The sequence below is a fragment of the Peromyscus eremicus genome, chromosome 9 (assembly GCF_949786415.1).
Source record: "Peromyscus eremicus chromosome 9, PerEre_H2_v1, whole genome shotgun sequence".
Lineage (NCBI taxonomy): Eukaryota > Metazoa > Chordata > Mammalia > Rodentia > Cricetidae > Peromyscus > Peromyscus eremicus.
The window spans coordinates 51409323-51551971 of NC_081425.1; the positions used below are offsets into that span (position 1 = coordinate 51409323).

The window sequence follows — 142649 nt, forward strand, 5'->3', positions numbered from 1 at the left end:
CTCTGCTGAGGGGGCTGCCAGCAGGTACAGACGCTCCTTGGTCTCCAGGATGAAGGCACTGGTGTCCCGGGGACTGCTGGCCTCGCTGCCTGCCTCGGCCACCCGTAAGCAGTCGCTAAGGCGGACAACCTTCCGAGTGGCCTCTCCTCGCCGGGTCTTCTCTGGGCCATCCTGGAGCTCCAGTCTGGCTAGGGCACAGCCAGACTCTCCATACAACACGGCTGTGAACCGGCGCCACTTCTGAGCCCAGGCATGACAGGTAGAGGCCAAGAGGGAGTCACCAGAGGTGGAGAGACAGTCGTTAAGGGGAGAAGAGGGACCGTGGGAAAGGGAGTGGGGTGGGGCAGCAACCCGGGATGTGGAGAAATAGGGGTGCACATCACAGAAGAACCAGAGAGGCGCTGAGGACAGCGGAGACTGTGGAACGGGAATGAGACAGCTAAAGATTAGTCAGGAGACCAAGACCTGCAAACCGGGTAAGGACCACAGTACATGGCCTATGGATGCAGAGTGTAACAAGACAACAGGCCCATCTGTCAGGTACTGGGGAGGAGAGCCTGAGTCAGGGGAGGGCAGGCTAGACCAGAGACAAGTGTGCACTCCATAGGAAGGCTCTGACTCCAAGGACTTCCAACAACTTTCCCTTTTTGTCGCACCATTAACAAGAGACCAAGAGCTAGAGACCCAGACAGGGAGAGGCAGAGGGACTGGGTGACAGCAGGAAGCAGAGGATCTTCTCCTTCAAAGAGGCTAGGGAAGGAGGGGGTTGAACACCCTGGGGGCACAGCTTCATAGCAGTCAAAGGTGAAAGGAACCTCCACCGTCATCCCCAACCGGCCCCCTAACTCTTCCTTCCAGACCCTTCCACCTCACCTCCCCCCAGTCCAATGAGGAGCAAGAAAACAAAGAAAAAGATGAAGTTGGCGTCTGCTTCCTTCCCCCACGGCACACACGAGGACAAACAGCCCTCAGCAAAGAGGGTGATCCGGGGCCTGGTTTAGGAGGCAAAGCACCTTCAAAAGGCGAGCAGGCATCTTCCCCAAGTTCTTGTCCAAACTGGTGGAACACATGGTCTCAAGAGGCTCAAGGACATCAAGATCCCCTCTACCCCAGGAATCAGCGCACCCTCCCCCACCCCCAAGCTGCCCTGCCCCGCCCGAACCCCGCCTTGCTCTTACCTTGCCGAAGGTCTGCTGCTGCTGAAGATGCAGGCAGCCCTGCTTCACCGCCACCTCCTCCATCCTGACCATCACCGGTTCAGTGCCCCACGGCCATCGCCTCTGCCCTCTCTCCTCTCTCTCCGGGGCCTGTTCCCCCTTCTCTCTAGTTCATTTCCTCTCTGCCTAGAGTTTGCTACACTATTCTAGTCTGCTTGATGACGACAGGCTGATAGGCCCTGTGGTTTCTTGCTCTGTGTGTGCTTTTTTTTTTTCATGAGTACACTTCAGGCTGAAGCTTCCTTCCTGCATTTCCAGTGAGTAACATACAATTTCCAAAAAAGCAAAATTTCTGCCGAAGCTGGTGTGAGGGACTGAAACAGAAGAAGGAAGAGGTCCCCCAAAATCAAGTGGTACAAGAAAGCCAGCGATGAGGGCTCTGTACTGCAGGCCAGATGCTGACTATATCAGAGCTGGAAGAGACCTCGGGAATCAGTCCACACGACCTACTCACCGCAAAGAGAAAACTAAAGGTAGGGATGGTCTGGAGGGCCTGTAAGGCTACCAGCCAGGTCCCACGTCTCCCAACTCAGGCAAAGCTAAGCCATAGTCCCAGTAATGTACAGAAACAGACATAAGACTGGCAATTGGGGATCCCCAGCCAGCTACACACACACACACACACACACACACACACACACACACACACACACACACACACCAGTCCCATTATATAAAAGTATTTCCTACCTGCCAACAATACACAGCCCTGTGGATAGTCTAGGATAAGAGCATTCCCTCTAGAGAAGATTTATTCCTCAAGTACATCTCAGCTGTTGGCTACCTTCCTCACGGGTGTTCCACAGACACTTGGGATTCATGTGGAACTTACCTCAAATCACAGGAGCTTCAGAATTCCTCATTCTCTTTCACCAGCCATATTTCAGTCCTTAACAAAGGCAGGCCAGGCAGGGGCACATCTGTTCGCAACTTACCTGAGATCACAGAACTGAGATGGGGTAGATTGTTAATGCAATGGAATTTTATTTATTTGTTTGTTTCATTGGTTGGTTTTTGATGTTTAGAGACAGAGTCTCAAGTAGCCTGGGCTGGTCTCCAATACATGTGTAATCATGCCTAATTAATGCAATTTTTTTTTAATCTCACGTGTGTGTGCATGTGTGTGTGTGTGTGTGTGTGTGTGTGTGTGTGTGTGTGAAGCATACCTGTGGAAGTCAGACATCAACCTCAGGTATCTGTCCCCACCTCCCACCTTGTTTGAGACAGGGTCTCTTGTTTGCTCCTCATAAGCCAGAGTAGCTGGCCCACGGGAGGAGGCAGCTTCTGGAGGTTCCCTGCCTGCGGGGATTGCAAGAGGAGGCAGCTTCTGGAGGTTCCCTGCCTGCGGGGATTGCAGACACTAATTTAATATCGATTTACGTAAGTTCTGGAGATATGAACTCACACCCTCATGCCCGCATTGCAAGCCGTTTGCCCGCTGACTCATCTTCCCCGCCCTAATGCAACATCTCTCAGGCCCTAATCAGAATGCAGATGCCATGCAGAAAGAGAATCACTTTTAGGAAAAGTCATGTTCCATGGAGAAATTCACCTTAGAGCCAGATGGCTTGAAGAAGCAGTCTGGAACAGTTAGGGAAACTGAGAATTAGACCATACTTCTGGGGGTAATCCCATAAATGGTGTTTATATAACTCAGCCCATTTCTTCTACCACGGGGTTTCAGTGGCACACTGTTCATGCCGTCTGCTGTAGACGCCATGTGCAGACCAAAGCAGCTCCGAAAGATGAATGGGACAGCTCTGGGTTTTGGGGGGCGGGGGTGTTACTCTAGCTCATCACCATCAGCCTTGCTGCCAAGGTTTGAGCAGGTTGGACCAAACACCAAGGAGCACCACGAATGTTGTGGTGGGAACACTGACCTGGGAAGTGGCTAGGAGTATGAAACAGGGCCATGGATGGCCTCCTCTGTCTTTAGAGCATCATAGACTCTTCTCTTCCTTTCTCACCTGAGAAATTCTACTCGAACCCAGGTATACAAAACGGGTATACAAATCAAGCATTTATTGATAATCAAACATAAGGAACATTTTAAAAAGAAGTCTTTGGTGTATGTGTATTGTTTATTAAAGAAAGAAGCAAATTTCCATACTGAGATAAGTACATTTGCTCATTTTTACACAAATAACTACATGCTGGCTGAATATTTGATAATGTATGACACGAAAACCTCATTAATTAATCCCCACAACATACTCATTGAAAACGAGGGACACTGGAGCTAGTGGTGGTCTGGAGGGCTCCTGCAAGTCTACCAGACCAGAGCCCAAGTCTCCCAACTCGGGCAAAGCTGAACAACATACCCAGTATTGATATTCTCCTGCCTGCCTCCCATCTTGCCTGTAGGGATCGCAGGGATTGCTACTACAGTACCAATTTACAGAACGCCTGTGCTCAGTGCTTTTCAGAGTGGACTGATACTCTGATTTTACAATCATCGATGCTGAGAATTCACTTCACATTCCCACAGAACAGCTGGGCATGGTGGCACACACCTGTAATCCTAACGCTTGGGAGGTGGGGCCAGGAGGATCAGGAGTTCAAAGTCATCCCTAGCTACACAGCTAGTTCACAAGGTAAGCCTTGGAAACAAAAGATCCCTCCCCCTCAAAAAACACATACATACATACATACATACATACATACATACATATATGCATATGTAGTATAAAATGGCAGTAGTATGTTTAGGGTCATTTCAGAAGTTGTTGGAAATCCTAAGCCAAAATACATGTAATAATCTTTTGTGAAACAAGTCAGCAATTCAAAGAGCAGTGTTTTGTTGTTGTTTTGGGGATTTTTTTTTTTGGTTGGCTTTTTTGTTGTTTTTTGTTTGTTTATTTGTTTGTTTGTTTTCAAGACGGTTTCTCTGTGTAGCCCTTGCTGTCCTGGAACTTGTTTTGTAAACCAGGCTGGCCTCGAACTCAGAGAGATCCACCTGCCTCTGCCTCTGCCTTCCAAGTGCTGGGATTAAAGGTGTGCACCACCTCCACCCAGCTCAAAAAGCGGTTTTTAAAATCAAATATTCTAACAATACAATCCAAGGACATACTAATTTTACAGGTGCTGAGGAATGACTGTAGGAAAATATTCTTTTTCTTTTTTTCTGTTATCAAGCCGTTATGTTTCTATAGCAGCAGCGAACTTGGTGTGTGCAGTGAAAGTGCAGCAGTTTGTGGCATATAATAATCTGGGATCTGAGCTAAGTGTTTCAGGCAGAGTCTCTGGCACTCCACGGTTTGACAGTATGCACAGCAAACAGTGAGCATGTTGTCTGTTTAGAAGCACAGCTACAATGAAGTCTTGCAGAGCAATGCAGGGAAAGCACTGCCAGAATCCCCTTAGATTCATTACACATTTGGTTTAGAATTAATTGTTAGTCTTGCATGTTCAGAGACCTTTTACAGTTGCCTTTTTTTGTTGTTGTTGTTGTTTTTTGTTTTTGCTACTCCATCCCCCATGATCCCATATAGGGTTGTGACTCAAGAGTTTAAGACCCCAGGCTCTAGAGAGTCCGGTTTACCTGGAACCTATGTGGTCTTTGCCTCTGCCTCTTGGAAAAAGATGGGGTTTGGAGTCACCCTGAGTGCAGGCAAAGCAATAGCCTTCACACTCTAATGGGCTGATCTTATCAAAAGCACAGGTTCTGGCGGCAGTGGTGGCTCATGCCTTAATCTCAGCACTTGAGAGGCAGAGAGAGATGGATCTTTGTGAGTTCAAGGCCAACCTGGTCTACAGACCAAGTTTCCAGGACAGCCAGGGCTACACAGAGAAACCCTGTGGTTCTGAGCAGTGTGGGAGTACATGCCTATAATCCCAACGCTTGGGAGGTAGAGGCAAGAGGATTGCAGTAAGTTTAAGGCCAGCCTGGTCTTAATGGTGAGTTCCAAGCCAACAAGGGCTACACAGTAAGGCTGTGTCTCAAAGTATCAAAAGAAAATCAACCCTAAAAAAGAATACAGATTCTTATTGGATGGCTCTGATGTGATACTGTTGTGGAGTGGGCCAGCACATGCCTCACAGGTGTGCAATAAAGAATGCTTTCTTTCTCAACCAAGCCCCTAATCTTCCAACCTGAAGGTAAACCGGATATATTCCACTCAGAACCACAGGGGGGCGCCCAGGTTTACCAGATTCCCTGGAAACTTTTTAAACCTGGCCTCACAGATTTCAAACACCCGGATCCCATCCCTGGCCTGCCGAAGCTGGAGAGGCATTCTTTCCACAGCCATAGTCTGAAAGGGGTAAGGAGCTAGAGGCTACTAAGAGGGCACACGTCTTCCATCAAGTTCAACTTCACCCGGCCAGGTTGGGAATCCTGAAGTGGAAACACTAACCACAGTACCTTCTGCCTGGCCTCTGGGGAACCACAGAGCAGGAATCAAGACTCCGTTCCCACATACAGCAGAGGTGTAGAGAATGAGAGGGCTTTGGGGTCTCCAGGCCCCAGTGTCGGGAAGCAAAAATGTCACAAAGGATTCCCAAGGTTCATACTGAGGGACAGGTGGGGTTTGGGCTAGCCCTTGGCTTCCTCACTCAGAGATTAGGTGACTCCAAAAGATCTCTGAGGTGGGGGGCAGCTACTCAGTGGGCAGCTCTGGGCACACAAGAGAAAGGTTTAAAATGATGATGTCCACAGAGAGATGATGTGGACAGGAGAAGGAAAAGGACTGGGCAAAGTAAGTGAGGGTGAGGACAGGTGCCTGCCACCTCAGCTCCAGTGGTTCCTGACTGTGGAGGGTAGGACAACACACATCCTGGGATTCACTGTTAGCCCCGCCCTTTCCCCATGAAGTATGTACAATGGTCCTCCTGTATCTGTGGTTTCACAGACTGTAATTCAAAATCACTAAATGGAACACTCCAGAAACAAGCAATCCTTAAAAAAAAAAAAAAAAAAAAAAGTGTAATGACACCTTTCACTGTTCTACTTCATTATCTATCATTATTCATCATATTGTGGCTACTTTATAACTTTATCTTTTGTATATATGGGGAAACAGCATATAGATGTCCCCTCCTGTGTAGTTTCAGGCAATGTATCTTCCAAGGATAAGGGAGGCATATTGCACTAAGAAAAGAGAGGGTTCGTTCTCAGCACCTTGGTCCAGCAAAGGCACCGAGTAACTTTAAGAGCAAACTGGCCAGAACTGAGCCAGAACTGAACAGTGTGCATTGTGGAGAAGGGTATAAAAGAGATGAAGTCAGACCACACAGCATCTATTCAGTGAGAGTCCCCTTGAGGACTTTAAACAGGAGTGCAAATTATCTGTATTTGAGGTTAATTTTGCAGAGGTATGGAGAAGTACAGGAAGAAGGGAAGCTATAACAGGAACCAAAGTAGGGCTTAGAAGAAAAGTAACAGGGATATCAGCAGTGAAGATAGGAGCCGAGTGGGGTGTGAATTAGATATATGTTCAACTGGACATGAAGGTGAAGACTGTGGAGAACTATGAGGCTGAATAATCAAGATCATTCCTTAGTTCATTTTGAGAAACTGGGTAAATTGGGTGAGGTACCATTAGAAGGGTAAGAGAAAGGGAGAACCAAATCAGGAGAGACTGGACAGACACCTGAGTAGTCTAGCCTACCAGAAAGCTGTAATGTCTACCCAATCAGCCAAGTAGGGAAGCCAAAGAATGTCACTGCCACCGAGACCCCAAGAATCTACAACTGCAGAGCAACACAAAGCAGGAAGCCCCTGATTCCACCTCCCCTTACACACACCTTTGCCTCTTTACGTTCATGGAACTAATGATTGGCCACTGGAAGGCTGAAGAAAGAGACGGGGAAGAGAAGGAGAAAAGAGGGCGAGAAAGAGATTAACAGGGAGAGCTTGCCAGAAACAACAGTAAGCTCTGCCTTACTTCTGCGTCCTAAATCTTCTGAGTCAGTCTCATTCACTGAGCCAATTTTGCAGGCTGAACCCCAGCTACAGGGAAGTCTGGGTAATGTAGTTCCTACTTGTCCTACCTCTGCGAACCAGAAGACACACTAGGAGGTAGACGGAGGTTGAAACGACTGCTGAAAACCAGCCCAATATATCCGCAACAGAAATACTGTGGGCCTCATTACCATCCTCATTTGCACCGCAAGCGGCAGCCCCAGTAACAAGGCAGCTTTGGCTCTGTTAGCAAACTTAAAATAACTAATGTTGTCGAAATCCTGCTGATTTAATCTGGGAGCCTTGAATATAAACCCGAGTGGAATCCAATGGAAAATAGGAATCGACATTCTCTAGCACAGAAAATTGTTGGTGGAGACTCGGGCCTCCGCGTGCAGATATTGACCTCACCCAATCCAAGAGGGATAGCTTTCCCCTTCAGACAGGGGATCCTAAGCACCTCTCCCAGCATCTGGCCCCTTCCGGGGGCTGCCTGTAGCACTGGTCAAAATAGCAATCGTTTTTTGTAAAATTAAACGGCGGCTCTCTACATTTTTTTTTTTTTTATCATTGCTAATTGGTGGCTATATCCATGGCTGTTGGTGGTAGAGAAAAAGACATTAATAAAAACAAGGCGATCGCGACTGGGTTTGCTGGTGAAACCCGGATCAGAAAACAATGACCCTGGTCCCCTAGAACAGGCTAGAAAAAAACACAAACGCGGCCTGGTTAAGAACAGTGTTCCGGGAAGTCATGAACGGTGCAGGTAACCCAGGTGGAGGTCTTTGGCCCTGGGGCAGGGACGTCCAGCGGCAAATCAAGCAGGCCGCACGTGGGCAGGCGAAGCAGGGTGCAGGGTTCCGGGTGCAGCCCTGACAGCACAGGGAACGGCAGGCAGCGTGGTCCACTTCCACGCGGCGCCCGCCCGCGCGCGAGATCGAGCGCGGCCCCTTTAAAACCCATGTAAACAAAGCTTTGTTCCCCCAGCTCCCCTCCCTTGCGCTCCCCCGGCCCTCCGCTTCCTCCCACCCGGCGTCTCCGGGCCGCTGACGTTGCCCGCGCCTCTACGCCGTCCCAGCCGCGCTGCGCATTCTCCAACCCAGGCCGGCCGGCCGGGGCCTGCGCAGCCGAGCGGCGCTACGCCACGAGCGTAGGGCGCCGAGGCCCCAGCGCGCAGGCGCAGCGGCGACGGCGGCGGCAGCGGCGGCGGCGGCCCCGGCCGAGGTGCGCGCTGGGGGGGAGGGGGGCCTGAGAGGAGCATGAATGGAGCAAAATGGCGGATCATGTGCAGGTGAGCGAGCGGCGGGGGAGGGGGCGGCCGCGGGAGCGGGGCCACGGAGTGCGGGGCGCACGCGGGGTCCCAGGGCTCGAGCCCGCCCGGGGGCCCGGCAGGCCGCGTCGCCGCCGCTCGGAGAGGCCGAGCCGCCGCCCGTCCCGCAGCTCGGGGCCTTTCCCGCCTCCCGGACCGGGGGCCTCCGCCATCCCCTCCCACCCGGCCCCACGCCTCACGCGAGGCGCTGGAAGGGCAGGGTGGTCAGCTGGCGCGCACAGCCGCGGCCCGAGGCCTCCGCGCAGCCCTTGGGGAGCCCCCCCACACACACACCCCAAGCCGGGAAGGAGAGGACCCCATTCGCTGACTGTCCTGAGGGGCCCCCCCCAGGTCACACCGCCGGCCCTCCGGGATCAACAAAAAGAGAGCCTCACCTCGCGAACCCCTCTCTCCCGATTCTTTGCTGTCGCCTTCCTCCTCACGCCCCCGAATCCGAGAGACCCCCCCCCACCTCCCCCGTCCGGCCCACTACCCCAGCCCCGAAGCGTCCTCCGCTCCCACTTCCCATTGGCACAACCGGGAGGCCCGAGCACCCCGTCCTCCAAAATGGGAGCTGAGGCCTTGGCCCGCCTCCCCTCGCATCCCCCTTGCCACAGCCTAGGAGTTGAGCGCCCACACCTCCCGTGAAACACGGGGTGGAGGGGGGTGTGTCTGAAACCAGAGCTGCAGGGTTGGGTGCAGGCAGCACTCGGGAGGGTCTTGATCCTGCTCTAGAGCTGACGGTGGGTGCTTTGGGGCCAGGCCACTTTTTCCCTCATAGATACAGCCAGACCGGAAAAAAAAAGGATAACCCACACCTAACCCAGTAGTAGCTAGAGCAAGTGCAAGCTGTTTCTTGCAAACTAGGTAAAGTTTTTGCTGTCTGGGGCTTCTGCTCCTCTATGACAGTTACTGATGCAAATCCATTGTCAGGAATCTTTGGATTTTCTGTGTAACAAACCCCACAGCTTTGGGGCTGTGAGAAGTAAAGATTAGAGAGCAGAGTCGCCTTTATTTTGCACACTGTGTGGCATCTTTCCCCAAGTTCAAAGAGTAATCTTATTCTGAGTGTGTTCAAAGAAAGTGGGATGGTGGGACTTCTATTCGTTTCTTTGACAGAGGAAACTGATTAAAGACTCACTTCACAAGCTTGAGATTGGTGGAGCTGCACTCTGGAGTGGGTGGAACTTATCAGGATAGAATTATATCGCAAAACTTAACCACAAATGGAAGACCACAAGATTCGTGTTCTGCAGCAGTGTGGTGGCCTAATTCAGAAGGAGCAGTATGATAAACATGACAGAGTGATGATAATAATAATAGCGTAGAAGCTACAGTAGTAGCTGTTTCTATTGTAAAGGCATGAAGGTATTCATACGATTTTCTTTTTAATTTTTTCATCTTAAAAAAGTAGGTAGTTCAGAATTAGCTCTTACACTTAAAGGAACAGAGCCAAAGCACAGAACTGATGTGAGACTTGCATAAAGTAAACCCAGGTGAGCCGGGTGGTCTGTGACACATGTCTTTAATCACAGCGCTCAGTAGGCAGAGGCAGGCAGATCTTCGAGTTCGAGGTCATCCTGGTCTACAGAGCAAGTTCCAGGACAGCCAGGACTACACGGAAAAACCGTGCCTGGGAAGGGGATGGGGGATAGAACCCAGGTGAAACAAAGTTTTTGAGTCCAGTCTTTTTGCTAAAAGGGGAAAATGTGCAATGAGTATTCCAGAACTTTCTGATTGTACTTGGGATCAAATCCGAAACTTTGAGAGTAGATCTCTTGAACACTGCTTCAGGGAGTGCAGAAGTCATAACTTTTAAGAATGCACACACACACGCACAGATGATGTATGCACATACGTACTTAGAGAGATGGCTCCTAGCACCCACCAGGTGGCTTACAACTATCCAGAACTTCACATCCAGGGGATCAGACACATTCTGACCTCCACATCAGGCACACACATGGAATACATACATACATACATACAAGCACTCATACATGTAAATTTTTTAATTTTTAGACAGTATATCTATGGGTTCTGTCTCTAAAAGAAGAATCTCTTCACATCCAGTCCAGTATTTTTTTAAGCAATACTGTTGTCATTTTGCATTAGAATGTCAAAATGCATCAAAGTCATCTATCTTCTTTGTCTTTTGCCACAAGGAAGGTCTCATTTTTAGTGGGCTGTTTTTCTTCCACCCACCCAAAAATAAATAGACCAAAGAAAGAATTAATCAACTTCTCTAAACGAAGGAAAGCATACTTAGGTATTTTGTTTTTATTCTTTATTTACTTTAAGACTTTAATGTGTCACTCTGAATTAATTTGGAGTGCTGGAACATGCTGGATTTTGTTTTGTTTAGACAACCAAGCTAAGTGTTAGTTAGACCCTTTATGGTGGTATTTTAATATAAAACCTTGCCATGAAAAAGATGCATTCTTCCCCAGGTTGGTGAGACTAGTCTGCAGCACACCGAAGGGGGTACCTGTTAGCACTGTTGCACACACAGCTTAACAAAGGACTCTACTGCTGATGACGGGGAGCTGCATGTGCAGAACTAAGTAGTTGAGTATCTATACTTTTCTGAAACCAGGGTGAGCAGTTTTTTTAATGCCAAATAAGTGTTATGATTGTCAGATCTTCTCAGGCTTCTGAAATCTGAAGACATTAATTTTGTAAGGTTGGTATGGGTTTGGGGTTCTTTTTGGTGGGGGACGGGGGGCATGGAGATGGAGCCCTGCTGACCTCAAACTTTCTGTGTAGCCAATGTTGGCCTTGAACTTCTGATCCTCCTTCCTCTACTTCCCAAGTGCTGGGATTATAGGTGTGTGCCGCCACACCCAACTCAGGTTGTGTTTTATTGAGAATTTTAAGTACCATGAAACTTTAGTCATGGAAAAATTATAATACTTGGTTGGTTTGTCTGTGAGCCCTGTTATTGTCATAGTCAAGGGCCTTTAGAAGAGTAGCCCTAATGTAATCCTTTTCTTACTTAAAAGGTGTGAATATTCTAACTTTGAATAGTGTAGTTACAAAGTATTACCTGGGGAGAAAAGTAAAACTAAGCAATCATGATAGATAGGTAGATAGATAGGCAGGCAGATAGACTAAAACTCATGTATTTGCAATCACCCATAGGTAGGTAGGTAGGTAGGTAGGTAGGTAGGTAGGTAGGTAGGTAGATAGGTAGGTAGATAGATAGGTAGATAGATAGATAGATAGATAGATAGATAGATAGATAGATAGATAGGCAGGCAGAGAGAGAGAGAAAGAGAATGTTATAGAATGTTATATAAAGTTAAGTGAAGGTGATGGTGATTCAGTATCTTCTCATACTGGCCAATGAATGCAAAGAGATAAATATTACTCAGAGAACAGTGGTATTGAAAAAATTAAGGAGGACCAGGCAGTGGTGGTATACTCATTTAATTTCAGCACCCGGGAGACAGAGGCTGGCAGATCTCTGAGTTCGAGGCCAGCCTGGTTTACAGAGCGAGTTCCAGGACAGCCAGAGCTGTTATACAGAGAGACCCTGTCTCAAAAACCAAAAAGAAAAGATTAAGGAGGATCTTGCCAAAAGGAACTTGAGAAGAAAAAGAAGGAATCCAGTATAATTAGTTGAGTATATGTACATATGTTAGGCATATAAATCTAATAGAATAATTCTGGAGTTTTGTTGACGGAGCTCTGCTTTATAACTATAACAGGAAAGACTTTGCAAAGTAGTCATAGTTTGTTTTAAATTTCAGGTGCAGTAATTAAATATTGACTGCTAGTGTAACTCTAGGGAGTTAGAAGAATCATTACAGCTGGCAGGTTAAAAATTAACAAAGTCCAGAAATTAGCCTGGTTATATAGCAAAAGTGATTGTTGTTTCGGGTTTTTAAAATAAACAACAACTTTAGTAACTTTTTTGTTTTTGGAGACAGGGTTTCTCTGTGTAGCCCTGGCTGTCCAGGAACTCACAGAGTTCCCCTTGCCTCTGCCTCCTAAGTGCTGGGATTACAGGTGTGTGCCACCACTGCCTGGCTAACTTTAGAAGCTTTTTCAACTGAACAAATTGGTACGAAAATTCTTACTGTTTACTGTGCAAAAGATGCAGAATGAGAAAATCCTGGAGCCTGAAGCTGAAGTGCTAGATTCTCGTGTTCTCTTTGCACGGCCTCAGAAGCAAGCTTCAGCCACACAGATGTAGACAGAGGGAATGCATTGTTTACGTGCATGGTTCCCTTCCCCAGATCCCTCTCAAATGTGGATTTACAAAATAATGTCTGTGATTTATTTTATTTTTGTCATGGAATCTCCCTGTATTTTCCTGGCTGGCCTTGAACTCCCAGGTTCAAGTGCTTCTCATTCAGCCTCCTATGACTGGAACTACAGAAGTATGCTACTCTGCCAGGCAAATATGTCTATTTTAAAATCATCTGTTTATATTTACTTGGTAACTCTGAATATCTGTAGATTTCCTCTCGTGAGAACAGCCTTGAGAACAATTAAAGGATGTATCTATGCATGTAGGTACCATGCGAATACTTGAGCAATAAAACAGAAAGTATGTGAGGAGGATAAAATCATCTCTAATTTAGTTTAAGGTAATAGAAGCATCAAAAAGATCCTTGACAGTATCTTACAGGAAATATCTTCCATAGTGATCAGCTAGGTTTTCTGTCCTGGTTGAATTTTGAAAGTAATACTGTACCATTACCCTTTAAGAAAGGAGAGTAGCCCATTTAAACCAATAAGCTAGTATCTCTCTTTAGGTACAGCTACTTTGCTCCCTTCAATATGTGTAAAGAAGATAGTGTTTGTGTTTTTTTCTTATTTTTAAAGCCAGACATTTGTTATCTCACAGATTTTCCCCAGGGTCAGGGACCTGGGAGTGGCTTATCTCAGATGGTCCTGGTCCAGGGTCTAGTTGACAAGGTTTGAAAGTGCAGCCCCAGCTTGATTGAGGATGGAGAATCTGCTGTCAAATGCACCTTCTTTGATAGGCTCAGTTCTTGGTAGGCTGTTGGCTGGAGTGAGGGCTTTAGTTCCTCACCAACTGTGTCTGGAGGCTTCCATTCACCACCAGCCTTACCTAGTACACCATCTTTACAGGCTTTCCTTTTTTTAAACTCTCCAATGATGTCCATTCAGTATAAGTGACTCATCTGTGTTTCTTCCCCTCCCTCCCTCGTTTTCAAGACCAGGTTTCTCTGTGTAACAGCTCTGGCTGTCCTGCAACTTGATTTGTAGGCCAGACTGGCCTTGAACTCAGAGAGATCCACCTGCCTCTGCCTCCTGAGTGCTAAGATTAAAGGCAAGTGCCACCACCACCTTTAATCCCTTTTCTGATTTACTGAAACATGATCTACCTAAAGACAGGTTTAAAAATTTTCATTTTTCAGCTTGATGAAGTTTCGTAAAGTCAATATTCCTTTGTAAGCAGCTCCCACATTAATATTGTCAGTACTCAGAAGGCCTCCTGATGCCTCTACTCATACTCTGTCACCCCACCACCACCAGGATAACTCCTAGCCTGTCATTTAGTTTTTAAATAGGCTTTCACAACTCAGGCTGAGTAACTTGAGAATTTCAACTTGGAAGCCAGGGAAAAAGTAGTAGTTACTCATCATATAGGGTATTTTTACTCATTTTTGAGAACATGATGGAAGCTATGTTAGTATTCTGATGAGAGGAAAAGGAAGTCTGTGTAGCTTTGGACCCTGTCCTGGAACTCACTCTGTAGCCCAGGCTGGCCTCGAACTCACAGAGATCCACCTGCCTCTGCCTCCCGAGTGCTGGGATTAAAAGCATGCACCACCACTGCCCAGCTTACAGCCTCTTAAAAAGCAGGAAATGCTTAACAGAATGAGGATAGTATGAGGGGGCTGTCTTAGTAAGGGTTTCTATTGTTGCAATAATACACCATGACCAAAAAGCAAGCTGGAGAGGAAAGGGTTATTTGGCTTACACTTCCAGACCACTCTTCATCATTGGAGAATATAAGGACAGGAATTCAAATAGGGCAAGAACCTGGAGAGGCCACACACAGGGCTGCTTACTGGCTTGCTCAGCCTGCTTTCTTATAGAAACCAGGACCACCAGCCCAGGGTGGCACCACCCACAATAGGCTGGGCCCTCCCACATCAGTCACTAAGAAAATGCCCTACAGCCTAATCTTGTGGAGGCATTTTCTCAGTTGAGGTTCCCTTCTCTCAGATGGCTTTAACTTGTGTTGAGTTGACAAAACTATCCAGGACAGACATATATCAAAGTCATAAGGAAGGGAAAGGAATTGTTAACCACAAACACTAGACCCTTAGTTATTCTGATATCTTCATCCTTGGCTCTTATCCACTTCATACATATGTACTCTTACATATGCCCAAAAAACACATACACTCTTACTGCCGCAAAATGAAAAGTATATACTTTCAAGAAAATAGAATTACAAACTACACATTAGCACTACTTGGACTTTTAGGTGCTTGCCATTTAAGGTTCAGAGCCATTCTCTTAAGATAGGTATTGTAGAGATGTTAGGAATGGAATTTTCCTTGAAATGAGTTGACTAAACAAAGAACTGCTATCCCTAGAAGACTAGAGAACTATTGGAAGATTTGGATATGATTATGGTGGTTGTAACTATCAGACTTAATCAGGTTGGGGAAAGGAGGATATCATCATTCGGCCCTTCACAGTAGTTTTCAGACTTCTAATATATCTTCTTTGAAAAAATGTCACACATCCCATCCATTGCCTGAATTTTGGGAGGGGTGAGTACTTACCCAGCATGTTTCTAACCAAAGCCCAGATTGGCAGGAACCAAGACTCAGAAATTACTTGATACATTTTGTTTGCTGTGCCATTCTGGGATTTCTACGTACTGTCCAAATGATAATCGCTGGCAACAAGTCACTTTCAATTATATTAAAAATTAAGTTCTTTAGTCATATTATATGGATAATGGTTGCCATAATACATGCAGATATAAAATATTTACATTGGTAGACATAGGGTAGCTTTCTCCATACTCCATCTTATATTTCAGACAGGGTCTCACTGAATCTGGAGCTCACCAATTTTGGCAATACTAGCTGGCCAGCAAGCCCCAGGGATCCTTCTGTATTTGCCTCCCCGACACTGGGATTATAGGTACCTCCCACTGCACTTGGCTTTTTATGTGGGTGCTGGGAATCCAAATTCAGGTCCTCATTCTTGCATGGCAGCATTTTATCAACTGAACCACCTCCTTAGTCCTATCATTGACATTTCTTTTGAACAGTGCTAATCTAGAGTAAGTATGCTTTTGAACCAAAGAGGTGTAACAAGCAGAAATGGAATATGGGTTAGAAAGTTGTATTCTCACGAGCCAATAAAAATAAGCTAAATTATCCTTTCAAATGGGTGTGATACACATAGACATATTGGGTGACTTATTTAAGATTACTTCCAGACAGGCAGTGTGGTGAATGCCTTTAATCCCAGCACTTGGGAGGCAGAAGCAGGTGGATCTCTGAGTTTGAGGCCACCCTGGTCTACAGTGAGTTCAGGATAGCCAAAGCTACACAGGGAAATCCTGTCAACCCTTTCTGGGGAGATTACTCCCTATATACTGCGTTCTGTTCTCTTAGCCAAGTGATGACAAGAAGCAGTGTACATATAAACAAAATTTAATAACTTGAAAAAAGTCAACTTAATGTTTTGCCCAGAGCACTTAGCAAAAGCAAGCCTAGGTGATACTCTTTATAAAATAGGTGGAAATAAAAATACGTCACAAACATAAGGTTATCTTAGAGGCTTCTAGAAAGGTACATGTTAAAATAGTTCCAGCCATTTCCAATTTCAAACATAACTTGTCACTTTAGTACATGACTTGAAAGTAACAAACTGGCATTGTTTAGGACAGTATTATTATATTGGTGATTTGGTAAGGTGAAAAAATGGTGGCTAAATAAAGTCATCAGTAAGCATTCATTAATCAGTTTTTTAAAATCATATTCTGTATCAAGATTGCTAGGCATATGAGGATATAAATGTGAATAAGATATAGCTCAAAGACCTTAACAGCTAGAGATGTATGCCACTAATGGTTATAAAGTGATATCAGAGATATGACATATGTATGTTGGGGTGCACCATGTAGTGCAGGTCAGTTGAAGAAAGAAGGCATTCCCAAGATGAAATTTTAAGGCCTATGTGGCAGCAGGAAGGTCTACCTCTTCTGATGGACTGAACCCCAAACAGCCATACAAAGGCATATTTATTAAAAGTTACATAAAGTATTTCTTCATCCCAAGGTCCCTAATTTAATTTACGTGTCTTACTGAAGGAGAGCATCACATGCTCCCATGACTTTAGTCCTTATTATGTATCATGTGCAATGCACAATAATTCAAGAGCTTCAGGTGTGCCTGAGGCGTCGTGTGACCACAGTCCTGGGATGGCTGCAAAGCCCCTTCAGCAAAACAATCACTGTTATCCACAAGGATTCTTCAAGGTCAAAGTACTTCTGAAAACAGTTGTTCATTCTAATATCTACCCCAGATACAGTGACTGCTAAATCCCTTCAACATGTGTACACATAGAACATGAGACACAGGTGTCAGCTCTACTTCACAGAGCCAAGAAAGGCTTCTTATTCTAAAGTGGTGTATGGTCAAGCTAGCTCTAAAAATACCTGGCATTCTCCAAGTTGATAAGCACACACTGCCAACCCTTATGCAGAGAGTTATTATGTTCCTTGATCATTGCAGGACAATAAAGAGAAGTATGGTGAGGGATGAGGCTGACGGTAGGAGACCGGGACATGAAGAATCCTCCTGGTGGCAGAATAACTAACTGGCAAATGTGGAGAAAACTAACTCAGTATCGACGAAGTAGAAAGTGAGGCAATAGTATATGCTAGAAACAAATAGATCTTGAAGGAACTAGTAACTGGGGGGTAGAAAATAGAGGCTAAATCCGCTAGTAGTCATTTGACAGCATGTTTATGTACATGTTAGTGGGGGGTGGGGCGCATGCGCGCATGTGTAAGTTGCAGGTATTTGTACACCAGAGGTCGATGTCAGGTAGCCTTCTCAATACCTCACTCCCTTATCTTTTAAAACTGTCTCTGAACCAATTAATAGTGATAGGAATGGAAAGAAAGCAAGCTTCCACATTTCTGGGCTGCTGAGTGGAGGAGTGACTAAATAAAATACTGAAGCAGGGAGTAAGGTGAGTGTCAAGAATGGAGTTTGAGGTACTTAGATACATTTGAGCACAAAGACATCCAGTTGGCATTACGTTTTTCAGTTACCACATTGAGTTAGAATCCATATTTTCTCTATATGTGTTTTGTTTTGAGTCAGGCTTTCACTGTGTAGTGAGCCCAGGCCAATTGCAAACTCATGGTGCTGCCTCAGCCTTCTAGTTTCTGTAATTTCAGCCATGTGCTTGCTACCTGTGTTCAGCTTAGAACCCACATTTTCATAGTAAAGGCCATTTCAGTAGCCTTAGATGTTATAAATATGTTAAGTGTTAGCTGGTCACAATGTATAACTGTCTATTTCCTTTTTTTTTGTTTTTCAAGTCAGAGTTTCTCTGTGTAGCAATGGCTGTTCTGAAACTCACTCTGTAGACCAGGCTGGCCTTGAACTCAGAGACCTACCTGCCTCAGCCTCCCAAGTTCTGGGATTGGCTGTCCTGGAACTAGCTCTGTAGAGCAGCCTGGCCTCAAATTCAGAGATCTGCCTGCCTCTGCCTCCATCTCCCAAGTGCTGAGATTAAAGGCATGGGTTACCACCACCCAGCACCACTAATTTTGTAACTCCAGCTAACCAGCATCAATTGTCCCAGTAAAGCAAAGGTTTCACTTGAGTGATTCTGGTATCTTGTTAATCACAACTGATTCTTCAGCCTCAGCTAATCAGAACCACACATTCTTAACTCAAAATATGCAGCAGCTCCGCTAGTCTCTAAGTAGCTCACCTGCCTCTCTCTGGAACTTGACGAGCCAGGTCTTCATTGTCTGCATTTCTCTCAACAGTCTTCCAGACTCCCACAGAACAGCTCACCGAGCTTTTAACAGCTCAATGGCTCTTCTAGCAAGTCCTTCCCAAAAATATATGTTCAGGTCTCTCACAGCAATGCCCCACTATCCTGGTACCAGTTTCTGCTTTGTTAGGGTTATCATTGCTGTGAAGTAACACTATGACCAGAGCAGCTTGGAAGGAAAGGGTTTATTTGGCTTACACTTCCACGTCACTGTTCATCATTGAAATCAAGACAGTAACTCAAGGCAAGCACCTGAAGGCAGAAAGCTGATGTAAAGACCTTGGAGGGAAGCTGCTTACTGGCTTGCTCCCCATGGCTTGTTCAGCCTGCTTTTATTTATTTATTTATTTATTTATTTATTTATTTATTTATTTATTTATTTATTTTGCAATGCAATTCAGTTCTACATATCAGCCACGGATTCCCTTGTTCTCCCCCCTCCGGCCCCATTGACCGAGGTGGGACCATTGAGGAGGTGGGAATGAGGGGTGGGCTGGGGGAAGGCCCCATTGACCACTGTGATCACTACCACCTCTTAAAGGTTTCTTTTTGCGTTAGGACAAGTGAAAACAATTCTTGTTTTGTTTTGAGTAAGTTTGTTTGTGAGATGGTCACAGTATATATCCCTGTCTGGCTTGTAACTCACTGTAGAGACCAGGCTAGCTACTTCCTCACAGAAATCTTGCTGCCTCTGTGCTATTATGCCCAGCAACTAAAAGTAATTCAACATTAAACTGCCCTTGATTTGTGTTATCTGTATAGATGGATGGATGTGGTTAGTTCTGGAGTCTTGGGATTGAACCCAGGGCCTTACACATTCTAGGCAAGAACGCTATCAAGCCTCCCCATCCTATTTTTCCTCTTGGAAAACAGATTCCCTTTTCTATAGTCATTTCATCTGTTTATCCCCCATCAATTTGTTTTGGGAATATTCAGAAAAGACTTTTTAAAACTCTTTCTTCTGTTAGAAGAGTATTCTAAATCTTACATCACAATGTGTCTGGTCTTTCTTATTTGCTGACTTAATTTTCCTGAAAAGTATTTTCATAATTTATACAGCAGTGTAAGTTTGAAAAATGAATTGAAAATTTAGAATTCCAGAGACTGAGAAAAACCAGCAGTGTGTGGGGTGTGCATGCCAAAGCCTTTCAAGAAATATCCACTTATAATTCTTTTACTTTTTTTCTGAGAGTAAATATGGAACTATGATTTTTTTTTTTTTCTGAGAATCAAAGTACAGGACTCCAAGATTAAGTATTTCTGATTTCTTTTATCTTTTTCTCTTTAATGTTCTGTTTGGGATTTTCTTATGACTCTGCCTTGTTGAGCCTTCTAAAAGAGTTCAGAGTGTGTTCAGGGTTCTCTCGTGGGAAGAGATAAGGAAAGATGAGAAGCTTTCTTGTGGATTTTTATGTCAGTAAGAACTCGGTGTCCTTTTTTTGTGCCTATATCTCTTATCTTCTCTCTTATTCTTCATAACTTTCAAATGTTTGTATCAGGAGTTAGGCTACATGTAAGTAGGCCAGAGGAGATCTAAGTCTTAAAATACTAGCAGGTAGTCTCAAAACTATAGGTTGTTCATTGTGTGTGTATGTGAGTCTAAAGAAATAAAATCCAAAAGGAGATCATTTAAGAAAAGTTGGCTGTATGTTAACCTCTATTAGGGCATCAAAGAGACGTGTTTCCTTGTATTACAAGAAAGTATTATTTTATGTATGATATCCTGTTGCACTGTACTGCCAAGATTGTAGACACAGATCACAATCTAGGACTTTATAAGATAGGTGAAATTGCCTTCTCATTTTGGTAGATTTTTTTATAATTAATTTTGTGTGTATGGGTATTTTACCTACAAGTGTATCTCTACACCACATGCATGTCTGGAGCCTGCAGAGGCCAAAAGATCTCCTGGAACTAGAGGTAGAGCAAGTTGTGAGTTGCCATGTAGTTGCTAGCAATCAAATTCCAGTCTTTTGGAAAAGCAGCCAGTGCTCTTAACTCCCATCTTTTTGCTGGGATTATGTTAGATTTTTACTGTTCTTTAATAGGTGATGTACTAGAATTTGAAAATTCTACTACTTTGAGGCTTCAAAGCTATATAAATCATTAGTTCCCTAGGCATGTGTACATGTTTGTTTTAATATTGGAATATTGTCCTGACCTTTTTTTATTTGGTTTGGTTTGGTTTGGTTTGGTTTTTCGAGACAGGGTTTCTCTGTGTAGTTTTGGTGCTTGTCCTAGATCTCGCTCTGTAGACTAGGCTGGCCTTGAACTCACAGAGATCCGCCTTCCTCTGCCTCCCGAGGGCTGGGATTAAAGGCATTCGCCACCTCTGCTTGGCCCTGACCTTTTTTTTTAAACAGAGATGGGCCAGAGAAATGGCTCAGAGATTAAAGAGTACTAGTTGCTCTTCCAGGGGATCTAGGTTCCATTCCCAGTACCCACATAGTGACTTACAACTTTCTCACTCCAGTTCCAGGCGATCCAACGCCCTCTTCTGGCATTCACAGGCACCAACTGCACACGTAGTACACGCATTTAACATGTTGGCAAAACCTATTTACATAAAATAAAAAATAAAATTTAAAAAGCCCTAATTATATAAAACAGTAGCTTGTTTCATGTTGGGTATTGCATTTTTATTACTATATGGGTATATTAAGAGAGCATTTTTTAACTGCTTTTATTTATTCTTTGTGTCTTTCACATCATGCCTCTCAATCCCACCCATTCCTCCCCGCAAAAAATAAAGCAAAATAAAATGTGAGAGAAAAAAAGCGAGGAGGAGGAAGAAAGGAGAAAATCTCATCATGGAAGCTACAGTGAGTCATACAGCAAACCCTTTATCCATACTTTTTACACACAGGCATTTACCACAAAGAATCATTGGTCTGCTTCAAGGCCTGCGGTCTCTGCTTCACCATCATTGCTGGGCCCTCACTGGGACTCTACTTGGATATCCCATTCCTGCCATGTGTCTTGGAGATCCTATGCCCTGGGTCTGCAGGACCAGTCTGGGGCTCCAGCAGATTACAGATGGAGTTGTTGCTGGTGTAGACCAACAAATAACCCTGGTTCTGGGCCTAGGTAGTTGCCAGGTTGGTCAGCATGCCAGCTCTCCCTTGTCTTTGCCACCAGGGTGAGCTAAGAGAGCATTTTTAAGTAAACATTTCTCTGCCAATCTGCTGTTCTTTTTTTTTTTGTTTGTTTATCTAGACCTGAATATTTGGAATCTTTCGTTTATGAATGCAATAAGTTTGCTACATGCCTGTATTTATCTGAATAATAGCTACCAGACTAATGAAACAGGATTTTTTTTAAATTTTATGTATATGTTTTTTCTGCATTAATGTATATTACCACGTGTGTGCCTGGTACCCAAAGGTGCCAGAAGAGGGCTTCTTTCTGATCCCCTGGAACTGGAGTTAGACAGTTGTGAGCTGCCATGTGAGTACTGGGAACTGAACCGAGGTCTTCCAGAAGAGCAGCCAGTGCTTTTAACCATTGTGCCATCTCTCCAGCCCATTTGTGTGCCACTGAATTTCAGTTGCAGGGGTGTTATAATAGCAAAAAGATTAAGAAAGTATACAGCAAAGCAGATCATCATTATCTTTGTGGTTAACCAAAGAAAGTTTGTTTTCGGCTTTGCTGCTTGTTAGAATTTGCTCTTAAGAACTAATACAAATTACACAGAAAAACCCTGTCCTGAAAAACCAAAGAAAAAAAGAAAGAATGTAAAGCAGAGCATGGTGGCACCTGCCCTTAATCCCAGCATTAGGAGACAGAGGCAGGTGGATCTGAGTTTGAGGTCAGCCTGGTCTATAGATCAAGTTCCAGGGCAGCCAGGACTACACAGAGAAACCCTGTCTCCAAAAAACAAAAAAGAAATAACTAAAAGAACATTTACATTAGTAAAAACTGTCTTTGAATAAAATGCCATTTTCCCTCATGATGATTTCTCTCTTAGCACTGCACTAGTTATGATAATTGTTTTCTAAAATGCTTAGCACCAGAGATATTTCAGATGTGAGATTTAGGGAGGGGCGTTGTTTGTTTTCATTTTGAAATTTAGGCCATATATATTATGAGATCTTAGAGATGGGACTGAAGTTTAAGCATGAAATCTGTTCTATACATACGTTTTGCATATGACCTAATTATAATTTTATCCAGTAATTTCAGTGTACTTGGGCTGTGACCCCTCACTTAAGATCACTTAGAGAATTTTCCATTTGTGGGTTCATATCAGCATTCAGAAAGTTGTTTTTTGGGTTTTCAGACTAGGCATGGCCCATCTGCATATTTAAGTTGCATATTCATGTTGGCACATGTGGGTTCAAGTGCAGATGCATGTACACACAACTTACTATGTCATAAAAATACAACTTAGTATTAGTTCCAAATAGCTCTTAATATCTACTCTAATATTTTACAGTAACCCAAACTGTTCTTATTAAAAATATTTAAGTCAGGCAGTGGTGCATGCTTTTAATCTCAGCACTCTGGAGGCAGAGGCAGGCAGATCTCTTGAGTTCCAGGCCAGCCTGGTCTACAGAGTGAGTTCCGGGACAGCCAGGGCTACACAGAGAAACCCTGTCTCCAAAAAAAAACAAAAAAAAAAAAACAAAACAGAAAGAATATTTAATGTTCTTTGATTGAATCTATTCCACATTGCTTTTTATATGAAAAAAGTAGAAATGTATGTTTTGTTTATAATTGAAGTCATGTTGAGTCAAGTCTTGCTTCCCACCCTGGGGAACTTTGTCAGATTTTAGTAGTGCAGTCCTCTTAACCTTTGTCTGGGATCTGAGTCTCTGTCCCTGTGACAGAGTTTCCTTTCTTAGTATTTAATGGGATAAATCCATGGAGTCTTACTTGATGATCAAAGGAATTTCTTTGGGGGTTAACTCACAACCAGAATAAAGGAGTTGGTCATGGAATCCTGGAGGGGTGGAGCACCAGCATCCAAGACCAGGAGGTAGCAAAGAGAAAAGAGCACATGCAGGTCTTAAGGGTCCCTGGCGGCCTCCCTAGGGTCAGTGGGTGCTTCAAGGCATGGCACAAAACCATCTACTACAAACAATTATTTGCTCTGAGAGGAGAAAGAGAGATCCTATACCTGTGATTTTCTTTTTTTCTTTTTTCTTTTTTTTTTTCTTCTCCCACCCCTACCCTTATTTGTTCTTTTCTAGAACAGAAACTGTAAGATTGATATTTTACTTTAGTTTTGGTCTGTCTGCTTGCTTGCATGTGGTGCTGGGGGTCAACACAGGCCAGGCAAGAGCTCTTCCACTGAGTTGTATCCCACCCCGCTAGCCTGATAGTTTGTAAGTGGGTCAGTAGATCAGTTCAGATTTTATTTTCTTTATTTATAATAAGTTGTATTTTTCTAAGTTATTTTGTATTTTCAAAGATTTCTAACAGTCATAATATTTACACAAATTGTCGTTTCTTTTCTCCTTTACTTTCACAAGAATGAACTTCCTTTTTCGTATGTGTCTGCTTGTTACACCTTATTTCTACAGCATATTTGAAAAACTGTCTTCTTTTGTCTGGAACTTTTTAAATTTAGCTTTCACTTTAGAGAAGTAGTAAAGCTGGGTATAGAAACAGGAAGACCAGTTGTCAGAGTCTCTCACCCAGTGATGAGATGGTTTATTGTCTTTTTGAGACATGAGTCTCTCTGTAAAACCCAAGCTAACATTTTTGTAGCTTGGGATGGCAAACTTCAGACCCTGTTGCTTCCAGAGAGCTAAATTGCAGATGTGTGCTACCGTACCTGGCTTTCCATTGTCTTCTGTTTTTTGTTTTTTTTGTTTTCCTTTATCCAGAGTTCAGATCAAGACACACACTTTCTTATCTCCCTGTAGCTGCTGAGATTATTAAATTAACACTCTCAGAATAATTTTCTTCTTAGTGACCTGTTTATTGAGAATACTTTTCTCCCTGACAAATTAAGAACCCTAGAGATTTGCTCACACCTCTCCTGAAGATGCAGAGCAACTCATGTCCTTATAGACTTCCAAAAACACAAGCCCCTGGTTACCTAGACCTTAAAGCAGCACTCTTCTCTGTGACATCAGAATAGTCACAGGTTAGCTTTAGTGTTTGCAATCTTATTTTTAGTTCTTCTTCATTTTGGGACCTAGTTGTTTAATCCTATTATGCTTTAATTAGTGCTACTGTGCACTTTAAAGGGTTCTTATAGTGTTTAAATACCATCTGCAGAGGTTTGTGGTGGGAAAATTCGAAGCTAACTAGTTTGCCAATTGCTGGAACCAAAAAATCCACTCAACCTTATTTGTTTGTTTGGTTTGTTTGTTTGTTATTGCAGAGTCTCGCTGTGTAACCCTGACTGGCCTGAAACTTACTTTGTAAATCAGGCTGGCTTCATGTTCTCAGAAATCCTACCTGCCTCTGCCTAGGTAGTGCTGGGATTAAAGGTATGCACCACCATGCCTGACTCACTCAGCCTAATTTGCAGCCTATTTTTCACTTTTTTTTTTTATTTCAAGGTTCAAGCTTCTTCCAGATTAACAAACTAATTGGAAAGTGACATTTTTAGTCAAAGTCATACAACCAAAGAGAACTGCAGTTCTTCCACCCACCCCCATCCACCCGTAACTAACTATTCTGTTTCCCTTTCCTAAGGAGATCTAGCTGTACCCCATAGGCCCTTACTCAATGCCTAACTTCTGGTTCTATGGATTGTAGCTTAGTTATCATTGACTTACCAGTTAAAATCTACATATAAGTAAATAAATAACCTTAAATGTCCTTCTAGGTCTGGGATACCTCACTCAAGATGATTTTTTTTTCCTAGTTCCATCCATTTACCTGTGAATTTCATGATTTCATTTTTTTGTTGTTGTTGTTTTGTTTTGTTTTTGTTTTTGTTTTTTGTTTTTCGTGACAGGGTTTCTCTGTGTAGCTTTGTGCCTTTCCTGGAACTCACTTGGTAGCCCAGGCTGGCCTCGAACTCACAGAGATCTGCCTGGTATGCGCCACCACCGCCCGGCCTGGTTTCATTTTTTTAATGGCTGAGTAATACTCCATTTGTGTAAATGTACCATATTTTCTTTACCATTCTTCTGTTGAGGGACATCTAGGTTGTTTTCAATTTTGGACTGTCATAGAGCAGCAATGAACGTGGTTGAGCAAGTGTCTCTGTGGTAGAATGAAGCATCCTTTGGTGGTGTCTCTGGATCTTGAAGTAAATCAATTCCCAGCTTCCTGAGGAACCATCACACTGATTACCATAGTGGCAGTACAAGTTTGCACTGCCACCAGCAACGGATGAGTGGTCCCCATATTCCACATCCCCACCAGCATGAGCTATCACTTGTTTTATTGATCTTAACATCTTACATTCTGACAGATGTAAGATGAAATTTCAAAGTAGTTTTGATTTGAATTTACCTGGTGGGTAAAGATGTTGAACATTTCTTTAAGAGTTTTCGGCCATTTGAGTTTCCTCTTTTGAGAATTCTGTTTAGATCTGTACCCCACTTTTTAATTGGATTATTTGTCTCCTTGATAAACCTAGTTTTTTTAGTTCTTTATATATTATGGATTAGTCATCTGTCAGATGTTTAGTTGGTAAAAATCTTTTCCCATTCTATAGACTGCTGCTTTTTCTGAATGATGGTGTCCTTTGCCATGCCAAAGCTTCTCAGCTTCATGGGGTCCCATTGATTGTTGATCTTAGTGCCTGTGATAATGGTTTTCTGTTCAGAAAGTCTTTCCCTGTACCAATGAGTTAAAGGCTATTTCCCACTTTCTTTTATATCAGGTTTAGTGTATCTGATTTTATGTTAAGGTCTTTTTTTTTAAAGTGTGTGTGTCACTGTGTGGTTGTGTGTGTGTGTGTGTGTGTGTGTGTGTGTGTGTGTGTGTGTGTATGTATGTGCAATGAGTGCAGTTGCCTGTGAAGGCCAGAGGTATCAGATCTCCTACAGCTGAAGTTGCAGGCAGTCGGGAGATTCCTGACACAGGTGCTAAGAATTGAACTCAATTCCTCTGGAAGAGCAGTATGTGTGTGCTCTTAACTGCTGAGCCATCTCTTCAGCTTCAATGTTGAGGTCTTTGGTCCATTTGGAGTTGAGTTTTGTGCAGGGTGATAAGTATGGATCTATTTGGATTCTCCTAAATGTAGCCATCCAGTTTTACCAGCACTGTTGAAGATGCTATCTTTTATCCAGTATGTGTTTCTGTCTTCTTTATCAAAAATCAGGTGTCCATAGGATGTGATTTATGTCTGGGTCTTGAAGTAGATTCCATTGATCTATGTTTCTGTTTTTGTACCAATACCACTGTTAAATTACTATAGTTCTGTAGTGCAACTTGAAACCCAAGAGAGTGATACCTCCCACAGTTTGTTTGTTTATTTGTTTGTTTTAATTATTTAGGATTGTTTTAGCTACCCTGGGTATTTGTGTTTCCATATGAAGCTGAAAATTGTCCTTTCAAGGTCTGTGAAGAATTATGTTGGAATTTTAAAGAGTATTGCACTAAATCTGTAGATTGCTTTTGGTAGGATGGCCATTTTTACTATATTAATCCAAATGACACATGAGCTTAGGAGATCTTTCCAGTTTCTGCTGTGTTCTTAAATTTCTTTCTTAAATGATTTGAGGTTTATATCATTCAAGTTTTTTACTTGCTTGTTAGAGTTATACAAAGAAATTTTACAGTTTTTGAAGCTATTGTAAAAATTCCGTTTGTATATAGGAGAGCTAATGGTTTTTGTGAATTAATTTTGTACCTACCTACTTTGGTGAATGTGTTTATCAGCTCTAGAAGTTTCCAAGTGGAATTGTATGGGTCACTTATATATACTATCATATCATCTGCAAATAAGATGTTTTGACTTCTTCATTTCCAATTTATGTCCCTTTGATCTCCTTCAGTTGTCTCATTCCTCTAACTAAGACTTCAGGTGCTCTATTTTATAGGTATAGAAAGAGTGGACAACCTTGTCTTGTTACTGGCTTTAGTGGAATTGATTTGAGTTTCTCTCCATTTTAGTTGATGCTGGCTATGGACTTTCTGTAAACTGCCTTTATTATGTTGAGGTATGTCCCTTGTATCCCTAATTTCTCCAAGGCTTTTATCATGTAAGGGTGTTAGATTTTTGTCAAAGGCCTTTTCTGCATCTAATGAAATGATTATATGGTTTTTGTCTTTCTATTTGTTTATGTTGTGGATTGCATTTATCAATTTCCATATGTTGAACCAAATTCCTGTCTCTGAGATGAAGCCTACTTGATCATGATTGAAGATCTTTTTGATGTGTTCTTGGAGTCAATTTGCAAGTATTTTATTGAGAATTTTTGCATCTATGTTCATAAGGGAAGTTGTTGTATAATCCTCTTTGTTGGGTCTTTATATGGTTTGGGTATCAGGGTAACTGTGGCCTTGTAAAATTAATTTGGCAATGTTCCTTCTGTTTCTATTTTGTGGGATGGTTTGAGGAGTATTGGCATTAATTCTTTGAAACTCAGGTAGAATTCTTCACTAAAATCATCTGGTCCTGAGCTTGTTTCGGTTGGGAGACTTTTAAAAACTACTTCTATTTCATTGATTTTAGCACCGAGTTTGATTATTTCTTGCCTTCCACTCCTTTTGGGTGTTGTTTCCTATTTTTGTTGTAGAGATTTTAGGTGTGCTGTTATGTTACTAGTATGAGATCTAGCTCCCCCCCTTTTTTTAGTGTAGGTGCTTAGTGCTATGAACTTGCCCCTGAGAACTACCTTCATTGCATCCTGTAAGTTTGGGTATGTTGTTTATTCATTTTCATTCAGTTCTAGAAAGTCTTTAATTTCTGTCTTGACCCATTTTTCATTCAGTAGTCCATTGTTTAGTTGCTGTGAGTTTGTAAGCTTTCTGTTTCTATTGTTGAAATCTAGCTTTAATCTGTGGTCCAACAGGTTGCAGGGTATTATTTCAATTTTCTTGTGTCTGTTGAGTATTGCTTTGTGTCCAAGTATGTAGTCAGTTTTGGAGAAAGTTCCATAAGGTACTGAGAAGAAAGTATATTTTCTGGCCAGGCAGCAGTAGCACACGCCTTTAATCCCAGCACTCGGGAGGCAGAGGCAGGCGAATCTCTGAGTTCGAGGTCAGCCTGGGCTACAGAGTGAGTTCCAGGAAGGGCTCCAAAACTACACAGAGAAACCCTGTCTCAAAAAACAAAACAAAAGTATATTCTTTTGTGTTTGGGTAAAATGTTCTGTATATGTTAGGTCTATTTGGTTTACAGCATCAGGTTAGCTCCAGCATTTCTCTGTTTAGATTTTGTCTGTCTGACCTGTCTATGGGCGAGATTGCGGTATTAAAGTCTCCAATATGGGCCAGGCAGTGGTGGCGCACGCTTTTAATCCCAGCATTCGGGAGGCAGAGGCAGGTGAATCTCTGTGAATTTGAGGCTAGCCTGGGCTACAGAGCAAGCTCCAGGACAGGTTCTAAAGCTACAGGAAAAAAAACCTTGTCTCGAAAAACCAAAATATAAAATAAAGCCTCCCAGTGTGTGATTTAAGCTGTAGTAGTGTTTCTTTTATACAATTGAGTGTCCTTGTGTTTGGTGCATAGGTATTAAGAATTGCAGTGTCCTCTCAGTGGGTTTTTCCTTTGAGTATGTAGTGTCCTTTTCTGTCTCTTCTGATTTGTTTTGGTTTGAAGTCTATTTTGTCAAATATTAAAATGTCTGTACCAGCTTGCTTCTTAAGTACATTTGTTTAGAATATCTTTTTCCATCCTTTTGCTCTGAGGTGATGTCTATCCCTTATGTTAAGGTGTGTTTCTTGGATGCAGTGGAAGGATGGATCCTGTTTTTGCATCCATTCTGTTAGTCTGTGTCTTCTTATTAGGGAATTGAGACCATTGATGTTGAGAGATATCAGTGAGCAGTGATTGTTGTTTTCTGTTATTTCCTTTTGTGGTTGTGGTGGGTGTAGGTGTGGGGCAGTGTGCACACGCACTTGCTTCTCTTCTTTTTATTTGCTAGTCTGGGATTATCTATTCCTTGTGTTTTTTGGTTAGTTAACCTCTCTAGATTGGAGTTTTCTTTCTAGAGCAATGGTTCCTAACCTTCCTAATACTGTGATCCTTTAATACAGTTCCTCATGCTGTGGTGACTCCCAACCATAAAATTACTTTTGTTGCTACTTTTTGTTTGTTTGTTTGTTTAGTTTTTTGAGACAGGGTTTCTCTGTGTAGCTTTGCGCCTTTCCTGGAACTCACTTGGTAGCCCAGACTGGCCTTGAACTCACAGAGATCCGCCTGGCTCTGCCTCCCAAGTGCTGAGATTAAAGGCGTGCGCCACCCGGCTTGTTGCTACTTTATAACTGTAATTTTGCTACTGTTATGAATCAAAATGTAAATACCTGATACACAGGATGCCTGATATGTGACCCTGTGAAAGGGCTGTTCGACACCAAGGGTCATGACCCACAGGTTGAGAACTGCTGATGCCTTCTGTAGAGCTGGATTTCTGTATAGATTCTGTTTTAATTTGGTTTTCTTATGGAATGTCGTATTTTCTCTATTGTGCTTGAAAGTTTTGCTGGGTATGGTAGTCTGAGCTGGCATCTGTGGTCTCTTAGAGTCTAGCATATCTGTCTGGGCCCTTCTGGCATTTAGAGTCTCCATTGAGAAGTCAGGTATAATTCTAATAGGTTTCCCTTTATATGCTACTTGGTTTTTTTTTTTCCCTTATCGTTTTTAATATTTTTTATTTGTGTTCACACATAAATGTACACATTTAGTGTTTTGATTATTATGTACCAAGGGGACTTTCTTTTCTGGTTCAGTCTATTTGATATTCTTTATGCTTCTTGTAACCTGATAGACATCTCCTTTAGGTTAGGGAAATTTTCTTCTATGATTTTGTTGAAAATATTTTCTATGCCTTTGACCTGAGTTTCTTCTCCTTTCTCTATTCCTGATATTCTTAGATTTGATCTTTTCATAGTGTGGTGATTTGAAAGAAAATGGCCCCTCAAAGGGAGTGGCACTCTTAGGGATGTAGCCTTGTTGGAGTAAGTGTGTCACTGTTGAGGTGGGCTTTGAGGTCTATTTTCTCATGCTTCACTCCATGTGAAAGTCAGTCAACTTCCTGCTTCCTTCTGGTCAAGATGCAGCCAGCTCCATGACTGCCTGCATGCTGCCATACTCCCTGTCATGGTGATGGACTGAACCTCTGAAACTGTAAGCCACCTCCTCAATTAAATGTTTTCTTTGTAAGAGTTGCTGTGGTCATGGTGTCTCTTCACAGCAGTAAAAACCCTAAGACACATAGTGTCCCAGATTTCCTGGATGTTTTGTGCCAGGAGTTTTTTAGACTTAGCATTATCTTTGACTGAGGTACCCATTTCTTCTATTGTGTCTTCGTTGCCTGAGAGTCTTCCATCTCGTTATTCTGTTGATGAGACTTGTCTCTGTGGTTCCTGTTTGAATTCCTAAATTTTTCATTTTCAGATTTTCCTCAGTTTGGGTTTTTCTTATTGATTCTGTTTCCATGTTCAAGGCTTGAACAGTTTGATTCATTTCCTTCCACTGTTTGTGTTTTCATAGATTTCTTTAACGGATTATTTATTTCCTCTTTAAGGACCTCTATCATATTCAGAAAGGCTATTCTGAGGTCTTTGTCTTGTGCTTCAGCCATATTGGAATACTCAGGAGTATGGTTACCTGGTTCTTGTGGAGACATGTTGTCCTGGCTGTTATTACTGTGTTTTCACACTGGCATCTATGCATCTGGGTTTGGGGTGATTGTAATTCTAGGAGCTGATGTCTGGTCTTGTCTTTGTTGGGTGGGTGTTTTATTCCTTGGCTTTTGTTTCCTCTCTGGTTTTTAGGGGAGTGTGGTGTCTGTGTGTTGCCTGGTAGGAAGTACTTCAAGGATCCTGATGGGTGTGGCTTCTAAAGACTCCGGGTAAAAATATGTTTCTGAGTATTGAGAGCTGACACTTAGGAAAGGGGATGGACTGGGTAGGGCTGAGGGATCCACAGAGGCAAGGATAGCTGAGTGTTCCACCAGGATCTGCTTAGTCTCTTGGGAATGGGGGCAGAGAGTGAGGAGAGGCCACAGGAGAACATCTGCTGCAGTGCTGGCAATGATCCTAGGGGATTGGACTTGAAGCAGTAGAGGGAGAGGTGAATAGCCTACCTGGTTTCCTGCCAGAGTGGCCTGCGAGTTCCCAGGGAGTGCCTGCTAGAGTTGAGGTCTGGGATAAAGCAATGAGTTGGGGGAGTTAGGAGGAAAAGATCTGTGTGATCCCCTGAAGATTTGGGGAGCGGTGACTGTTTTAGTCACTGTTCTATTGCTGTGAAAAGACACCATGATGAAGGCAACTGTTATAAGAGAAAGCCTTTAATTGGGACTTGCTTACAGTTTCAAATGTTTAGTCCATTATTATCATGGCAGGAAACATGGTGACAGGCAGGCAGGCACTGGAGCAATGGCTAAGAGCTGCATCCTGATCCATAGGCAGAGACACAGAATTGAGCCTGGCATGGGCCTTTGTAACCTCAAAGCCCACCCCAGTGATACACTTCCTCTAACAAGGCCAACCTACTCCAACAAGGCCATACCTCCTAATTCTTCTCAAGTAGTGCCACTCCTGATGACTAGGCATTCAAATATATGAGCCTAAGGGGCACGGGGGATGGGGGTTCTTATTCAACCCACCACAGTGGCCACAGCTGGTGGTCTGCTGCAGAGCTGGGGATGAGACTAGGGGATCAGATTTGGAGGCGCTGAGGGAGGGGTGAAGATCTGCAGTTAGCCTACCTGATTCCCTGGTCAGAGTACTCATTTAGGCATTTTTGATAACATAATTAGGAAACACATTTCATCTAAGTTTATTATCTAAACATTTGAGTCAAAGTCCATAAATTCTTAATACTTTAAAAGCATAATAAAATAATTGGTTATCTTCAAGCAAGGTAGGAAATCAATGTATTGTCTTGAAAGTTGGCAAGGAAAAGAATTGAGATGGGCCTGGAAAGATTGCTCAGTGAGTTCAGAAGAATGTACAGTGAGTATTCTCTCCTTGGAGCCCCTCCCACTCTTGGGAGTTCTTTCTTTTTCTTAATCTACCTTTACTCTGATCCAAAAATAAAGGTGGGGTGGTTTGCAGAGGTTCTCAGCACCCATATGGTTCCCGGGGATCCAATACACTGTTGTGGACTCTTAGGGCACCTGCACCGTGTGTACATATACACACACATATACACATAATTAAAACTTAGAGAATTGTGGTTTACCCAGGCCAGAGAGGTAGCTCATCAGGTAAAAGCATTTGCTACCAAGTCTGAGTTTGATCCTGTCTTACTTAGTTAGGGTTTTTATTGCTGTGAAGAAACATCATGACCATAGCAACTCTTTAAAAAACAAATTTTTAATTGAGGCGATGGCTTACAGTTTCAGAGCTTCAGTCCATTATCATCATGACAGGAAGCGTGACAGCGTGAAAGCAGACATGGTGCTGGCTACATCTTGATCAGAAGGCAGCAGGAAATCCACTGACTCACTGGGTGTGGCTTGAGCATATATGAGACCTCAAAGCCACCTCCACAGTGACACACTTCCTCCAACAAGATCACACATATTCCAACAAGGCCACACCTCCTAATAATGCCACTCCCTTTAGGAGCCATTTTCTTTCAAACCACCACAGATCCCCAGGCCCCACATGGTGGAAAAAGAGAACTGACTCCTACAAGTTGCCCTCTGACCTTCACACACTGCAGTGAACCAGCCAACTGATAATGAAAAACAAAGCTGGGATTGATGGCTTACATCGATATAATCTGAGTACTGCAGAGACAGGCTGAGTTCAAGAGTGTGTGTGTGTGTGTGTGTGTATGTGTGTGTGTGTGTGTGTGTGTGTGTGTGTGTGTGTGTGTGTGTGTGTGTGTTGGGGGAGGGGGAATTGTTAGTTTTGAGACTGGCTCAGTATATATTATAGCCCAGACTGCCTTAAGCTCTCACCTACCTCAGCCTCCTGAGTGTTTCAGTTTTTGTAAATTTCTTGAAAATTTGGCTTTATAGAATACAGCTGGATTTTCATGTTTACTTCCATATTTAGCCTATGATGATATATTATGTTGAATACAGTGTCTGAACAAAATCTAGTCTAACACAAATATTGTAGTGGAGAGGGAAGAGTTTGAGATTGTTGTGGGTATTCTGCAAATGGTAGTTTTGTGAAAGTTCGTTGCATTGTGTAATCTAATCTTTTCTGAACATTCCTTCCTCTGGTAAGTGAAAACCAGAAATATTTTATAATTTATATTTTATAATTCTCATATTGTCACATGCAGTGTCTTTAGATATCAGTGTGTTGTTTTTTTGGTTTTTTGGTTTTTTTGTTTTTTTGTTTTTCGAGACAGGGTTTCTCTGTGTAGCTTTGCGCCTTTCCTGGAACTCACTTGGTAGCCCAGGCTGGCCTCGAACTCACAGAGATCCGCCTGGCTCTGCCTCCCGAGTGCTGGGATTAAAGGCGTGCCCCACCACCACCCGGCCTAGATATCAGTGTTTTTATTGCACATACTTATTGTGTGCATGCCAGAAAGTAACGTGTGGGAGTGGGTTCTCTCTTTCCACCTCAGGTGGAAAACTCAGGTCATCAGGCTCAATAGCAAGTGTCTTTATCTGCTGAGTCATCTCTCTGGTCCTCACAGTTGAGACTAATAACAGTAAGTTTTCACCATCAAGCACAATCTCAAGTAAAACTGACTAAGTTTTTGTTTTGCTTTTAAGGAGTGGATGGCAGCCAAGAATTCAAAGCTGCCCATATGTTTGGAAGTCACTGTCGTTGTGATTTGTGCTAAAGTACCATTGGATTTGCCTGCCATTGCTTTAATGCCCTTGCCGTACCATTTGTGCACGCATCCTTACAGAAAAAAAGATACAAAGGATTTAGTGCCATTGTGAACAATAGCTTGGGTCTTACAGACCTCTTGGAAGTTTCAGGAAACTCCAGGAGTCCATGAACCATGTTTTTAAGAGCTATAAACTGGAGAATTTTATGTATTCTCTCTGGCTGATATATTCACCACTCTTCTTGGTTATATTTTGAGAAAAAGAAAATTGAAAATAACTTGTTTTTAAGGAACTGGCACACACTGGCTTTCCCTGGCTCATCTGGAATTAAGAACTTGATATTTTATGGGTGTTCCTTAAATAAAATATTTAGGGCTGTAGTGTTAGCGTGATTGACAGTGTGTTTCAAAACACTCTACTTCACATCATCTGAGAGACATAGAAGTCCTTTACTCTTTGGATTGCTGTAGCTGAGCACATTTCTTTCACAAGCGTATGTTTTCTGTAGTACATATGTTTAAAGGAAAAAAATGTAAGGATAGAAAGACAAATTTTGATAGTACTAAGAGATGAGTTATATTATCAAACAGACACAATATTCCTTATTTTGTTCCCTCCTGTTTTGAAGATAAGGCTAAAATGAGAGTTCTCATTTTCTCCCTAAGAATCACAGACATTTAAAATCCATGCCTCTATAATAAAGGAGTCTGTACTTGGGCTTGGTGGCTCTTGCCAGTAATCCAAGCTCTTGGGAGGCTTTGGCAGAGAATTGTTGTGAGTTCAAAGCCTTTGGCTACATAGTGAGTTCCTGGCAACCTCCTAACCTGCAATAAGTGAGACTCTGTATCACAAAACAAAATGACAAAAAGCACCTGTTATTGACTACATGCATATATGTGTATATAGCATTTATATGTTCAATATTATTGAATATTGTGAGTACAGTATAAACTCATTAAAGGATAAGTTAGCATTGTTATGGTGTAAAAATACCTGTTGCTGAGTTCTTGATCAGTATGATCTGAATATTCAGAAAGACTTCAAGGGGGGGTTATTTTTTTATTTTGAGGCGGACTTTTATTTTGTAGCCCAGACTCACCTCAGATTTGTCATCATTCTGCCTCAGCTTTTGGAATACTGGGGTTTTAAGAGTGCACAACCATATTCTTGAGATTTAAAACAAACCACTAATGTTGGTAGACAAAGAACATGTAGACATACTTTATCTGGGGGCCAGAGATGTATTTGATAAAGATAAAAATCTCAGTACCCTCAGACATTAGGCAGCTAGTTGAAACATGAAGTTTAATGTAAAGTATTTATTGATCATTGAATGCTTCGATCAAGTGCTATATCCAAGAGTGTAAATCAATCAATCAATCATTGATGTTGAGGGGAAAGTCTCTCTTCTGGCCAAAGTCTCTGATTTTCTTTTCTTTTTATTTATTTGTGTTTTTTATGTAAAAATGTTCATTGATAACTTAAATAAGAGTTTTTGAAATATTTATTTTATACGGAGGAGTGTTTGCCTGCATGTATGTATGTGTGCCATATGGGTGCCTTGGTGCCTGTGGAGTCCAGAAGATCCACTGGAACTGGGTTACAGACTGTTGTGATCCATTGTGTGAGTGCTGGAAGGTCCTCAAAAGAGCAGCAAGCACTTTTAACCACTGAGCAAGCCATCTCTACAGCTCCTAGATAAGAATTTTTATTCAGTATATTTATTTTATATTTTCTGTGAACTGTATATACCAAAACTGTCCTCAAAATCTAAAAAGAAAACAATGAGTTTCCTGTCCTATATGATCTCAGCAGGTACCTAAACCTACTTACTCTATTACCCCAGCAGTGATTATTATCAAATCTTTTTAAGAACACCGATATTGTTGTTATTACTGCTGCTGCTGTTTTTAGGTATGTACAATCCCTTGAGGCACAGAAATGAATAGAGAAGGCCAGAGAGATGGCTCAGTGTGGTAAGAGCACTTGCTGCTCTTGTAGAAGATCCTAATTTGGTTCCCAACACCTACATTGGAATGCCCACAGCCACCTGTTATTCTGTCTCCAGGGCATCAAACACCCTCTTCTGGACTCCAAGGCACTTGAATTTACATGTGCATATAGACACATAGACATACAATTTAAAATAAGATCTTTCTTTTTAGAAATCACTCTAAGAAAGTTTTAAATTGTCGTTTTTATAAATACTAGGTTGAGCCATATAAAAATAACTGTTTTTGCAGGTTAAGAGGAGTGGGCATTTTGACGCTTTCATGCCGTTCAACCTAACAGAAAATGAAGAATTGAGCTTTTCTGGATTTGTTTTCTTATTCATCCTCAGGAAAATAAGCCTAGGGCCATATTCAACATCCTTTTAAAAGCATCTATACCAGAATATTCCTGAATGTGTTTATACACCAGAATGCATCACAGGTGCTAAACTGTCACATTCTCAAACTAGTGGACATGGGATTATTTCAGTGAAAATATGTCCTATTAAAAGGCAGTGAGAGCCGGGCGGTGGTGGCGCACGCCTTTAATCCCAGCACTCGGGAGGCAGAGCCAGGCAAATCTCTGTGAGTTCGAGGCCAGCCTGGGCTACCAAGTGAGTTCCAGGAAAGGCGCAAAACTACACAGAGAAACCCTGCCTCGAAAAACCGAAAAAAAAAAAAAAAAAAAAAAAAAAAAAAAAGGCAGTGAGAGGTTTAGTTAGTGTGGGCACGGAACGTATATGGTCTCATCCCTGGCTGACAGTCCTCACCAGGAAAAGCTTGCTGTACTGAGCCCCCTGGGCTTCTGTCAGTACCAAATTAGCAAGCCAGGGTCCTGAAATGAGAACAGGCAAATGTTTCCACAAGTAATGTTCTAAGGTTTGCTGATCTCTGGAGAAAGCTCTGGATACATTGCTGCTTGCTTCTGTTTCACTGTTGGGTCACATCTTTTCCAAAAACCTCATAACCTTACACAGTAGTTGCAGAGCACCACAAGCCAGATTAGTTTATTATCAATTTCCACATTTGTATTAAGTGGCTTCTGGTAAGTCCAAGTCTTCATAGTAGAGCTATCTTTGCTCTTTGGCATGCAGTTGTTGCTCCAGCAACCATCAGAGACTGAGGCTGACCCAGACAGCCTCAGGTTTTTTGCCCACAGAGGCCACTGCATGCAGGGCTACTGTCCACTGAATAGCATGACCCTGACAGAAACTGAGATGTGTGATGCTTCCCCATGACTGCCACTCAGAGGAAGTTGATTTTATGTGCTAATTGTTAACTGAGTAACAGGAAGAACTAGCATTTAAAAATCCATTCATTAAAAGCAGTGTGATTAGGGAGGGGGGGAGCGGAGTTTTAAAGTGTGTATGTGTGTGTATGTGTGTGTGTTAAAGGCCAAGTGCTTAACTCTTCCCCAGTCTACCTCTAAGGTATGATAACCATCCTCTAACTCTGTCAGGAGTCAAGTGAGGTCATGTGTAGTTGGATTTTTCTTTGGGCTTCCAGCTCACAAATAAGACACAGTCTTATTACTAATTATGAAAACTCAGCCTTAGCTTAGGCTTGTCCCACTAGCTTTTTTTTTTTTTAATTTAACTTTATTTTACGTGCATTGGTATGAAGGTGTTAGATTCCCTGGAACTGGAGTTAGAGACAGTTGTTAGCTGCCATGTGGGTCCTGGGAATTGAACCCAGGTCCTCTGGGAGAGCAGCCAGTGCTCTTAACTGCTGAGCCATCTCTCCAGCCCCATCCCCCACTAGTTCTTATAACTTAAGTTAACCTGCTTTTATTAATCTATGATTTTTTTTTTGGGGGGGGGGTTTGAGACAGTTTCTCTGTGTAGCTTTGGAGCCTGCCCTGGAACTCACTTTGTAGACCAGGCTGGCCTCGAACTCACGGAGATCTGCCTGCCTTTTTAATCTATGTTTTAACATGAAGCTTTTTGTTTCTTTTTTCATTCTGTATGTCCAACTCTCCATGTCTCATTGGTATCTCCTCCTACTTCCTCTCTCTGCCCGGAAGTCCCACCTATACCACCTCTCTAGCTATTGGCCATCCAGCTCTTTATTAAACCAATCACAGCAATATATCTTCACACATGTACAAAGATTATTCCACAATATCATGCCTAGGGCAGTGATCATTGTTGACTAATTTTGTTAGGGACTTGACAACAGATACTCAGTTTATTGTAGTTTGGGAAGTCCTGGGTTTCTGAAGAAACTGTAGCTGGCTGTGAGCACTTTAATTACCAAGATGGAAAGATAAGAGTTGAAGATACAAAATCTGTCTTAGGGTCATTTTCATTTTGTTTTGTTTTGTTTTGTTTTTTTTCAAGACAAGGGTTTCTCTGTGCAGCCCGAGTTGTCCTGGAACTAGCTCCATAAACCAGGCTGGCCTCAAACTCAGAGATCTGCCTGTCTCTGCCTCCCATTTAAAGTCATGTACCACCACCGCCCAGCAACTAGGATTGACTAGGATCATTTCTTATTTAATTTTTTTTGTTTGGTTTTGGTTTTGTTTCATTTTGTTACTTCACAGTCATACAATAAAATATTTTTTATCTAGTTGGGCTGAATGGACCTAAAATTACCTCATTTCCTTGGATGAAATGCCTTTAATCTTACTTGTTTCTAGACTTTTAAGGATATTTCCAAAGAAACACTTGCCTGAAGATTTAATTAGCCAAGTACCATTTGTGGAAGTAATGCTTCATGCTCATAAACTACAGGAGCTAATTTCTGCTTGTCTGAGGAAAGCAGATTGTCTCCCTGTCAGACGTGTAAGATTTGGTGACGTGCCGCTGAGATGGTTAGGAAGCTTATGTCTGTGTTCTGGAAACATGGCTGTTGTCTTTTCAGCTGCTACGTCAAGTCAGTTTCAAGTGGTAGTGTACACAGAACGTTCTGCTGTCCTCCTCAGAGTACTGTCCTTAAGCTAACTGCTGTAAAAATCATATGTGCCTTTTATTTTGTTTTAAATGAGCATTATTACAAATCTTAAATTTATACATAAAAGAAGACATCTATAAAGTGCCTAGCACATAGTTGGCATCTCGCAAACTAATTGTCTCCCTTTAGGTAGACTTGGTGTGCTCTCACATCCATTGAAGAGTCTGCCCATTTGACTAACCCCACTTGGCCACTTAAAGTTTGGACTTATTTTTTTTTAAACCTCTCTCTGAGATCTGTCTTAACCATCCAAGACTGTAGCCTGTCTATCTCCCTGTGTACCCACATAAAGTCTTAGTCTTCCAGCCAGGCAGTAGTAGCACATGCTTTACAAAGGCAGGCGGATCTCTGAGTTTTGGACCTGCCTGGTCAACAGAGTAAGTTCCAGGACAGCTAGGATTAGTTATACACAGAAACCTTGTCTAAAAAACACGGTGTGGGTAGAGGAGTGTCTTAGTCTCCCTTATGATGCTTTCTGCTTTTTATGGTGTTTATCACCCTCTCACGTTTCTATAATGTGCTTCATATGTTTGGTATTATTTGCCTTCCCACACTGATGCCAACGCCAGAAAGCCAACATCTTTATTTTGCTCACTAATATTACCAAGCATTTAGAACAGTATTTGGCACGTAGTAGGCACTCATACCTGTCATTAAATGGATCCTGTTTTCCATATGATAGAAAGAGGCTTTGAAGAGATAATTTTCTGATGTCATGTGTGTAGTCCAGTGGAACTACACATAAACCACTGCAAAGAACACTTTGAAGTCAGTGTTCATTACCCTACCATTCTGTCCGTTTAGCTTAAATATTAATTCAGCCCTCAGCATTTGGTCACACTTGAAGAAAATAGTAGCCAGCCCTAGATATATGATGAGCTGGTGTGTTGCTGAGTTAATGCTGCTTTTCAGAGTGTTGTGTTCTTAGTCAGTAGTTTGAGAAATCCTTTTTAAAGAATATTTATAGTACTCAAACTGACTTTATGCTCTTAACAATAATTATATACATAATGGCTTGTATCTGATTATGAGTCGTGTGATTATGTTGATGCTGATGGTGTCAAGATAGTGAGACTCCCTAGAAGTGCTAGAGATGCAGCAGTTCATCACAGTAGGATTGGTGACAGTCCAACCCAGTCTGGGCAGACTTAAGTAAAAATCATCCATCCCATCCTCACATTGTACCCTCCTAGCATGTCATTCACCCTGTTGGTTCTCTTTCTGAGAATTAGTTCAAAAAACATAATGCCAGTTTAGGAAGTAAAGAGATGGTGAATTACCTTTAGTCCTTTCCTGCAACAAGTTTATTAATGAAAATACTAGTAGGAGTGGAGAGATGGCTCAGCAGTTAAAAGTATGTACTGCTTGTAGGGGACCCAAGTTTGATTCTCAGCACCCACACTGAGCACCTCATAACTACTTGTAACTCCAGTTCCAAGTGAGCCAACAACCTCTTCTGACCTCTGTGGGTACCTGCACATACAGACAGGCAGGCACACACCCATACACATAAAAAAGAAATTTTAAAGTATATTGTAGCTTCACCAATTAAGCCAGCCAGGCATCTTTCTCCATTGAGGCCTTGTGTGGTTGTGAACAGCAGCTTCCTTGAAAGTGTGTACGTTGCCTACATGGGTTGTCCTAAGGGATCTTGGGGACAATTTTCTGGATGCTGTTGATGCCTCTGATCTCAATGCCATCTCCAGTCCATTTTTCATAGTGCCTTTGAGAAGTCCTAGGGCAGTGGCCAGTGTGGGTCACACTGGCCAGGTCATCATGTCTATCCACATTTCATAATACCACTGTTCAGTTTACTCCATGGGATCACCTAACTAGGGATTTCTAAGGGTGGATGTATTTTTTTTCAATTATATAATTTAGTTTATCTTGAGCCAAATTACTATTTTCCTATATTTAAATGTAGAAGAATTTCATAGTTTCAAATATCCCACTAAAAATGAAGAAGCTGTAATGTTCTTTCACATCTTCTATAAGCAGATTTTAGCAATAAATTGGTTTTGAGTTTGTGGATTTTTTTTAATTGGATAGTTTTATTACTAGTCATAAAGGTGTTGAGTTTTTTGTTTGTTTGTTTTTTCTTCAGAACTATTTGTTTTTTTCGAGACAAGGTTTCTCTTTGTAGCCTCAGCTGTTCTGGAACTCACTCTGTAGACCAGGCTGGCCTGGAATTTACAGAGATCCACCCACCTCTGCCTACCGAGTGCTGGGATTAAAAGTGTGCGCCACCACTGCGTGGCTGGATATTTCATTATTTTTATTACATTTACTCATTGAGGAATTACACATGTAGAAGTCCGAGGACAACTTCCAGGAGTTGGTTCTCTCCTTCCACTATGTGGTTCCCACAGATTGAACTCAGGCCATCACTACCACTGAACTATCTTACCAGCCCTGTTTTTAATTTTATTTTTATTGTTAAATTTGTTTTTATTGTAATTTTTGTAGATTACTGAAAATTTGAGTAATAAGTGGTTTCTACATAACCTCCCATCTCCTGCCCCCCATAGTTTCCTGTTTTTTTCCATTTCCACTTTGTGTTGTGCGTGTTTGGGTTTTAGCAAGGCTATAATATTATGTATTTGTCGTTAGAGAGTCATTTCACTGCTCTAAACATCCCCTGTGCTCTTTTTCATCCATCTAACCCTGAACTAATTTTTTACTTTTCCTGCTCTGTCATGTTTGCCTTTCCCAGGATGTAAAATGCAGTTGTAATCATTCAGTATGTCATTTTTTTTCACTTTTGTTTTGTGTGTGCTTAAGTTCTTAGTGTCTTTTTTTATCCAAGTTTTGACTGTATAAATTTGTTACTATAAAGTTTGTGTATAAGTTTTGATGCAGACATGAGTTTTCAGTTTCCAGGGGTATATACCAAGGAACTCAGGTGGTCTATGTTAAGAGTGTGTTTAGTTTCATATAAACTTCAAACTACCTTCTAAAGTGACCGTGCCAGTGCACACCCACAATAGCAGTCTTTATTGTTTACATCTTTACCAACATCTATACTGTCAGTATTTGTGCAAGGGTAGCTCACTGCTCTTTAAATGTCAAGACCCTGGTGATATTGAAGTTAAGCTGCTTTTCACATACTTACCTGCCATCTGTATATCTGGTGAGGTGCCTATTCTGATCTTCAGGGGATTTTTGTTTAGGAAGGTTTTTAGTTTGCTTTGGTTTAGGAAGTTTTGCTTATTTTGTTTGTTTTCTATTTTTTGTTTTGTTTTGTTTTGTTTTGTTTTGTTTTGTTAAGACAGGGTTGAACTGTAACCCAAGCTGGCCTTAGACTCCGGGCAGTCCACCTGCCTCAGCCTCTTCTTCCAGTCTGTTGCTAGCCTTTTCATTCTTTTAAGCAAGTTAGATTCCCTTTGTAAGTGCATTTTACGTAAGTCTAGAAACTAGTAAGGACTAGAAGTAGAGATCCTGGCATATAGACAATTGAATCAGTCAGGGTCATCCTTGGCTACATATCTATTCCAAAAAAGAGAGCACCCTGAGACCTTGGAGTTTCTGAAATCCTTCTTTTTTAGTCATTCCAACACAGTGAGGAGACTTGATGATTAATGACCTCAGAGACGTGTGAGCACTTCCTTTGCTCTATTGGATATAATGATTCAACTTTTACTATTTTAATAAGATTTTGCATAAAATACTCTTAAGTTTGAATATGCAAAAATTATTAAAAGCATAGATTTAGGCTGGGTGGTGATAGCACACACCTTAATCCTAACAATGGGGAGGCAGAGGCAGGTAGATCTGAGTTTGAGGCCAGCCTGGTCTTCAGAGCAAGTTCCAGGACAGCCAAGGCTACACAGATAAACCCTGTTTCAAACTGCCCACCCCTAAAAAAAAAGCATAGATTTAAAATCATCAGTGTATACTACCCAACAGCATCCCATTACAGTGTAAGTTACCTAATAACTCAAAACAAATAGCTCTTGGAAAGAGTCTACCTGATGTAAAAGTTTATGTAAACATTCACACTTTGACTCCTTTAATGCCTAACCAATAGGTTATCGCTTTCTGAACTTTGAAAGTCAACTGTTTAACCATTCTTGCTACATAATAAAGATCAGTATTAAGTTTCTTTAAAATCAGATAATATTAAGATAATATCACACTAGTTTAACTAGTTAGAGATGTGGGGTGACACTGTTATCATTCTCCCCGTATAGATAGTCCTACTTATAGAAACAGTCTTTAGGAGAATGGTTTGTTAGTTGTGTTTTGTTGCTGTTATAGAACACTTGAAAGAAGCAACTTAAAGGAAGAAGTACTCATTTTGTCTCAAAATTTAGGAAATACATCCCATCATGTTGGAGAGGGTGTGGCAGTAGGAGAATCTCTGGGCTGTGGCAGTAGAACATGCAGTGACTGGTTTATATTTCTTGACGGCTGACTAAGAAGTAAAAGACTTCAGCCTCTGTGGCCTTACACCATGTGGGCCATGTCTAGAAGGTTCCATAACCTCCCAAACCAGTGTCTCCAGTTGGGACCAAGTGCTCAAGCACATGAGATATGGGGAATATTACACACTCAAACCATAACAAATGGTAAAATAGCAGAAAAATGTATTTGCATGTGGTTGTTTTAAACTGCAGGTTTGGACTCCCAAATAACTTAGGTGACCACATCCTTTCTTGGGGTAACCTTCCTGACTTACATACTCTTTTATCTTGCTATTTTCATAGCAGTGTATACTGTTTTGGGCTTTTAATACTGTTAGCATGGCAGAATCAAGTTTTATAAAAGACATTTGAGAGACAGCCTTAAGGTTTTTATGAAGAAGGAAGTGAAAGTGACAAAAAAACAGTGGGTTTTTTTTTCTTATCATAACACCATTTATAAATCAAAAGCCAAAAAAAAGCACACATAAACCTTGTGCATGTTCAAACCAACAGGTATCAGTACTGAGAGGGGGAGATAGACATGGGCTCTAACCACTAACCAAGAAGCTATCTTTAGTTGGTACCCACTGTCAAAAGAAAAATCTTTTTTGTTTTCTCCAGTGGAGTCTCACTGGATCTTTTAACCACACCTCAGGGTAGGTGTGTCCAACCTGTGACAGGTTGCAATGTCAGAAAGTTGGAAATCCCTACATTTAGATAAAAGCTTAAAATGAGAATTCCCTGTGGTGATATTTTATTTGTGCTTTAATAAAGCTTGCCTGGAGATCAGGGGGAAAGGTCAGCCATTTTAAGTAAACAAAGTCAGGCAGCACACGCCCTTAATCCAATCACTTAGCAGGCAGGGTCTCTGTGTATTCAAGGCCATACTAGGGAACAGAGCCAAGCGTGGTGACACATGCCTTTAATCCCAGTACCAACCATAGAGACCTGGAGGTCTGTACAGACAGACAGTGACAAGGAAGTGAGGTAGCTGGGATTAGAGCCAATGAAGGGGCAGAAAAGCAAGGCATATAAAGGCATGGGTAGACAGGCAGTAATTCGCATTTGGAAGCCACAGAGTTGGTGAGGTAAGGTTGGCTGGTAGCTTTTCCTATTTCCCTGTTCTCTAAGGCTTCCACCCCTATATTTGGCTCTGTGTTTTTTATTTAATAAGACCATTTAGAAATTTGTCTACATTTGGCGCCCAATGTGGGGCTCAAACCTACAACCCTGAGATTAAGAGTCTCATGCTCTACCAACTGAGGTAGCTGGGCTCTCCCTCCTCTTATATTCTGTCTCCAATTAAAGAGGACAGGGTTGAGAAGTGGTCTTGATGACTGAACATGACTTACCCCTTAAACTATTTTGCTCCCTGCAGCCAGCTCACAGTTGTCTTCTTTGGAAGACACTAAACCATCCTCTTGGTATTCTTGGCCTATCTTAAACTTCTCATGCCTGATTCCATTGTCACCTTCTTATGGGGTCCTCCTGTTTGAGTGAAGACATTCTTAAGCAGTTTCTTGAAAGAAGGAGCATGGATAAGAAATGAGTGTAACTTTACATGTCCTAAAATAACTTTGTTCAGCCTTCACTCTTTGCTTGAGTAGAGCCGTCTAGATTGAAGATCATTTCTTCTTCAGTTTTCTGAAGGCGCTGTTCTTTGGGCTTTTGTTGCCACTAGTGTTTTAGTGATGGCCAGAGCCATCACATTCTTGATCCTTTGTTATTTTGTTTTGCCCTATCCCCTCCCTCAGTCAATCAATTTTCCATTCTCTTTTGAATTTGGGTCATCAAGCTTGGTGGCAGGTAGCTTGCTTTACCTGCTGAGCCATACTATTGTATCTTTTTGTCCCCAGTGCCTTTTGATGTAGCTTGCCCTTACACTGGGCACATCCAATACAGTGAACTGTTTTCAGTCTACTGTTCTTGAGTTCTGGGAAAGCTTTTTTAATTACTCTGCTGAGAATTTCTTCTTCCCCATTCTATTTTATGTCTGTAACTCCTATTACCTGGGTATTACTAAAACCTGCACTCACTACTCTTTGTCTTAACTTTGCTCTTATTTTCCATCTTAGGCTTTTTGTTCTGTTGTTTGTGCAACTTTAATTTTATTACCAACCTTCTGTCTCTGCTATCATATTTGTATTTTCTAAGATCTCTATCACTTCAATGTTTCTTTTTCCGCAACACCCTTCTATTCCACAGTTGTGGTTTTCTGTTGTTTTTAAATCTCTGGTGGGCTCATCCCTTTCCCTTTCTTCTTGGCCTTTCCTGCTTAGTTTCCATTCTCAATTGATTCTTGTTGCTTGTTTAGCTCTGCCTTCTAGGCTAAGGTTTTCTGCAGGTTGCTGATAATCCTCAATTGCTTGTTTGTAATCAAGAGGAAGAACCTACTCTGGAGCTGATGGGATGAGGTGGGTGAGCTTGGGCATCACAGTAGAGCTGTCTGTGTGCATTTGTTGAGTAACTCCATGTCAGTGTGTCTTCAGTTTTCAGTATTCAAAGGTGAAATTCTTCCATACTCCTGCCTGAAGAGCAAGGTCAGTCTACCAGCATGGTGAGGGAAGGCTTGGTCATATTCCATGTGGAAGCAGCCAGTTGTGAACCTGTTTGGTATGTGGAGTGCATGTCCTCAAGTGTACTCCTACTGCCTCTCTGTCTCCCATTCTAAGAAAGACAGGCATTTAGAGACATGGAGTAAGAGAGAATGCCAAGGCATCTGACTTTTTAAATGCTTGCATCGTCCTTTTTTGGGACAGCACACTTCACTCTACTGTAAGCCTGCATTATAAATCAAGTTTGTTTTCTCCTTTATCCCTGCTGGAAAGGAACTTCCACTGTCTTAGGTCATTTAAATCAGTTACTACTGGCATTTCTGGACTCTTAAAGTCCTCTCTGTCTTCCCTATCCTTGTTGGGTTGAGTTGACATCTTTTTTTTTTCTCCCTAATCTTTTTAGTGTTGTTTTAGTTGAATTTGGGGAAAAGTAAAATTAGTGTGTGTGTCATTTGCAATTTTAACCCAAAGTCACTGTAGAATTCTTCTTACAAATTTAGTTACCTATCTATGCAAGGCATTTTTATGACATTCCTACTGTGTGCTAGACATACTCTTTTTGTCTTTTTCATCATTCATTATTACAATCATGTTTGTATTAGTACTCAGTGAGGTCATTTTAAATATATGTAAGACAAATGGCAGTTGAAGCAAACATTTAGAATACTTGTTCAAGATTTTGAAATACATTATAGATATTAATATAGATGTTATATAAATAGGATAGTAAATACCTGTTTGATCAAATATGAGGCCAATTGTAAGCTCATTATTCCCTGTAATTATACTGTATAAAATGTCTGGGAACACTGAATTTGACAGATTCTGAAACATTTCTCCTAGAGGAAATACAAGGTTAGGTACCTGCCAACCTCTGGACACATTTTCATCAACTAGTCAGTATATAAGCTGTGCTTCTGTTTAAAGACACATTATTTAGTACTATTATTGACACTTTAACACTGAACCGTTGGCCAAAAGCACTATCACCCATGTCTGAACAAGGTTTATCAGACATTTTTCATTTATCAAACAATTTCTTCATAAAGGAGCACCAGCTAGAAACCACCACTTGAGCACTGTGGGGGGGGGGGGGAGTTCATTTTCAGCAGTGAAATCACCAATAAAAAGCACAAAACTACAAAAAGTGAAAGCCCAAAACATAGTATGAAATAAAACAACAACAAAAAGGACTATATACTTGTTTATATTGTAAGAGTCCCCCTTTAGAGAGGACTGTGTTTCCAGCAACTCAGGCTTTTCCCTGTGCATGTCCAGTGACCGAAAGCACTGTGAGTGAATGTAGATTTGTGGGTTGTAAATATATTTTAGTAAGTAGGTAAATTTAGAAGAACAGAATTCATGAAGAATAAGGACCTGTATCTCCACAGGGACAGGACATTTATAATCGCTTTAGTAGAACCATTACAGATTTTGTGTGCATTTGTATGCAAGCAAATGTAAAGGCTGCTCTATTCTAATAGATAATAGCCAGTAGCAATTTACATGTATTATTACCTCATTGATTTTTACAACCTTATGAAGTAGGTGTGACTTTAAAAGGAGAAATTAAGATGATTTTGAATACATTCTCTTTTCCTTCCCCACCTTCAGCTAATAGAATAGGATTAAGTATAGTTTGCTCTGTATTTTTTATGTGTGTATAAGTGTATTATGGGGGGCTGGAGAGATGGCCCAGTGGTTAAGAGCCCTGGCTGCTCTTTCACAGGTCCTGAGTTCAATTCCCAGCAACCACATGGTGGCTCACAACCATCTCTAATGTAAACTGGTGACCTCTTCTGTCATGCAGTCATTCATTCAAATAGAGCACTCATATACATAAATGAGTACATAAGAAATTAAGTGTATTATGTGTGTACAAGTGCAGGTCAAAGATCAACCTTGGGTGTCATTCTTCAAGAGCTGTCCATCTTGGTTTTTTTTTGGTTTTTTTTTTTTGAGAAGGGTCTTACTGGGACCTAGGGGTTCACTAATTAGGCTGAGCTGGCTGACTAGCAAGTTTCAGGTATCCACTTGTCCCAGCCTCCCCAGCACTGAAATTTTAAGCATGTGCCACCACGTCTAGCTTTTTTTGCCCTTAACACAAGTTCTAGTGGTTAAACGTAGGTACAAGCACTTTACTGACTCTGACCAACTCCTCTGATTATAAATCACTCTTAAATTTAAAAAAAGCAAGTGCCCTGATTGTTGTCTTCATGAACACTTTACTATTTACTATTTGTCCATCTAATTAGAAGTAGAAAGATAAGCAGGGTATAGTGGTGCACACCTTTAATCCCAGCACTAGGGAGGCAGAGGCATCAGATCTCTGAATTCAAGGCTAACCTGGTCTACATAGTTCCAGGACAGCCAGGGCTACACCGAGAAATCCTGTCTCAAAAACAAATAAAAGAGGAAAAATGGACAATAGTAGTATTCATAGAGTTGTAGAACTAGAATTTCTTTCAAAGATCGTGTAATAGCCCAGTATGGTGGCCATCTCTTCAGTTTCCCAGCGCAGGGAGACCAAGATAGGTACATCTCTGAGTTCCAAGACAGCCTGATCTAGACAGCAAGTTTCAGAACAGCCTGGGATACACAGTGAGACCCTATCTCTAAAAAACAAACACTCATATAATTAAATCTACTTACTTCTATGGGAAATAAGCTCCTGTAATTAACTTGTCCAGAGTCACACGGTTATGAGATCAGTATCCAAGCTGCTTAACATTTAGAAACTTTCTTCTCTACCTAAGTTGTATGTAGCCCTCTATGTTTAAAAGATTGTGTTAACAAAATTTGTCAGAGTTAATAACCAAAGCTAAGCCAAAGTCTACTGTACAATAAGGATTGTTACATCTCTTACCCTGTAGTGAACCACGTAAGTCAGAATTTGCAGTAGACCACAAGGAAAGAGCCAGGTCTTTTCTGGCGAAGTGTAGGAGCCTGCCCCCCTGGGAAGCACTTCTTGGCAACAGCTGGCTAAGAGACAGTGTTTCCCTACCTCCTAATTTTGTTGTGGAAAGCTGTAAAACCAGATACTGTTCAGCAGTTTGTCGAACTTTAAAGCTACACTGCGAGGCCAAAACCAGCAATGTCTCTGGGTCATTTCAGGCTGCTTGTGTGAAACCTCAATAGGTCTAAATGCTGCAACTTGTAAGCCTCTGTACTGTTTGTGACTGTGACAAGGAACCTAAGCCAGCTTAAGACAGATTAAGTGAATGCTGATGGGTTAAATAGATAATTAAAAAGAACATTAAATGTCCAGGTAGTCAGTCTGTTTAGCTCATAAAATAATTTGTTAACATGTTTTGGCTATATATTACCCACAATGCAAAGATCATGTGTGTGTTTTTTATATTAGAATTGATTCATATTTTGAGTCAGTATGGAATTTTGCAGTCTCACACAGTGGCACTCGTACTATCCTTATCTAATGCATGCAGCCCTCTGCAGAGTAGTATCTCTTGCGGAAGTATGCATTTTATCTTGCTTTAGTCAGTAGACATTACACAGCACCTGTAGCTAAAAAGTGTTGCCTCCTCAGTACTCTTTGAAAATAGGATATCCCCAAATACATCCAGAAACCTTGCCTTAGTTATTTGCTGAGCAAATATAGGAGGCCTAGTTCCAATGGCATGGGTTAATGTAACTAGTCTCCAGTGTAGTTGCAGGGTGTTGAGGAACATCTCTCCCATTACCATAGAAAGCAATGGACAGAATAAATAGCTGGAGAATTGGGGAGGGCTGTATCATTTGTCTACACATTCAAAAAGCTGCACAAACTATAAATACACAGCTTGATTAATATAGACATTCATGGGTAACGTGCACCCAGGCTAGAAATCAGAATATTTATCCATTCAACTTTAAATGCATTTGGCTTTCCATTTGGGAACCATTCCATTTATGGTATATGGAAGTTTAGCTTTAATAGACACTACCATGTTTCTGACATGTTTGAATCAGCTCAGCCTAAGTATGAATCTTCTTGAAGTGTAGGCCGACAGTGATCTTGGCTTTTCCATTTTGAATGTCCTAATGAGTATCTTTGTGATTTGAACTCCGATTTCCTGGAGATGCCAGAGATTACAAACCTTAGCCTGTTGGCTGTTTGGATGCCCTCTGAAACGCATATTAATGTCTAATCTATACTGGTTTCATAAACATTTTTCTTAAACTTACTTTTAAAAATAAATAATTTGCATATGTAAACATTCAGAGAGCTGGAAATTTTCCTATTGACTCCAGTGTAATAAGCCTCTGAAATAACTTATGAGAACTTGACTGGTAAGTATAAGTAGGAAGAGACTTTTAGGTGTTTGGTTTTGGTTTAAGGGGGGGGTTGTTTGTTTGTTTTTGTATTGGTTTTTTCTTCTCATTTAAACTACCAATATTTTCCAACTTGGTAGCACATGCTTTTAATCCTAGTAGTTGGGAGGCCAAGACAGACAGATCTCTATAAATTCCAGGCCAGCCAGGCCCACACAAAACAAAACCACCAATATTAAGAACAAAATAGAAACTGGTTACGAATAAAATTTTTAATTAGCTTCTGGAGGAGACTTTCTGTTTTCTTTGGCTTTATGAATTCTGATTACTGTTAATAAATTATTCCTGCCAGGCTTGGTGGCAAATGCTTGTAATCCCATGACTCTGGAAGCAGATGCAGGAGGATTGCTGCAAATTCCAGGCCAGTAAGGGCTCCATAGTTAGTCTTTGTCCCTAACTAAGTAAATAAGATAGAGGTACTTACTACCTGTCTTCTAGAAACTGGATCCCAAGTGGTGGAAGAAGAGGAGTCCTGCAGGTTGTCCTTCTCTTCACACTCGGGCCACAGCAAGTTCACACACACACATAAATTAATTAATGTCATTTTAAAAAGCTAACCTTTACATTTTTCATGTTACAGAAATTTCAAATCTCCCATAACCTCACTTCTCAGTTGTAAATGAGTTTATATTCATCCAGATTTTCTTAACATACATTATTAACATACAAATGACAATTTGCCGTTTGGCATATGTGTGTATGTATGCCTCAGTGGGTATGTGTAGTTTGGAGGGCATCTTTGTAGAATCCATTTTCTCCCTACACTTTTGTGTGGATTCTAGGATCTGTGAGTTTAATAATGACAGGTGCCTAGCTATCCTAGAGTGAACAGCTTGGTTGTGATGGACAGCAGCAGCAGCTTGCATGGCAAGCACCTTTACCTGCCGTCTTGCTGTCCCACTGTTTGTTCTTTTTACCTACCAATAATAATTGCCACTCAGTGGTTAAGAGTTCTTTAGTTATGCCTGTGTTGATTGGATACTCATTACTAACAATAAGGTACCGTCTTGACTCAATTTTTTTTTCTAAGTATACCCTTGTCCATCTATCCCATTTACCTTCTAGGTCCCCCAGGTAGCCTATTTCTGGCAGAAGTTCAGTATCTTCTCTTTTAATATCCCTAACACTAATGTTTTTCAGTGTGCAGAATGCCAGTGAGGAGGATCTAAATGGGTTGGGCATGACCTAATTTTTCCCCAATTCTTTTTTTTAGTTGAATCATCCTAATTATGAAAGTTCAGCTATTAAGTTAGTAAATCCTCTCTGGTTTTGGTTTGTTTGCTTGTTTATTTGTGTGTTTGTTTTCCCGTTAGGACTGGTGTCCTGCACCTTCATCGTAATGCCATGGTGGCTTTTGTCAGATAGCAGTCAGGTCAAGGACACACTCTCAGAAAAACACTTACAGATCTGATCCATGGGTTATGCTAGTTGTTTCCAGTTAATCCTTATATTTAACTAATGGGAAAGTATTGAGCCCTTCCATATATATATATGTATGTATCTCCTAATCTATGAGTAGAAATCTCCAAAGTAGGTTGTTGTTTGTTTGTTTGTTTGTTTGTTTGTTTGTTTGTTTGTTTTTTTAAGCAGTGAGGCTAATTTGACTGTTAGGTATTTGAAAACCAAGAGTATACAAACTAAGATAGGTTCCAAGCTAATTTCTGCTTTGTTGTGTAATATGGTATCCAATGTACGAACAAAACTATTTTCCTTATGTAGAATCAGCTCTTCAGTTAAATCATCATACTGTAAGGTCTGTGGTCTCAACAGTAGTTCTTTTTTTTTTTTTTTTTTTTTTTGTTTTGTTTTGTTTTTCGAGACAGGGTTTCTCTGTGTAGCTTTGCGCCTTTCCTGGGACTCACTTGGTAGTCCAGGCTGGCCTCGAACTCACAGAGATCCGCCTGGCTCTGCCTCCCGAGTGCTGGGATTAAAGGCGTGCGCCACCACCGCCTGGCAACAGTAGTTCTTATGTTGAAAAATGAGTAATTGGGCTGCATTTTATAGTTTGTATTTTATATGTGTGTATGTACAAACATGAATACATTTTTAACATGTATTTTAACATCACGTGGCTATTGGCAAAATCAGTCTGGTTCTAGGCTAGGGTTAATGGTCTGAGTTTCTTGTAATACAGCAGTACTTTGCTAGTTTGAAGATCACCTTACAGTTTGTAACTTTGCTTTTCTATTTCAGTGGCACCAGATAGAATTTGCTCTGTGGACTATAGGCATGACAGTTTCAGGAACAGAAAATAGCCCTTCATCTATGGAGGCTTTTTTTTTGTGACAAGAGTAGCATCATATAATAGCAGTAGAGAGAAAGTTGACCATCTGTTTTCATGCTGTGGTGGGTTGTTGCCATTTTACAGTGGAAGTAGTAGCTTTGATAGCTAATCATATAATAATGAGATAAATTATTTTAGGTTATGTAAAAACAGAAGACTTAAAGTCTCCCTAACTGCTAGATTTGCTGTGGAAACACTAGGAACAGAAGACCGTACATACCTCATTCCTCTTGCTTTCCATGGGTACTTGGGTCAACATAGAAAAGGTGATTGTGAGCCCTGTGTTTTTAAGACACTGCCACTGATTTTGTGGGAACAAAACTCTTACCCATTTGTTCTGGAAACACAGAGGTGAAGCTGTTGTTCTTCAGACTTCTGTGTAAATGGCCAGGTTGGTTTTGTTGTTTTTAAACAGTCTTGTTTCATGAGCTGAGAATTCATTACCAGTCTTACTCCTCAGTGTGTCCTGTCTGCTAAATTAACAAATCAAAACGGCAACTAAAGCCCCATCATGACCTGTATGTTGGATCTGGTAATAAGGGATGCTTAGCCATCCTAGAATGAGCAGCTTTGTTGAAATAAACATAAAAGAAGAGTTGCTGTGGGGAAGCTACAAGAACTGATTGATCAGACCTTCAGGAGCCTCATTATACCTTAAGCCGCAGCAGTTCTATTTAGAGAGTGTGTGCTGGCTGTGAAGTTTAGGCGGTTGATGCAATTACTAATACCAAATTTAAAGCCAAACTTTCCTTTGTAGTAATGGTGTCTTCTTGATGTTGTCCCTGTTGTCTGTTTTAAATAACTTGTTCCTTTTGTTATAAGGGGATCATTTTGCATGAGGAAATTGAAGTCTGATGTTCAAACAAAACCTTATGAAGACTTTAATCCTTTGTTTTAAAATGAGTGGATTGGCTGAGTATGGTGGCATACCTTTAATCCCAGCACTCAGGAGGCAGAGACAGGTGAATCTCTGAGTTCAAGGCCAGCCTGATTTACATAAGGAATTTCAGGATAGCCAGGGCCCTGTAGAGAGACCCTGTCTCAAAAAAGAAGAAAGTGGGGATTTATAATTAAATTGATTCCACTTTCAGTGGGGTCTTAGGCCAGTACTGGCAAGCAAAATGACATCCGAAAGTGGTTTTTTTTTTTTTAGGGGGGGGAATCAAGTAGACTCACAGAACTTCAGGCTTAAGATCTGACTTCACAGATACAAAGTCTCTGCTTTGAGCTGAAGCTAGTGAGAAGTAGCTGGAAATCAGGAGAAACAAGTGAGTCTCACTGTAGTCCCAAGACACTTTTATTTGTTCCCTTTTGAGGATGAAGGATGGTGTTTTACTCTTTGAGGGTTTTCTGGAGTCTACCTTTGGTGGGAATTTATTAATCACATTGAATAAAATAGAAATCCTGCCCTAAGGGCTTTCCTGCCTTGTGGAAGAGCCTTGTGAAAGTGGCAGCATTTCAGACAATTTCCACAGCCTGTTTCAGTATCACTATTTTTATTCTGGTCAGAATGGTCACTTCTAATAGCCAGATCCCACAAACGACTAACCCAAGCCTTGCTTACTACTGTTCAAAGTTCTTAAAGTCCAAACCATTCGTTAAAGACTAACATTTGCTGTTGTCTTCAGTCAGTGAAAGGGGGTAATTAAGTGTGGTTTTAACTAGTTCTTTTTAACGTTGCCTTGAACACTTGTTGAGTGGAAGTAGATTTGTTTGTATCTCTTTGGTTGTAAACAAAGCACACACCCAAACCCTTCCTGCCTCTGGAACAGGTTCAAGATTTGGAGACAGGTTTGTTTGGGGGCGTTTCCCTTGTCTTATCTACAAGTGAGCAGATGCTAGGGTTGAATTTATTTGGACCCTTTCACTTTAAATGTGGAGCTGAAGCAAGAATTTAAATATATCAGAAAAGTGTGTGCTGCACTTGAGACATGCGGGACTCAGGGAGAAAGGTGTGTACCATGTTCTCAACTGTTCTCTTAGAAGCTTTGTAGGGGTGATGTCTTTATCTACACAGGTAGCTGCAAGCTAGCAACTATTGCACAAAAGGAAAATATTTAAAACCATGTAAAGGTCTGTGTTGCATTATAGTTTATGTGCTTGATTTTAGCAGCAATTCTTCTACTGGTACTTTTACAATTGGTGACAAAATAAGTTTTGAATTTTTGTTTGAAATTTTTTTCTTTTTTTTCTTTTTTATTTATTTTTTTTCTATTATCAGCTGATAACAGTACAAATTCTTATCCTAATAGTGAAATGTTTCACTGAGGCTTGCCCAGTGATTGAGTAAAACCAAAACTTATTATAAGCCACAGTCATCCTAGGGTCTCCCCTGCTATGTAGCCTCCCTGGTCCTGTGGGTTGCAGTCTGATTGTTCTTTACTTTATATCTAGTATCCACTTATGAGTGAGTACATACCATGTTTGTCCTTCTGGGTTTGTATTACCTCACTCAGGATGATTTTTTCTAGTTCCATCTATTTGCCTGCAAATTTCATGCTGTCATTGTTTTTCTCTGCTGAGTAGTACTCCATTGTGTATATGTACCACATTTTCTTAATCCATTCTTCAGTTGACGAGCATCTAGGTTGTTTCCAGGTTCTGGCTATTACAAATAGTGCTGCTATGAACATAGTTGAGCATGTATCTTTGTGGTATGATTGAGCATTCCTTGGGTATATGCCCAAAAGTGGTATGGCTGGGTCTTGAGGTAGATCAATTCCAATTTTCTGAGAAACTGCCATACTGATTTCCACAGTGGTTGTACAAGTTTGCACTCCCACAGCTGAGGAGTGTTCCCTTTGCTCCACATCCTCTCCAACATAGACTGTTATTAGTGTTTTTGATCATAGCCATTCTGACAGGTGTAAGGTGGTATCTCAGAGTCGTTTTGATTTGCATTTCTCTGATGACTAAGGATGTTGAGCATTTCTTTAAATGTCTTTCAGCCATTTGAGATTCTTCTTTTGAGAATTCTCTGTTTAGCGCTATAGCCCATTTTTAATTGGATTGTTCAGTATTTTGATGTCTAGTTTCTTGAGTTCTTTGTAAACTTTGGAGATAAGTCCTCTGTCAGATGTGGGGTTGGTGAAATTTTTTGGAAGAACTTAGGAGGTATTTATTTGCAAAAGAAAGTATTTCATTTGTGTTTATTTCCCAAAGTAATGACTCAGAACTGTATAGGTATCTTATGCATTCTATCATACTGTTTTTTAATGTTTCAAATAAAGAGGCTACACTTGGTTATAAAATAAAGGCTACTCAGCATCTGAGAGGGGCAGTTTCTGCTTCACTAGCTTGGTTAGCTCTGTCCAGGAATTTCAAGTTCGAGTGTAATAGATAGGTAATTGCCTAAACTGACATATTTCTTACTGATCTTTTCTAGAGCCTGGCCCAACTAGAGAATCTGTGCAAACAGTTGTATGAAACAACAGATACAACCACTCGACTGCAGGCAGAGAAAGCCTTGGTTGAATTCACCAACAGCCCTGATTGCCTGAGCAAGTGCCAGCTGCTCCTCGAGAGAGGAAGTGTACGTAAGAGTTAACTAGTCCTAAAGGGTTCTTGTTAGACCTAAGGAAAATGCTCTGCTTCTAACTCTAGGGACAGACTGGGATAGTCTCTGCTCCGAGTCTTGAGTATCTGTTGACAATGGCCTCCTAATCAGTAAGCTCTTTATACATATATTTCTGTCCTGCACCAGATTCCTGGGATGCGTTCTCAATTTTTTATATTTCGGTATCATCTCCTGTCCTTCGTAGGATGTAAGGGGTATGTCAGTCGTTGTTGATAGACTTCGTGGTCTCCTCTTTTTTCTCCTCTGCTCTGCTTACTGCTTGCTGAACAAATCTGAGGAAAATGACCATGACAATGGAAGTTAAAATGTTTGTTGGTTTTTTGAGGCAATCTCACATAGTATAGGGTAGTCTCAAACTTGGTATGTAGCTGAGGATGACCTTGAACTCCTGATTGTCCTGCCTCTGCCTCCCATGCTAAAATTTAAAGTGAGACCATGTCTAGCTAGGAAGTTTGGGTTTTAGAATTCGAATCCCTGACAACTGAAGCTGAGGAGATTGATCACTGGTTAAGAGCATCAACTGCTTTTGAAAAGGACCCAGCATTTGGTTCCCAGCACCCATGTCAGGTAGCTCTCAAATACTAGTAATTCCAGCTTTGGCGGATCAACCCCTGGCCTAGCCTTCCTTAGACAGAGGAATAGCATAAACTTAAGTTCCATTCTGTTTTTTCAATTTTTTTTTCTTTCTCTCTCTTTTTTTTTTGTTTTGTTTTGTTTTGTTTGTTTGTTTGTAAGACAGAGTTTCTCTGTGTAGCCTTGGCTGTCTTAGAACTCATTTTGTAGAGCAGACCTTTCTTAAACTCACAAATCCGCCTACTTCTACCTCCCAAGTGCCGAGATTAAAGGCATGTGCCACCATACCCAGTTTGGTCTTATTTTTTTTTGCTATTTTTCCTTAATGCTCTAACCACTTTCTAGACATGCCTATCTTTGTTATCTTTTTCACAGATAAAGGGGAAGAAACTAAGAAAAGATACAAATACTAGCTATAATTACTGTGAGCCTGGTAGAGGTGGAAATATAAATGATGATACAATATTGTGTCTTGAACAACAATGTGTCCCTAAACATTTTGTTTATAAATATTTCAGGGGTAGTGAGTAGCTCATGCCTGTAATCATAGCAGTGAGATAATTGCCATGAGTTCAAAGCCAGCCTTAGCTATAAAGTTAGACTCTGTCTCAAAAAGAAAGAAAAAAAAACCCACCAAAATAATAATAATTTACTTGTAAAAAATACCCTTTAGGCCAAAAGAATATGAAAGTGTGAAAGGGCTAATTTGTTGAAAATTAGAATTCTGATTGACTTATTGTTTAGTTTTCATTAGTATTGTCCAAATATTTATGTAATAATTAATAGTTGGTTAAAATCACCCTTTTTCAAAAAAACAAAAAACAAACCTCAGTTCAGGAACCTAGCTCTTTCTCTAAATAGGTGAAGATTACAGAGTCATGTCAGGTTGAATAATGGTCTGACTGAGGCTTTTCTTGCAGTCACTGTTTGCAGACTGGTCCAGAGCTTGTGTCTTGGGAGATGTACAGTAAGCTCCTTCGCTCCTGCTGCCAGAGCCCACATACTCTGAGCTGTTGACTGTAGTTTCTCACCAACAGTTAACAAGAGAGAAAGAAGCAGAAGCAGTACAGTACTGAAAACAGTTCCATCTCTGCCCACTTCTCACTGGCTCAGCAAGCCTATTAAAATTATGACTAAAAGCTTAAGTTTCTATTTTTACAGTAAACTGTTTTTAAGTGTATGAGTATAAATCCAAGTCACTTTTGTAACTTTTTTTTCTGTTGTGTTACTCATTTTGTTTTGTTTTTTGAGATAGGATCTTGATGTATATAGCATTTAGCTAGCCTTGAGCTCACAGCTGTCCTCCTGCCTCAGCCTCCTGAGTGCTGGGATTACAGGAGTGCACCACCACCAATTTTTTTTCTTAGTCTTAAGAATCTTTCCTGCCTGGTGGTGTTATGTAAAAATACTAACATGAGTGAATGTCCTTAAAACTTAGTTTCATGACAGTTATTTTTGACCTTCAGTTAGATTATTTTTAGTGGTTCTGAATCTGTTCCTGTTGCATGATTTTATGTAAGATTACCATACGTGATTCCTCCTTGTGTCATGACCAGCTGGAGTGTTTTAGTGCTTTGAAAGTCCAAAAGTTGTTAAAAGCCTCACTGGAGAATAAAATGATATTCCATTATTAGGACATACTTTTTCTCAGAAATAGTTGATCTGAAGTTTACTATAAAATGATCATATGCACTTCCTAGAGCTGTACTAATGGACAGATACAGTTTGGAGATGAACTCTGTAGTATAGTGGACTGTTCGGTACCGCAGTTCAGTTTTCCTTTTATTCTAGTTCAACACTGCAGAAATGTCACAAGGTGAAACAAAAACCTTATAGCTGATTTACCTGATACGATGGTCAGTGTTTTTTTCACTCTTTTTCCAGTCATCCTACTCTCAGTTGCTAGCAGCTACATGCCTTACCAAGCTCGTGTCACGAACAAACAACCCACTACCATTGGAACAGCGGATAGATATCCGTAAGTATAGAGCTTTCTGCTTTGTCTCAAAGAAATTTAGTTTGTAGTGTGCTGATAGTAACTAAATAGTTAAATAGTTGAGTGTAGTTAAGTGTATCTAGGATTCAGGGTTTTTCCCAGAGTTTTGGGTCCAGAACCATCCCTTTGGTTGCTAACACATTTCCTTATTCACTTTTTTGTTTTCTTTTATTTGTTTTTGAGATAGGGCCTCACTGTGTACCTCAGGCTGGACTCAAGCCCACATTCCTCTCATCTCACCTCACACCTGTTAGGTTTATAATCATCCACCACCACACCCAGCCTCTGTCATTTTTTATTGTCACTGATACCTCCGAAAACTTTAAGACACTTTTAGTTCTGCATATACAGCATTAGTTAGCCATGTAAGAGTACATTTAAGGCTACTATACTTTAGATTTGTCACTGTGATGAAAAATTCTAAATTCAAAAGCTTATAATAACTTTTCTGAAAAGAAAATTGTGATTTTAAATATCCCCATCCTGTCTATTTATAAATGACAGTATTCTAAGTCAGACAAGTCCTTAGCAATCTCTTAATTACTCTTGGTGATCTTGATAACCCTTGCCCATAACCGAGGTCAGCAGGGCAAGCTTACAGTGATCTAAAGCATGCACGGAACCCTGGGGTCAGTCCCCAGAACCATGAAGATCATCCTTGTCATTGTCATCGTCTTAAATCTGAAGCCTCATTTCTCTGGAGCATAAAGAATTAAGAGAGTTCAGTCTGAATTTACTGTTTCTGCCTAGTAAATGTATTCTAAAGACAAGCCTCTGTGTTTAAAGCCTCCTTAGCATGCAGACTATTTCATTTCTTAGGGAACTATGTGCTCAACTACCTTGCCACTCGGCCAAAGTTGGCTACTTTCGTGACACAAGCACTCATCCAGTTATATGCCAGAATCACAAAGCTGGGCTGGTTTGACTGTCAGAAGGATGACTATGTCTTCAGAAATGCAATCACAGATGTCACAAGGTTTTTACAGGTACAGTGTACATATATGTTTGAGAGAGAGAGAGAGAGAGAGAGAGAGAGAGAGAGAGAGAGAGAGAGAGAGAGAGAGAGAGAATGTGTGTGAGCACACAGGTGCTATAACAGAAATGGAGAAAGCAAAAGAAATAGACTTGATGCTATCTACTTTTTTTCATTACATAAAATATCATTATCTGAAATACTCCATCTTTTTTATCATATGTGTGACCATTTTTGCATATTAGCATAAATTAATCTTGTCTATTTTGAAGATTCCTACGCACTGTACCAAGCTAAAATGTCATAAAATAATTAACTGGTGTTCTATAGGTAAACATTTAGTTTGCTTCAATTATGGGCTGTCGAGTATTCAGTAATTACTACAGCACACACATCTTGTCACACTTTGAGTAAGTATATCTGTCAGTGAACTCCTAACCTTGAAGTTAATCAGTCAGAAGGATAAAACTATTTATGGCTTTCAAAGATATTTCCAAATAATCTTCAAAAAAGTTCACTTTTTAAGAGTACCCTCTTTTTGTATCTCAGCCCTATAAGCTAAACATTTTTGTTTTTATAACTTAGTAAAAATAACTTAGGTAAAAATAATTAGTAGTATTGTTTGGGTTATGAGTGAGACAAACTTTTATGTGTTAATTTGCTGCTTTACTTGTTCTTCTGTGAACTTCCTGTCCAATGTACATGGGTATTTTATGCACATGTACGTTTGCAGGCCTGGTGCCTGCAGAGGCCAGAAGAGGGCTTTGAATTCCTTGGGACTAGAGTTACAGATGGTTGTGAGCCTCCATGTGGGTGCTGGGACTTGAACCCAGGTCCTCTGGAAAACTACTGAGCCATTTCTTCAGCCCACCTCTTTACCTATTTCTTAATGTTGAAAAAAAAAAATCCCTTCTAAAACTTGGTTATTTATTTCATTTTATTCATTTGCCTAGAGGTATGTTTTGCAGTTTCTCTTTTAATAATGTTTATGCTGTGGTGCTTTGGAGAACTTCCAAATTTGATAAGGTTAAATGCAGCTGTCTTTCTTTAGGGAAGGTGGTTTTTGTTTTCTATAAGGCAGCAGGCTGAAACTAATTCCTTGCTGCCTTCTGTAGGCAGTTTTCCTGGTAACAAGGAATCTGTAATTAAGTAGTATGAGTACATTCCAAAGCCAGGCCATGCCAACTTTCTCCTGTGCATTTGCTTACCAGGACAGTGTTGAATACTGCATCATTGGCGTCACAATTTTATCTCAGCTCACCAATGAAATTAATCAAGTAAGTGCTACAGCCTTCCTTATTGAAGTAAGTGACACATTTTTTCTTGGTATTGGTGCTTTCTGCTGTTTGTGGGGTGATGTTTTTTGGCAGTTGTGTGCTTTTGCGGTAAGTGATTAATGCCTTTTTCAAACAAAATAGACCCATTTGGTTTTCCTCTGTAAATGCAACCCACATCACTCTTTTTAATCTGGCCTGCTTCTGAGATCACCAAAGTGTATTTCGCTCCCATATCAGTTTTCCTTATTAGTATCAGTGTTCTTTTTTTTTTTAAGAGATGAGAATGATGATGTCATCTGTGTCAAAACCATACCAGAGTGTGGGAGGCTGACGCAAGAGAATCATCATGAGTTTGAGGCTGAGCTATGTAGTTAGAATCTATTTCAAAAAGAAAGAAAATACTGCCTTACTCTAGTGAAAGAGTTTAATTGTGAAATAGCAATTATAAAAGTGAAATCAGTTACATGCTTGTGGCCCGTCTGCTCCTATGTACATTCCTATCTGCCAAAGTTATTTAAAAATCAGTCCCCAGGCTTAGGATTGTTGCTCAGTGGTAAAGTGCTTAAGGAGCACACATCAAGCCCTGGTCCTTAGAGACACACCCACTGGGCATGGTGTGCACTTCTGTAAATCCCAGCACTGGCAGGTGTAGACAGAATGATCAAAGTTCAAGGCCAGCCTAGGCTAGAGATCCTGTCTCCCAAAAAAAAAGGTAAAGTAAAATTTTTAAAATATAAGTAAATAGAAGTCAGCTCCCATGTGTTAATACTAAGATCTTGCTGGTGATCTTTCAGAATGAATAAATTTTTCTTTTCCAGTTATTCTTTCAAGTAGTCATTGATGTCACCAAGAATTACAGAGGAAACACCAGTGGCTATTTTCTTCTTTTTTTTCATGTTTTCTCCTTTTTGCTCTGGCTATTATCGTTTTGGTTGTTTGCTTCTATATTTAACTAAAATTATAAAATTATTAAACAGGCAAGTATTGATATTAGTTGTAACATCTCACATTAAGTTGCCAGCATATTAATTACATTGGCATTATTGTTGCTATTGCGAATAATTATGCAGATGTTTTATTAATCCTAAGAACTTTAAACTGTTAAATTGGTACTCTTTTAATGCTCTAGATTATAACCTGTTCAGATTGGGCATCTATATTGTATCATCTGTTAAGTGCAGTTGCCATTGTGAGCAGCAGTACTAATTGCGTAGGCTTTTGAGGAACTATGATGGGCCAGCCACCATTCTAAGTTAACTTATTTTATTCTCAACAATCTTGGGAGGTAGGTATTGTGGCTGTTCCATTTTCTGGGTAAGGAAACTGTGATACATGATAATTTGTCTACAGTTTCACAGTTAGTGAGCAATGCTATCAAAATTTGAGCACAGATAGTCTTATACCAGATCCTGTGTTGTTAACAACAGACTGTTCAACCGCTGTTACCTGTACAGTAAAGAGAGCATCCATTAGCCAAATACAAAAACCATAGGCTTAATGTTCTCTCTCAAAGATTGTTCCCCACCCTGTAAATAACATGAAGATTGGTAATTTTTAAAAAACAATTTTCCATGTGTTTTACTTAAGTGATTGTGGTGTGGAGTGGACCATATAGTGACCATTGCTGCTTAACAAAGCTCCAGCATTTCAACTTTCGAACCACAGTTCTCCAGCACCCTTTTACTTTCATTATTGTCACTATTACACCTTTCCCTTGGGGAAATTCTGTGCAGGCTTTAAGAGGTGTACGATGGTAGCCTCTTTAAATAAAGTAATTCTTTGGGAAAAATCCCCAACACCTTGGAAACATATAGCATGATAACTCTGCCTAGTCCCATTCAAGTTAACACCAAGGTGCTAGAAAATTTAGGGAAGTAACATATGCTTGATATTTGATAATCTAGATTTAGACGTTCCTAAGGCTGGTTCAGGTTCACAGCAGTGTTTGTCTAGCTTCGTCTTTGCTCACTTTTAAGCTTTAGCTATTTGGATAAACTAAGTTATACAAGAAACTACAATATTCTGTAATGGAGTGTCTGATCCCCCAAGAAAATCCTTTTCCCATCGTCAGGTATTTATATATGTCCCTATTCCCTCAGGGGCTTGAAGAAAGTTCCTGCTTGCTAAAAAGGGAGACATTCTTATCAAGAGGAACTTGTGGTGCTTCCACTAACATATGACTGCCTATTGTCAAGGTCGAGATGGGAGCTTCCTCAACCCCACATCTCAAGCCACACCCCAGCTTACATGCCTCCTATCTCCCATTTATTTCTATGTGCAACTATAGAGTTTAAAAGGTGGCAGCCATCTGGATTCACCCTCAGATCCTGTCTGTCTCCTACTCCACACATCTTCTTTGAGACCTGAAAACCACCCCACCCCCCCCAAGCTGGTCACTGGAAGTGGAGGGCGGGGTGTAAATGAAAATGTGCTTGACATAGTTAACACGTTTGTTATGAACAGTACAACAGTATATGGTACTATATGTGTATAAACTTTAGCAATGGCCTGGCATGGTTGTTAGCATTCAGACCGGCCCCTTGGGGACCTGGCCAATAAGCAGGCAATACCTTGGCCCACCCAGCATCTTGACCACATCCTATGTAAAGTCCCCTTTAAGAGAAAACTCCTACCCCCCTCTGTCTCTCTGTCTCTGTCTCTGTCTCTCTCTCTCTCCATCCATCCATCCATACACACACACACACACACACACACACACACACACACACACACACGAGGTTGTGTCTGTTCTCTACCTTCCTCCCTCCCTCCCATTCTCTTTCTCTCTCTTTCCCTCTTCCCTCTCCCTTCACCCTCCCCCAACAGTAATAAAACCCTGTCTCAAAAACAAACAAAAAGCATAGCTTCATCATGTAAGACATACAGCACAGTGACATGGACAGTAGAACTGGAATATTTTGAACCTCTTAAGTAATTTTCCATTACTTACTGGTTGGCACATTCAAATTTGAAAGTATACTTCTCTTTACCATTTCTGTTTGAACCTAGAGGTAACATTTTGGAAGGTTTGCTACTATGACTCTTCAGTGTGACTAAAACAAAATGAACCCTTCTTGAAATTTAAGTTTCAATTAAGTGGCTAGACTACAAATACTGTAGACAACTGTAATTCTTTTATTCCACTTGTTGAGTGTCTACTACATGTTAAAAATACAGGATTACTATTCTATAGCCGCGGAAAAAAACAGTGGAATGAGAGACCCTTAGAATAATTTCAGATCTCATTTCCATGTTAAAATAGGCTAGAGAATGAAGTGAGGCTACAGGCCATTCATTTTTTTTCAAGTTCATGCCATTAGTGATTGTTTTGAAATTGGGCAGTTGCTTCTGCCTGGTGAGTTAACTTACCAAAGCCCAGCCTTGCTGCTCTGTCTGGTTTTTTAGCTAAGCAACAATATGACATGATAGCAATTGTTGGCAATGCATACCAACAGTTTGTGCAGTTTTGCTTTTCCTTTATACACTAGAGAGAAATGAGGTCATGGTAGCCATGAGCAACACCCATCACCCTATTCTCCACATCTTCCTACTAGATCTGATTTAACAATAAATTAAGCTGTAAAAATGAATTTTGTGTTTATTATTGCATTGTTGGAAATATGGTTTATTTGAAATCTACATGAACCCCCCACACACACTGGAATTATTTTAAAACTTGGATTGGTTTATTCTTGTCTCTACAGGCAGACACCACCCATCCTTTAACCAAACACAGAAAAATAGCTTCTTCTTTCCGAGACTCATCACTGTTTGATATCTTCACACTTTCCTGCAATTTACTAAAACAGGTATGGTTATAAGTTCAGTTATAATTCCTGGTCCCTTTTCAGGGGTAAGAGTGGGTGGGATTTGTTAGACGTCAGCACCTGACTGAGGCCATCATCTCTCGAATTACACACATCTGGAGAAGGAGAAACAGCTAGCCAAGTTGATCACTCACTTAGAAAAAGGATTGTGTGGTTCCCCCATTTAAAAGCTACTCCTCTGGGTAAAAGACAGTAAGAGAACATTTATTCCTTGTTCCTGTCTTCAAGGAATCTAGTTAACTGCAAAGTTAGAAATTTGCTGTTTGTTACTTTATAGCCACATAAAATGTCTCTATACAGAATGGAAGCCTGTTAGCTTTATGGTGTTTAGATTCCTAAGTGTTCTGCAAGCAGGTTCAGACTACATTGTTACCATACAAAACTAGGTGAATCTTCTATCCCCTGCTGAGTTAAAAGCAGCAAATAAGCAAGCAGCATCTTCTTTAAAGAGTGGGTTTTGAATTTCTTAGCATCCACTTAGATTTAATAACCTGAAGGAATAGGCAGTATCACATAAGGGAATTAACTGCTTTAAATAGAGAGCTGGTTTTAATTTCATCTATTGATAGCATTAAATTTAATCAAAAAAAGTTAGGTAGAGTACTTACCATGCATGAGAGCCTGGCTGGGTTCAATCCCCAGTGTCATAAAAAACAGTAAGCCTGTCATGATGCAGTATGCCTAGGCTACAGAATAAGGCCCTATCTCACAAAGATTAAGGAAGGGAGCAGGGAGAGTCTTACACTTTTGTAACAGTGGTCAGGTGGCTTTTTCAAAATAGGAAGCTATTTGGGGATAGCCTCTGGCTTTTTTGGTTCACTTTTATGTGTTTTTGCTCTCATTTTCCTATATTCCTCTGTTTTAGCTCCAGAAACAAATTTGTATTCTTTCTGTTGCCCTATTTATAACATCCATCTTTTATTCACTTGATTATACTGCAAATTTATAAATGTTCCATTGTCCAGCAAGCTGCCAGGCAAAGCTGTAGTACCCACAAAGCTGTGACATCTGCTGAGAGAAATAGCCTGAGAAAACTAAGGATGAAATCCTTCCTGATCCTATCAGCTCATCACTAAGGCCACAGATACTATGGACCAGTATCTAGCTCTTAAGTCTACAGATACACTGCAGATAAATATGTAATATTCGGGAGTAATTTTGTTTTACTTCTCATTAGAAAAATATTTGCTAATGATGGTTCTACAAAGAGGAAGAGAATTGTAAAGCTTATTCTGAACTAGGTCCATAGCTTTATTTAAGCCATGCCTAGAAATTACTAAGATCGCACACCCAAACACCAAATCCTGTATTGCTTAGGATTCCCAGTGGCCATTATGACTACATATGAAAAAGTGTTAACCAGGGGATTTCTCTAAATGTCAGCTTCATATTTTTATATGTGTTGATACTAAAAGAAAAAGTAGATTTTTTTTCATGATAACATTGTTAATAAAACAGCAACATCTTTCTGAAGTAAAAACATTTTACTGTGCTGAAGTACAGCCCTCCTTTTCCAACTTAGCAGCATACTTCTGAAGCAGGGAAAAGAGACTTGTTTGGAACTCATTCATTATGTGACAATTTTTTGTAGGCATCCGGAAAGAATCTGAACTTGAATGATGAAAGTCAGCATGGCTTGCTAATGCAGCTACTCAAACTCACCCATAACTGTTTGAACTTTGATTTCATCGGCACATCTACTGATGAGTCCTCAGATGACCTGTGTACAGTACAGATCCCCACCAGCTGGAGATCAGGTAACAGAGCTCTAGCCTAAGTCTAAGTCTGCCTGCCCTGTGTCTATAGGTTAATCTAGAGAGGCCCCCGTAATTCTTTATTTTTTTGAACAAAATTTAATGTTTCCATGTCTTTGTTTACAACATGGTAAGGATTCATGGAGAAGTCTTGTGAATTCCCCCAAGTGTAAGAGAACTTAAAATTACTAAATAATACCAGACTTCTGGGGAGTAGGAGGGCTTGTGTTTTTGTTGTTTGTTTGTTTGTTTGTTTGTTTTTTAATTTTATGTGTATGGGTGTTTTGCTTACATGTATGTCTGTGAATCACTTGCTTGCCTGGTGCCCTCAAAGGCCACAAGAGATATTGAATTTTAGGAATGGAGTTACAGACAGTTGTGAGTCACCATATGGGTGCAGGAAACCGAACCCAGGCCACTGGGAGAGCATCAAATGCTCTTAACTGCTTAGCCATCTCTCCAGCCCCCACTTCTGTTACTTAAAAACAAGGTGTCATAAGGTGTTGCTTACCTGTGGTCCTAGCTGATACAGGAAGATCCCAAGTTCAAGGCCAGCATGTATATGGCAAGACCTAGTCTTAAAATAACCAAAAATAAAGGAAAGAATTTCAGAGTGTGTTTCTTCTAAGAACAAACTGTGGAAAGAGGAGTTAAGATTATCTAAAGTTCCTTGAAAGTCAAAAGGATAAACACTTCATAGAGGAGCTGAAAGCAGTAGTTTTTAACCTAGAGGGGAAAAGAAAACGACTCTCACTAGTTTATAACTTTCTAAGAAAATAGATATTCTTTTGACAAATAATCAGAAGAATATGGTCCCTGATACATAAAGCTGTAAACATGCATGTAGGCCTGTGCGGCAGAGTCAAGTCATATCCTTTATATTTTTCCTCCTAGCCTTCTTAGATTCTTCTACTCTGCAGCTGTTTTTCGACCTGTATCATTCCATCCCTCCCTCATTCTCACCTTTGGTAAGTCAGTTTTTAAAACAAACCTATTTCTAGAAAGTAGCATTGGTAAATAAACCTTAGGTCTGTTTTGTTTTGCAAAATCATAGAAATAAACCAGACATGATGGCTGAAAGATCTCTGTGAGCTCAAAGACAGCCTTGTCTACATATCAGGCTCAAGGACAGCCAGGGCTACATAGGAAAACCCTGTGGGTTTTATTTTTGACAGGGGGAGGGGAATGGTGATAGAAATATGTCATAGGATGTACTAGGATTAGTTACCCAGTGTGTTGATACTGAGGTTATAGCCTAAAAGTTCTAGCAGCAGAGTCTTCATTGTTTTTAATTCTTCCTGTCTATTGTCAGGTTATGGCTAACTGTCAAGCTTTTTCTGTCCCATCTTGTGCCTGTAACCCTAGTGATTGCCACAAGCTACTGTGTGAGGTCCTATCTCCCGTATACCAAGTTTGAGGGAAAGAAGAAAAAAAGTCTCTGAGGCCAAAGTTACATAGTGATAAATTATAAAATGAAAGACAAATATGCCTTTCTTCAAAAAAAGCATTGGAATTCTTATCTAGTGGTAATGTACCTTAGATCACAAGGTCATTTGGGTTCTAAAACGTTGTTGGTCCAGGAATTTGGGGACTTAAATACTATTCTACGTGAAATATACATAGGAACACAGTAAAGTAATGGAGATTTCTTCAGTGGATCACTTTCCTGGTCATTGTACTTTTCCAAATTAACACAGGCCTTCCCTTTAGCATAAATATAAATTCAGTGTTATGTACATCCTTAAGTCACTTCAGGAAAAAGTAGCACAGTCAAGAGGGGTAGCCGGTGAAAACACTGTTTATAGTTGAGCAAACCCACAGTGACCTAACAAGGCATGGTGACATGTGCCCTTTGCAAAGGCTGGTGGAGTACAGGCCTAGGAGAGTTCAGCCTACACACTGGGAGACAGCTATACAGCAAACGCTGTGGCGGTTGGTAGTCCAGCCAAGGGGCGGGAAGGAGGACATCTTTGTCTTCTCCCTTCTACCCTCCTAGTTCTTCCCTGTGGGTGAAGCCAGCCCAAAGCAAGAGCAACAGCTCTGCTGCTGCTGCTGCAAGTCCACCTTCCTGGGGACAAAGCGTGCAGAAAAGGCCAGAAACTGACATGTACAGATAGACAACACATAATTAGCACAGTGGGAAAAGGAAGAAAACATTTTTTTCAGGGCATAGATTTGACCTGATTATTTTATCATATAGTTCTGTAAGCAGAGCTTGATTTTATTGAAACAGAAAAAAAATCTAAACCTCAAGCTTTATATTGAAGCTATACATTGCTTGACTTTTTTTGCGGCTTAACTATATATAAGTAGGAATCAAAGAAGTGATTGGGGTAGTCAAAGATATTATCTAAGGAAAATTTCCAAGCTGGATGTAGTCATGGCCGTTGCTTTGATGAACTTGGATTGAATGCTTCTTTCTTTGATAAAGCTGATGAATATTAGAGGAGGCCATAGCTGCCCGTCTTACTGAGTGTGTCTGTGCTATGCCTTGCTTGCAGGTGTTGTCCTGCCTAGTACAGATTGCCTCGGTCCGGAGATCCCTATTTAACAATGCCGAGAGGGCCAAGTTTCTCTCCCATCTTGTTGATGGTGTTAAACGGATACTGGAAAATCCACAGGTAAGCTTTCTGAGAATGTGTGTATATACTGAATTTGTGTGACTGAAGTCTGAGGGAAGTTCATCACATGGCAGAAATCCCACTGAAGATCTATGGATGATTATGGGGCACATTTGCTCCAAGGGAGGAGTATGAGTCCCGTAGCTCTAGAATACAGAAGTCATGGGACAAGGTCATCAGATACAAGCTAGCTAAGATGGAACCAGTGATTCTTACTCCCTCAAGAAATTAAAAATCTAAAGATTGGTTTTGTTTCTCAGTGTTTTACATTAATATGAGTAACCTAACCTATGAGGCTATCTCTAGGTTGGAAGGGAAATACTTCTTTTTCAGAGATACATTCCATAATTTGATGACTTGACTTCTCTCTCTCTTTTTTTTGGCTCCAAAATTCATCTAATACTACTTTTCTTCCAAATATTCTCTATATTTGGGAAAAAAATTCTAGAAGAAGTGTGTTTTAAAATATAATTAAGCTTTGTTCCTTTCTTTTAAAATGCCTTTATTCATTCAACAAACTGCATTAAAACTTACTGTGCCAGGATTATGTATATGAATAAAACCAAGTTTCTGCTCTGATCACTAATGAAGAATATTCATAAGGAAATACAAATATACTGATACCTTTAAAGTTTTGTAGTACTGGATATAATTATATACTAGGATATAATAAACATCTAATACTTGTGATACAATGTGAAACACTTGTGCCGCTTTTGTTTATGATAACTAAGGTGCTTCACTTAGTGATCGTTTTGACATATGTAGAAATAAATAGATTCCCTTTGATCTACGAGAAGCAAACACATCAAAGATGGTGCCCATTTCTGCCATTGATCATCTTATAACCTTAGGCAAGTAGTGTGATCCTTCTAGGTCCTGTTTCTTACTCTGCCAATTGAAGCTAGTGATCCCATCTCATGGGTGAATATTTTGTGCTGATGGGAAAATAAATGTGATCAAACCTTTTAAAAGTAATACTTGACTTGTTTGGAAGCCTTCGATACCTGTGTTGTTCTCAATCGTGATTTGCAGCCCAGAAGCTGAAAAATAGACTTCCCCATGCCATGCCAAGCATATATCATTCTTGGAGTATGGTGATCATATTTTCCATTTTATTTTCTTCCTATGCCGTTGCCAGAGTTTATCAGACCCAAACAATTACCATGAGTTCTGCAGACTACTGGCCCGGTTAAAGAGTAACTACCAACTGGGAGAATTAGTAAAAGTGGAAAACTACCCTGAGGTTATCCGATTGATAGCCAACTTCACAGTGACCAGCCTACAGGTTTGTCTTTCATCTCCTTGTCTTTCTGTTTAGTTATTGGGTTCTCGTCTCTTGCATACTGGTTTTAACCCTATAAAAATATTATTGGAGTTAGAATATAGCTTGGTGGTTGAGCACTTCCCTAATACGTGTGAGGTACTGCTTCAGTCCTCAGAATCACAGGAAGAAAAAAGAATATTTTTATTACACTCACACATACCCTGCAAAATAGTTACTGTTGTGGACTGTTTACATTTATAAAAGTGTAAGGAAAGGGTTGGAGTTGTAGCTCAGTGGTAAAACTCTTGCCTCATATTTGTGAGGCTCTGCATTTGGTCCCAGCACCACAAGAAAAAACAAGTTTAATAACCTTGGTTAGAGGAACTTGTAGAAATGATAAGGGCAATATTTAAATTGGAGTGAAGGGCTAAGGACATAGCTCGATAGTAGAGTGCTTGCCTAGCATACTTAAAGCCCCTCTGGGTTTAATCCATTACTAAGAGAAAAGCAAAAGATAGAACTGGGACCTGGACTGCAGAATGAGGGGGACAGATCCCTCTCCCTCTTGTCATGGAGCAGCACACTGAAGAGTCCCTTGCTGTGTGGTTCACATCACAATCACCTGAGGGCTTGGGTCTCATCCCCACAGTTTCTGGTTCACTAGTTCCAGAGTGGAACTTTGGCATCTCTTATTTCTAATAAGCTGACCAGCAGTTCTCTTGTATTCTGATGTCTCAGACCTACTTTCATGTGTCTTTCCTTGTCATCTAGATTTATACAGCCAGCACAGACCACCTTTCTCATTAAACTCTGAAATCTGAAATACTAGTGTATTCATTACTTTTTTGTTGGTATGATAAAATACCATGACTAAAAGCAACCTACAGAAGGAAGAGTTTGTTTATTTTAAGAGGGATGAATCCATTATTGGCCAGGCATGGTGGTTCATGTCTTAATCCCAGCACCCAAGAGGCAGAGACAGGTGGATCTGTATGAGCCTCGTCTTAAGTTCCATGTCATCCAGGGCTACATAGCAAGAACCTGTCTCAAAAGAAACCAATAAAAAGAGCCCATTGTGGTCGAGAGGGGGTTAGCAAGGGACAAGCATGATGGGCAGGGTCAAGAAGCTCACATCCTCAACTGCAAAGAGAGAATGAACTTGGCAAAGTTAGGAACTCTGAAAACCCTGCCCATAACAGACTTCCTCCAACAAGGCTGCACCTCCTAAAGCTTCCCAAACAGCACCACCAACTGGGGTCCAAGTGTTTAAATGCCCAAGCCCACTTGGGGCATTTGTCATTCAAACCACCACTAGTAACTGCCTTAAATAAGTTACCAAATACATAGATTCAAGCCCCTAAAAACTTAGTTATCTTGTTATTCTTTGTATCAAATGGCCTAGGATTTTGTGTACAGAAATGAAAAGCATGCCTTTTCTTTTGTTGACCCTCAGCACTGGGAATTTGCCCCAAATAGTGTGCACTATCTCCTGAGCCTGTGGCAGCGGCTGGCAGCCTCCGTGCCATATGTCAAAGCCACAGAGCCCCATATGCTGGAAACATATACTCCTGAAGTCACCAAAGCCTATATCACATCCCGTTTGGAATCTGTGCACATCATTCTAAGGTAAGGAAACATGGACTACCACCATATTCCCTAACCAGCAGCCTTGTCAGACTTACTAGGAGTCAGATCCCAAACTGACAAAGGGAGACTTGTGTAAAAATCTGTGTTTGTTCATGGCCATCTGTCTTTGTCTTTCCCTCCGATACCTTGTTCATGTCCCCTGAATCACCGTCCCCAGCAGTGTCTGTGATAGAAACACATTGCATGTGCTTGCCCTTGCCACTGATTTTCTTCAAATGTGAGGACTGCTTGTAAGACACAGGTGGTAAAAGTTACAATGTCTAAGTATGGAATTTAGTGAGACTTCCTAAGGAAATAAGTAGCTAAATGAGATTATAAGGTCAGATCATAATCAACTCTAATTTCAGAACTTGTAAGGATATGTAGTTCTAGCACGCTCATCATGGATTTGTCATGTTAGCATAAGAGTTCCCATCTACCTTAACTATTAACTGGACCAGAAACCCATAGTTAAAGAAATGTCAGACCACGGCTAGAGAGATGGCTCAGTGATAAGAGCACTGGCTGCTCTTCCAGAGGAGCTGGGTTTAATTCCCAGCACACACATGGCAGTTCACAACTGTCTGTAACTCCAGTTCTGGCGATCTGACTCCCTCACAGGCATACCTACAGGGAAAACACCAATGCATATAAAATAAGAATAAATAAAAAGGAGCCGGGCAGTGGTGATGAATGCCTTAAATCCCAGCACTCGATCTCTGTGAGTTCAGGGCCAGCCTGGTCTACAGAGCTGGTTCCAGGACAGCCAAAGCTATACAAAGAAAGCCTGTCTCAAAAATCCAAGAAGAAAGAAAAAGAAATGTCAGGCCTTTTAAGACATGTCCTATATTAAGTCAAGTTGCCTTTGTTTGTGGTATTTTGTTTTTGTTTGTGGTTTTGTTGTTGTTGTTTGACGGGTTGTTTGGTTTTTGTCCTTTATTTGCAGAGAGTGGATATATTCAATTGTCTTTAGTCTGTGGTTGGTGGGTGTGTGGGTGTGGGGGGGGGGTGGGTGTGGGTGTGGGTGTGTATCAGGAGTCAATTTTCTTTTTCTATCATGTGGTTCCAGGGGCCAAACTCAAGTCATCAATCTTGAAGTGCCTTTATCTGCTCAGCCATCTCACAGGCTCAAGTTGGTAGTCTTACTGTTTATGACAAATCATTTCAAAATATGAGTATTCGTGAAGTTGACTGGAAAGCCTTTGTCCGATTCATCTGGCTTCCAGGAGGCAGTGCTAGAGGCTAGAGGAATGTGTAGAAATTCTGGACACAGGAAGCCAGTTTTAATAACTATATACTTTTGAGTATGTTCTGCATTTCCTTTTTTATAAACTATCAATAGTTTATTGATAAGACCACCTTGTGATCTTATGAGAATTAATAGCCTAGCATTGTACATAGCAAGTGGGAAACATACAGCAGCCAGCTCTTGGCTGCTTCTGTATCTGGCATTGCCATGCTACAGTAGAACTGTAGAGATCTCAGCCTAGGGCAAGGTGTTATAAAATCTGAAAACTAGTAGATAAGGTAAAGACCTGGTACAGAGCCACAGTTCTGAAATCTGAGGTGGGAAACTAAACTATCATTTTGGTACCAAAATATACTTGGGAAAACTGGGTATAAACCAAGCCAATTTATAAACTTTGTTTTTTAAAAAAAAAATCCCACTTAGCATGATTATTATAGTTATGTGTTTGCTATATAGCAAGATTGAGTTTGATAAAATATGGGGTTCATCAAAGTTTTTACATTGCTGAGGAAAACATACTGCCTTCCTCATTAAAGTTTCTGAATTCCCTGACCTCATTTGGCCACAATAACTTCAAATGCAGGAATATGTACTTAGAGTCCCAAAGTATACAGTAATCGGAAAGATTGGCTAGGAATGCCTAGAGTAGCTCAGCAGTAGAGTACTTGCTGGGCATGCACAAAGCCCGAGTTCAATCTTGGCACCGCAAAAGCAAATTTTGAAAAAAAAAAGAGGGAAAAGATGCTACTCTTCACAGGTCTTCAAGATAGCTCAGTGAGTAAAGGTGCTTTGTCTTCAAGCCTGACTACCAGTCAGTTCCCAAGGGCCACTTGGCAAAGGAGGAAACTGACTCCTACAAATTATCCTCTGACCTACATATATATGCACTTGGGCATGCATACGTACATAGTTACAGTAAAAATATAATCTTAAAACAATTTTAAATAAGCTGGGCGGTGGTGGCACATGCCTTCAATCTCAGCACTTAGGAGGCAGAGCAGGTGGATCTCTGAGTTCTAGGCCAGTCTGGTCTACTGATCAAGTTCCAGGACAGCCAAGGCTACACAGAGAAACCTTGTCTTTTTAGAATATAAATATATATTTTAAATATATTATTAATAAAAGAAGGAAAACCTAAGTGCCAGGAGCTCAGAAGGGTTAGAAACATAAGTGCCAGGTTCAGTGGCAGACAAATGCTAAGGAATTGGGAAGGTTCAGTGACAACAAGAACTTTTTAAATTTCCTTCCTTGGGAAAAACTAGTGTTGATCCTCTGTTGTGGAGGAGAAAAAGCTGCTGTGTCAGGGAAATTAATGGGCATGTTTTTTTAAGAGGGTTGCCTTCTTTCTTGGAGTAGGGATGGCCTGGAAGACCCCCTGGAGGATACAGGTCTGGTCCAGCAGCAGTTGGACCAGTTGTCCACCATTGGGCGTTGTGAGTATGAGAAGACATGTGCGCTCCTTGTGCAGCTGTTTGACCAGTCGGCCCAGTCCTACCAGGAACTGCTGCAGAGTGCCAGCGCCAGCCCAGTGGACATTGCAGTACAGGAGGGTGAGTGCGGAGTCCGGGAGCACAGAGATACTGTCAGCCCCTTCCCTCTTGCTTCCTCCCTTTGTGCCCTTCTCCCGGCCAAAAAAAAGGATTATCTGCTATCACCTCCATGCACACAGAGTGAGTGAATGAATGAATAAATGCCACAGGGGACTAGGGTGGAATAATAAATCATACCTGCATTGGGTTGTTCCAAGGAAGAACTGCACTCCAGAAACGGTGGTCTGGTCTGATACAGGAGTGCTTATTCTCTGATCAGTTTCCCTCCTGATGTCAGCCTTACTAGAGTAGAATGATGGCCATCCTATATCAGGAAAGATTTTATGGCTTTACTAGAATCAAGATTAAGGAGTCTTCCCAGGTGGTAGTAGTGCACACCTTTAGTCCCAGCACTCGGGAGGCAGAGGCAGGTGGATCTCTGAGGGTTGGAGGCCAGCCTGGTCTACAAAGCGAGTTCCAGGACAGCCAAGGCTACAGAGAAACTGTCTCAGGGGGGGAAAGGATTGAAGAGTCTTCTAGTAAAAAGTATCTTTACAACACTAGCAAGGGGACACTAAAGAGTCTTCTTCCTACTCCAGGACGACTGACATGGTTGGTTTACATCATTGGAGCTGTGATTGGTGGCCGAGTTTCTTTTGCCAGCACCGATGAGCAAGATGCTATGGATGGTGAGCTCGTGTGTCGGTAAGTGTGCCCATGGAAGCCTTTTATTCTACTGGAGTACTCAGCACCTTTGGGCCCCTCCTGATGTTTTCTACCAATTGCAGAAAACCTTCTTAGGCAACATAATGCCCAAGAGGATGTGGACCTACTATGCTAAGCCAGCTAGCTCTCTTTTGTGCCTGCAGTAAGAACTCCTACCTATGATTTACACTTAAAAAAAAAAAAATTAACAATAATCAGCAAGGAAATGCTATATATGGAATTGGGAAAGCTATTGAGGGGTAACTGTTGATCTCTTCAGGGGCAGTATCTAAGAGTTGGAGACTTGGGTTTTATTTGCAGTGCTGACACAGGTCTAAAGGAAAACTGGTTCCTTGGTAGCACTCCTGCAGCCTGTCACAGCCACAGAATTTCACATTATTTTGTATCTGTGTTCTCCTTTTATTAAAAACCACTAAGTGAGTGTTAAAACTTACTGAAAGTTTTCTAAGTTAAAATGGGAAGGCAGAGGCAAGCAGATCTCTGTGAGTTCAAGGCCAACTTTGTCTACATATCAAGCTCTGGGCCATAGCGAGATCTTACCTCAAAAAAAAAAAATGTAATTCATTTTACTATAATAATAAGCCCATTGCTCACATAACCTTTCTTGTTTATTTACTTGTTTCTGAGAGTAACTTCAGGTATTATGCTAGGCATGTGCTCTACTACTAAACTGTATCCTCCGCCCCTTTTTCCAAAGGGGCTTTACATCTCAGAAACAAGTAAATAAACAAGAAAGAAGGTGTTATGAGAAGAGTAGTGTTATCTACAATTTTCAAGCCTTTGTCATGTTTAAGATAGCTAGATCCTCATCCCTGCATCAGTCTGTGGTGATACCACACATCTGCAGCTTATTACCGCAGGAGTATGATAGAAGGGGCCAGAATGTTACTGTGTGTTTTAAAATGATTGTAGGGCCATACAGAGAGCTGCCATTGTTAAGACTTCTGAACTCTTCAGGTATCTTCCCTAGGGAGAACCCACAGGAACCTGGTGTCTTGCATTGTATTGGTCCCAGACATCTCAGTCTATAAATCTTAGCCTTCTAAAAAAATTCCCATTTATGTCTTTTTACTCCCATATTGTTTATCAAATGTTCTTTTGACTTTGGGTACGTTAATTATGACAAAAGTGTGCATGGTATTGCCTCACTAGCACTTTTTAAGGGTCGTGAACAAAGATTCCGTAAGAATGAAATCCAATACCTTTCTGTTACCACGTGTGTGTCATAATAAATGCAGTGTAGACAGTGTCTTGTGGACTGTTCTCCTCTTGGGTGTTGCAACACAGTAAGTGAGTCTAATTTACTCATGATATGTCATAAATAGTTGCTGTCTTCATTCTATCAAATGCCAAATGACTCAATTGTAAGAAGACCATTACCGGGTGGAAATGGCGTACCATTATTCCTCATTCAACATTGGCCATATCCTTGTTTGGGAGAGAAGGGTCCAGAGCAAAGGATTAAAGTCATAGGTAGTAGTACATCTGCTGTTTGTCCCTGAAAGTGGTCCTTGCCTATGACCTTTCCGCCATGGCTCTATGACCTTGCTTTCATAGCTCTATGAGAAAAAGAGATTGAGAAGCACTGGGCTAGTTCAGTCCCACTCATCAGCATAGTTGAATTTGAATGCAGAAGATCACTTCATCCACGATCTCGAAGAAGTTCCAGAAAAAGACCATTACCTTTATATTCATATTTTACTACTGTTTATAAGCAGAAATAGAGACTTAGTTTTCTCACCACCATTTAGAGCCTGCAGAGAAGACAATTTCCAAAGTGTGGATAAGGAGAGAGACATGTGATGATTTTGAAGTAGCTTACATTGTTTAGAATGCCCAGGATATCCTGCTGTTGAGAGAATCATCACTCCTCTTCCTCCAGGGTACTCCAGCTTATGAACCTGACAGATTCCCGCTTGGCTCAGGCGGGTAATGAGAAGCTCGAATTGGCCATGCTTAGCTTTTTTGAGCAGTTCCGTAAGATCTACATTGGGGACCAGGTGCAGAAATCCTCGAAGGTAACAGACTCACAGTTAGCTCCATTTCTCACTTCCCGGGTGTGGAGTTGCTGATGGAGGGGAAACAGTTGATCACAGTTACAATAAGCCTCCAGATTTCCAGTATTGGGAAAATCCAAATGTTTTCTCTTAGCCTGAGAATTCTGAGAATTATCAATGAATTGGGCCTGTTTCTCTAGTGCTCCATATGCTTAACAAATGGCCAGTCGAAACATCTGTTGTACTCTCCCAAATTGGCAGTTCTTAGTCTCTATACATGAATTAATGTTGAGAACAGCCGGTAGTTTTGGCAGGGTTTGGAGAATTTCAGGATTGAAGTGGTCCAATAAGAGAATATAGTCTCCCTAGTATTTAGAACATTAAAGCTAGCCTATCCCTTCAGTGCATACTTCCCAGAGCTGTCCTACATCCTATCCCCTTAGTGTGGACTCATCTTAGACAGCCCAGGTTGTATTCGTTTTATGTCATCTGATGATTTTCTCTTACTTTGCATGACACCAGCTGTACCGCCGACTCTCAGAAGTTCTGGGGTTGAATGATGAGACGATGGTGCTGAGTGTCTTCATAGGAAAAGTGTAAGTGTTGTGGCTCACCGTCAGCAAGAGGCCCTGCAGTCCTGTTGCAACTGTGCAGTGACCCAGGCACTGTGTTGCCACTGCCTTGCTATTCCAGCCTTGATCGTTTGCGTCAGAGAATTGTGCATTTGAGTGTGTGACACGCTGTGCTTAGAGATATGGCCCGGCCCCAGAGCATTCCAGGCTTGTGTAGAATTTTACCGAATCTTCTCTTTAGCCTTTGGAATCACAGTTGAAATCCTGTCAAGGCATTCATAAAATGGAGCTCCTCCCTGGTGATTGGTATTTGTCCTCTCACTCTCGGTCACTGAGCTGTCCGGGATGCCCAGAGTAGGCATTTGTTTTCTGGTGCTGATTTCCATTAGGAATGCCTGCCCGACCTCCAAGGGGAGAGCCTCACTCTCCCATGGGCTTATTCTTCTCAGGAAGCATCATACCCTCCAGGAGTCTTGAGTTTCCAAAATCTACTCCTGCTGTTGGAATGTCTTCAAATTGGTGCTCCTAATTGGCCCTTTTCTTGTTTTTGTTTCTGTTGTTTTTAAGTTATGTCCCTTGGTTACATTTTCCTCTTTTTAGGAGCTCAATTTATCATAGCACACACTAGGAGTCAAATAATAACCCAGGGCTGTGTGCAAAGTACCATTTTACTTCCTTGCAACTGTCCCAGCCTAAACACTGATACCCATGAGCTGGTTACTAATTTAAGATGGAAAAAGCCAAGGGGGTCTAAAGGACTCTGCCAGCCAAGACCAGAAGCAAGGGTTACTAGAGTTCTGCAGCTGACAGTGGATTGTGCAGGTGCAGAGGTGCATACGTCTGCATGTTATCACTGCCGCAGAAATCTCTTACCCTTGCTGCAGAAATCAGCCCTGGAGTGCCCCAGAATTCCAAGGGCCTGGGTATGGGCCAGTGTAGCTTTGGAACCAAGTAGTGAAGATTATCTGAAGGATAATTTTTCTAGTCAACCAAATGTAAGTACAGAGATTTTATACCCTTTTTTTTTTTTTCCTGTGGTCGTGATGTCTGTGAATTGGTGATACAGATGTGTGCTGACTTTTGATTGATAAATTTCTTCTTTCATCCCTTAAGGAAATCAGGTGCAACAAAAGTTTCTCTTGCTTCTTTTTTCTTTTTTTCCTCCAGCATCACCAACTTGAAATACTGGGGGCGTTGTGAACCAATCACCTCCAAGACACTGCAGCTTCTCAATGACCTCTCCATTGGATATCCTTTAAGTGAGACTGAGCAAGTTAGAAAGTCACATGGTTTCTGCTGCCACTTTAACTTGGGTGTAGCTGGGACTCAAGTGTCTTCTATATTCCTAGGAGCCAAAGGCAATACACACACAGAATCTAGCATAATTCCAAGTCCCTAAAAGTAAGGCTCAACACAATATAATAGTTGACTATAGACATATCCCTGACTGATCCTAAAATTCATAAATACTAGGAGGCCTGGGACCTGGCTGGTCTGGTATGCTCTCTGTAGCTAAGCTCTTAGCAAAGCTTCATCCTAACACTAAGCTTTCCCACAGTAGTGGCCTGGAACCCTTGATCTGAACAACATCTGCTGTGAAGTTTGGATTGCTCCACAGTTGGGAGGGAGCCAGTAAGTGCAGAAAACACTGTACAATTTCCCCAGCAACTTTTTCTCACAGTCTTTAAAGACTGTTCATAGCTAGTCCCTTTCTAAATAGGAGAGGAGTCTATTCACAATGCACAGTGGATGCTTGCGCAGGGCTTTAAGGCATAAAGTCCCTCTTGAAATCCTGCCAGGAGGAGCTACTCTGGAATAGTCTGACTCTGAGGAGAAATTTCTTAAAAGTAGCAGTTTGGTATGAGTGTTCTCTTATTAATCAATTAAGTACTAACAAACACTTTCCTATTTGGCATATTGTGCTCCTGTGGTTTAGAAAAAAAGATATCTAGGGAAAGCATGCTAACTCTGAACATGTCTTAGTTTGTGCCACACTTTCCTTGACTGTGTCCTTTGTCTTTACATACAGTAGTGTAAGGAAGCTAGTGAAGCTTAGCGCGGTACAGTTCATGCTGAACAATCACACGGTGAGTGATCTCGGCCCTTGTCCTGTCTGTTCTCCGGCCACCCACATAGCACTTCCTCAGCACTGCAAAGCAGGTGCTTCAGTTGAAGCCCTGGGTCCTGCATCTCTGCCAGATTACACTCCCATCATCAGAGCTGCTCAGGATGCCTGGGCTGTACTAAAGTCACCTACTGCTGTATATACTTGGGATAAGCCAGTAGTAACAGCCATGATAACTTTCAAAAATTAAAGCATCCGTGTATCCTTAAAGAGTGACCATGGGGCCGCTAGCGTGCAAGGGCTCAGTAATTCTGAAATTACTGACTTCCATTCTACCTCTAACCCATGTTTTTACCTTTTTAACTTGTTTTCTTTTTTTTAATAGAGCGAGCACTTTTCATTTTTGGGTATTAACAATCAGTCCAACCTGACAGACATGCGGTGTCGGACTACCTTCTACACAGCACTTGGGCGTCTCCTCATGGTGGATTTAGGTACTGCAATGAACTCTAGTGGCTCAAGAAGTAATCTGGCCCTGTACTAAATTTTTATCTGAGGACAGAGTAGTAGATATGGGGGAACTCTTCTCTGTTGTTTCAACAGTAACAAAAACATCTGAAATAACACCCTCTTTTCACAAAAAAATACACCATGCTGTCATGCTCCCTGTACTGGAATAGAGTAACAGTATGCAACCAAGTTTTAATCTGGATATGCCATGGCTTTCAAATTCTATTCAAGCTAGATGCAGTAGTGTGCACCTGTTATTCCACTATTTGGGAGACTAAGACAGGAAACCTGGGTTTGAGACCAACCAGAGCAATATAATAAGATCCTTGTCTAAAATAACTTTTTCAAAGAATATAAAATTCTCTCTCTGACAACCACATGTGTAAAATAAGAGAATTATTGAGTTTCTTAAGTGCATCTTGTTGGCAAGAACCACCTCCACCCCACACTAATAAGCAGACCCACCTTACCCAGTCAACAGAGGTTTAATTATGTAGATCTCCAGTGCATGGGAACCAGGGAAGTTCAGTCACCTGAGTAGCACTGGTGGTCCAACTAATAATCACGAATGCTCAGTGGTGTTTGCCGTTGTGATTTTGAGCTATTTTAATCTACTTCTACTCAAATGAAATACTACTAAGGAAAGTGCATGTAATTAAAGCCTCCAGAAGCATCTCGCCTAGTTCTAACACGGCAGCCTTGGTACGAACCAAACAGTGTGTAGTACCTTGTGCACATGCAGGTCTCCGCTAACATTTGACTTTAATTACTACTAACACCCATTGGGATAGTAAAGGGAGCCTTTGGATTGCCCTGGGATGGCCTCCTCTTTCACCCCATCTTATTTCTCAAGTATTCACAGCTTGGACTTGTTGGCCTCAGAGTCACACCTAGGGTTGTTTCCCTTTCAGGAGAGGATGAAGATCAGTATGAGCAGTTCATGCTTCCACTCACGGCAGCGTTTGAGGCTGTGGCCCAGATGTTCAGCACTAACAGCTTCAATGAACAAGAGGCAAAGGTGAGTCCTCCACCTATGAACCAGTTGGCTTCTGGCTAAAGGCAGAGCTTGGTAAAGCTGGGATTGGGCAGCTGCCAGCTGCTGAAAGGGTGCAACTTATCTACAAACTATCCCCTGGTTGGCATGTGAATCTCTTGTGCTCTTGAGAGTTCTCAGTTGAAGGTCTGATAGTCATAAAGCCTATCCATATTAAAGTGTATTTGTAAACATTGTTTAGGGATTGTTGTATACATTTTTAGATGTATCAACATGAAGTTACAGTTTTCTTACTGCCTTTGGAATCACTGTTACATATTGAATAATGTCCCGTTTTAATTTTTAATGGTGTTTATTAGTGATTTCACTGTTTTTCTAGACCAGTACCAGGTAATTAGTCATTGCAAAAAAAAGACTATTTTATCTGTGTTTTCTACTCTTACCTTTGCTTTCATACTTTTCTTGAGTTAATTCAGTTCTTTTCAGCTCTTTCTTACTGTAAAGCTGTAAAACTGTAAGAGCCTCTAGTCATATTCCAAAAGTTTTTCTTTGAAATTTTTTTAGTTTGACAACAGACTGTACTGTCTTAACTATTTTACATGTATAGTGTTACGTGTTTCTCCACTGTCATGAAACAGATTTTCTCTTTTTTAATTGAAAAAAAAAATGTTTTCACACCATGTGTTTTGAGTACACAGTGTACTCTTCCCCCAGCTTCTTACAGATACTTCCCACCTCCCCCACCTACCCAAAACAGATTTTCAAAACCCCAAAATTTTGATAGATGCCATTTCATTATCATTGAGTTCTTTGTAACTCCTTATTTCTGTGAAGATTTCTTTTGAGGGGCCTAGGAACTGTGGTTTCGTGGTAGGGCACTTAACTAGGGTACTGGAAGCCCCAGTTTCAAACTCCAGCACCACAAAACAGACACAATAAGAGATTAGTCTTTGAAATTCCATAGTCCATGCATAGGGTTTGGGTTGAGTTTTTTGTTTTGTTTTGGTTTTGGTTTTTGGTTTTTGGTTTTTTATTATGTATAGTGATCTGTCTGCATGTATGCCTGCAGACCAGAAGATAGTGCCAGATCTCATTACAAATGGTTATGCGCCATCATGTGGTTGCTGGGAATTGAACTCAGGACCTCTGGAAAAGCAGCCAGTGCTCTGAACCTCTGAGCCATCTCTTCAGCCCCCATGTGTAGAATTTCAAGTCAATTTTTTAGTTCTTGATTCTGGCCTTCAAAATCATTTGATTGTTACTCTCCTGTTTTTACTTAATACATGCTTACCCTCCTGGCCTGTAGATACCCATACCAAACTAGGAATACCTGAGGATGTTAGCGTTGGTAGTAATGCTTCCTGCAGTATTCCTAAGGACACCCAGGCTGAGCAGAGAGACACCAAACAGCAAAAGGGTGTTGATGAAGGGAAATGTGAGGCTTGACCTGACAGTTTATCTTGTGAAAGCCTCTAGAGCCAGCAAGGTAGATCAGTAGGTAAAGACATTTGCTGCCAAGCCTGACAACCTGAGTTTAGTCGCTGTTGCCCACACAGTAAAGGGAGAGGACCAACTCTTTCAAGTTGTCTTCTGAAGTACGCTCTGACATGGATATGAGCATATATGTGTATGTACACACAAAAAATAAATAAAATGCTTAAAAACTTTCTTAATTTTGAAAGATGGAAATCTAAGAGACTTTACAACAAGGTAGTCAGAGAACAATACCACTCTGTATAACTTTGTCAACTTTGTGCTTATGTTTGGGCATCTGAGTCATTCTAAGGGGAGTTATTTTACATAACATACCAGTTAGTTAAGAGTATCTGTGAATGCTAGCTCTTTTCCATCGTCATAGTGCCATCCAACTAAGTAAAATTACCTAAAGAAACCAGGCTGACCGTGGACTATAGTTGCCACCCATTCTTTCTGCCATGGCCCTTGTAACAAGTCTTTTAGATTGATTTATCTTAGGCTAGAAAGTTAAGCTCATGGTATCAGCTCAGAGAGAATTGTTTGCTTAAAGGAGACTGTTCATAGTGTAGTACAGCAGCTTTTGCTAAACAAGTCAACATCCTCAAATTCCCAGGCAAGTGTTCTGTTAATCAGGATGCCCAAGTAGAAATGCTAATATTTCTAAAGAGAATATTAGATTTCTAGTTTGCAGGGGTGATTGCACATGCCCCAGAGTATATATGGAGGCAGGGGACAGCTCTGTGGATTCAGTTCTCTTCTACCTTTACGTAGTCCGGGGATCAAATTCAGTTCACCAACTTACACAGAAAGTGCTTTTCCCCCCTGAGCCATCTTAGCAGCACCAGAGAGGGGATCTTGATGCAAACTGCACCCCTACTCTGAGAAGCAGCATGACCATGGGGAAGTTCCGAGGCCTTGTCCATAAATGGAAAGTATGACGCCTTACAGCTCCAGCGTTGAACACATGAGTCTTATTTCTCGGTACTAAGGATCCAGGGAAGGTACCATGTTCACTTCCTCTTGGTAGAGTGTTCTTGAGTTCCTTTAAGATAAAGAACTCTGCCGGGCGGTGGTGGCGCACGCCTTTAATCCCAGCACTCAGGAGGCAGAGCCAGGCGGATCTCTGTGAGTTCGAGGCCAGCCTGGGCTACCAAGTGAGTCCCAGGAAAGGCGCAAAGCTACACAGAGAAACCCTGTCTCGAAAAACCAAAAAAAAAAAAAAAAAAAAAAAAAAAAATTAAAAAAATTAAGAACTCTGGACGTAAGCCTTTTCTGCCTTTATATAGCATTTTTCCCTTTTGAAAAGCTGAGTTATTTTGATTTCCTTATCTTTACATATCTCTTTAATGTCTTAAAATGTACCGTCTCTGAGAGTCCTTTCCTAGCAGACAATGAGGCCATGGGTTCAAGCTCAAGTATAGGGAGCAAGATAGCTTAACTTCATTTTTTTCAATAATGAGCCATAAGTCATACTGTTTTTCTGAGTATAGAGTATGTGTCCCTTATGTGAAATATCTGGGCCAGAGATACTTGAAATTTCAGGGGTTTTTTTTCCTAGATTTTGGTATATTTGCATATATATAAAATGAGATAATTTGAGAATGGGATGGGACCCAAGTCTGAATACAGAATTCACTTGTGTATCACATCCACCTTATGCACTTGGCCTAAAGGTAACTTTGTTTGTTATTGTTCCTGGGGAATTTTTTATTCTTTTGCAGTGCAGGGAACTTAGGGCTCACAGCACTGACCTGTTTCCCCAGCCCAGTAAGTCTGTATGAACAGTTTCATCATTTACTGGACATACTGAAAAGTATTTTGTATTTTGGAGGATTTTGAATTTCAGATCTTGTTACAAGAAATCTCCAGCCCATGTATCAAGTTTCCAAAACTAATTTTCTAGGTGAAAAGATTCCATTCTAGCATGAAGGAAATGGATTCAGAATATTGGGGGGGGGGGGGGGGGGTGCTGTGAAAGGAAGACTTTGATTACAATTGTGTGAAATTCCTATCAGAGGGTTATAGTTGGGATGTTTCTCCTGTTTCTACATCCTGTTACAGAGAACTCTTGTTGGCCTAGTGAGAGACCTGAGAGGGATAGCTTTTGCCTTCAATGCCAAGACCAGCTTCATGATGCTCTTCGAATGGATGTATCCTAACTCATACTAGAAACCTATTGCACAGACAGTAACTGGAGTGAAGCTATGTGTTGGGAGTGCGAAGGACGAGGTTTGGGGGGCAAGAAAATGGTTTTCCAAAAGATCTGCTAAAAGTTGGAATGGAACCAAGCACCAATGTGGAACTGCTGCACATGAATTTTACTATGAGGAAGCCGTGGTGGTGCAGGCCTTTAATCCCAGCACTCAGGAGGCAGAGACAGGAGGATCCTTGAGTTTAAGGCCAGCCTGGTCTACAAAGCAAGGGCCAGGACAGCCAGGGCTGCACACAGAAAACCTGTCTCAAAAAAACAAAAACAAAAAAAAGGAAAGAATCAAAAAGAGAAAGCCAGACGTGGTCTCCCATGCCTGTAATTCCAGCACTTAAGAGAGCGAGACTGGAAGTCATGACTTGGAGGCCAGCCTGGGCAACATAGCAAGTTCTGTCTAATGAAAGTAAAGGCAGGAGAGAGACATAACAAACTTGGAGATCTAGGAAGAAAGCCTTAACTTTACTGACTTTGTGACGTGGATCAGTCAGTCATCAAAATCTGAGGACGTGTTTTTCCAATAGTTTCTTCCAACATAAAAGAAATAGTTGATCTCTTGTCGTGTAAGTGGTAAAGTATAAATAAAAATATGGAATATGGGGGCTGGAGAGATGGCTCAGTGATTGAGAGTACCGACTGATGTTTCGAAGGACCCTGGTTCAATTCCCAGTACCTATATGGCCACTCACATGCAGTCAAAATACCAATGCCCATAAAATTAAAATAAATTTTAAAAAATACATATTTAAAAAATAGGAAATACACTGTGTTCTTCAGAAGAAAGGCACTGAGAATTGAAATGTATCTCTCAATGCCTGTTGTATGGATGTATGTTTGCTTATGTGCGTGCATGGAGAGAGAGATTGCGCACATAGAAAAACTCCCCAGGATAGCGGTTAGCAAACAAAACAGGAAAATAAAGAGCTGTAATATGAGTTTGTGCTTGATGAGCACTGAAAAATTATTTAAACTCTTTCTTGTGGATTCAGAATATCTTCCTTAGCATCTCCTTTATAGCTATCCCTCCTACATGCCAATTCTCCAGCGGGCAATTGAGCTCTGGTACCATGACCCAGCCTGTACCACACCTGTGCTCAAGCTGATGGCTGAATTAGTTCATAACAGGTAAGCGGGATGGTAGCTGCTCTGCTGCTTGAGAACCCCTAAGGTGATTCATTTTCTTGTACAACTCTGGGCAGATTGGGGAGCACTGCTATCAAATTTGAAAGTTTCTAAAAGTGTATGTGTTCTTGTTTGAAAGAAGGATACTGCCAGCCACACAAAGCCATTGCTGTCTACAGGAAATAAATCACCAGATGAGCTCAGGACATCCTCTTTTGTCTGTTTGTTGGGGGTGGGTTGTCTTGAGACAAGGTCTCACTAGCCCAGGTTGACCTTAAATAATATATGACTGAGGATGACCTGAACCTAATTTCCATGCCTCCTCCTGGGTGCTAGGATGATAGGAATGCGCCAACATACCTGATTTGTGCAATGCTGGGGATCAAATCAGAGCTTCCTGCATGCTAGGAAACACTGACTAACCAAGGTAGATCCCCAACCCTGGTATCCGTCCTTTCCCCCACCACCAGGATATCCACTCTTAAGAAGAAGTAAACTTGGCAACCAAGATTTTGTTTTCTCCCCTGCCCAAACATACACAAGTTGACATTTGATAATGGTACCCTGTCCATATTTTAGAATAGTGATATATAAGAAAGATATGCTGTTTTAAATACCTTTTTTTTTTTGAGATCTTATTTTATTTTTAATTATGTGAATGGGTATGTACATGAGTGCATGTGCCTGCAGAGGTCAGAGGCATTTGGCTACCTCTGAAACTGGAATGTAATTACAGGTGATTTTAAGCCACCTGATAGGGACACTGGCAACAAAACTCAGGTCCTCTACAAGAACAGTACATGCTCTTAACTGCTGAGCCATCTCTTCAGCTCCTAAAATTTTTTTTTAAACCTTTTCTTAGTGTGTGGCAAGTGGCTCAAACTTAGGATCCTAACACTCAGGAAGCTGAGGTAGGAGGATTGCCACATGCTAACCCAGGCTACAAAGTAGGATCCTGTCTCAAAACAGCAGTGTGTAAAGTGGGTAAAGTGTTTGCTATGCAGGCAGGAGGACTTGTGTTTGTATTCCCAGCACCCATATAAAAGTTAGGTATGGCTATACATATCCATAATCCATACTGAAAAGACAGAGATAGGCAAATTCTCATGGTGCCCTGAACAGTCTAGGCAAAACACTGAGCTCCATGTTCAGTAAAACACTTTGTCTCTAAATACAATAGAGGAACCAGGCATGGTGGCACATGCCTTTAGTCATAGCACTCAAGGGGCAAGGCAGGTGGATCTCTTTGAGTTTGGCTAGCCATGGCTATGTAGTGAGACCCTGTTTCGGGGGGAGGGGGGGTAAAAAGCAGTGTAACAAGAACCCCTGATCCAGGCCTGTGGCCTCCAAACACATAGGCAAGCACACATGTACACACACATGCATATATCAACACACACACACACACACACACACACACACACACACACACACACACACAAGTTGTTTATTAGCCTAACTGTAGCTAGCTAGACCAAGATAATTAAAAAAAAAAATTCGGGGTTGGGGATTTAGCTCAGTGGTAGAGCGCTGCTTGCAAGGTCCTGGGTTCGGTCCTCAGCTCTGGGGGAAAAATAAATTCAGTATACCAAATTTTAGATCTGTCTTACATTTTAGAGCAAAACGAAAAAAAATAGTGCCTTAGCTTTGCATTTGTGGGTATGTTAATCAATTTCTCATGACACTGCTGAGAATTTTTAAAACTGCTATAGTGATGAGTGAGTATAATATTCTGAGGGGCCATAACCTCCCATGAAGCCTACATTCAAAGAGCTAATCATAGCCGGGCAGTGGTGGCGCACGCCTTTAATCCCAGCACTCGGGAGGCAGAGCCAGGTGGATCTCTGTGAGTTCGAGGCCAGCCTGGGCTACCAAGTGAGTTCCAGGAGAGGCGCAAAGCTACACAGAGAAACCCTGTCTCGAAAAACCAAAAAAAAAAAAAAAAAAAAAAAAAGAGCTAATCATTTATAAAATAGTTATCTGAGAGTACCCAATCTTTGTTAAGAAACTTCATAGCTGTTGTGGACAGAATCTCTCCCTCAATTGATGTAACATATGGTAAGAAGGACACTAAAAACAAGTATATGCTGGGCAGGTGGGTTGCTATGAATTTGAGGTCAGACTAGGCTATAGTGAGTACTAGGCCAGCCTGGACTACAGCATCAGACCCTATCCCCCCAAAATTAAGAAGTACAGAAGAGAATTTTAGCAGTGATTAAATGCTATTTTAAAAGTAATAGAATTGAACTGGGCGGTGGTGGCACACGACTTTAATCTCAGCTCTCAGGAGGCAGAGGCAGGTGGATCTCCGTGAGTTTGAGGCCAGCCTGGTCTACAGAGTGAGTTCCAGAACAGCTAGAGCTGTTACACAAAGAAACCCTGTCTCAAGAAACTTAATTAAAATATATATATATAATAGAATTGAGAAGAGTAGGAAGGAGGTCAAGGAAAGCCTCTCAGTGAAGCTGATGGATTTTTTTGTTTGATCTGTGTGCCTCTGCCTCCCCAAGTGCTGGGATACAGGTGTGTACCACCACCACCCTGCTGAGAAGCTGATCTGGGATCTGAATGACAAGATTCTAATAGAACTCCAGGTGAAAGCTGTTGTAAGCAGTTAATACTATTGTAGGTACCCCTAAGATAGGTCAGGCTTGCTGGAATTTGAGACAGAGCACCACCTCTGTGGCTGGATCCTGGTGAGCAAGCAGAGGACATAGAGGAAGTCAAGTTTGTGGGCAGACGTGCCTTTGCTAGAGCCTTGGTACAGCAGTAATGAAGAACAGACATTTATCCTCACTGAGAACAGACATTTATCCTCACTGCAGTAGGAAGTTAGTAAGCATTTTATGCAGGTTTGTCGGTGATCTTGCTTACTTCATTTAATGGTGTCATTCTAGCTACCTGCCATGTGAAGAATAGACTGTAGTGAGGCAAGAGTGGAAACGGAGAACATATAGGAAGTGAGTGGACTTGAGCATGATTAGACAGGCAGGGGTGTCAAGAAGGACCTCTGGATCTTGCAGGCCTTGACTAGTCAGGTGCCGTTCACTCCAAGGTAGAGTAGCTAAAAGAGATATTCTGGCCTCACAAACAGTCAAGAACCAAAACTGAGATTATTAAAATGTATTCTCCCTTGCCTGATATTTGAGTGTTAGAGCATTCCAAGTCCTTTAGTGTTCTTCTTAGAAAATGGTAATAGTGTTTGCACCCCTCCATCTCTTGCCACCGAGACTGTGGGTAAATGCAAACAAAGACTTGGGAGTTAGTACCAACAAATGACTGGTAGAAACCATACCTTAAAGAAAATTGAGAATTTTAAAAGGCTTAATTTTATCTACAGTCCTGTTGTTTAGTTTGGTTTGGTTTTATTTTAATGTTTTCATTGTTTGAAGAGCAGAACTTGAACCTAAAATGGTGAGCTTTAAGAAAAAGCAACATCATTGAATAAAAAGTATGGTTCTTCCCTCAGTGGAGTCAGCAGTTTGCAGCAGTAGTGCTGAGTCACCTATGGAGCACCAGTGAGAACCTAGAACATCCTGTTCTACCAAGAAAAACCTTTGACTTTTTGTCCTTCTGTATTTTCTGCTCAGATCTCAGCGACTCCAGTTTGATGTCTCATCTCCCAATGGTATCTTACTTTTCCGAGAAACCAGCAAGATGATAACAATGTATGGTAGGTACTTTAGAGAAGCATGTCCCTGGAAGTGAATCCAACTGTATGTGGTCTCAGGTTAGACTAAGAGTAGCCAGGAGAGCATTCCCATGGGGTGCTGTGTTCCTTATACATAAGTATGAGACTGCTAGATGTTACCAAAGGCCTGCTGAAATATATATTGTATATGCCTATGTATAGGACGGTTGGGATAACTGTGAACGCTTAAACTATAAACACAAATGCCTTTAATCTCAGTACTCAGAAGGCAGAGGCAGGCAGATCTCTGTGAGTTCAAGGCCAGCCAGAACTACATAGTACAACCCTGACTATAAAAAAGTATTATGAACATGGTTGTATAAATACTTCCTGTGTTTTCTCAGGCAATCGTATCCTGACGCTAGGAGAGGTGCCAAAAGATCAGGTCTATGCTTTGAAGCTCAAGGGTATCTCCATCTGCTTCTCCATGCTGAAAGCTGCTCTCAGTGGGAGTTACGTCAATTTTGGGGTCTTCCGTCTCTATGGAGATGATGCCTTGGAAAATGCCCTACAGACTTTCATCAAACTGCTTCTCTCTATTCCTCACAGTGACCTCCTGGTAAGCCTAAGCCCCATTGGCAGTATCATGCACAGATCATGTTAGTTTTTTATGCCCATGACCACAACTGAATGTTTTTCCTAAGAAACTACAACCTCATGCCTTTAATCCCAGCACTTAGGAGGAAGAGGGAGGCAGATCTCTGAGTTCAAGAACTGCTTTGTCAACATCAAGTTCTATTCCAGAGAGAGCTATATAAAGGTTGTGTCTCAGACAGACAAGAAACTGCAACCTTATTCCTTTCGCTGTAACTGTGTCTTTTGTTTTCCCAACTGAAGGAACTAGTTTATTAAAGACCTTCTCCCTTTGTGCTAAAGTACTAAATGATTCAACTGATTTTCTTCCTTCTCTTTTGCCCAGGATTACCCCAAGCTCAGCCAGTCTTACTATTCACTACTGGAAGTCCTGACCCAGGACCATATGAACTTTATTGCAAGCCTGGAACCTCATGTCATCATGTACATCCTCTCTTCGATTTCTGAAGGACTTACTGCACTTGGTAAGGACCAAGGTGGTCTGGTGTGTGCCACTTACAGTCTCTAAAAACATTGCTGCTGTAAAATGTTGGCCTTGACAACCCAATGTGACACTCATGGTATAGTCTCATCAAGCAAGTGCTTACTGATCCTGGTGCAAGTACCACTGTGTGAGACATTCAGGATACAGTGACAGAACATACTTTTTCCTTACAGAGTTTTTCATCTGGTGGGTAAAACAAATACCTGAATAGACAAGACACATGGCAGGTGAATACAGAGGAATAAGTAAGCTCCTGGTCATGAGAAGATGGGTTCAGGGAAAGCCTGGCATCAAAGTATGCGTGTAAAAGATGGATAGGAGGTCCACAACGGTTGCAGGCATAGCAAGACTAACATTTATGGGCAAGAAGAAACTAGGAAATCCAGCTGGCTTATGAGGAAGGCTATAGAGAAATAAAGTCAAGCTGAAAATAAGCAGAAACAGTGTGCACATCCAGCAAGGTCCCCTTGGGCGCATTAGAGGATTGATCCTCTCTCTTGAGCATCGTAGAAGCTATAGAAGTGTTTCCTCAGCTAGTTCCCCAAGTTCCCTCCTAGTCCTTGTAGTCCTGTCAACCATTTTGGTATTAGGCCGAACAGTCATGATAGAAAGGACTTTTGAATTATCTATTGTGAACTATTCATACCTCACTGCCACTTTCGTGATACATCTGTACTTCTTTCCAGGACAAAAGCCATATCTAGAATAGTCCATCCCCAAGGTATCAGACCTTGCCTTGGGAGCCTGCCTGCACATTGCCCGGTTCCTCAGATAAGCTGTGGACCTCCCCAAGATGCTTTAGAGATAAAGGCCAGTACATAGCCCATTCTAACCAAGGTCAATGTTGACAGGCCATATGAAATTGGATTTGACGATGCCCTCCTCAACCAGTAACTCAGGCTCATACTTCAGACCCCTGGGTTCTATAGCTCTTACTGTTTCTAGCAGTATGGTTTTGGATGAGTCTCATTATCTCTCCAGGCTGGTGTCTCTGTTGTCAGAAGCCATACTTAACCTCCTTGAGAGTTCTCAAGAGCATATATTAAAGTATTTGTAAAATAGTGATGGCCCATGCCTTTAATCCCAGTACTTGGAGCAGAGGCAGGTGAATCTCTTTGAGTTTGAGTTTGAGTTCTGGTCTACAGAGCTAGTTTCAGAATAGCCAGGACTACACAGAGAAACCCTGTCTTGGGGGAAGCATTTAACAAAGTATTTGGCACAAATATAGCACTTGTTGAATAAGATTTTTTTAAGTGAAATAAAATACATTAAGCCAATAATTTAATACTTAACATTATGTATTACATTCCATTTCAAAGTTAAACTGGGCCTTGTGTGTACTCAGTAGTGACCTTGGCTGAGGTCCCAGTCTAACCACATAATCTTAGGGGATTGCAGCCAGTGTTAATCTATTTGCCCAAGTCATCCGCAGCTCAGTATTCCTGCTCTCCCACACCTTTCTTCCAGACACCATGGTATGCACAGGCTGCTGTTCCTGCCTGGACCATATTGTGACATACCTCTTCAAACAGCTGTCACGAAGCACCAAGAAAAGGACAACACCCCTGAACCGGGAGAGTGACTGCTTTCTGCATATCATGCAGCAGCATCCAGCTATGATCCAGCAGGTAAGGAATCTGAGGGTTAATTGGCAGTGGTGGTATGTCCCACTGTGGATGAACTTCTTCAAGAGAGGGAAGGCCAAGCAAGCTGATGCACATCTCACTATGTTCATGTTCTTAAAATGGCAGTGGATTTTGAATTTTCTAGATCTGAAAAATAAATGATCTGAGTGTCACCTACCCGTGTCCTATCTCATGAGCACTCACTTCCACGAAAATTGCTCTTCTCCCTCACTGCTGGGAAACGGAGCATGAGTTAGCCACACCTAGCTTTCTTAGAGCAAGAATACAAGACAAAGCTGGGCAGTGGTGACACACACCTTTAATCCCAGCACCGGGAGGCAGGGGCAGGCGGAACTCTGTCAGTTCGAGGCCAGCCTGGTCTACAGAGTGAGATCCAGGACAGCCAAGACTGTTATATGGGTTGGGGGGGGGGGGGATGGGGGGGAGAAGATACAATGCCAAATAGAAGTCAGTAGTATGGCATATGTTTAAGCTGATAATGTCCAAGCCAGTTTCACGACTACTCATTGCTCTCAAGTAGCAGTAAAATTATTCACAACTTAATCACACTCTCAAAGAGTCATAAAGCTCTCTTCTCTAAGACCAGTACTTGGAAATAATAGTACAAGGAGCTTTTTGCCTGCTTAAATTTTGTATGCTTCACCCCATCCTATTCCCCACAAGTCAGAGTGAACAGGGAAAGACTACCTATAAATAAAAGTTTACCATGAAGATTCACAGATATTTTTCTAGTTTACCCTGCATAGAAGAAACCTGTTTAGGCCAGGCGGTGGTGGCACACGCCTTTAATCCCAGCACTCGGGAGGCAGAGCCAGGCGGATCTCTGTGAGTTCAAGGCCATCCTGGTCTACAGAGCTAGATCCAGGAAAGACGCAAAGCTACACAGAGAAACCCTGTCCCAAAAAAAAGACCTGTTTGGAGCCTGTCCTCCTACTTAATGTAACTGCACGCTAACTGGATCTCTGCCTTCTTGCTGCTAGATGCTGTCCACGGTGCTGAACATCATCATCTTTGAAGACTGTAGAAATCAGTGGTCTATGTCCCGACCCCTACTTGGCTTGATACTACTTAATGAAAAGGTAGGCCAGGATCAGCAAGGGGCTCAGGAGATAGGTACTTACACCAACCCTGACAGCCTGAGTTCAGACTTTTTTTTTTTATTAAATCTTTATTTTATGTGTATGGGTGTTTTGTCTGCATGTATGTATATATACCACGTGTGTGCCTGGTACTCTTGGAAGCCAGAAGAGGGCATCAGAGCCCATGGAGCTAGAGTTACATATGATAATAAGCTGCCATATAGGTGCTGGGAACCAAACTGAGGTCCTCTAGGAGAACAGCCAGTGCTCTTAACTACTGAACTATCTCTCCAGCCACCACCCCTCCTTAGGAGAGAGTGTGTGTGTATGTGTGTGTGTTGTTGGATGTAGTGGTGCACACTTTTAATTCCAGCACTCAGGATGCAGAACCAGGATGATCTCTCGAGTTCAAGGCCAGTCTGGTCTATAGAGCAAGTTACAGGACAACCAGATAGTAAGACCCTGGCTTGAAAAGAAAAGGGGTCTACAGAGATGGCTCAGTGATAAGTGTGTTTGCTCTTCTTCCAGATGGACCAAAGTTTGATTCCCAGCCTCCACATCAGGCAGCACTCAACCATTTGTAACTCCATCTCCAAGGAGTCTGACACTTTTCTGTCATTTGAGGGCACCCAGACACATACACACACAGAACAATAATAGAAATAAAACTCCGAAAACAAAAAGAAAAGGTAGGAATGCCAGCTCCTGTCCTAGCCAGAGGTTTATTAAGCCTTCACACGGCTGTCACTTGGCAAGGAGGCCTGGGGTATGGGCCATCGACTAAATGTGTCCTGTTTCTACTTGCCTATTGAAGTCTGCACACAGTCAGGTTTGGCAGCCTATGCCTATAATCCCAGCATTTGGGAGGTGAACGCAGGAGGAGCAAAAGTGTAAGGTCATTCACAGCTACATAGTGAGTTTGAGGCCAGTCTAGGCTACATGAGACCCTGCCTTAAAAAAATAGTGACAAAAATCCTTTAAAGGGAAAGTTGTCCCTAGACATTAGAGCACCTGAGACCTACACTCTAGATCCAGCTGTCACAAAGCCTTGCCATTCCCCTGAAAGGGAGTCTGAAGCCAGGTCTGGTAGCACATGCTTACAGCTCCAGCACTTGGGGAGTGGACGGAGAGGCAGATAGATCCAGAAGTTGAGGGTCCTGCTGAGGCCAGTGTTTGAACTGTACAGTATATATTGACTTGTAGTAGACACTGCCTTCCTTGAAGAACACTCACCTGTCTTCTCTCACCTTCCATTTTGCTCCTTGACCCACAGTATTTTTCTGACCTGAGAAACAGCATTGTCAATAGCCAACCACCAGAGAAACAGCAGGCCATGCATCTGTGTTTTGAAAATTTGATGGAAGGCATTGAGCGGAATCTTCTGACAAAAAACAGAGACAGGTAAGTGTCTGTCTGGGTCTTGCCAAGAAGTACTGTTATTTTTCAGACTGAGAAACAAGGGCAGTTCCATAGACATTTCTTTTCACCAGATATGATCTACCTAAAGCAGTCCTGTCTAGTAGAGAGGCAAGCTACATGTCTAGTTTAAATTTCTCCATGACAAGTTTTAGTAGTAACCCAAAACATCTAAAATTATGTCAGTGTATGTTTTAAAATTGAGATTGTAAACTTTATTTTGCTAAATCTTTAAAACCATATATATAATATATATATAATACTTAATGGCATATCTAAACTGAGATGCTAAGTTTTTGTCAGAAACACCTAATCTGAACTACATTTCATAAACTTGACACAGATTGATAGATTCTTGTACCCTGGTTATGCCAAACATATTTGAAGTTTTCAAAGAAATTAACTATCTAGATTATCTTCATTATTTAATTCTAATGAAAGCGTTTTAATGTAAGAGTAAGTAGACTGATGGGGAACTGAATTTAAATATTAAATTTGATTCAGCTCTCAGTCTCGCTGGCTCACTAACCATCTGTGGTTAGCAGCTTCCATATTGGAAAAACACAGCTCTATGTCTTCGGTCTTTTAGCATTGACTTCCTAAGGTTAATACCCATCTCTTGTCAAGCAGTTAATGTTGCCTGTGGTGCTGCCATGAGCCCAGCATGGCCCTCCTAGCTCCAGGTTTGACCATCTCTGGCCTGCTGAGAAGTTACCAGGAAAAAGTAGAAATGTAAACAAGGCTACCTTTCCCTAATAGTCCTAAGACTAAGGCTAGCTGATTAGACAGAGTTCCTGTGTTCTGCTTCTCAGTAGCTATTTCTGTACTTAGGAAAACGTTTTAGGCAAAGACCTTTCATTTCTACCTCCTGCCCCAAACCACATGCATCCTTTCTGCAGGTTCACCCAGAACCTGTCAGCATTCCGTCGAGAAGTCAACGATTCAATGAAGAATTCCACTTATGGAGTGAATAGCAATGACATGATGAGCTGACAACTCTTGGACTCTACCTGTACAGAGCAGCGTCCCTTTGGTCTGGTCCAGAGGTTGAACAATTGCAAGGGAGAGGGCCTGGCTGATCCCAGCTCCTTCCTCCAGAGGTGTGGGGGAAATGGCAAAGGTCAACTAGCCATTTCCCCAAGAAATAACGGGGTGTGCGTGCACTCGCTAAGGGCAGGGCGCTGCTGGTTCCTGGGGGACTGGGTGGGAAGGGTGGTGGAAGGAGACAGAGACAAACATCTGAGACTCCAGCCCCCTCCTGGGGCCACCCAAGCAGGGAGAGCCCAGTGTCCTGCCACAACCTGCCTTGTATAAACATGTACATTTTTTCATAACATTTTGAACAAGGTTTATATTGACTCAAGTTTAAAAACAAAAGTGTGACTGAAAAATTTTTACAGAGTCTAGTGCACCAATGCTGATGTGAGGGTTATGTATGGTGAGTGAAGAAAAATGTGTATTGTGGTGGCCTGAAGCTTTATTGGACAAGGATGTGTGAAAGTGCAGAGATATATTTAGTGACACAGTGTAGAGAGGCAAAACAAAAGGAAAAACTCCAAATGTATATTTTTTCTTAATGCCCTTTTCCCACCCCCACCCCCAATGATGCGTTCCTGTTGCTGTATTAACCCTTGTTATTAGGAACTCTGAGCCATGCGGGAGCACCATCCTCCCCGTCCATGGATGCTGCCCTGGGCCCCCCAGCCTCCTGCAGTAACAAACAACTCCAGCTAAAAATGTCTGGTGTTCTGATCTCTATCCTTTCTCCCATTTTACTTAACCCTCATCCTCAGACAGATGCCTCTTGCTGTTAAAAGTTGGATTTATGTCTTAGGATTCTTGGTCTCTGTAGGGAGACTATGGAGAATTGAGCCATTTGCTCTCTTGTTGAGCAATTTGCATGAGTCCACCAGAGGCCTGATGTGTGTGGCCATAACTTTGTCTTCCCCAGCCCTTGAGGCAGTGTGTGTGGATGTGTGTGTGGATATTTATGTATGTACCCTGCACTCATGAATGTATGAACTGGAGGAAGTTACTACAGAGGAGGGGTTCTTAATAACAAGGTCTACCTAGCATGAAGTATTTAACATTCTCCCTTGAAAAATATACATTTTTATAAAATAAAAACCATAATAAATGTTTTGAATATTAAAAAAGAAAAATTAACCTACAGAGAAAAATTCAATGGAGAAAGCTATTTGCCTTGTACTTTCCCACAACTGTTGCTGCTAGTTGTACACATCTCTAGTTCAGCTCTTACCCATGGGACATTAATCAATTAGGTTTTATTTTTATTTTCCTCAACCCTCACAAACAAGCCTGTTAATTTCCTTCTCCTCTGGCGACTGTGTGGTGAATCTTTTCTTGCGTGATCAGGTTGCGGATAGACTTGTAAGGGTGTTTGCTGCATACAGTGTAAGCATTGTGACCGCCAATAAACTTCAGTGGTTTCTACTGACCTGGTTTCAGCAGTCAAGTGTAGTGTGTCCAGGGATGTGTCTCACTTAAACACATGGAGGTAATAATTTAATCAATCATGCCTTCTTTTTTAAAAGCCACTGGATACAGAAGTCCCTCTGCCTTATAAAATTAACTCACTGTATCTGACTCAATTCTTTAAAAATATGACTGGTTCAGCTAACATACTTGAAGCATAGTGTAATGCTCTCCAGAGTTGTCAAAATGAAGACACTCTTCCTCTCTTCAGGTAATAAAATGACTACCTGCATATAAGCAGTAGTTGAAGAAAGCCCCATTTTGTTAGTCCTTCCATCTGCTTCTCTGATATAGGCTGGGCTTCATTTATCAGGCCTTGAAAAGTTAGAGGCAGATGTTTCTCCTGGAATACCACAGAATGCACAGGCCAGATCAAGCAAATAAAGAACACTAGTTTCTGGGATTATGGCCCTGTGCTACACAGTGCCTTCAGTAGGAGGGATCTCCATTGCCCAGGACCATTGAAAAGCACAAAAGTAGAAGATAGCTGTGTGTTTCTACCTACACAGGCCAAATCTGTGCACATTCTTAGGTATGCTAGTTAGTACCTTTCTGTGCTGTTTGAGCCTTTGGGAGCTGGTACTGCCTGCTGGGTCCTAAAAGGGAAAAAAAAAAAACTGTGTTTTCATATTGACAAGGCAAGTAGAATGGCAAGTAATGTTGAAGTAACAGTTGGTCACCAAAATCCCAGTGTCCTTCCTTCTCTCCCACAAAATGATCCCAAGGCAAGAAACTCACTAGGGATGATGGTATCTTTGGTGCATCACAGTGAAGTGTCCGTGGTTAAGATCTTCCACAGTCCCACCAAACTTTGTAAATCTTAAGTCTTTTACTCTTCAACTGGTATGGTATCAAATGCCTTTAACCCCAGCAGTTGAGAGGCAAAGGCGGACAAATCGAGGTTCAAGGTCAGGCCGGACTACAGAGACAATGTCTATCTTCTTAGAAATCATGGAAACTATTTGTGGGTATCCATGCTGTTCCTGGGCACTGGGTTCATCAGATCAAGGTCTACACAGTGATTCCTGGAATCAGCTATTCTGAACACCTGTTCTTTTAATGACAACTACTAAATCTTATTATGTGTATATGTATTTGTTAGTTTAACCCAAGTCAATATAGTATTTTCCTACTAAAGTGCAAACCAAAGAAGGGGTTTTACCCAGAGTGGGAATAATAGGTTTTTAAATTCTGTTCCTTGATACATGGTCTCATGGCCAGGTTGGCCTCAAATGGATGTTGTAACCAAGGCTAGCCTTGAATTCCTGGGCCTATTTGGCTCCATATACTAAGTATTGGTATTACAGGCATGTGCCTCCTCCATGCCTGGCTAATAAATAATGACTTTCAGCACAAGTGTCAATTTTCTAATGGAAAGTGACAAACCATTTTCCTATAGTGCCCCAGTCAGCTCTGTCCAAACTAGAATTTCTGATGAGATCTACAAACCTAGGTTGTTACCCACTAATGTGTCAAGCAAGTACCAAAGCAGAAATGGAGAGGAAAAACAGTTGAATTAACCTGCAAAAGGCCTTTAAAAAGTACACTTTTGAAACAAATTTGAAGGAATCAAAATGTGCATCTCCAACTATAATGGAACATTAACTACATAGTAAATCATGTCTTAGTAATAGATCCTTCCAGCTATCTTCTGGATTGATGACACTTGAGTGTTTTCCAAACTTGGGACACCAGCTAGTCAGCCACTTTGGTGTGCTTCAAGAACAGTGTCCATTAAAGGAAGCAGCTACCAGACAATGGGGCTGAGACCATCAGAGGGAAGTGTAGAATGAAGTTTGAAAATTACTGTCCTGGCATTATGGCATTGTGGTTCTCAGGACAACCTGACTGTCCTTGTCATCTGTTTATTCATGACATTGGCACCTGCTGGCCAGGGCCTATCTAGTAGTGGGCTACAGAAAAGGAGTCAGTGGAGTCAAAACATTGATTTCAACTCTTCTGCACAGAATCCATTAATAGTATACAGTGACTTTAGGAGTCAGCAGGGTGGTTCAGCATGTACCAGGCCTTGATTTTAATCCTCAGCACCCCATTCCCCAAGATCAGTGAACAGTTTATTTATTTATTTATTTTACATCTCAGCTGCAGTTTCCCCTCCTCTCCTCCCAGTCTCTTCCCCCATTACCTTATTTTTTAATATTTTTGTTGTTGTTGTTAGTTAGTTTTGTTTTTTCGAGACAGGGTTTCTCTGTGTAGCTTTGGTGCCTGTCCTGGATCTTGCCCTGTAGACCAGGCCGGCCTCAAACTCACAGAACTCCACCTGGCTCTGCCTCTCAAGTGCTGGGATTAAGGGCAAGCACCACTACTGCCCAGCATTATTTATTTTTTAAAAGTTTAATCAATTTAAGATTTTTTTTTTATGTGAGTGCTCTATCTGCATGTACAACTGTATATCAGAAGAGAGCATCAGATCCCACTAAAGATGGTTGTGAGCCACCATGTGGTTGCTGGGAATCAGGACCTCTGGGAAAGCAGCCAGTGTTCTTAACCATTGAGCTATCTCTCCAGCCCCCACATTATACTTTCAATTAAAGACTTCATAGAACACTCAGCACACAGAAGCACCTATTAACCTAATCCATCTCATCACTGGGTTACAAAGGAGTGCAATCTGGGCAGAGGAGAATCATCTAATTGCTGCTACCGAACCACAAGTTAGGCCAGTCAAGCATTGGGATTCGTGGTCTGGAGAACAAGCCCACAGGAAAAACAGTATAAAGCCAGACATGGTGGCTCATGCCTGTAATGACAGCACTTGAGAGACTAGAGCAGGAGGGTTGCCATGAATGCCAAACCAGCCTGTCTTGGGGGAACAAGGGAGGGACTGCTGGAGACATGGTCAAGAGCAGTTGTTGCTTTTGCTGAAGATCTGAGTTAGCTCCCAGCACCTACATCAGGCAGTTCACAACTACCCATAATTCCAGTTCCATAGGCTCCAACAGCTTCTCTGACCCTGCACTCGAATGCACATGTGCATATGCATAATTTTGGTAGTTAAAAAAGCTCAGATCTGCCTGCCTCTGCCTCCCAAGTGCTGGGCTTAAAGGCATGCAACACCACGCCTGGCTGTAAATAAATGGATAGTAGACATAGCCTTATGAAAAGCTCAGAGGAGGTGCGCGTAGTGGTGCACACCTGTAATAGCAGTAGGGGAGCAGTGGAAGAATCAGATCAAGAACAGATAACATGACTGCCCTCTCCCCCACCCCCAAACCCCTACCAAAAAAAAAAAGGCTCAGAAGAGCCACTTACATAATAGGTACTCCCCACAACTAGTAAAGGGTGGAGAACATAGTCTTAAAGTCAGAAAATATATGTCTCTCCCCAGCTCTCAAGGGCAGTTAGTAGTAAAACATCTGAAGCCCAATTCAACTAGAAAGTGAAAATAACGAGAGCTGAAGTGTAAACACTTAAAGAGTACAACCGTCATTACTTCATATGATTAAACACCTCTTAAATCCAGTCTGGGGCGCGAGTCACAAAGAATATCGAGTTACAAACTTTACTGACAAGCTATAAACACTGCAGCAGAACGCTTCCACTTAACTAGACAGGTGCAACAGCAGCTCCCGCAGCCACACCTTCCACGTGCCGTTTACATCTGCAAAACCCACTTTTGTCAAATGTATAAACTATGCTCTTTGCTTATCTGCAGGCCCAGAGACCCAAAGGTCCTCCTTCCCTTCTGTCCACATCCCTAAAGTTTTAGAACCTGCTTATTTGAGATGATCCTAATCATGTCCCTTATCTGTCCCAGCAACCAAAATGTGCTCCTTCCAAGCCAGGACCAAAGGATCAGGTCACGTCGTGATGGATGACAAGGATGTGGCTTATGGGCCGCAGATACGTTTGCTGAAGGCAGGAGGCGGAGGGTGGAAAGAGGTACTGAAGTGAGTGAAGTCCCTGCGGAGATCCCCGCTTGACCAGCCGCACCTGACACCAAGCAGAGCCGCTGGAACCAAAACCTGCGGATGCGCGGCCCCGGAAGTGATTCCGCGCGTTCCTTGCGTCAGAAGGAGACGCCGCGCCTAGGTTGCATCTGTGCAGGGCAGAATCCCCGGATCAGATCCCGTCCCTGTTCTGCGCATGCGCAGTAAGGATTCATGCGCCGCGTGGTTTCCGACTGTAACTGCAGGGCTAACCTAAAGCGGGAAGATTTTCTCTGGGCCCTGTGCTTGTAGAAATCAGAGTTTATTTGCGTCGCGTTCTCACACTGGTATCCGCCGCGGTTGTCACAGAGTCCCTGTCCCAAAGTTGGAGTGATAAACCAGTGGGGGAAGTCCCAGATGCAAAGGGGTGCTCTGCCCTGACCAAGAAGGCACGCAGAGATAATATGGCCCAAGAGATAGTGTACCCTTCTTTGTGTCTGAGTGAAGAATGGGCCTGCAAGAGGTTGGAGTTTGATCCTAAAAACCGGCTTCTAAAACTCCAGAGGCCCCTTAGCAAAGCAGCCCAGTAACCAGTCGGCTGAACCTACCAGCCCAACGGAGAGGACACGTGAAGCAAGGCTAGGGCTGTGAGAAGGAAGTTGAGGAATATTGAGAGGCGGGTCAACACAACTTTGTGACCAGCTGAATTTAAATGGTCTCCTGCGATTCCCTAGTTCCAGAATGGAGCGGCACCTGACTGAGAAAGAGGACGCACTGGGCAAGACTGGGGCGGATTGTAAAGAAGACAGCGCGCTGGATGAACCTGAGAGAAGGCCCCGCTCCACTCCTGGAGATGTCAAAAATATTTCTGCAAAATCAATACTAGTCACACACAAACTCAGAAGAGGGGAAACACTTCATTTTGCTAAGCAAATATACCTTGAATACAAAAACCAAAGACATTAAGGAATAAAAGAATGTTTAGGGGGCTGGAGAGACGGTTCCACAGTTAGAAAACACTGGGTGCTCTTCTAGAGGACCCAGGTTCAATCCTCAGCACCCACATGGCAGCTCACAGCAGTCCATGCCTTCAGTTTCAGGGACTCAACACCAGCTGGCCTCCTCCAGCCAAGGCATGCACATGGTGCAGTCTTACATGCACAGACATACAAAACACCCATACACATAAAATACTTTTTTTTTAAAGATTTTTTTATTTATTATGTATACACTGTTCTGCCCGTATATATGCCTACACACCAGAAGAGGGCACCAGATTTCATTACAGATGGTTGTGAGCCACCATGTGGTTGCCGGGAACCGAACTCAGGACCTCTGGGAGAGCAGCCAGTGCTCTCAACCTCTGAGCCAGCTCTCCAGCCCAAAATATTTTTTAATTTAAAGCTTTTAGACGAATTTTATGAATTCGTCTTATGAATTTAGATGCATTCTTACCAAAATGTAAACGTGTCAAAATCAACAATATATAAAAAGGAATAATATGCCGGCAGTGGTGGCGCACACCTTTAATCCCAGCACTTGGGAGGCAGAGGCAGGAGGATCTCTGTGAGTTCAAGACCAGCTTGGGCTACAGAGTGAGTTCCAGGAAAGGTGCAAAGCTACACAGAGAAACCCTGTCTCGGGGGGGGGGGGGGGGGGGGGGGGGAGTAATACAACATGATAAAGTGTGGCTGAGTCTAGAATGCAAGGTTGATTTAACTTCCAAGAATAAGAGACTGGAGCGGTGGTTCAACAGTTAGGAGCACTGGCTGCTCTGCCAGAGAGCACTGGGTTCGATTCCCAGCACCCACAAGGTTGCTCACAACCGTGTAACTCCAGCTTCAGGGGCTCTAACTACCTCTCCTGGCCTCTGTGGACACTCAAGTGCTCAGATATACCATACAGACAAAACACCCAAACACATAAAAGAAATTTTGGTGTTACAAAAAACATAAATGTAACACCACATAAACTAAGGAAAAATTAGAGATCATCTCAGTAGATATAGAAAATATGATAAAATTCTAAACTCATGATATCAAGTTTGAAACCCAAAAACAGTCTCCTGGGGGCGTAGCTCAGTTGTCAGAGTGCTAGTCTAGCATGCAGGAAGCATAGGTTCAGTCTCCAGCACAACACAAAGCCCAACATGGAGATGAATGCTTTTCATCCCAGCACATTGGAAACGGAGGCAAAAAGATCAGAAGTTCCAGGTCATCCTCAGTTACATAGTGAGTTCAAGGCCAACTTGGAATATAGGAGGCCTTATCTCAAAAATAACTCAGCAAAGAAAGAATAGAAAGTAACTTTTTTTTTTTTTTAAGATATATTTATTGTGTATACAGTGTTCTGCCTGCGTGTGTCCCTGCAAGCCAGAAGAGGGCACCAGATCTCATTACAGATGGTTGTGAGCCACTCTGTGGCTGCTGGGAATTGAACTCAGGACCTCTGGAAGAGTGGTCAGTGCTCTTAACCTCTGAGCCATCTCTCCAGCCCAAGAAACTTTTTGTGAGTGATGGTATTGGGGAACAAACCTGGGGTCTTGTACGTGGTATTGAATGTAATCCCAACACACATTCTTAACCTTATAATCTACAAAAACTTAGCAACAGCATACTTGAAGGTGAAAATGGGATCTTTCCCCTTAAAACAAAAGATTATCTGTAGTAACACAGACCTGTAATCCTGGCACTTGGAAGGCTGAGGCAGAAAGGCTCAAACTTCAAGGCCAGTCTGGGAATATATAAATGTATGTAGGTGTATGTATATATGTGTGTGTGTACATATATATATATATACATATATACATATATGAAGACTGTGTCTTGGACAGAAAGAGGGGGAGAAGGGGAGGAAGGAGGCAGGCCAAGGCAGGTAGTGCACAACTTTAATCCCAGCATTCAAGAAGCAAAGGGAGGTGGATCTCTGTGAGTTTGAGCCAGCCTGATCTACATAGCAAGTTCCAGGCTGGCCAGGACTACAGAGTCAAACCCTCTTTCAAAAAGGGGGTGGACGTTTTACCAAAGGTCCTAACCAAATGAGTGCAGCTCAAAGAGAAAAGGCCCATAACCTCAAAGGAAGAAGTGAGCCTTGTCTTGTTCTCAGTGTCCTGATTTGGAGTTCAAAAAGAGCCACTGGAACTCGGAAGACAGGGCCGATGTGTGAAAGCCTATTGGTTTTCATTTTCAGGATATCATACAATGGGTTTCATTATGGCACTTCATAAAATGTGCAGTACTTTGTTGTCGTTTGGTCCTCTTCCACATGTCCTCTCCATGTCACCTAGGTAACTAGAACCACTAGTTCTCTTTCTTCCCTACAAAAACCAGTCTTGTGACATGCTTGTTTAACCTGTCCAAGACCCTGGATTTGCCTAAATTTGTTCTCTACTACTGATGGGGGAAATAAAGGTTATTTGTATGTACTAAAAACAATTAGATTAAATTTTAAAATATACACCGTTTTCCATGGTGACCAAGACCATGAAATACATATGAATAATTTTAGATCTGTGCTGAAAGCTATAGGATAATGCCAAGGAAAATGAGACTGTAAAGTGTTCATAACTGGCTGACTCCAAAAGCACTATGATGTCGATTGTCTTCGTAGTGGGTTTTTTTTTTGTTTTTTTTTTTTTTTGGTGGTTTGTTGTTACAGAGACAGAACACAGGGCTTCCCACATGCTAGGCAAGCACTTTACCAGGGAATTATATCGCCAGCCCCTGACATTGATCTCTGTGTTCAATAAAATCTGAAATTTTTTCAGTAAGTGCTTTACATTTTTATTGGTGTATATTCATTGTATGTAGTGATGGGTTGCATAAAGACTATTTTGTTTTGTTTTTGAGTCAGAGTCTTGCTGTATAGCTCTGGCTGCCCTGGACTTTCACTCGATAAACTTGGCTGGCCTCAAACTCAGAGATCTGCCTGCCTCTGCCTCCTGAGTGCTGGGATTAAAGGTGTGCTCCGCTTCATCCAGCTCCATAAAGTTATTTTCATGTAAGTACTTTGTTCAATAGAAATTTCAAAAGGCCTTTTTGTAGAAACTGGTGTGTTGATTAAGTATCTGTGAAAATGCAAAGAACCTGAAATAGTTAAAAAGTCTTGCTTTTAGCTCTTTTAGATTTATTTTATGTGTGTGAGTGTTTTGCCTGTACATACATGTGAGCACAACATACTTGCCTTGGAGGTCAGAAGAGGGCATCAGATTCCTGAAACTGGAGGTACAGATGGTTGTGAACCACCCTTTGGGTCTTCTGCAGTAGCAGCAAGTGCTCTTAACCACTGACTGAGCCATCTCTCCAGCCCCTAAAATCTTTTCTTTTGGTGCTCAGGATGGAGCCGAGGGCCTTTCACATAATAGCCAAGTGCTCTACCACTAAACTATACCCTCAGCCTTAAAATATTTTTTAAAATAAAAAGACTGGCCGGGTCACTCATGTTACCTGATCTCAAGATCTGCTATCAAGCCCGTGTGGCTCTAGCTCGAGGGCAGACAAGCAGACCAATGAAACAGAAGACAGTCCAGAAAGACCACTTGACAACGAAGATGCCAAGGTCAGTGTACCAGGAGAGGATAGTCTTTTTCAGAATTGGTGTTAGAGGAACTGGATATGCATTTGAGGGAAAGGCAGGAGGTGAGGGATCAACATTGAACTTTTCCTACTACATAAATAAAAATGAACTCCAACTGATGTAATAGCACATGCCTAGAATCCCACGTCCTCAGGAAGCAGAGACAGATGCTCACAAGTTCAAGGCCCTCCTTTGCAACATGAGATACTGTTATGGAGTTCATGATACCTTGAGTAATCAATCTGGATTATAATTAGTTGAATTTATTAAAGCGGCTAGCAGGACAACAGTCTCTGAGCCAACGTTGAGATTGCTTCGTGAAAGAGGGGTGAGGGGAGTGTTTTTAGAGGTGAAAATCACAGAAGACTTTGAACATCTACACAAGCAAGGCAAGAGCTGTTCTGCTCTGTCAAGATCAGGTGACCTCAAATTAGTCCTTGAATGCCTACAGAAGCCTAAAAGCAGTCATGTTGTTTTGTTTTGTTGGAGACCCTGGCCATCCTGGAACTGGCTCTGTAGACCAGGCTGGCCTTGAACTCACAGAGATCCACCTGCCTCTGCCTCCCAAGTGCTGGCTGGGATCAAAGGCATGCACCACCAGTCCGGGCCAGGGTTGTGTATTTTTGCATGGGGGTGACTAAGTCAGGGTTCCTGGGAACTTATCGTCCAGGAACTGGAGTCAGAGACAAACAGCTAGTGGGCACCAGGATGTGTGCCTAGCATAAAAGGGAGTTTCTTTAGCAATCACAACACCATCTCAGAAAAGTGAACTCAAAATATATTATACACCTACGAGTCAAAGCTAAAATCAGAGTCAGGTGTGGTGGTGCCCGCCTATAATCCCAACACTTGGGAGGGAAAGGCAAAAGAACCTTGGGTTCAAGAACAGCCTTGCTACATAACAAGACCTTGTCTCGAAAAGGAAGGAAGGGGGGAGAGAGAGAGAGAGAGAGAGAGAGAGAGAGAGAGAAAGGAAAAGAGACAATACAAAATTTGGAGTGAAAAAAATCTTTGGAATACATATATTTGACACAAGACAAATACTCAGTATATATAAAGAACCTCTATAACTTAATGAGAAAATAATCTCAAATAACTCAACTTTAATAACTGGACAGGCACTTTGAAAATGCCACAGTCAGTACCGGTGCTTCCTGCCAGATGGCAAGGCATCTCTAAGTAGCAAAGACACCCTCTCTTGTGGTAAGTCCCCACTGGCTGGGAACAGTGGTTCTCCAGTAGGGCTTCTTTCTGGGCCAACAGCAGCAGCTTCACCTGGAAACTGGTAGGAAATGCAAATTCTCTTGGCCCCACCTAGACCTGCTCAATGGGAAACAGTGGCGGTGATGCTCAGCAGTCAAGTGCCAGGTGATTCCAGGCAGGAGGAGAGGAAGGAAGGAAGAAGGGCTACTTCTTTAAGGCTAATTGGGTACCTCCCTCCCCTCCTCTTCCCCAGGCTTCTTAAGCCTGGTGTGGGAAGCTGGCCCTTGGGTGAAGTTCTGAAGCCAAATGAGAACCTGCAGTTGGAGGTAAGACTCATGGCTGGCCCCACAGTAAGCCTGAGCAGGGCGTGAGTGGGACGTGGATCCAACCGAGCACATACCCTGGCGTCTCCTCCCTCTCCACACTGGGATTCTGGGAGGGGCCCCAAGGGCAGTCAGATCATCTCAGCAAGCTTCCAGACTTGGGTTACACAAAATCACCTATCTCTCCTCTGCTGTTTTGAGTGTTTCTGTCTCAGGTCTAGGGATGCTCTGATCTGTTGGGGGGGGAGGGGGAGGCAGGGAATGACTTGGCCTTGGCCTCACGAGTTTTCAATGGCTATTACTCTAGCCACAATTCCCCAGGCCTCAAGTAAGTCTTCCTTACATTACTCAGGAGGCAGTGATAACAGCTGAGCTCCAAACCAGGGACCCAAGACCCTACCTTACCACCACAAAGCCACTCAGCAAAGCAGCATGAGTCGCCAGAGCATCAGCAGTGGGACAGAAAACACAGCAAAGCTCATACTCTGGGGTAAGGGCTAAGGCTGTCCCCAGCAAAAGTGGAATGGGCTTGCTGGGGTGCTGTGCCCCTAACGTGGGGGGAAACCATGAGCCCCCCAGCCCCACACTGCCGTCTTCTCTATGCAGGCGGTGAGCTCAATCACGAAAGGCTGACTTGCACTTTTAGACCCCAAGGGGAAAAGAAGGACAGCTGTAGACTGTTGCTCAGCACGGTAGGTGCCTCCCAAAAAGGGGAAGAAGGCTGGAACAAGCGTGCTTCTCTGGCCTCAACAGATAACAGCTTTCTCCCATCACCCTCCTCAGGTCTGCTTAGGGGAGAAAGCCAAAGAGGAGGTGAATCGTGTGGAAGTCCTGCCCTCAGCCAACCAGGAAGACAGAAAATTACCAGTCACCATTGCCTCGCTGAGGGCCTCCGTCCTACCTATGGTGAGTCTCTTCCTTTAGGCCCAAGGAAGCGATCACTGCCTAGCTTCATCCTCCAATGGGCCTGGACGTAAATGTGGGTGCCTTCATGCCCTGGGCTTATAGCCATGCTAGAAAGGCAGTATGGCCCTGGCCACAGTGGGGATCCATCCCAATTCCTGCTCCCCAGAGCCTTGCAAACATGAACGAGCCAAATATCCTCCCCAACAGTGTCGTGTTCAAGCCATTTACTACTAGTCGCCAAGACATCGTCGGTAGCTTATATTTGGGTTATGTGTCTAGAAGTTCTCTTCCTTCTGGTATCTCATACTGTCCACAGTTCATCGTTGTTTGTGAATAACAGGTTTGTAGTTCGGAGGTTTTTAAAAATGCACTGGAGATGGGGAGTATGTGTGTGTGTGTGTGTGTGTGTGTGTGTGTGTGTGTGTTTAGGCACATGTGCCATAGCATATGTGGAGATCACAACTTTCAAGAAGTTGTCTCTCCTGTTGTAGGTTCCAGGAATCGAACTCGGGACAGCAAGCGCTTTTACCTGCTGAGCCCTCTCTCCTGCCCTTGTTTGTTTGAGACAGGGTCTCATGTTGTATCACAGGATAGCCTTAAACCTGTAATGTTTCCGCCTCACCCTCCTTGGTGCTGGGATGATGGGTGTATGCCACCACACTGGGCCCTTTTTCCTCTTCCCAGAGCCTCACTGCGTTGCTCCAGGACTTTTGGTATAATACAAATTCTGCCTGACTTAAAATTGAGCTCGTGAATTGAAAATGTTGTAATTGGGAAATGCTTTTACTATGCCTATCCCGCGGAGCATCCTAGTCCAGCGCCATGCTTTGCTGTGGAAGCATCATTCGTTCGCCTTTGAGAAAGCAGGGTGGGGAGAGCATCATGGTGCTCATTGCCATGGCCCTGGCTAGACAGGCCTAGGAAAAGATCAAAGTTCAGAATTCGGGTGTGTTTCCTACTAAACAAGTTTAACTTCTGCATCGCTATAAAGTCAAAACTCCAGAGTGATTGGGAACTGTAATTAGATAAATGTGAACAGTTGATCTTTCCTCTTTCTTAATGTAAGATGGCTCTCCATGAAGTGATTGGCAAACACCACTTCACCAAAGGAGTGAAGCCCCCATCTAGTCCTCCCATGCTTTGAGGTTTTTATTTTTATTCAGGAATAGGGAGTTAAATGTCGCCAGATGCTTTTTTTTTTTTTTTTAAAGATTTATTTATTATGTATACAGTGTTCTGCCTGCATGCCAGAAGAGGGCGCCAGTTCTTATTACAGATGGTTGAGAGCCACCATGTGGTTGCTGGGAATCGAACTCAGGACCTCTGTAAGAAGAACCAGTGCTCTTATCCACTGAGTCATCTCTCTAGCCCTCAAATGCTTTTTTTTAAAAGATTTTGACTTAGTTTTATTTTACATGCGTGAGTGTTCTACCTGCATATGTCTGCACATTCATACCTGGTTCCCACAGAGGCCAGGGGAGGGCCTTGAAACTAGAGTTGCAGGTGACTGTGAAACACTGTGTAGCTGCTGAAGCTTGAATTCAGCTCCTCTTGAAGAGCAGCCAGTGCTCTTAATATCCAACCCTTCTTTCCAGCCCCTCAAATGTTTGGACTCCCCTGATCCCAGGTTCTTCCTCCATCATTCCATTAACATACCATTACGTTGGTAGAAGAACATTTGAGCCCTTTGGGTTCCTTATTTGATCATGTGAACTCGCAATTCACTTTAATATGTTGGCATCACTTCTGGTTTTTGAGACAGGGTTTCACTGTGTGTGGCCCTGGCTGTCCTGGATCTCGATCTGTAGACCAGGCTGGCCTCAAAATCACAGAGATCCACCTGCCTCTACCTCCCAAGCCCAGCCTGACATCTTTCTTTACTTGAGGATTCCTGGAGATGGGGAGTGTGTGAACAGGCTTGCCACAGCACTCATGTGGCAGTCAGAACAGCTTTGTGGAGTAGGTTCTCTCATCAAGCCTTCTGTGAGTTCAGGGACTGATCTCTGGCTGCCAGGCCTGCTCAGCAAGTGCCTTCACTCACTGAACCATCCCACAAGTTGGCATGGTCTCCCTTTCTTTCGTTTGCTTCTTGTTTTCTGGTTCTTGTTGTTCCTTGAGACCAAGTCTGTGTAGCCCAAACTGGCCTCAGACTCTCAATGGTCCTCCTGGCGGTCCCTCCTCCCAAGTATTGGGATACAGGTGTGCACCACTCTGTATCCCTCAGAAAAGAGATTTATTCCCAATGTGTGGTCATGTTGGGAAGAGGGTTATTTGTGTGTTTGGGGTTGTTTTGTTTTGACATGGTCTCACTCCTGTCATCCAGACTGGCTGGAACTTAAAATCCTCCTGCCTCCTCAACGCTGGGATGACAGCATTGTGTGACCAGCCCCTACCAGGGGCCAGGCTGAGTTACCTGTGTCTTCTACATTGCTCTGATGTCCCTTCCCACCACAGGCCACAATGACAGGTATGGAGCTTTGTCCTCCAGTGACTTTCCGGCTCCGGGCTGGCTCAGGACCTGTGTTCCTCTGTGGCCATGAATGTTATGGTAAGTTGATGTGTCCTAGGTAGCTGAGGCCTCAAGAGATTCTTGACTTTTTTTTTTTTTTTTTTTAACAAATGGCTGCTAGTAGCCTGAACTAGAAGGCTGTGCTGAGGCTGTAGCCCTGACTCTTCCCTTGCCTTTCCATGTCTTCTGTAGGCCTCAGGCCTCAGCTGTGTCGTGAGAGTGGTGTGGCCCTTGTTTCAGCTTCAGAGGGTATTGTAGGGTAAACAGGGTCTTCCAAGACTCTTGCTGGGCATGGTGGCATAGCCTGTAATCTCTGCTCAAGGCTAGCCTGTGCTACATAGCAAGACCCTCTCTCCAGAAAGAGCAGCTCTTGGGCTGGAGAGATGGCTCAGAGGTTGGGAGCACCGACTGCTCTTCCGGAGGTCCTGAGTTCAGTTCCCGGCAATCACATGGTGGCTCACAGCCATCTGTGGTGAGATCTGGCACCCTCTTCTGTATACATAATAAATAAATAAATCTTTAAAAAAGAAAAAAAAGAAAAAAAAAAGAAAAGAAAGAGCAGCTCTTAACTATAACTAGTATTTGGAAGCATTTCAAAGATGGGCTTACTAGTAAGTATGAAGCCAGAGTGATAACATGGGCTACAACTTAGGCAGCTTACCGTGTTGTCACCTTTAAGATCCACCTCACAGACTGATGATTGGCGGCGCACGCCTTTAATCCCAGCACTCAGGAGGCAGAGGCAGGTGGATCTCTGTGAGTTCGAGGCCAGCCTGGTCTACAGAGTGAGTTCCAGAACAGCCAGGGCTACAAAGAGAGCTTGTCTCAAAAAACAATAACAACAACAACAAAAATCTACCTCACATCAGACCTCTGAACAGGTTCCTCCACCTCAGCATGGCACACTGGGGACCAAGTTTCTAGTACATGAACCTTAGAAGGCCAAGCCATACTGTAACCCCACCATCTACATCTCCCTCCCCTGCTCCTCCAGCTTCAGCCTTGTCCCAGCCAATTCTCAACACATATTCTCCTCCTGCCTGCCCTCCCTTCCCTAGCCTGCATGGAGATTTCCTGTCCCTTGCCTCACCCTGGCCCCTACTTTGGGGAAGGGACAGAAAGGATATGGCTTGCTGCAGAAGGTGAACCCTCTCCACCCCAGTGCTTGTCTGGGGATAAACTTCAAACAGAAAGGGTTGGTGGGGAGGAAATAGGCATTAACCCTGTAGCTCAGATGTTCCGGTTTTCCTCCACCCTGCCCTGTTCCTGCCTACTTCCCATTCCATTACAGAGACTTCAGACATACCCTGGGAAGATGATGAGGAAGATGAGGAAGATGGCGAGGAGGAGGGGGAGGAGGAGGAAGAGGAGGAGGAAGATGATGAAGATGAAGATGTGGATATATCACTAGAAGAGACGCCTATCAAACAAGTCAAAAGGGTGGCCCCCCAGAAGCAGATGAGCGCAGCTAAGGTTGGGAAAGGAATGATATGAGGCACCAGGACCTGAGCTGGGCCTCCCAGGTTGGGTATTTGGGACCAGCCAAGGCCATCACTACTAAAGTTCTGCATGTCACAGTTGGGACTGCTCAGTATTCAAGAATGTGTTCTGGTTCTGGGTCTTGGGGTTAACTCTTCAAATAACACTTGGTTTTTGTTCCCAGAAAAAAAAGGTAGAAAAAGAAGAGGAGGAGGCAGTAAGGTAATTCCCACCCTTAATTCCCACTATGGCCACCACCAAGGATTGAAGTTGAGGCTTCTGGCATGTTAAGCAAACAGGGTACCACTGAGTTACAGCCCCAAACTCTGTGTTTGCTTGGTTTAGGTGTTTTGTTTTGTTTGAGACAGGATATCAGTAAGTTGCCCAGGCTGGCCTTAAACTCGCTGTGTAGCCCTGGCAGGCTGTGGACGTGTGATCCTCCTGCTTCAACTCCCTAGGAACTGAAACAGTCCTGGGAAGCGGATACAGGCAATGTGTTTACATACATGCACACATGTAGATTCAACAGCTCTGGAGGTTGGCACAGTCCTTGAAAAGCGTGAACTATCCTTCTGACCTGACTACCTGAGGTAATTCCTCCCTTCCTCAAATTTAAAAAAAAAAAAAAAAAACAGGTCAAGATCTACACTCAAACTCACACTGGCCTTACCCAACAGTCCTGGAAACAGTGGCACTCAAAATGTCTGCCAATAAGAGTTGACCAAACAGTGTCCTTTTTTTTTTTTTTCTTTTCTTCTCCATGGTGCAAGGTAAATGGAACATAAGTAGGCTTTGGAAGCAGGTTAACAACCAAAAGGATAGAATTAAGAGAATAGGGCATGGACTCATGTTCATTTCATGTCTTGTATTTTAGCAACAGCTTGGCTAAAGTGATGCAAAAGATTAACACTGGAAAATAATGAAAAACATAAGTAATTCTCATGTGTTTGCTAAATTATGTGCAGTGAGGTTAACATTGCATTTATAGTGAAAAATGTATTATATGAGCTCTTGTTAAAATGTATTTAAGTGACAGTTTATTCATCTGGACCAACTGAAATAAAACGCTAGTCTCAGCACATAGAACAATGAGTACCAGAAAGAAAACCCCCAAGACTAGAGACCCTCCATATGAAAATGCACCAAGGCAAAGCCTTACGGTTCTCAAGGCTGTGGAAGCCTCTGCTAACCAGAAACTCAAACTTAATCCAGTCCAAACCTCCGCCAACTGCAGCGACTGCTGAGTCCCCTAAACAGCCGTTGCCACGGGACGGACGGTCCGGTGCACATGAAGATCAGTGTACCTGGGGTTTGTCTAGACAAGATATTGGAGTAGTTTAAAGAGCTAAATGGTAGATTGGTTGCAATGATGGCATATTTTGAGAAAATTAAAAGGAAGGTGGAGACCCTTTCCCTCTCTGCCTATGTAGGCACGGAAGTCCCAAAGCAAGACTGGGCTTGTGCTCAGGATTAAAGCCAGCAATGGCAGAGCAGCAACAATCCACTCATATGACAAACATCCGAAGCATGATTTAGATTCACTGGGAGTTCTGGAGTCTCTCTAGTTTGTAATTCCGAGGACACATCTCTTCTGCATCCCCCACCCCAAGAGATGAACACAACGATCGTGTCAACAAGCTTCTTAACTGTACCAAGGTCCTGTACAACACAGCCTAACCAAAAAATCCTCAATCTACCTGTCCCACAATTGGAAGGAAGGAAGAAAAGAAAGAAGAAGAAAAAATATTTTAAGGCTGATCATGGTGACACATGCCTTTAATCCCAGCACTCAGGAAGCAGAGGCAGGTGGCTCTCTGAGTTCTAAGCCAGCCTGATCTTCTACATAGTGAGTTCCAGGACATCCAGGGCTACATGATAGACCCTGTCTCAAACAAAAAACAATGAAAAAATATTTAAGTATATATTGTCTATTGAACCTCTACCCCCCATTGAGCCTATATCCTCCATATTCCCACCCTTTTATCACTATCTCCCTCCTATTAGAAAAACAGGTTTTGTTTTTTATGACAGGGTTTCTCTCTGTGTGTAGCCCTGGCTGTCCTGAAACTTACTCTGTAGACTAGGTCTGCCTCTGCCTCCCCAGTGCTGGGATTAAAGGCATGTATATCTCAAAAAAAAAAAAAAAAAAAAAAAAAGGCATGCACCACCCACCACCACTGCCAGGCAAAAAAGGCATTTTCTTTTTTTTTTTTTTTTTTTTTTTATACTTGAAAGAAAACCAATAGAAGTCTAAAGAAAACACACTCTTAAAGAGACAGAATAAGGCCGGGTGGTGGTGGCGGCAGCAGCGGCACATGCCTTTAATCCCAGCACTTGGGAGGCAGAGCCAGGCAGATCTCTGTGAGTTCAAGGCTAGCCTAGTCTACAGAGTGAGATCCAGGACAGGCACCAAAACTACACAGACCCCCCCAAAAAAAATGGAATAAAAAAGGAAATAAGCAAAGCTGAAGCTGAGCGCAGTGGCAAAGGACTTGCCTAGCATGCTAGAAACCAAGTCTGTTCCCTTCCCCAACACCACAAAAAATTAGACTCAAACGTGGGCTGGGAATATAGCTCAGTGGTGGAGTGTTTCCTTCGGATGCATCAAGACTTAAGTTCAATCCCTAGCATTGCAAACAAACTAATAAAACCAAGAGGGGCAGAACAGAGGGGCGACCAGGTTGAGGGGCCAGCCCCTCTGTCTAGATGAACTGCCCAGCTCTGCTCCTGCAGGCAGCTATTGGGAGGGCTGGGCATAAAGCCGCACTCTCTCCTGCCCACTCTGTCCCTATTCCTCTCCAGGCCCAGCCCTCAGGACAAGAGTCCCAGGAAGAGGGTGAGCAGTGAAAAGCTGGGCTGGCCCTGGGGAAGGCTGCCAGGGTGGGAGAGAGGGGAGGAAGAAGGGGAAACCTTCAGGGCCCCTTGTCTCCACAGGGGAAAGCTACACTCAGACCTAAGAAGTCTGCACTCAAGAAATGAGGAGCTCACCTTGGTCTCCCCTGTGTCCACCAGAGGATGTCTACCAGCTCTGCTCTGGTGCAGCTGTCCAGCCCTTCCACCTGAATCTAAACGTAATAAAGTGTTGTGGGGGCCACACGGGAGCCCTACAACCCAGCCCTTCAGTTTCAAGAGGCCCTTGGAGAAGAACCCCCACAAGCCAGCCTAAGCCACAATAAAATTTGCATGATCAGAACCTCCCTCAGCCTCTTCCCTGGGTGGGTCTCCTTGCGGCTGCGCTAGCTCATGTGCCCAGCAGAGGGCAACCGCCAGCAAGAAACTGGCCCCATGCTTCTCTTGCTAGGTTTCCACCCCAGGGTTGAGTGGAGGCCTAGGCATCTGGCCTCAGCCCTGTCATCAATGAGCTGAGGCAGATGAGGTTTACAAGGACAGAACTCGAGGACCCAACCAGCTTTTGCTACCAGGAAGGGCCTGACCCAGGCCCAAACTCTGTTCCGTTTCTCTGCTCTTCTCAGGCAATTGTCACCAATGGGACACCCACTGGGGGACATCCTAGGCTACTACAGTTGAGACTAAGGCTCATATGACACTTACCAGGACACAGGCCTGTGACAGGGTGAGGCTGCCAAGAGTTGGAAAACAGTGGGTGGACCACTGCGTGGCTCTGACTCTCTGGCCTCATTAGCATGCTGAGGTAGCTTTGGAGCCTGTTCACTGAGGGGTGGCTAAGCCTTCATCCCTGATCTGAGTGGAACACAAGATAATCCCAGAGGAGGAACCTGTACTGGGCTCTTCCTGCCCCACCCCAGCATCCCTAGAGGCCAGGCCAGAAACAAGCCGGCAAGAGCTGCCCAGGACCCCCATGGATGAGTCCCAGGAGGTCGATTCATCTCCTGTTGAGCTCCTTGGCCCTTGGCGCAGATGATGCTCATCCAGCCTGGCTCACTGGTGTCGGTCTCAGGTATGGGAGAGCCAAGCCCACCTCCACTCCCGTTCAAGTCACCTGCAGCCTGGTGGTGGCACAGAGCCAATGCCATGATCTTGGTCCCTGGAAAATGCTTTGGAGGAAGGGAAACAGGGAACTGAGAGGTCTGAGGAGGCTCCTGGGAACAGGCAGCTGATGTGAAAGGGACGGGGGAGCTAGTTCCTGTGAATGCAGCTGGTCTAAAGCAGGAGAAGGCTCCAGGTGCCCATCCTGAAGGAAGGCTGCCATGGCAGCAGTCGCTCCAAGCCCAAGCTGTGCACACTGTCCCCAGACTCACCCCTTTAACCATCACAACCAGTCCCGGAGGTGGGTGATGTCAGCTTCACTTCCTAAATGAGAAAACCCAAGCAGAGCCTGCACCTAAGTCAGGGAGCGGAAGGGGGAGCTAGAGAGCCTGGCCTCAGAGCCTTAGCTTTTGACCTCTGATAGGAGGAGGAGGACTTCCTGCCAGCATGCAGGAAATCTTGCAAGCTGAGGGCAGGGCCTGGGGGCAGTCGTCTGTGTGAGGGAAGCTTATCGATGGCTAGGTGCAGACAGAGCAGGGGCTTCTTCCCTCCTGCAGCCCCGGGCAAGTCTCTACATACAGGGGCACTTAAATACACCAGATATGCCCCCGGGACTGACCAACAGGTACAGCAGTGGACCACCTGACCGACGGGATTTGCAGGTCTGAAATAGGGTCAGATCTCAGTCCACATTGCTAGGGGTGCCTTTTTTGTCCTGACCCCCCCACCCCACCCCGTGTTCCTACAGGAAAAGGATGCCTAGGCTGAGGCAGGTGGTAGGTCTGCAGATGGGCTGTGCTTACTGCAGCTGGGCTGTAGGGCACGGGTGTGAGACAGCCCCAGCTGGAGGTGTTGGACTTGGCACTAAGGGGTGGAGAATAACTAGAATGTTGGTAGCCACCTCTCACTCTGCTTAGCACCTCTCAATGCCCCCCCATAAATGTTCACAAACCCTCCCTCCCCTCAGCTCACTCCATCAGGGGAGAAAGTCTGCCAGAGGTTAGGTAAACTGAGTCCTCCTTTCCCTCCTTGGCAGCATGAGTCCTTTGTCTCAACTGACATAGTAGCAGCCATTTCCTTTTTCTAAAAGAGAACCTGGAACCAGATAAATGAACTTTTTTGGGGGGGGGGGTGAGGAGTTGGTTTTTCGAGACAGGGTTTTTGTGTAACAACCCGGACTGTCCTGGATCTTGCTCTGTAGATCAGGCTGGCCTTGAACTCACAGAGATCCGCCTGCCTCTGCCTCCCGAGCGCTGGGATTAAAGGCGTGCGCCACCGCCATTTAGCAAGAAATGAACTTTTCGAGTCACACAGCAAGGGATGGAGGTAAGCTCCAGAAGCCAGTCCCCATCCCCCACTCTCCAGGCTGCCTCCCACTTGTGGATGGACACTGCGTCCCCCAAGACAGCAAGAGCAAACCTGAAAGCCGGGCCTGAAAGTGCCAGGTAATGAAGGACAGGGAGTCAAGGATTCCTCACATAAAGCAGGCTGCCCCATATCCCTCTGGTACCAGACTCTGGCCGAGCCTCAAGACCAAATTTCACTGCTGGTATCTGTTACCATGGAGACTTAGGCTGCACTAAGGGGGCCAGCCAGCGAGTGGCAACAGGCCCTGTCCCCAGTGACAGGAAACAGGTGCGCAGGCTCAGAAGCCTTGAGCAGTTCTGCCTCCAGGCGAATGAGCTCAAGGCACTAGGTATTGATGGCCCATGCCTGTCTTCTGCGTACAGCCGACACGATCACCATTGAATTCCAAGTCTCTAGCTGTCTCCTCCATGCACCTGAGCCCTCTTACCTGTGAGCCCACCTGATGCCTTGGATTGAATTCAGGTGGAGTGGCCTTTAAACACCCTGCCTGGAGCTTTAGTGAAACATTTCACTATTAGGATAAGAATTTGTACTGTATCAAGCTGATGAAAGAAAATGCTGGCCGTACTTTCAGGAGGGGAGGCTAAAATATTTTTAGATTATGGATTAGCCTATAGAAAAATGTCTGCCGTAAATCAAACAAACAGTGAAGGGGAAGATGAATAGAAATCTTACATATACAACTTAAGTAAAACATAACTCTCTGAACAGATTAAGATAGGTTTCTTCTGTGTCCCAGAATCTAATCAATATTTATATGTAGAATTCAGCTATCATTTGGCTTAAAAGGGCTTATTGGGAAATGTTATCATTTATACTATTTTCTACAGAGAAAATATTTTACTGTTTAAAATATATATAAAATATATATACACCCTGCCTGGGAGCTAGTTAGGTCATATGAGTCTAATGGAGAGAGAGGGGGTAAGTTTCCCTGAAGCAGGCGGAAACTGGAGTGAGTCTCCAAAGATCACAAGAATGTGGAAGGTGGAAACGTTGCAGGGTGGGAGGCAGAGGTGTGTCCAACAGGGCTGAGAGGTGAGAGGGCTGGAGCTGCTTCCAAGAACATCAAACTGTGTTGCTGCACTGTACCGTGCTGGGCACGGTCCTTGGCCCCTTGGCCCAGCCACGAGGTAACTTGCCGTTAGACATGGAGTATCATTTACCTTCTAGTTTTAACAGGATTTCTCTGTGTAGTCCTGGCGGTCCTGGAATTTGCTCTGGCCTCAAACTCAGAGCTCTGCCTGCCTCTGCCTCAAGAGTACTGGGATTAAAGGCGTGCACCGCCACTGCCCGGCTCTGCCTTTTTTTTTTTTTTTTAACAATTTATTTATCTTTATTTTATGTGCATTGGTGTATGCATGTATGAGGGTGTCAGATCTTAGAGTTACAGACAGTTGTTAGCTGCCATGTGGGTGCTGGGAATTGAACCTGGGTCCTCTGGCAGAGCAGTTGGTGCTCTTAACCACTAAGCCATCACTCCAGTTCCCCCCCACTCCTTTTTTTTTAAAGATATGGTTTCATATCCCATGCTGGCCTCAGACTTGCTTTGTAGCCAAGGTTGATGATGACCTTGAACTGATCCCCAGCTGCTTTCAGCCTCTGGAGTACTGGGATTACAGACTTCAATGACACCTGGTTTAAGCAGTGCTAAGGATGGGACCCAAAACTTCATGAATGTTAGGCCAGTCTTCCACCAACTGAGCTACATCCCAGCCAGTCCCCAATTCTAACTTTCTTTAAATTTGATTCCAAATCCCTCAACTCCCCCTGGTAATTCCCACCTTCTCAAACACCTCTTCCAATTCACTCCCAGGCCCCCTGCAGAGGCATTTTGAGTCTAAGTCTGCAGAAGAGAAGGTGGAGCCCTAAAGGGCCCTGCTTTAGAGCGGGGCTGAGCCGGTGGTTGGGGAACAGGGGAAGGTATACTGCTAGCTTGCTTGTGTGTGTGGGGGGGGGGGGGGGCGGTGCAGAATGGCAGACCACTTTGTGGATTGCTGGAACTCGGAGAGGTGAGAAGGAAGCTGGAGGGGAGAGTGTCACCTTCCCAGTCAGCTCTTTAAACGGCAAATAAATCCACCTCCATGCTGCTCTGTGAACTCCAGGGAGCCAGAGCTCATTCAGACGCGTAGTTCGCCCCAAACCGCTCCTCCTTCCAGTTCACCACCCGCTAACCTTTCTGTAAAGAGAGAACTAGTCACCAACTTTCAGAACCTCGGCTGTCTGTCACATTCCAGTCCAGTTAAACCCGTCCAGTTCCATGGCGCACACCTTTAATCACAACGCTAGGGAGATGGAGGCAGGTGGGTGTCTGAATTGGAGGCAAGCCTCGTCTACAGTGAATTTCAGGCCAGTTGATGCTGCATAATAAAACCCTGTCTCAGAAAAAATAAAGAAAGAAAGAAAAGAAAAGAAAACTCAGTATGGTCTCTGAGCCCTATAGTAATAATAAAGCCAGTGGCAGGCTAGACCCTGGGGAGTGAGGTCACAACTCCAGGGAACATAAAGAGCCTAGATTCTGGAAATGTGGCTCCTTCAATCACCAGCTGGCTTATTCTGAGCAAATTACTTCCCCGTGTGCCTGTTTCCTATCAGCAAACTGCAGTTAATAGCTGGCTGGGGTACCCAGCTATGTGGGACTAGGGGTCTAATGCCCTGCTGTTGGGCACTGCATCCCAACTGCTAGGGGACGCTGGTGGAAGGGGCCTGGGAGCCTAAGGCTGGGTCTCAAGCCCAAAATAAGGCCCAGACGTCTTAGGGATTTCCACGCTGGCTCACTCTCCTCTCATTTGGTCCTCCAATACTCCAATGGCTGTCCCATTTTTCCATAAACTGCGCGTGGAGGTCCAGGCAAAAGGGACTCCCACTCTCCTTGGGGTCTCCGTCTCAGACCAGTTTTCGTGACCATTGAGATCCTTCCAAAACCCCTAGCTACACCTGCCTGACTCCCCCCCACCTCTGGCCCCAACCTGTTGCACCCTCGATTCGTAGCCTTTACCCCTCCTTCCTGGTGGCAAGGGGTGACAGCAGAGAAGCCGAGCCAGCAGCCTCTCAAGCCAAGCCCACCCCTGCTCCCTGGAGGGAGGCTCCTCCTTTTAAGGCTGCTTCTGGGAATTCCCACCACGAGCCAGAACTCGAGACCCCAGCCCCAGCTCGGTACCTGCAGCTCATTCTTAAGGAGATGAGGTTGGGGCATCAAACCTGAGGGCGGGAGCGGCTGACCCTGAGAGGGGGAGGGCAAGGCGCCTCCCTCCCTGTGCCTGCCCCACGCCCTGCACTTCACCGAGGCCGGCAGGTCCGTGCGGGTCAGGAATAAATCAGAAGAGATCGCAGGGACCAGCCTCCTGATAGAGGACACTCCCGTAGCTCCATCCTTTGCGCCCGGGGACCCCCGCCCGAGGTTGGCAGCCCAAGGGTGCGAGTACGCCAATCGGACCAGCTCCAGCTTCGCAGCCTCACTGGCCCGGAAGGTGGACACCTCGCACCTCAGTCTCCCAATTACGTCCCCCTCCCGCATCCCCCCTCGGCTAGCTTCCTCTTTTCCCTCCGTCTCCTTTCATCCCTGAAAACCTGTGGCTCCGAGAGACCTTGGCTTCTCTGGGACTCTGCCCCAGGGGTCTGCCCACATCCGCTCCTGAGTTTGGGGGGCAGAGGGGCAACCGCCCCAAGAAGTCTCTCCGGCGATGGGAGCCGCCCGCCTGCTGCCTAACCTTACTCTGTAAGTGTGCTGCCTGCGACTGGAGTTCTTTTGCCATTTCCAGCCCCAGGAATATTATACCTCCCTGGGACTACCGTCGGGCAGGTGGGGCAAGACAAAGGTGGGGGACGGGCGTGCCCGGGGGTGCCCACACCTGGAACTGCCTTGTCTCCCCAAACAGGTGCCTGCAGCTACTGATTCTCTGCTGTCAAACGCAGGTAGGCACCCCTACCTAGCCCCCCCTTACACACACACACACACACACACACACACACACACACACACACACACCCTTCCCACCTCACCTCAAAGGAGGGGAGGCAGGACCAGCCTCTCCCTACCCAACAAGTGCTGAGGTTTGGAGGATCATCAGTTTAGAAGATGGGTTGGAGGACAGGCTGAAGCAGGAAGGAAGGCAGACAGACTGAGGTTTGCCTCTTGGGCCCTACTAACCACCCTGCTGGCTTTCTGTTGGTCTCTACTCTCTCCATCCTTTGTGATGGGCTTCTGGATGGTTAAGGGCATTGTGTTTATACTTGAGGGCTAGAGCCCTGGAGCGGTTAGAAGCCAGTGGAGGTGGCTGCTCAGGTGAGGTTTGTGCCTGCCGGTACCTGGAGGGTTTGGATTCGAAACCACTTATTCGGTCCATTCACCCACCATCTGCTCTTCCCAACATGCTTGGACCATAGGTGGCCAGGGACTCGGGCACAGCTGGAGTATCCAATTAGATAGGGAGACCCATTACCTATAGAGTTCCTAGGTCAAGCCTAAAGGTTTGTTTGGGACGGAACTCGGGGTTTACCTCTCCACACTCCCCCCACACACACCTCCCACCCACCCCCCAGCCCCCAGCTCGAGGCGAGGCGCAGACCCTTTTTTGTGATCCCCCATAAAAATGCAGCTATTAAAATGCACTGGTCCAGAACCGCTCTGGGGAGAGATGGCCTGGCTTTCCCAGGCCAGAGGCCTGTTTCTCTTCCCATCCACTGGGGACTTTTTTTTTTTTTTTTTTTAAGGTAAATGCCTTTTCTCTGGAGTGGGAAGGGGCTGCTTTTGAAGCAGTGGGGGGGTGGGAGAGAGACAACACCCTCCTTTTTCCTCCCCCCCCCCCTTTTGCTCTGGCCGGTTCCAGGCCTTTTGCTTCACACATCTAGGGAGAGTAAGAAGAAAGCCCCCAGCCTGGCAGGGAGGGGTCTGGGGGTGGGTCCAACCTGTTCTGGAAAGGGAATTAGCACAATGGTGCCGCTGGCCTGGGCGTTTATGGCCTGGCTGAGGCCCCATTCAGGACTGAGGGAAGGTGGCAAGGCTGTCTTTCCCCTTGAAGTGCCCCCTCGCCCCCCCTGGGAGGGGGGGCAACAGGCTGAACCACAGCCATGCTTGAGGGGCTGTGTGACAAGCAGCTGTCTACCGTGGTGGAAGGGGAGGTCCCCCCACAGCGGGAACATGAAAGGAACAGGCAAGGTCCTGTGGGAGAGGGACTTGTGGGCTGTGGGCTGTGGGGGGTGGGGGAGGGCGTGGGCTACTTTTGTGAAAGGCTTGAAGGGGGACAAGGAGAGGAGGGGGCTTGGGGGTGGGGGGCTGCTATCTGCCCCTGACCTGGAAGAGACTGCCAGGAGAAGGCTGCCCGCCAAGTGGGGCGGACATCCTGAACCTGGGCCAGGAGGCTAAGGCTGAGATAGACAGGAACCCACCCCTGGCAGGGAGGCCTGTGAGGGTGAAGCCACATATTCCCCACCACAGACGCCGGCCTCAAGTTTCTCTAGGGTGGGATGCATGGTAGGTCCCTAAGATGTTCTTAATCTCCCAGAGTCCTGGCAACCCTTGACCTTTAGGAACTGGTGCCGGGAATGGAAAGAATTGGAAGGGGTCAACTCTGAGCAGGTTATACCTTGGCCTTGACATTAAGGCTTCACCACCACCACCACCACCCTGGTATGTCCCACCCCTCTATCTAAGAGAGAGTGGCCTCTAATACATGCTGAGCTGGGCCTAGCTCTGCAGTGGATCGGGCCTGAGATAATTACAGGTGGAATTGAGCATTAGGAACAGGGAAGGGCTGTGCCCACACCAGCCTTTCATGCTGAGATGAGCCTGTCTCCAGCAGCTGGCAACTGTCACCCTAAAGGGCACCTTGGAGGAGACAGGACAGTGAGTAAGGTTTCTGTCCTACTCAGGTAAGGCTGGATAAGGTGAGCCCCAATGTGGAGACATGGTACTGGACAGGCTTTGATACACGGTGGAAATGGCTCCTTTCGCCCCCCAAGGAGGCAGGCCACCAAATACCTAGGTAACTGCCCCCGGCCGGCAGGGGAACCCCAAAAGCAGCCACTGGTACCACGTTCTACTGCTACGTCTACCCCCATACACTAGGGAAGTCTCTCTCTCTCTCTCTCTCTCTCTCTCTCTTTCTCTCTCTCTCTCTCACTCTTCTTTCTCTCTCTGATCTCCAGGACACTATGGATAAGGGCCTAAGAGACCCCCAAATGCCCTCCAGTGGTTAAGTCAGTAACACATCTGCTCTGTGCAGATGTGCTGGGGTTGGGGCCTTTCAAGGCTAGTGGGGTGGGATGGGAGCATCTAGGGGTCCTGATTAATGGAACCAAGACCCCTGAGAAAGAACAAGGAGTCCTGGCTACCAGTTGTGTGTCCCATGCAACAGAACACAGAGACAGGACACACAACCTTGAAGGTCTCTTCTAGCAACCTCTTACTGCAGACGTATGCTGTCTCACGGTGTTTCCCAAGACTGACAGCCACAAGTCCCCCAAAGTCACAACTGGTTCATGCAGCCTCCTGGGAAGACCATGGCCACAGGCAGGCTTCACCTTGCACCCTACACTGCAGGGTACCCAGCCAGCCCCACTTCACTCACCTCCTTACCCCTCTCCCCAGATGGACCAATGGTGGTGTCACCCAAAGCAAATTGACACTATTTTTCCCTTGGTAACCGCAAAGGGGGAGAATCACCCGTCTCCTAATTTTAACCAGTACGTGAGGGACCAGGGCGCCATGACTGACCAGCTGAGCAGGCGGCAAATCCGTGAGTACCAGCTGTACAGCCGGACGAGTGGCAAGCACGTGCAAGTCACCGGGCATCGTATCTCCGCCACCGCTGAGGATGGCAACAAGTTCGGTAAGACCTGGCCCTTGCCCCAGACCACTTGGATCCTGCCCGGCCTAGCCTCCAGGTTTCTTCCCAGCTCCTGGGTTGGGGGAGTTGAGGTATGGTGGGTAGAGGAAGCCCCTTGGTCCTGCCAGCCTGATAGTACACCATCCCTTTGGCCTGACTTTGAGAGACAGGCTGCTTGGGGGGGGGGGGGGGAAGGGACCCCTTGCACATCCCTGAGCCAGCAGCCGATAGACAAAGGTCTTTCTTCTTTTCCCTCGTCATAGCCAAGCTCATCGTGGAGACGGATACGTTTGGCAGCCGGGTCCGCATCAAGGGGGCGGAGAGCGAGAAGTATATCTGCATGAACAAGAAGGGCAAACTGATTGGGAAGGTGAGGCCTGGGACACGGGGCAGCAGACGGGTGTGTCTTCCCTACTAGAATAAGGGCGGGCAAGGTTAAAGCGGGGGGCTCCTGGGTAACAGGGGGAGGTCTTTGCTTGACCATCACCCCACCCCCCAATATTGATTTAATTCTTTTCCTTTTCTAAAGACTTGTTTTTACTTTATGTGTATGAGTGTTTAACCGGCATGTGTGTCTGTGTACCACATGTGTGCCTGATGCCTATGGAGGTCAGAAGGGATCAGAGCCCCTGGAACTGGAGTTACAGATGATTGTGAGCTGCCGTGTGGGTGCTGGGAGCTGAACCCAGGTCCTCTGCTAGAGCAGCCAGTGCTCGTACCCAATGAACCATCGCTCCGGGTCTCTATTAATTTTTTAAACTATTTCTTTTTCTCGTATGTGTATGGGTGTTTCGCCTGCACGTGTGTCTGCACCACCACAGGCCTGTAGAACCCAGAAGAGGGTGTCTGACCCCTGAGAACTGGAGATACACCTTTTAGCCTCCATGTGGGTACTGGGAATCAAAACGTTGGTCCTCTGGAAAAGCAACCAGTGATCTTAACCACTGAGCCATCTCTCTAGCCCCCCCCTTCTCCCCCTCCCAGTCGCTATTTAAAGGGGTCCTTGTGGCTCCTGGCCTGCTGAAGTGACAGAGGGTCCACAGGAATCTGGTGCTGATAGAAGGACTATTTCTCCAGCAGCGGTCAGGAAGAATCTGTCCACTACAGGATACTGCCTGTGATGTGTTGGTGTGGCAGCCCATGTGGAGGGCTAAAACGGGATCAGGGTTACAAGTTGTATGGTAGAAGTTCTCCTGAGTTCAGTGGGGTTCATGGACAGTGACTAGCAAGATGCATACTAAGCTCTAACTGGTGAAGCCTCAAAGCACTGTGGGTACAGAGCACTGCACTCCCTTTAGAATTGCCCGGTCTGGACTTCTAGCTCTGACTGGTGCTCACCGAGTACCCTCGCACTTCTCACCTGTAAGAAAGCAAGGCATGTGGGGTCAAGTGTCCGGCTGGCTCTTTCTGATCCCTCTCTCCGCCCTGTGACAGTTTTCACTCAGAGAGCATAGAATTCTCAGGAGCCATGTCCACGCCCCCCACCCCCAGCACTGAATTTCTTTCTACCCTGATCTTGACCCTACATTTGGGGAAACTGAATTCCCCAAATGAGTGCCTTGAGTGCCTTCTCGAGGCTTCCTCAAGGGACACAAATGCTGAATGATTTAAGTCCACCGCTGACTCCAAGCACAGCCGGTGTGCACCGCTCACTGCGGCCTCCCTACCCAAGGTGCCCATCTCACAGCTGCTTGGGCACAAATGACTCCTTGCTCCCACTTGGGTCCTGCAGAAAGGCCCAAAGGCAGACAACTCAGCCAGGGTGAGTGGACAAATTCCCCTCCTCTGCTCCTTTCTTCCATAGCCGAGTGGGAAGAGCAAAGACTGCGTGTTCACCGAGATCGTACTGGAGAATAACTACACAGCCTTCCAGAACGCCCGGCATGAGGGCTGGTTCATGGCTTTCACTCGGCAGGGCCGGCCGCGCCAGGCCTCCCGAAGCCGCCAGAACCAGCGAGAGGCCCACTTCATCAAGCGCCTCTACCAGGGCCAGCTGCCTTTCCCCAACCATGCCGAGAGGCAGAAGCAGTTCGAGTTTGTGGGCTCGGCCCCCACCCGCAGAACCAAGCGTACTCGGAGGCCCCAGCCCCAAACGTAGTCAGGGAGGCCATAGTGAGCAATGCCGGGTAGATGCCCCTCAGCAGCCTTCTCTCTCTTCTCTAACTCATCCAAAGATGGGGGCTGGGGTGGACGGTGGGGAGCCAGACCCCAAAAGGACCCAAAGGGCATGAAGCATCTAATCCCCAGCTGGGAAAAAAAAAAAAAAAAACAGTACTTGTGTACCCCAGGGTGGGCACCACACTCTGGAACAGGCTCTTTTAAGGCCAGGGGCAGATCCTGGGGGAAAGAAATAGGGTCTCCCTGACCTAAAACGCCTGTCTCCCAGGGTCCGCCTGAAACAAGTGGGCAGGTCAGCAGATTTCAGGCCTTGCAGAACTGTTCTCAAATTTCGCTCCCAGCATCTCTCTCAGTTTGAACCAAATATCCAAACCCCTGACCAGACAGTAGGAAGGGACTTTTGGTTTTGTTTCCAGAGACACAGAGAGAAACAAAAACCAGCCACTCTTCCTATTTCTCGCCCCAGGCCTGCCTCCCCATCCCAAGCCCCAGAATAAAACCATTTTCCTGCAACCGGGTCCGCTGAAGAAAAGTGGGCAATCAGAGCACAGAACTCAGCTGCAAAGTGTCTGGGGCTGGCGGCACCGAGAGGTCAGATGCTAGCTGGGGAAGCTGGGCGCCGGGGACACAGGTGCAGCAGCCAGCGCGTCCCGCTGTGCCGTGCAGGGGAGGCCGAGGCTGGCCCAGGCCCGGGGGACTGGCGGCCCCTCCCTCCGCGGGCTCCGATGTCCAGGCTCACGCGACGCGTCCCTGTTACCTGTAGGAGAGAAGAAAACCCAACCCCTAGGCGCGGCCCTGAGCGGCCGCTGGCCGGGGACAGGCGTCCTGTGGGGCCCAGGCCCGGGGGAGGGGGGTGGTGGCAGGAGCCCGGCCCGGGGACGCCAGAAGTCACCTCTCGGGGAGCAAGATTGCTTTTTTCCGGTGAGCAGGGCTGGGAGGGGGGAGGAGGTCTGGGACGAGCGGAAGCGGGTGGGTCGAGAATGTGCCCCCTTGTTCTCCCCGGTCCCCACTGGGGGCGGAGGCGGGGGCCACACCTGAGGGCAAGCCTCAATTAGAGGCGGCCGCAGGCTGGGAATGGAGGGGGAGGGCGCCCAGCCCCCACCGAGCTTCTGGGGTGGGCTTTCCCAGAGCTTCCAGGTGTGCCTGGGGGCGGGAGCCGTAAAACCGCCTTTCCTACGGTGCGTCGGCTTTTAATCTTGTCAAGGGGGAGGTTATTGTGTCTGGGACCCTCCTCTCAGTCCTCCTTTCTGCTCCTGGAAACTTCGGCCTCAGTTTCCCCCTCGTAGGAAAATGTTGGGGCGGAGGATTATGAAGAGAGATGAAAAAGAATGAAAGCTAACCTTCTTCCCACTTCTCCCAAGAATTATTTTCAAAAAGTCCAGAACAGAAGTTGTAGGGCCGGGGCGCTGGTTTAGTCTGAACCAGAGGTGGGCTGCGGCAGACGGAACCAGCTCAGAGCTGGAACAGGGCCTGATCCCCCAACCCTGGGCCATTTAGAAGGTGGAGCCGACAACAGCCAAGAGGGAGGTCCCGCGGGCCTAGGATTGACATTCTCCTTCCAGCTCGCCATAATTGCTTTTCACCAGGTTGCTTTTTTTCTGTCCCCCTATCACAAAGAGCCTTAATCCCAGTGAAGACCGCCGGACGCGCTGGGGGTAGTTTTCTGGGGTGTGTGTAGGGCGGGTGGTCTGGGGCTGCAGCTGATAACTGGTGAGTTCAATGGGACTTTAAAACTGGGGCAACACCCAGCAATTACTTGAGGACAAAGAGTTGGGGCCCCCAAGGTGTGGAGTATTGGGACTTTGGGGGGCTGGGAGGACTTTGAGAAGGAGGGGGCTCTGATCCCTCTGATTATGGCAGGAATTTGAGACATTCTTTAAGACTCTAGACTGCCTCTCCAGCCGGGCCTTGGCCCACCCCCCACCCTTCCTCTTGGGTTAGAGGCAGCTTCAAAGGTGGACTGGGCCCTTTGTCTGGCCTCGGCTTTCTTCTCAGGCCTTTCTCGGCCCCTCCCTCCCTCTTTGACCTCCCCAGCTCAGACAAGCCTCTCTCGGGGCCAGCTCCAGAAAGCTCTCACTGTTTCCTTTCTTGCTTTTTGAGGTGAGGCCTGGCAGGCAAGGACAGAGCATGCCAAAGAGTAAAGGACAGCTTTGGAGGGCAGGACTAAACCGGAAGCCAGGGGCATCTCAGAGAACCTTCAGTCCATCTGATTCCCCGGTTGGGCTCAAAACCCACTCCTCACCACACCTCTTAGTGCCTCTGCCCAGCCAGCAGGCTCCCTACCCTAGGTAGCTTCTCACATCCCAGAGTCTTCCGGACAAGTTTAATAGGAAAATGTTGCGGTGAAGGAGCCAGAACCGAGCATGGTGGCATTCCCCTGTCATCCTAGCCCTCGAGAAGCTAAGACGAGAAGATTAAGAGTTCCTGCCTGGACTACAAGAGACCCTGTCAAAAATAAATAAATGAATAAAAGGAGTGGGTTAAAAGGAATTGGTCTCTGGTAATGACACTTTAGAGGGGTTATAAGGGGTTTTGTAGTAGGAAATGGACTTCTCGGTGGATTTCAGATCCACATAGAGACTTCAGCAGCCCTGGCTGCTTCTGGTATCTGAAGGATCTAAGCAGACTCTTGACAATAGCTTCTTGTAATAGGGGACAAGATGAACCCATCCAAGGAGAGAAGGTGCAGGGGAGCCGCAGGGACCGGACTCAAATCCTGTGTGATGTGGTATTACCATACTCTAAGAATAACCTCCACATCAATCTTTTGCTCTGTCTTTTCCCTTCACCATTCTGTCCTCTAAACTCCAAAGGAGCTGGTGCAAGGAAGTCGGGAACAATGTCCATTCACTTCAGATACCACACGGCTGGTTCGATCTTAAGTCACATTGTCCAACAATGTCCCTTGGATGCCAGTGGCCAGTAGCCTCCCAGTTACCAAGCCAGAGTCTTGGCTCCAGTTCTCAGCTTTGCTCGTAGTGGGCTATCCTCCCTGGCTTCACTGCCTTGTTCCTCTTGAAGGGGGGCTGGAGAGATGGCTCAGCAGTTAAGAGCACTGACTGCTCTTCCAGAGGTCCCAGGTTCAATTCCCAGCACCTACATGGATGGCAGCTCACACCTGCCTGTAACTCCAAGATCTGACACTCTCACACAGACAAACATGCAGGTAAAACAGCAGTGCCCATAAAATAAAAATAAATAAATTGGAAAAAAAAAAAAAAAAAACAAACCCTCTAAGTCCTTCTATGGGTTTCCCGCCGAGTATCGTCACCTTGGAAGCCATGGGCACCCCTTGCATACAACTGCTTTGGCAGGGCTCTCTAGGTTCTGTATGAATGAAGTCTCTGCCTGTCCACTTCTGTGCATCCGCCTACTTGCCAAAACACAGGTCTGTGAGGGCCATCACTAACATGGTTTTCAAACCTCCTGTCCAGCCTCCATGTGGAGCCCTTCCAGACACTAGCAAAACAAGAACACTTCCCTTATACGTTTACCTAATTATTCTTTCTCAATAAAAAATTGGGAGTCAGATACTCCTCTCCATCCTCGGTCCTCCAAAACCTCTATGGTTAATTTTGGTCCGATAGTGGCTTAGCTCCGCCCTCTGACTCAAAGCAGGCTTTATTGTTAGAATGAGATCGAAATACGGCACAACACTTGCCCCCCACTCACCAAGCACACCCCCTTCTGTTTAGCTTATTTTGTTTACTACTGCGTTTGTGTGCACAGTATGGTATGTGTGTGAGCACACTTGCCACAGCATTCCTGGAGTGGGCTCTCTCCTTCCGCCTTTATGTGGGTTCCAGCCAGCACATCATCGGGCTTGCACAGCAAGTGTCTTTACCTGTGGGGCCATCTCTGGTCCTGGTTTTGCTTTTTTTTGTTGTGGTTTGGTTTGGTTTTTGTTTGGTTTGGTTTGGTTTTGGCTTTTTGGTTTTTTGAGACAGGGTTTCTCTGTGTAGTTTTGGTGCCTGTCCTGGAGCTCGCTCTGTAGACCAGGCTGGCCTCGAACTCACAGCGATCCTCTTGGCTCTGCCTCCCGAGTGCTGGGACTAAAGGCTTGCACCACCACTGCCCGGCTGTTTTTTGTTTGGTTTTTTTAAATAAAAATCTGTTTTTATTTTCTGTGTATGGGTGTTTTGTCTGCATGTATGTCTGTGTACCACATATGTGCCTGGTGCCTTCGGAGAATAGAAGGGGGAGATATCTGAAGCTAGAGTCGTGGGCAGTTGTAGGTCACTTGAGATGGGTGCTGGGAACTGAACTTAGTTCCTCCAAAAGAACAGAAAGTGCTCTGAAATGCTCAGCCATCTTTCCAGCCCCTTCTCTTTAATAATTTGTGTGTGTATGGGTGTGTGTGCGTTTGTATGTGTGTGTGATATGTGTGTGGTAAGTATAAGAGACCAGAGGTTGACATTGATCTGCTGTCTTCCTCTTGTCACTCTCCATACAAATGCGCACGCACGCACGCACGCACGCACGCACGCACGCACGCACAGTCTCATGAGACAGGGTTACTCTACAGTGCACACCGGCCTACAACTTCCTATGTAGCCCAGGCTGACTTCAAACCTGGAGCAGCAGTCCTGATTCAACCTCTCAGGTGCTGGGATCCCAGGTGTGAGGCACCACAATCCTGTTCCCACCTCTCAGTTCTGAAAGGTTGGCCACTGGTGTGCCCACGCCTGGCTGCTCCCCAGCACTGCGCTGTCTGTTCCTCACGACACAGGCAGGATGGGAAGCCAGAACCCTCAGGTGTACTGGGGAAGAAGGGGGTCCTGAGCAGTCACTTAGAATTAAGTAACTATTCACTTCCTCCCTTCGGTACCGAAGCACTGTGCAGATCCTCCGGTTAATTAAAATGTTGGAGAAGATGGAGCTTTCGGGGCACTTGAATTTTAATTGGAGGGATTAACCCATGAAAGCATGGTTCTTTCATTGGAATCTTTTTGGAATTCTCTCTCCTTCTTAAAATGAAGATAAAAAGGCATCCAGGTGTGGTAGCACAAGCCTGTAATCCTATCACGTGGGAACCAGGGAGTTGAGGCATGAAGATTTCAAGTTTAAGGCCAGCCTGGGCTACTTATATAATGAGTCTCTCTCTCTCTCTTTTTTTTTTTTTTTTTTTTTTTTTTTTTAAGAAAAAGAAAAATATCCCAAAAGAGTAGATAAAAAGTTTTGGGACTAAATCTGAGACCGTTCTCATGTCTGTAACACTAACCCGGAAGCTTAAGAAGAACTGCTGTACCCATGAGGCTGGGCCACAGAGTCTCAAAAGGACACAAGTTTTGGAAATAAGGAACTAAAATGTACTAAACTCTAGAGATATGCCAGGCAGCGAGCGAGCGGGCGGGCAGGCTGTGGAAACATTCTCACTTGACATCCAGTTGAGTCCTGCAGCCTGGATCCTTGCTGTCTGCAGGCCTCAGCACCCGGCCCCCTTCCTTGCCCAGATCCAGGGTGGTTGGAGCCGAGAGCTTACACGGAAAATTAGCTAGAATGTTCAGTCAAAGTCTGAAGGCTGGCTTTGGCGCTGTGGCAAGGAAGAGACTGCGAAGGGCTTTGAGAAGGGAGTGACAGGTTCGGCGGTGGCAGCATCCGTGCTGCTGAGGCTCCGAGGTCTCAGACGCTGAGAGTCCAGATTCTAGCAGGAAGGCTTCCAGTCTCTGCTGAGAAAGAGTCACTTTTGTTGTTGTTGTTGTTGTTTTGTTTGAGACAGAGCTTCTCTGTGTATCCCTGGCTGTCCCTGAACTCACTCTATAGACCAGTCTGGCCTTGAACTCAGAGATCCACCTGCCTCCGCCTCTGGAGTGCTGGTATTAAAGGCATTGCCCAGCTAAAGAGTCACTTTATAATTAGTTTCTTTCATATATATGTATAAAAATATAAAAAATACATATGTAGCCTGTGTTGGCCTCAAATTCACAGCATCCTTCTATCTCAGCCTCTCAAGTATCGGGATTGTAGACATATGCTACCACACCCATCCTAAAATGGCTACTTTTGGTCTTCTCCTCCTTTTCTTCCTCTGCCTGGGTCTTTGTCCTCTCTCCTTCCTCCCCATGTGTCCAAGTGTCCAGGTGGCCTGGCTCAACCTTTCCAGGAGTTAATATTTAGACAGCATAGGGGCACCCCTGGTATTACCCCTCCCCAACAGGTCAGCGCATGGGGTGGGGCCTGGGCACTGGAGTGAGACGTGGACAGAGAGGCCTGTTGCTTGGGCCACAGTCCTCTCAGGAAGTCTGGCACCAGTGACCTTTCGGGAGAAAGTAGCCCAGAAGTAGGTGTCTGGGCCTAGAGCCCTCTTCCTGAGAGAAACAAGCGCCTCCACCCTCTGCTGGGATTGCAAATACCTGCTCCCAAGACCCGAGAGCTTCAGAAGGTACACTGGTCCTGACTGAGGGAGGCCTCCTTGCCTGTTGGGTTGGTTGAGGGTATGGAAGAAGCCCACTTCGGGCAGAGTCAACTGGCACCTGGGGTCAGTGTTGCCAGCTCCCTGGGAAGAACATTTACATGATAGAGAGGGGAGAGGAACCTCAGATCAACTGGTTTCCCAAAGGAAATTGGGCCTTCCCAGGACTGGGCTGGAGGGGACCCTGTTCTCCACAGATGGGGCTGGACAGCAGGACAGAGACGAGCAGAGCATGGCAAAGGAGAGGAGGGTCTCCAGGCCTGGCTAACCTCCACCTCCAACCTGCACTCATCCCCGCCCCCGCCCCCACCACACACACACCGGGATCCCTTCTAACAAGGGATGACCTTGACAACCTGAGGTCGGCAGAGGGAGCCCTAACTCTGTGGACCCTTTAGCTCCAGGGCTGACTGGCCCCTAGACTATTCCTGCCTAAGGTGTCTGGCTGGGGAGGGCATTCCAAACACCATGTGACTGATATGTTGGGGGAGTGGATTTGGGCCTTAAGGGACCGGAAGAGGCTCTGACTTTCGTCTAGGTCAAGGAGAGAGAGGGAGGTTTTGAGACTTGAAAGAGGTACCCAGGTCAATGGTAGAGGTAGGAGCCCACGGCCACGTGTCCCGCCCAGCCAGTGACCTTCTGGGATGTGGTTCCTCACCACCAGGGCTGTGAATCCCTGGTCCTTTTCACCTTCCCACCCACTCCATGGGCGGAGCAGGGCAGTTATCCTTCCAACCAGCCTGTTGTCTGGCCCTGAATTATGGTTCCCTCCAGGCCACTCGTGGAGCCAATCCTGGCTTATGAGGAAGAGGAGGGGGGGTGCACTTGGTAGGGTACGGCTGGGGGCACAGCCCCAGCATTATAGACTCGGCAGGCCCCCTCCCTCTGTCCCTGAGGAAGAAGCAATAGGAATCAGTTTTTCTCCTCCCCCTCCCGTCGCTGCTGAGCTGGGCCTGGGCTGCCAGGAGGTTGTCTTGGCAACGGGAGGCGGAGAGGAGATGCGCTGAGGGATGGAGGTGTATGTCACCGCAGAGACTGCCGTGTTCCTGCCCCACGCCCCAGGCCCTTGAAGGTACTGAGAACCCTCCCCTCACGTTTCCCTCCCCCTGGCCTTCCCCTGGACTCTTCCCCACTTTCCTCTGCCTCATAGGCTGGCTTCCACCAGGAAGGGACTCCTCTCCTTCTGAATCGTTGACTCCTACCCGGGGCTCCTAACCCACCTCATTCTAGGCTCCTGTCTACAGCCATCCTTTCTGACAACATACCTTGGGGAGACCCTTCCTTGTACTGGAAGACATGTCTCCCGGGGTGGGGTCTGAAAAGGGGCTTGGTGATCAAGGGAGGAGGAAGCTAGGCAGGAGCAAAGTCAGGAATCTGAAGGGCTGAGTGTCAGAGACCTGCGTACCTGGTCTCTCAAAAGGATGGAGAAACGCTTGGGGGGGGCCTCCCCTCCCTCCCACTCTTTCAGACCCAGACTCAGGGCTACAAGGGTGGGGTTGAAGGGACAAACCGTGAGAGGCTAGGCAGAAGCCAGGACTAGCTAGAAAAAAGCCTGGTAGCTCCTCCTCCAAGGTTGTCCCCCACCCCCACCCCCACCCCCACCCCCGTCCCGCATATTAAAGGTATACCCCATGCAGCTCCCCTGGCCTTTTCTCCCTGCTTCTGTGCATTGGATGTCCCTCCCCCACCCCAGGTTGTTTTTTTTTTTTCCCCTCTCCCTCTCTACCTTCTACAGGACCCGCCCTGCCTGCACCCAGGCAGCTAAGCCTGGGTTCCCTGCCCTCCTCCCCCCTTCTCAGCCACTCGGCTACCTGCCTTCGTCATTTCTCCTGTGTCCAAGCCACCTTCAGGTTACAGTCTTCTCTGTCTTCTGCTAATCGAGATATACCTTCCCTTCCTGTCCCCTCCCGTCCCCCTCCCTTTGAAAAAGGACGCTGGGGCCATATTTTTACCTGTCTTCTTCAAGCCCCCCCCCCCCCGAGATGTTTTTCCATTCAGAAACCCCAGAGCCCCCTCTCCAGATCCTAGCTCTGCCCCAGGAGCTGCTGATACCATCAGCTGACCGGCTGTGGGCAGCAGTTACCAGGGCAACGCAAGGCTGCCTAGGTAGGCAGGTCTGCAGCTGACATGGAGGTGGGACGAGGCCAGTCAATGCTAGTAGGGGTCAGTGTCTAGGCTTTCGATGTACCCCAAAGCCGGGAATGGTGGAAGTTTTGCCAGGGAGGGAAGGCATGCCTCTGTGCTGGAATGAGTGCCGTCTGGTAGGAAGCTTCCTTTTCAAAAACATCTTCCCTGGGGAGAAGCCAGGTCCTTCATTCTATCCACTGCCCCCTACTGCAGTTCCCAGGGGATCAAGGTTACTGAAAATCCACTCTGAATCTGTATTCATCACCTGGTTCCTTATATCCTTCCATTCATCCCCCTTAGGAGAGGGTTAATCCTTGAATGATCAATTCTGGTACCCGAGTTGTTCCCTCATCCCAGAGGTGGGGATCCTCACAGCCCATCAACCGCTTCTGGAAGATGGTGGAGCCCTATGAATGGGGTTTGAGTTGCAGGTGCCTGGAGAGCTAAGCATAGCTCCCCTCCGTTATCAGTAGCAGCCTCTAACCCCCTGCCACTTGAACCCTGCTGGAAGGGCTATGAGTGTGGATAGAGCAGAGCCGGGGTGTGGGAAAGGGGAAAAAGGCATCGCGGCCAATTCTGCTTCGTCATGATGCCGGCTAATGCGCCCCTTGTTTCAAATGGATCAGCTGTAGCAGCAGTTGAGGTGGACTGGACCAGCAACACACCCAAACACACACACACACACACACACACACACACACACACACACACACACACACACACACACACACACACACACACACACACCCTGGGGCCGGCCACTATCAGTTGGTGGTGGGGAGGGGCCCGCCCGCCCAGCGACCGCCCGTCCTGCCCGCCCACCAGACACCAGACGCGGACTCCCCAGCCTCGGGTACCCAAGCTGGTGGCTCGCAAGAGCAGCAGGGTATGGGTGAAATGGGTGGGGGTTCTTCGGATGGGAGATCAGACCGCTGAGCTAAGACCAGCTCCCCTCCTTCGCCAGCTCCCACCCCACCCACCCTAAGCCGGCTTTCTTCCTGTTATTTGTGCTTCGCTAAAGCGCGGCTGGGTTCCTGGAAGAGCCGCCTCCTACCTAGATTCCTGAGAAAACGCGGCAACCCGTGGACCAGGGCCTAGGCCTTTTGCCTCTCGGGGCTTCTGGAGAGCCTGGGCCCCACTGTCTGGGAGGAGGTAGGTGTCAGGGTCCTCTGCCTCTCTTTCTTTCCGTAGGTACTTTGGGCTGCACCTCTGGCTTTGGGGCATGGCTTTGGGTAGTGGCAAGGATGCTAGGAGAGGGTCAGCCTTGGACCCTTGGTCAGTGGAAGAATGTGTCTAGGTGGCTAGACCAGAGCTTAGCTGGGTTTGACTTGATCAAACCCCCTTCTTATTTGGGGAGAAGGATCTAGGGTATTGTCATGCAAAAAGTCCATATGACTCCCCCCCCCCCCCCCCGCATCATCCCTCCCCCCGCGCGCCCCCCAGCACCTGTTCCCTGAGTCCTCCACCCTGCCTACCTAGCTTCTCGGGTCGGAATTCAAGGGGTGGGGTCGTGGGGGCACAGTCGGTGGAGGGAGCTGTTATCTTTTTGCTCAGTGATGCGAGGAATCTTTGCCAGCCTCCCTCCCACCGGGTCAGGCGCCCTCCGGAGTGGCAAGAGTTCCGCGAGGGGCCCAATGTTGTTGGTTTACAGCCTGCTCTGCAGCCCCTCCTAGCTGAGGCCGGCCAGGTTGGGGTGGGAACTCAGTGAAGAATGAGGCTGTGTAGCAGGCAGGGTGTGACTGCAGTCCTAGCCTGGCCGTCCTCCTACGGGCAGCTAGTGTGCTGGGGGGCGGCCGGGGGAGATGATGAAGGGGACTGGGTGCTGAACAGACCCAGAGGTCCTTTGGGTCCTAAGGGCTCTTCCTTTCCCATCACCAGACACACAAAGCTCCCTTTGCTGGGCAGGCACACCTGTGTGTCTCCTCCCAGGGGACTGGTTGCCAGGTTGTTGTGGGTCTAAGAGAAGAAAGGTAGTGTTGCTGTGGAAGATGTAGGGAAGCCCCCAGGGGATGGGTCAGGGGAGGGCGCTGTGAGTACTGGGGTCCACGTGCTCAGCACAGGGATGGGTCCAGCAGACCATGCCAGGGGGCTGTGAACATAGTAACTGGTGCCGAGGGAGGCATCAGTGGGCGGGTGCAAGTAGGTGTCCTCAGCTCTGTGTGCTATGTGTCATCGTGAGGGGGTGGAGGGGGTCCTGGCAGGGAAAGTGGGCGAGTGCTCTGGCAAGGAGGGCTGCGGAGTCCCTGTGTGCACCCATGTGCAGAGTTCCCTCAGCAACCGTGTGTTGGGCATGGAGCTCTTCTTCCTCGAATGCTCCTGTGAGTCTTGTCCCAATATAGCTGGCCTTTCTGAGGTTGGGACGACATCTATCCACTGACGGGAAATGTCTGTACAGTTCTTTCAGAGCTCATGTGTGAGGAGAGTGGAATAAGGACCTCTCCTGAATTCTGAAATTCTGGATTTAGGGTGGATGTTTCCCCTCTCCCCAGATCTGTCAAATCAGCTGTACCCCAGGTACTCAGGACTGTAAGGCCAGAACAGAAACATGTTGGGACCAAGCAAGCTTGAGGGGATGAGGGACCTAGGAAGGAGCGACCTACCTCTTCTGAAGGAGGCGTACAGAAATGGCCTGCCAACCTGGTCAAGAGAGAAACCTAAGAAAACTCCAGTGAATCCAGACATATTTGTGGGGCCAACGGGGAAAGGGCACTGAGGCTCGGGGCTGTTGTGATTGAGAGTGGGTGGGCAGGCCCTGGAACCGACGCCTGATCTTGTTCAGGGTGCCAAGCTTCAGACAGCACCTAGTCCAAAGCAATAGGAAAAGGTTAAAAAAAAAAATGGCATACGAGAAGAGGAAGTAAGAGAGTTTGCTGGCCTGAGAAAAGGGCAGGGGTAAGCTTGGCTTAAGCAAGGCCAAGCTTTGGTGAGCCACTGCTCTATGCAGGCCCAAACCCTGCTGTCCTGCGTCCCCACCCCACCCTACAATACACACATTCATTGTAGTACGCCTGGTCCCTGCCCTGTTGGGTGGCTGGGCCGACACCCTTCTCCCACCCTAGGATGCCTTTTTGGGAACTGGTGACCTAGCTGGAGCCTGTCTTTATTTCTGGCTTTGAGTTTTGTTGCCACAGCAACAGTGCAAGTGGGGCTGGGAGGGGAAGAGGGAGAGGGTGAAAGGCAGGGGCGGGCGGGGGGGGGGGGGGGGAGGTGAAGAAGGAAAAGGGAAGACAGGAAGAGAGAGAGACCAAGATGCTGAATGAAACAGAGACAGAGGACAGACCTCCCACCTGCCTGACCCAGCCCAAGTGGCCGGCTTGCCTTACTTGTTCCTTTACTGTCTGTGACCTTCTCCAGCATGGCTTGACGGTGCCAGTGCTCCAGAGCCAGACCCTGCAATCTCATCCAACCCTAGACTCCCAGCTCTTGTCTGTAGACTCCCGCTCTACAGGCGAGGTGAGAGGCAGAGAGGCCCAAGTTCGTATTAAAACAGGACCTTTGGGGATGCACTGGGAAGAACAGGAACTTCCTTTGGCTTAAATACAGCCCCGGGGTAGAATTTCAGTTTGGCTTCCTTTGGGTGGCCTTGGGTGAGTTCATCTCTCAGTCCTTTTTGTCCTTATCTCAAAGTGAGTTAGAATGCCAATGTGTCAAGTCCAGCCAGGATATATAAATACCCCCAGGCTATACGAATACCCACACAGAGAAGGTAGTAACTGGCTTAGGATGGACAGGATAGGATGGAAGCAAAGGCTGGACCAGAGCCCACCTGCCAGGATATATAAATATCCCCAGGCTATACGAATACCCACACAGAGAAGGTAGTAACTGGCTTAGGATGGGCAGGATGGAAGCAAAGGCTGGACCAGAGCCCACCTGCGATGGTGGATCTGCCTGCCTGCTGAGCCTTCATTCTACAAGTCCAGGGGCCTCAATCTCGATTCATCCCTGCCTGAAACAAAAGCCCTGGGATGGGTGGCTGCAAACTCAGAGGTCCATTTGGGCAAGTCTTATCACCCCCATCCTGGGGAGCTGCAAAGCTCTGGTTGCCGTGGAGATGAGAGGGTGGGTGGTTTGAGGTGGGGCCTGGCTGGCGGCTCCGATAAGGCTGGGGCGCCCAGCTGAAGGTGGGTGCGGCTGCGATGGGAGGATGGGGAGCCTGCTGGCTATTGACCTGAGCCTGGGAGGCTGAGGGGTGTCTTCCGACACCTGGCCTAGCTTCCTCCATGGTGCTCTACCTCCCTCCCCCTCCCTCCTCCCTCCCTTCCTGCTGCAGCCTGCCCTTTCAGTCTGTGCCCACAGAGGTTACAGGAGTGTCCCCGAGAGAGCAGGACTGTGCCTGAGGATGGGAACGGGATCAGGCCCGGAAGCAAAATGAGACATTAGCTTGGGTGAGGGGACACCACGTGGGTGCCGTAGGCAGATGCCTGTGCAGTGCGACTTGGCAGAAGCTGAAAAATCACACACACACACACACACACACACACACACACACACACACACCTCCTCCCCTCCCACTCCCATTTTCTTTCTTTTCTCATCTTCCAGCCTAAAACATCTTCCCCCTGCTGGCCTTCTGACAGCCAAAAATGTCCCCGGGAAGAACCTTATTCGTAGCCTGGGATTGTATGTAGCTTAGCTGAGGGCCTGGCAGGCATGAAGTCCTTCGGTCAATCTCCAGCATCACATTAAGTCAGGCCAGGTGGTGCCAATGGGTCCAGCATTCTTGAGGTGTAGAAGTTCAATGTCATCCCTGATAAGGTTACATATATATATATAGTTGGAGGCCAGCCTGGCCTACCCAGAGAGCTCTTGCCTAAAAACAAACCAACAAAACACCCACCAGGAAACCTTCGATTCAAATGCAAATGTCCCCACAGAGGTAAGGTTCTGCTCTTAGCACTTTCCCCAAAGTTGCTGATCTCTGTGCTCTGGCACCAAGGGATGCTGGACCCCGATGAAGCAGGGAAGGCACCCCAGTGCTTCGGAGGGCCTGGGAGGGGTAAGGGACAGAGGAGCACAGTAACTCAAGCTGAAGTTTTGCATGCCGTGGTATTGTGGTCGGTGGGCTTAAGTGTGTCCTCGACCCAGTACTTGCTGAAGCCTCAGTTTCTTCTTCTACAGACCTGAGGTGATAGTCAGTTCACAGGACCAGGATGTCAGGGTGAGGGTGAACCGCAAGACCGTGAAGTGCCGAGGCCAGAGCCACTCATGACACAGGCTGCAAACACCAACTATTAATATAACTCTGCCCATCGGTGTTCAAAATCATATTCCTGAGTGGCGGGGGGGGGGGGGCGGGGAGGGCGGGGGGGGCAGTGCTGGTGTTTGTACACACGGCCACATCCCCTGGGACTCCTCGCTTTTCTGCTCTCAACACTCCGATGGGCAGCCATTGCTCCGTAATGCACCCCACACCTGATGTTCAGGGTGGGGCACTAGAACATCGTTCTTCTGGCCAGTCTGTGCTTAGTTGTGTGTGCCCTCCAGAGTGTCCCTTCCCAGCTCCCCTGCGCTCTGCTCTAGGCCACCTTACAGTCTGCATAAACTTTCACTTCGTTGGTAAAATAGGAGCCCTCTGACTGGCCCCCTCCAAATGCCCTGCTCTCTTATTACCCAACTTCTTGCCCTTTTCCCTTCTTTCTGAGAAGCATGTGCTTTCTCCAGAGCCTGTCCATCGCCTGGGCGCTGACAATCCTCCCTCCCCCACCCCTCACCCCACACCTCCCTGCTGCAACCACAAGCCCAGCGCTTCCCTTCTTTAAAGCCCCTCTGTGGTGTCTGGCTCACACCTTTAATCCCAGCACTCAGGAGGCAGAGTCAGGTGGATCTCTGTGAGTTCGAGGCCAGCCTGGTCTACAGAGCGAGATCCAGGACAGGCACCAAAACTACACTGAGAAACCCTGTCTTGAAAACAAACAAACAAACAAGCCCCTTTGCTAGAGCCCTGCACAGACTCCACTCCTCCTGTACGTACAGCCTTCTGTCACTTCTCTGGGAGCCTCCTCACTTCCTCCCCAGTGATGGCTTCGGCTTTCCAGGCATTCTCATCTCTTTGCTCTCCTTCCGCTCCCCTCAACGTTTATTGCATAATTCCTGCGGAGTACCAGACCCCCCCTTTGTTTTCACTCTCCAAAGTGGTCCTGGGTCTCCTACAACCATCAGAAAACACAGACACTTACATTACGATTCATAACAGTAGCAAAATCACGGTTGTGAAGTAGCAATAGTTGGGGGTCACCACAGCATGAGGAACTGTATTAAAGGGTCGCAGCATTAGCCAGGTTGAGAACCAGTATCTAGGCCAACAGTCCCCAGGCCACTCTTTCTGGCCTGGTGCCTCCGGAAGATCCTTTCCTCTGCACGTGCCCACCTGTCCACCAGCTGCCCTGTTAGAAATGGATGCTTCTCGGCCCCCCCCCCCCCCCCCGCACCCCATTCCCCCCCTCACCCCCCCCCCCCCCGTCCCCTACTCCCTGCTCCCCCTGAGTCAGCCAGTACCTAATCTGCCTGGACCTGCTGCTCTTAGCATTTCTCCATATTGCTTACTCCTGTTCTGAGTCCCGTGTCGAGGTCTGGCTCTTGCCCACCTCTTCACTGAACACTGCATATGTCTGTCACCTGGTTCATTGGCCTCAAGCACTGCAGAAATCATGTTACTTCTTAGCTCAAAAGTTCTTAACCCTCCTGTGATGGATGTCACTCACCAAATACACTCTAATTCTAGCCTGGGACCCAGACTCCTGTCTCAAATGGCTCTCAGTCCCCGAGTGCTGTAATCCAGCCATATTTGGTGGTCCCAGACAGACCCAGTGTGTCCCCATATC

The 142649-nt window shown here is 44.4% G+C and overlaps 4 protein-coding genes and 1 pseudogene across 5 annotated transcripts in view; 4 read left to right on the forward strand and 1 right to left on the reverse strand.

Moving 5' to 3' along the window:
• Positions 1-1408, reverse strand: part of Dok2 (docking protein 2) — a 4311-nt gene extending 2903 nt beyond the window's left edge. The window contains exons 1-2 of the mRNA XM_059273359.1: positions 1179-1408; positions 1-240 (exon numbers count right to left, since the gene is read on the reverse strand). The exon at positions 1-240 is cut by the window's left edge and continues 42 nt beyond it. Coding sequence (XP_059129342.1) covers positions 1-240; positions 1179-1250 — 312 coding nt within the window. The 5' untranslated portion in view covers positions 1251-1408. The remainder of the gene's footprint in view (positions 241-1178) is intronic.
• A 6889-nt stretch (positions 1409-8297) lies between these two features.
• Positions 8298-98102, forward strand: Xpo7 (exportin 7). The gene is made up of 28 exons (XM_059273360.1): positions 8298-8410; positions 56183-56329; positions 58832-58925; positions 59763-59929; positions 61128-61220; positions 64898-65002; positions 66612-66777; positions 67669-67742; positions 69276-69395; positions 70537-70683; positions 72116-72288; positions 74894-75087; positions 75666-75771; positions 77675-77810; positions 78312-78385; positions 79529-79609; positions 80385-80448; positions 80812-80920; positions 81848-81954; positions 85468-85556; positions 86630-86737; positions 90325-90407; positions 90770-90984; positions 91345-91483; positions 92971-93131; positions 94130-94228; positions 95502-95629; positions 96544-98102. The coding sequence occupies exons 1-28, from the start codon at positions 8393-8395 to the stop codon at positions 96635-96637; spliced, it is 3291 nt and encodes a 1096-aa protein (XP_059129343.1). The 5' UTR covers positions 8298-8392; the 3' UTR covers positions 96638-98102.
• LOC131920198 (small nucleolar RNA SNORA70) lies at positions 40766-40886 on the forward strand (annotated as a pseudogene).
• Positions 98103-107612: 9510 nt separating the features above from the next.
• Positions 107613-116187, forward strand: Npm2 (nucleophosmin/nucleoplasmin 2). Its single transcript, XM_059274340.1, has 9 exons — positions 107613-108134; positions 108484-108621; positions 108738-108823; positions 108915-109037; positions 111492-111585; positions 112838-113019; positions 113210-113247; positions 115828-115861; positions 115942-116187. The coding sequence occupies exons 2-9, from the start codon at positions 108564-108566 to the stop codon at positions 116002-116004; spliced, it is 678 nt and encodes a 225-aa protein (XP_059130323.1). The 5' UTR covers positions 107613-108134; positions 108484-108563; the 3' UTR covers positions 116005-116187.
• A 5837-nt stretch (positions 116188-122024) lies between these two features.
• Fgf17 (fibroblast growth factor 17) lies at positions 122025-127266 on the forward strand. Of its 2 annotated transcripts, none has more exons than XM_059274341.1 (5): positions 122025-122059; positions 122220-122256; positions 124994-125171; positions 125432-125538; positions 126973-127266. In XM_059274341.1, exons 1-5 carry the CDS (start codon positions 122025-122027, stop codon positions 127264-127266), a joined length of 651 nt encoding a protein of 216 aa, XP_059130324.1. The 2 variants fall into 2 exon arrangements, with proteins under 2 accessions (XP_059130324.1, XP_059130325.1); XM_059274342.1 differs by having other exon boundaries at positions 125027-125171.
• The last annotated feature ends 15383 nt before the right edge of the window (positions 127267-142649 follow it).

Coding starts and splice junctions, on each gene's coding strand:
- Xpo7 (XM_059273360.1), top strand. Junction 56,330..58,831: donor TGCTCCTCGAGAGAGGAAGT/GTACGTAAGAGT, acceptor CTCTTTTTCCAG/TCATCCTACTCTCAGTTGCT. Junction 59,930..61,127: donor ATGTCACAAGGTTTTTACAG/GTACAGTGTACA, acceptor TTTGCTTACCAG/GACAGTGTTGAATACTGCAT.
- Npm2 (XM_059274340.1), top strand. CDS start 108,564: ATGAGTCGCCAGAGCATCAGCAGTGGGACAGAAAACACAGCAAAGCTC. Junction 108,622..108,737: donor AGCAAAGCTCATACTCTGGG/GTAAGGGCTAAG, acceptor TTCTCTATGCAG/GCGGTGAGCTCAATCACGAA. Junction 109,038..111,491: donor GGGCCTCCGTCCTACCTATG/GTGAGTCTCTTC, acceptor TTCCCACCACAG/GCCACAATGACAGGTATGGA.
- Fgf17 (XM_059274341.1), top strand. CDS start 122,025: ATGGGAGCCGCCCGCCTGCTGCCTAACCTTACTCT. Junction 122,257..124,993: donor TTCTCTGCTGTCAAACGCAG/GTAGGCACCCCT, acceptor GTAACCGCAAAG/GGGGAGAATCACCCGTCTCC. Junction 125,539..126,972: donor AGGGCAAACTGATTGGGAAG/GTGAGGCCTGGG, acceptor TTTCTTCCATAG/CCGAGTGGGAAGAGCAAAGA.